At 38.7% G+C, this 144,179-nt stretch overlaps 7 protein-coding genes, 1 long non-coding RNA gene and 1 other non-coding gene across 14 annotated transcripts; 3 read left to right on the forward strand and 6 right to left on the reverse strand.

Moving 5' to 3' along the window:
• Window positions 1-9,848: 9,848 nt before the first annotated feature.
• LOC121985200 lies at window positions 9,849-18,906 on the reverse strand. The gene is made up of 4 exons (XR_006113091.1): window positions 18,768-18,906; window positions 11,606-11,946; window positions 10,503-10,563; window positions 9,849-10,418 (listed from the first exon to the last, which is right to left on the reverse strand). It is a non-coding gene; the product is annotated as an uncharacterized LOC121985200 (long non-coding RNA).
• On the forward strand, window positions 11,845-19,785 carry LOC121985198 (nucleolar protein dao-5-like). Of its 2 annotated transcripts, none has more exons than XM_042538500.1 (5): window positions 11,845-11,983; window positions 12,237-12,333; window positions 18,454-18,574; window positions 18,783-19,523; window positions 19,609-19,785. In XM_042538500.1, the coding sequence occupies exons 2-5, from the start codon at window positions 12,287-12,289 to the stop codon at window positions 19,783-19,785; spliced, it is 1,086 nt and encodes a 361-aa protein (XP_042394434.1). In that variant the 5' UTR covers window positions 11,845-11,983; window positions 12,237-12,286. The 2 variants fall into 2 exon arrangements, with proteins under 2 accessions (XP_042394434.1, XP_042394435.1); XM_042538501.1 differs by having other exon boundaries at window positions 18,498-18,574.
• A 324-nt stretch (window positions 19,786-20,109) lies between these two features.
• On the forward strand, window positions 20,110-28,004 carry LOC121985199 (ubiquitin-conjugating enzyme E2 28-like). 2 transcript variants are annotated; one of them, XM_042538504.1, is made up of 5 exons: window positions 20,110-20,274; window positions 21,209-21,285; window positions 21,926-22,053; window positions 24,727-24,831; window positions 27,682-28,004. In XM_042538504.1, the coding sequence occupies exons 2-5, from the start codon at window positions 21,216-21,218 to the stop codon at window positions 27,823-27,825; spliced, it is 447 nt and encodes a 148-aa protein (XP_042394438.1). In that variant the 5' UTR covers window positions 20,110-20,274; window positions 21,209-21,215; the 3' UTR covers window positions 27,826-28,004. The 2 variants fall into 2 exon arrangements, with proteins under 2 accessions (XP_042394438.1, XP_042394436.1); XM_042538502.1 differs by having other exon boundaries at window positions 20,124-20,288.
• A 6,585-nt stretch (window positions 28,005-34,589) lies between these two features.
• LOC121985201 lies at window positions 34,590-41,134 on the reverse strand. Of its 2 annotated transcripts, XM_042538506.1 has the most exons (8): window positions 40,914-41,134; window positions 40,742-40,829; window positions 38,639-39,391; window positions 38,435-38,506; window positions 36,364-36,426; window positions 36,071-36,279; window positions 35,457-35,563; window positions 34,590-34,970 (listed from the first exon to the last, which is right to left on the reverse strand). In XM_042538506.1, the coding sequence occupies exons 1-8, from the start codon at window positions 40,977-40,979 to the stop codon at window positions 34,865-34,867; spliced, it is 1,464 nt and encodes a 487-aa protein (XP_042394440.1). In that variant the 5' UTR covers window positions 40,980-41,134; the 3' UTR covers window positions 34,590-34,864. The 2 variants fall into 2 exon arrangements, with proteins under 2 accessions (XP_042394440.1, XP_042394439.1); XM_042538505.1 differs by having other exon boundaries at window positions 38,435-39,391; window positions 40,914-41,132.
• Window positions 41,135-42,892: 1,758 nt separating this feature from the next.
• On the reverse strand, window positions 42,893-42,974 carry TRNAS-UGA. The gene has a single exon. It is a non-coding gene; the product is annotated as a tRNA-Ser (tRNA).
• An 8,826-nt stretch (window positions 42,975-51,800) lies between these two features.
• Window positions 51,801-74,043, reverse strand: LOC121985202 (acyl-coenzyme A oxidase 4, peroxisomal-like). Its single transcript, XM_042538507.1, has 13 exons — window positions 73,889-74,043; window positions 70,377-70,478; window positions 57,217-57,323; window positions 55,324-55,401; window positions 55,120-55,243; window positions 54,937-55,010; window positions 54,810-54,869; window positions 54,616-54,725; window positions 54,338-54,497; window positions 53,908-53,984; window positions 53,661-53,832; window positions 53,468-53,560; window positions 51,801-52,183 (listed from the first exon to the last, which is right to left on the reverse strand). The coding sequence occupies exons 1-13, from the start codon at window positions 74,040-74,042 to the stop codon at window positions 52,052-52,054; spliced, it is 1,443 nt and encodes a 480-aa protein (XP_042394441.1). The 5' UTR covers window position 74,043; the 3' UTR covers window positions 51,801-52,051.
• Window positions 74,044-100,314: 26,271 nt separating this feature from the next.
• LOC121986873 lies at window positions 100,315-100,812 on the reverse strand. Its single transcript, XM_042540802.1, has one exon. The coding sequence runs from the start codon at window positions 100,810-100,812 to the stop codon at window positions 100,315-100,317; it is 498 nt and encodes a 165-aa protein (XP_042396736.1).
• A 19,619-nt stretch (window positions 100,813-120,431) lies between these two features.
• LOC121985203 (mitochondrial import inner membrane translocase subunit TIM22-4-like) lies at window positions 120,432-133,948 on the forward strand. Of its 3 annotated transcripts, XR_006113093.1 has the most exons (6): window positions 120,432-120,658; window positions 123,066-123,256; window positions 123,338-123,410; window positions 130,255-130,525; window positions 131,036-131,143; window positions 131,912-133,948. XR_006113093.1 is itself a non-coding variant. In XM_042538508.1 (4 exons), the coding sequence occupies exons 1-4, from the start codon at window positions 120,520-120,522 to the stop codon at window positions 130,338-130,340; spliced, it is 489 nt and encodes a 162-aa protein (XP_042394442.1). In that variant the 5' UTR covers window positions 120,432-120,519; the 3' UTR covers window positions 130,341-130,752. The 3 variants fall into 3 exon arrangements, 1 of the variants encoding a protein (XP_042394442.1); XR_006113092.1 differs by lacking the exon at window positions 131,036-131,143; XM_042538508.1 differs by lacking the exons at window positions 131,036-131,143; window positions 131,912-133,948 and having other exon boundaries at window positions 130,255-130,752.
• LOC121986874 (protein NETWORKED 2A-like) lies at window positions 131,040-133,757 on the reverse strand. Its single transcript, XM_042540804.1, has one exon. The coding sequence runs from the start codon at window positions 133,755-133,757 to the stop codon at window positions 131,040-131,042; it is 2,718 nt and encodes a 905-aa protein (XP_042396738.1).
• Window positions 133,949-144,179: the final 10,231 nt, after the last annotated feature.

Genomic DNA, 144,179 nt, shown 5'->3' on the forward strand with positions numbered 1-144,179 from the left:
TTTGATGATAATTTTCTAATTTGATCCTTATTATATCTAAAATACCAATTAAGTCCTTAATAATTTCTAAAAGTAGTAAAATTTGAATATGTAGAATTTTTCAAATATTCTATTTGTTCTTTCAATTTTTCATTTTCTATTTTGAATTTGTCGAAATCTTCTAATCGATAAGATGTTGCTAAAGTTGTTTTTAATTCTTCATTTTCCGTTTTAAGTTGTTCATTTTCAATTTCTAAATGACAAGAATTTTTTGAAAGCATTTTTATAAACTTATATAATTTATCAAGAGGTCACGGGTTCGAATCCTGGAAATAGCCTCTTGCAAAAAGCAGGGTAAGGCTGCGTACAATGGATCCTTCTCCGGGACCCCGCATGACGGGAGCTTCGTGCACTGTGCTGCCCTTTTTATATAATTTATCAAGAGGTAGAGATCATACCTAACTTACCTTGTCGATCTTATTGTTGGATGCTCCCCCTGTATTGCTACTTCTTTCTGCAGTGGCTCCCCCTTCGTCGATGCTCTCAACGCTCATTTTAAATGAACTTGCTTCGTCGTCTTCTTGGTGACTTACCATCAGTGCAAGTCTGGCATAGGCTGCAATTTTCAAATCTGATGACCATGTTTCTATTAGGAAATAATTATTATAAGTAAATAGTTATTTGTTTCCTAGTAATTAGGGAATAATTATTATTAGAAAATAGTTATTTGTTTCCTAGTTATTAAAGAATAATTATTATTATGAAATACTTATTATTTTTCTAATTTATGTATTTTCCTATTTTCACTTGTAATGGTATTTATATATACCATAAGCTATCATTAATAATATGTGTGTGAATTCTATTGTCAATATGGTATCAGAGCTCTAAGCTTAACAACAACTTTTATTTTCTTCTCTTTCTTTCTTTCTTTTTTTTCTCCACAATACCTACCAGCCACTTTCTACAATGGCTACCCCCGACAACATCACCCGCCGGCTATCTCTCACAAATACTCCTGATTCTCCTATCGCTCTTGTGGTTCTCAACATCAATGCTCAGGCACCGTTGAAACTCACCGCCTCTAATTATTATGTCTGGCGCTTGCAGTTCATGTCTCTTCTATTCGGATATGACTTACTGGATTTTGTTGATGGCTCACGTCCTTGCCCCCCTGGGTAGATAACGCCTATAGATGTCACGCTCCCTCAGGCGAATCCTGATCATATTCTCTGGCTCCTCCAGGATCAACCTCTCCTCAACGCTATTATAGGTTCAATGTCTCCTACTCTTGTACAATTTATTTCTTCATCAACTTCATCTAGAGACGCATGGCAGACACTGGAGAGAACCTATGTCGCTCCCTCACGTGGCGGGATTATGACTCATCGTCAAAATCTTTCCAGCCCTCAACAGGGTAACAGGTCTATCACTGATTATATGCAGGGCATCAAAAGAAATATTGACACTCTTGCGCTTATGAATGTCAAAGTTGACTTTGATGAGCTCTCTATTCATGTCCTAAATGGTCTTAACCAAGATTACTATAATATCTCACATGCTCTGCAAGTTCGTGGCATCCCTATTACCTTTGATGAGTTATTCAAGTAGCTTCTCAGCTTTGAAGCCCAGATAAAAGCTTCACCACCATCTCCATCTTCGATGCCAATGATTGCTCCTATGGCTCCAACAGGGAATTCTCGTAATCGGTATTCAAACTATTGTGGTGGTCGCCAGCAGGTTCCGCCTATATCCCATCAATCACGCATGTCTACTCCTGGGATGTTCGTGCGTCCACCTGCACATCCAACTATGTCCAGTCCCAATCGTTATCTTGGGCGCTGTCAGATTTGTGGTGTCCAAGGTCACTCTACTCGCCAATGCGGTCATATGACTACCTCGATGCCTGCTATGCTTCTGTCGGCTCCTCCGCATGCTCCACGTCCTACGTATAGTGTGCCGTTTGCGCACACTGTCATTCATTCTACACCTTCGTCTGATTCTCGGGAATGGGTGGTTGACTCTGGCGCCTCTCATCATGTCACCACTAATCTCGCTACTCTCTCGTTGCATGAGCCTGACTCTGGGAATGATAGTGTCGTCATTGGTGATGGTTCTAGACTACCTATTACACACACTAGTTCTTTCTCTTTCTCTACTCCATCTTTCCCTTTAGTTTTCTCCAATGTTTTATGTGTGTCATCTATGTTAAAAAATTTGATTTCTGTCGTAGCACTTTGTGCTACTAATCCTGTTACATTTCTTTTCTTTGATTCCTATTTTTAGAAGTTGGATCATCGTACGGGAGCGACACTGGTCAACGGGGTCCATAGAGATGGTATCTATTACTGGCCAAAATTTATGTCTACGCAATCATAGCTTTCGCCTTTTCTATGTCTATCTCGTCATCTATTTCCTTATAACATAGTCGTTTAGGTCATCCGTCATTAGATGTTTTACAGTATTTTTTTTATCCTTGGGTCTTTCATTTTCTGCGAATACTTTGTCTAATTTTTCATGCACTTCGTGCAATATTAATAAGAGTCATAAATTGCCCTTTCATAAATCTTGTATTTCGTTTCGTGCTCCTTTGGATATTATTTTTTCTGATGTTTGAACATCTCATATATCATCTTTTGATGGACTTAAGTATTATGTTATCTTTATTGATCATTTTACAAAGTATATATGGATTTATCCTTTACGCAATAAATCGGATATATACTCTATCTTTATTGCATTGAAAACTCTCATTGAAAATCGGTTCTCAATGACTATCAAAATTCTATTCACTGACAATGGAGGTGAATTCTTAGCCCTTCGCTCCTTTCTTATTACTCATGGTATTAGTCATCTTATCACTCCTCCACATACTCCTGAACACAATGGATACTTTAAACGTCGTCCTTGCCATATAGTCGAAACTGATCTCACTTTGTTGCACAGAGCATTTATTCCACTCACTTTCTGACCTTATTATTTTGTTACGGCAGTCTATTTGATTAACCGCATATCTAAGGTCGGTCTCTTCCATATGTCCTCTTTTGAAAAATTGTTCACCACCGTTCCTGATCTTTCTAAGCTTCGAGTTTTCGAGTGTCTATGCTTTCCATGATTGTGCTCCTACTCTCATCACAAGCTTGATCCCAAGTCAACCTCTTGTGTCTTCCTTGGCTATTCTCTCACCCAGAGTGTCTTCCTGTGCTATGATGTAGCTCTCAAAAGAGTCTTTGTATTTCGTCATGTTAAATTTTTGGAGCATGTTTTTCCATTTGCCATCACCTCCTCCTTGGATTGCACAATAGTAGACATTGACTCTGAGCTCTCTGCTGCACTAGTTCTCTCGTGGGATCCTCCAGCACCGATACTGCAACCTGCCACTAATCCAAGCCATCCGCAAGTGACTTCTTCATCGCCGTCATCATCTCCGCCATCATCAGCTCTTGTTGTTGGGTCGTCCACGCTGCCTGGTGGCAACCGACCCTCTAGCCCACCAACTCTTTATCCCCCCTCTCGCTTCTCTAAACCAACATCTCATGCAAACTCGCTCCAAAAATGTCATCTACAAACCCAATCCAAAGTATCTTCTTCATACTAATCTTCCACAACCTTGTGAACCCTCCTCTGTCACGCAGGCACTCAAAGATCCGAATTGGGTACAGGTCATGCATGAAGAGTATGATGCTCTTCTTCGTAATCAGACTTGGACTCTTGTCCCACCTTCGCCAGATCAAAATCTTGTGGATAATAAGTGGGTGTTTTGCATTAAGTATAATTCTAATGGCTTAATTGATCGGTATAAGACTCACCTTGTTGCCAAGGATTTTTATCAGCGTCCTGGTGTTGATTTTCATGATACATTAAGCCTTGTTATTAATCCAGTAACAATGCACATTGTTCTTAGTCTGGCTGTGAATCGGAGGTGGTGTCTTCGCCAACGTGATGTAAACAATGTGTTTCTTAATGGTCATCTTGTAGAGGAGGTTTATATGGCGCAACCTTCAGGTATGCACAGTGCTGAGTTTCCGGATCATGTGTGTTGTTTGCATAAGGCACTTTATGGCCTGAAGCAGGCTCCGTGCGCCTGGTATTTGGAGCTTCGCGCTTTCTTGGTCTCTCTTGACTTTATCACATCCCGAGCTGACACCTCCTTATTTGTTTATTCTCGGGATGATATTGTTATCTATTTCCTTGTATATGTTGATGATTTAATCATTATAGAGAGTGATGCTTCTTCTGTTGACGTCATAATATATAAACTTCATGCAAAATTTACGATTAAGCATCTTAGGGCTCTTTCCCTCTTTTACGGTATTGAAGTTGGCCCAACCTCAAATGGTCTTCTCTTTTCTCAGTAAAAGTATGTCACTGATCTTCTCTCCAAACACAACATGCTTGACTCCAATCCAGTCTCCACTCCTATTAATGCTGGCTCTCGTCTTACTTTGCATGATGGGTCTTCATCTTTTGATGCGACTAAGTTCTGACAAGTGGTTGGAGGCTTACAACATCTCCGTATGAGTCGTCCTGATATTTCCTTTGCGATCAACAAGCTTTCACAATTTATGCATGCTGCTTCAGAGACGCATTGGGGTGTTGTGAAGCGTTTACTTCGATATCTCAATGGTACTAGGGATCTTGGCATTCGTCTTCTTGAGGATACACCTTTTACTTTTCATGGTTTCTCCGATGCAGACTGGGCAAGAGATCTAGATGATCAGTGCTCTACAGGTGCATTTATTATTTTTCTATGTGCTAATTCAGTTTACTGAAAATCTACCAAACAGCGCACGGTTGGACGCTCTTCAACTGAGGCTGAATATCATGTCATTACCTCTGCAGCAACTAAGCTCCAATGGATTAAGTCACTTTTGTCAGATCTGCTTCTTTCGGTTAACACGCCTACTGTGCTTTTTACTGATAATTTGGATGTCACGTATCTTTCAGCTAATCTTGTTTTTCACTCTCGGATGAAGCATCTGGCTATTGACTATCACTTTGTTCGTAATCTGGTGCAGGCCTTCGAACTATGAGTTACTCATATTCCTGCTGAGGATCAGTTGACTGATGCACTTACAAAGTCGCTTTCTCGACCTCGGTTGTTTACTATTTGTAGCAAGATTGGTGTCATTTCTAGAACACCATCTTGAGAGGGCATATTAGGAAATAATTATTATAAGTAAATAGTTATTTGTTTCCTAGTTATTAGGGTATAATTATTATTAGAAAATAATTATTTGTTTCCTAGTTATTAGAAAATATTTATTATTAGAAAATATTTATTGTTTTCCTAATTTATATATTTTCCTATTTTCACTTGTACTGATATTTATATATATCATATGCTATCATTAATAATATACGTGTGAATTCTATCGTCAATAGTTTCATCCTACGTCGCCTTTAGATTTTTTGTACTTCTTCTGGGTTGGTCTTTTGTCCTTGTCCTTATTCTTCAATTTTGAGCAGTTATCTTTAACATGTCATTCTTTATTGCAATGATAGCACCTCACTTTCCTTTTTCTTCTTTTAGTTTGAACTTTCTTACCATAAACATTGTTTCGTCATCATCAAGAGATGTTTCAAAATCTGGTTCGTCCATTTTTACCTTCAAGGCAATGTTGTGCTTCAACTCCTTTAAATATGTGCATCTAGACACATGAATTTCAAAAATAGAAAATAGTTCTTGTAATTACTTACCTCTAAATCTCTAGAGATGTAATATGCATCTACTAGAGTTAACTATTCAGGAGTTCTAGGATAAGCGCATACATTAGCAAATCTTAGTTGGAAATCTTTTCTCCAAGATTTGTGAGTTCGGTGACTAGCTCCTTTAGCTTGACGTGCAGTTGAGGAACTATTTCACCTTTCTTTAGTCGCAGATTCGTCAGTTGGTTCCGAAGTAGATCTCTCTTTGTAAGCTTGGCTTCGGATGATCCTTCGTGAAGCTCCAGGAATTTTCCTCATAGGTCTTTTACAAACTCGTAGATTCTGATTCGGTTTACCTCTTGTGGTAGCAGCGCGCTTAGCAGATGAAATTCTGCTTTTCCATTTGCCACAAATTTGGCTTGTTCCTTCTTCGTCCAGTGTTCTTCTTTCTTCAACTTATCGATGGGTACTGCAAAACCATTTTTTTTAAATTTAAAATATATTGAAATCGGTTTTAAAATATACCTCCATTTTTTTCTTTCAGTTTGCAAAGTCCCCTTCGAACTTCAGCGGGTAGATACTTGTTCCGACCATCATCTTTGCTTCAGTTGTCGGTTAGTCCTTTTGAGGTGACCTTGCTCTGATGATACCAATTGTAGGTCCCTTGCTATCGGTAAGAGGGGGTGAATTATCCTGCACAATATAAAACAACAATACCTTTTTCAAATAATCGAACTTAACACAATTACACACTTAATTAAACAGAATAATAGAATCAAAATAAGTATGAGACAAGCAAGGTTTTACTTGGTTGACAATCAAAGGATTACTACTCCAAGGAAAGTTGGCTCAATAAGAAAATCTCCTTCTAGAGCAAAATGTCGGAGGCGGAGAAGCCTCATACATGAAAATGAAACTCGAAAGTGAAGAACTAAATAGAATTTGAAGTACAGAGTGTGTTGATCGAAAAAGAAAAGACCAGGGCTCTATTTATAACCCACTGGTCGAAAACGATCGTTTGTTGATGTGACATGGTTCGGGCGCCCGGACCCTCTCCGGGTGCCCCCAGCGTGGCAAATTTTATAGTCACGCAAACAGCTACACAACGAGTGTGGGATAAAATTTTATCCTGGTTCAAGCGCCCAAACGCCCTTCCTCGACAAGGTGGGCGTTAAGGCACCCTTGGGATGACCTAGGGGGTCCAGGCGCTTGGACTTGGTGCAGGCGCCCAGACAGTCAACAAGATGTTGGCTGTCCGGTTTTGCTCCGATCCGGCTCCGCTCACTTGGATGATCTCGGGCATCGGAATATGATTCACCCGAACCTATTTTTCGGTCATCTCAAGCAATTTTCCGCTCTAGCTTCTAGTTCATCAGAAATGTCACACGCTTCTTTCTCATCTGCCAGCGTACTCTTCTGCAGCACCTCATCCTTTGGACGCACTGAGCCCGTTGACTCCTTCCTGTGTCGTCCTTTTCGCTAGCTGCGTCTTTCAGTTGACTTCCTATACTCCTAAGTTCCTGCACATTTGGACACAAGGTATCAAAAGATAACAAGACCTAACTTGAGTTGGTTGATCACATCAAAACTACCACGGGGTACTTACACTCCATAGCAATCTAGGGCTATGGTGTAGCGGTAAGACATTTAAGTTATCACCCAGACATCTACGATTAAAACCTAAGCTATGACGCATTTGCAGAAATTTTTCCTCCAAATGAAACACGCAACCAAGGGATGTTGGGTTTCTGGGCCGTCCGTCACGAGCACTTCTCGATTTATCCTATGGTCGATAGAAAAATTCTATAGAGTGGGACCGGTCACCTAGGGCTAGCTAGGTATATATTTTTTTTTTCCATAGCAAGCTGGTTTTGTGTATCTGGGAGCAGCTTTAACTCCTTTCCTATTAGACATCTTAGAACATCTAAACGGCATAAGAAGATCTATTTGTTTTAGAATGGGGAAATATACTCCATAACTCAAATATATAGGTTTTGTGTTGGAAAATTGATTTTCATAACTAATTTTTCGAGTATTTATCATTATTTGATACATACAAATTTGTTAAACGTGATGAAGTATTTTACTAGAAGATTGTTATAAGAATAATTATTCGAGAAATTCATGTGCATCTATTAGTAGTTTAGTGCAAACCAATATGTGATTGAATGAGAGCACTTCCAATGCGAGCGTGAAACACAAACTAAAGTCTAAACTCATGTGAAGAGAATAAAAAGAGCTCATGGGAATACATGGTTTTAAATGAACTGACGATACAATGAATAAGTTGATGTGACTGTAAGGTTGTAAACAAAATTTCATATTAAAAATACATAAGAAACATCATGGGTTTATAAGGGAAATATATCTTTATTGATATGAGGCTTTTTAGATAAAATCCAAAAATAAATTTATGAAGGTTTAAGCCTAAAGTGGATAATATTATATTATCATGGAGATATCTAAATTCCTTCGGTCCTAATATAAACTTGGGTTTGGTAAGAGTTTATTTATATTTAATTCAATACACACAAGATTAATTAAATAAATAATCTTGAATAACTCGTTAAACTAAACAAACAACTTTAAACACATATGTGTTTAACTCATCAATATTCGTAAACCATGTTCATTAATAAAATAAACAAATAATGAACCTCAATAATCAATCAAATAAGCAAAAATTTCAAACAAGTTTAAATTGAGAGCTCAATAATATTTAAACAAACCAAATTCAAGCTAAACTTGAATTGAGAGTTCGATAATATTTAAACTTGAACCAAGCTCAAGATCATAAAAAATAAATCAGGTCGGGCTTGAACAATCATTTTAAAAGCTTAGTTTATTTTAGGCTCGATTACTTTATCAAACAAGCTTGAACACTCCAAAACTTAACTCAGCTTGGCTTGTTTACAACCTTAACACACTAAGGAGATCTATAGCTACTGATGAAAAGTAGCAACCTCTCGTTATAATTCGTAGCTAAGTTGGAGCTTATGGCCCAGTGGCCATGATTTACCGTCAGGCTGTTAGTTCATGGACACAAGTTTGTCTGTGTTGGATATATGCGAATGGAGAGGAGGTGGAAGGAAAAAGAAGCTCCATTGTGAATGAGACTTTAGTCCCACATTGAGAGTTTCAAGGTATATTAGTTGGTTTATATTGATTCACATGCATTGATGATGTGAACAAATGCATGGGGAGAGTTTCTCTCATGCATGGGTGCGCAAGGGGGTGCAAATCTAGGACCCAAATTGCACTGAACCATGTTGACTCGTGTGTGAGCATGACTTATGAGTATCAAATGTCGGACCGATTGGAGCAAAATTTGCCTAAGTGGAACAACCACCTAGATTTTTTTTTGTTTGCTGCTTAAGAAGATAACGGAAGCATTAACCATGGTTAAATGTGATTTTGTAACCTTCCAGATAGTAATGGTCGCTCATTGATGGTCCCTGATTATCATTAATTCCTAGGTATTGAATGTCCATTACTCGACATTCAACGCAGGTGAGGGATGGTGCTCCTATATAAAGGGAGACCATAATCTTGAGCAAAAAAACATACATAGAAAGCTGAAGCTCACCATCTACATTCCTCCTCCTCCTCATTTGTCGTACTTATCTTGCTCGGCAGAATACCCGTGATAGCAGTTGAACACTTCTTAGTTCACCGTGACTATTAGTGCTTGGTGTGCATAACGGTTAACCATTGTATCTTGAGAAATAAACGACTCGAGAAAATCTCGAAGCACAACCGGAGGTGGGGCAAATATGTTTCAAGAAAACTGCGACCATCGTAGGCCTCGGTACACTCACCCGCTTGGTCGCTTTGTCCGCTTGGCTGCTCTACTCGCTCAGGTCGCTCTATCACTCCGGCTACCCTGCCTTCTACTGTAAGGCTGTACTACCTAGTCAGTTGATCGTCCAAATTAGCTGCTCTATTGCTCGAGCTACTCTGCCTTTAGGCAGCCCTGCCTTTCCCCACTCGACCGATATACTCGGTCGATTACTCTACCTAATCGATCACTCAAACTGATCTATTGCTCGACTGCACTACTCGCAGCTACTCTGCTCTACTCGGTCTAGTACTCATCCACTTATTCACTAACAGATTATCCGACTGTCTGTTCGTTCATGGTTATTGGTCCATAGTTTGCGAGCAATTTTTGTTGGGTAAGAGAGAAGATGGAAACTTATTCTTTCAAACAAATGAGAAAATGACTAAAATGATCATTTTTACATTAAGTAAACAAAGAAAATATAAGCTTCTTGGAGTTTGATGCAATGTTTGTGGATTTTTAATGTCGTTCAATGAAACTAAACTTTTTTAGTTCACTCCACTCGACTGGCTTGCCTAGTCCGTTCGGTTGGCCCACTCACCTTGTCCGCCCCATGAGCACATGGCGTTGGATCTTCAACTTCAAGACTCTGTTATTTCCATGTGGAGTGACAAGTCCATGCTCTGTTCCTTCCTGAGGAATTGATTTGACAAGGACTCCCGCATATGCCTTTGATTTCACTTTGTCTTCTTGCTTTTTAGAACTTGTAGAATTCAGTTCATTCAGAGAGATGAATGGCTTCCTCTGACCCACATTCATGAGCACATGAGGGTAGCCCCTTCTTGGCACCCATTTTCCACCCTATCAAATATAATGCACTGAAAAAGAACACAATAAATATGAACTTGAATTCTCAAGTAATTTATGACTATTAGATGGGAAAAATAATTCTCTGATCCCCATCTCATTAAGAAGGCTTCATCTGCTCCCTTATGACTTGTTCATATGCCTGCCGAAAGGTAGGTATCACATCCTATCAATGTGTTCCCACACTTAATGCAGAAAGAGACAAGAGTTTACTTAACGTCTTCACCTTGCATCCTAGCTCAACAGATCTTATTTCAGCTTTGCTCTAAAGCTTCACAATCATCATCCTGCCGAATGAAGAAAAAAAAAGGAAAAAAAAATCTGTAAGTTACATAATCAAGAATCACAGATTACTTAAAGGTGTGTGATGAGGAGATTGACAGTATTTGTTAGTAGCCATTTGACTTACTACAAGCATAACATATTATCAGAAGAATTTAATCAGTAGATCTGTAAAAGATTAATTTGCAGAAAACGGAGTAATTCTTGCAGGATCATGTGCAGTCGCAATAAGAACCACTTGCAAGCATTGATCGGCAACTATGGCATAATTGAGACTTGGCAACAAACTCTATTATGAAGCTCATCCTAAGGAGTGATCTTTCGGTATACGTTAACTGTTCTGTGGTGGACCAGCAGCCGTAAGTCCAGTTTGTATTAGCTTAATCATGCTGGAAGTCTAGCAGAATCCAAAGTTGAAATTGTTTTCACAAGATGAGGACATTTGAGAGTGGGAGACATGGCACATGAATCTGTCTGATGAACTAGATACTGCTTTATAATGCATAATGAATGGCTTTGAACCTCAGAATAATTGGTTGTCCTATTCTTTTACCCAAGGTTTTAAGATTGTGGCACAGTCTGATAATTCAACAGTGACATCAACTATGAATCATAATTTGACAAGTTATACAATCAAATAATTTGGAATTGTTTTAATATTAGTGTTCATCGGACAAAGCTCTCCCTAATTGAAACATTGATGGACATGTTCAACAATGTAAGCTACCTACAGAAATAAAATACAATAACCTTTTACATTCATGATTACAAACTAAGATAAAAACTTTCCTAGAATCTATATTTCATGATTGATAAATCACTGCTGCAGGGAAAAAAAAAGCTGCAAGGAATTTTTATTGAAGCATTGAGTACGACATAACAAGTTATAAACATTCTGCAAAATGGGTAAATGATGAGAAGAAGATTCATGGCTGGACTAAAAAAAAAATCCATCTAGTTTTCTTTGTAACTGGATCATGTAATTTGTAATTAATGATAACAACCCAGCAATGCTTCTGGTAAAACTTTTCAGATAGGTAGATATACCACTATATAAAGCAGCTGGCTGGAGAAATTGTAGCAGACATGCACTTTGATAGATTTCTTCTCATCCATTCAATGCCCGTCCCTTCCCTCCCTTACATTATCAGATCTGAAAAGCTTAAATTTGCATTATTTCGGTGCCCTCGGTACTAAGTGTCAGAAATGGAAGAATGAACGATCACATTCTAAGCGACAGTCAATCAAAAGTAAGGGAAGTGGATGCATAGGATTCAACATACCGTAGGAGAGAGGAGTGGGCAACAGCTTCTTTGAAGATTAGCCATCGGAGGACTATTGAAGGGAATGACAGCTTCGACTTCTTTTTGAGAATATGAAGTAACCAACTAGCAATTTCACATGATGGATGTGACCATTAAAATGGTAAGCATCAGAGTCTCATTTTTACTGATTCTTTGCTTTGATAATCTTTACTACAATTCAACTCTGGCCTAGAATGAACTGAATTGAATCACATCAAAGCTTTTATTTAAAGTTTTGTTCATTGTTTGATGTGTTCTATCTCTTATCATCAGCATCTTAGCAAAGTTTAGATGTTTAATTTGGTAGAGTACTAGTTTACCAAAAAAAAAAAAAAATCCTACAACTTTATTGACAAAGTCAATCTTGTTTGCAGTGTCAGTTGCTGAAGAAAGGACAGAACTGCAATCCTTAACAAAGATCAGAATGGATGATATTTTATCTGCAGAGGTTGGGAAGCATGATTATGATTGGTAACCTGCCATAACCTATACCTCCTTTCAATTTGTTTCTCCATCATACGTATTCCTGCTCCCCTAAAAAGCTTTACTTGCTTCCCACTGAACTACCATTTCACTCTATCAAAAGTCAGCCTGGAGTCAAGCATTACATCAACCTATGACTCATATCGCCCCTGCAAACCGAAGTTTGTGTCTAACCCAACAACTAGAAACAGAAGGCCTCAAAGTGATTAAAAAAGATGATACCCCTGCTTGGAGTTGGGACTCCTTACTGACATCGGGCATGGATTTAGTACATTTCAATTGGTCTATGAAGAGACATTTTAAATTTTAGAAACTTTACACCCTCATATTAAGTAACTAGGTAATTTTGGCACGAACTTGAGGGAATCAAATAGCCTGGCTGACAACAAGGCGAAGTTGAGATGATGATCCACACCACAACCTCTTTTGAGATTTATCATCCATAGAGCACTTTGAACCTCCTCAGTAACCTCATTACCCATTGTCATCATCGTCCACCTCAGTGTCAACCATCTCTGCTTCTAAAGCTTCAAGCGCAGATTTATTCTCTTCATCACCCAAGATAAACACTACATTGTTAACAAACTCTGGTATACCCCAATGAACCATCACAAGAACAGTGGAAAGTTCTAGGAATACCCCAATAGCTTAAGCTTCAAACAGACTCTAGTCATATTTACCTTCCCCATGTTAATTCACTCCATGCCCCTTTAAAGGAAGAATTCTTCTTATACTCTTCGATAACATAGGATTTGGCTCTTTCATTTATTTTTTCTTTAAAAATAGAAAAAACAAGATATTGGAGTGCCACAGACACCAATTATTATTCAAACTAGATTTTTTTATATATAAAAAAAAAAGCACTGTGTGAGATGATTGATAGCCAATCACCAATACAAGTAATTCTACTCTACTAATAGTCAAGACAGACAATAAAGAACCATTAGAAGAACATAAACAAGAAAATTAAACAGAGGTCAATTAACCAACAACATCTGGGTCTGAGTAATCGCTGATTTGGGGCAATATAAGTAACCAAAATATGCTTTCCAAAGAGCCATTGGTACATGGACATATGGGATAGTTAAAGACTCCAACCATCTTCTTAGCAGCTTCCTCAAATCAAAAGGAACCTCTCAAAGATTATTTCACCTCTCAAGTACCAAAGGCAATAAAGCCAGGCCTGCATTGGAGTGTTTGCAATGAAGGCTTTGTTGCTACCCAGTTCATCCATCCAGAATAGCCACAGAATGATCGAAGGAGAAACTCAGAATGCTTGAAATATCCCCATGATTAATCTCCAACCAACCAGTGAGACTGAACAATGAAACTTAAATGGGTGCATGATTCTAGTTCAACTAGAGACCTTGCAATGCCATGGTGTTTCATTGTATGCACACGTTCACTCTATTTTCAAAGCTCACCCTGACACTCAGTTCAACCAAGCATCTCCTAGTTCTTCTCATGGTGGGGAATGGCATGTTTGAACTTTTTTTCCCCTTCCATTTCTTTTATTTTCCTTTCCCTAACCAAGGGGTAAACACAACATATGTGTCTAACTTATTAGGTTCCTAAATATTGACAATATGCATAATCAATTAAACCTTTTAATCCCATAACATAACTCCTCTTCATGGTTTAGGTATACAAGTTTCAATGGGCCTCTAGCAATGTATCATGACTCTCCAATATCATAAAAGATTCTATTGACCCACAAAGCCTTTTAGAGGAGTACTTCCAGTATAATTTAGTACTTTTACATCATATATCGCTATGTAGCCTAAGACTTAAAATAATTTATATTCATTAGCCATGTATATGTATAATTGATATTTAATTTTCCCAAACAATCAACTAGATATCATGTGAATTAAGAAAAGGCAGCCCGGTGCACGAAGCTCCCGCCATGCGGGGTTCCGGGGAATGATCCATTGTACGCAGCCTTATCCTGCTTTTTGCAAGAGACTGTTTCCAGGATTCGAACCCGTGACCTTTTGATCACATGGCAACAACTTTACCGTTGCGCCAAGGCTCCCCTTCAACATGTGAATTAAGAACTCATTCTTAATTATCTTCGATACACTTTCTTTGAGAGATCATCCGTCAATGACCAGTGATATAGATATATACTCTTTTTACCCAATGTGATAGTGCTATGTTGACTGTGCATTCACATTCATAAGGCAATATATTAAATAAATATCATTCACACATCTCTTTTAGAGGACCACTACATAAGTATCAACAAAATTACTGTTTTTTCTCTGATTATTTCATCACTCTTGTTTAAATATCATCATACTTTTATGCATGAGATCACTTACTCTTATTCAGTGGAAAAAGTAAAGTGTATACTTTTCTTATTGCAATGTTGATGTCAAATCTTGGCGTTGCTATAATTAGAGATATTTAATAATATATTAGTGTATTAATATCGTCTCACATCCTAAGAATCAATCACTAATATAATATAACTCATACTATAGTATTATATAAACTTTAAAATAATTATTATATCATCCATGAAACTTACAAAATCTCTCATCCCTTGATGATACGTTTCTTGAGTTTCTTCTCAATAAGAGTTTTAAGACATTGAATATTAGCCAAGTTTCAAATTTTAGTCTTCCTAGGGATGTAAATGAACCAAACATTCGTGAGCAAACTTAGTGTTCAATTTAGTAAGCGTTTGTTTATTTTCATTCAATATATACAAGGACAATTGAATAAATAAGTTTGAACAATTCATTAAATGAACAAGTTTAAATACATATGTGTTTAGCTTATTAGTGTTCGTAACAAAGATTGTGTGTTGGATCGAGTCGCACATTCTTTTCAGTTTTTAAATGAAGGTACGCAACGGAAATTAAATAAGAAAAAAAGAATACCAGAAAACACGGTCAGTTTTACTTGGTTCGGAGCCTTCGGAGACTCCTACTCTAAGACCTAGGTCCTGCGGACCTATCGATGGGTAATCCACTAAAATACCTCTTCCGGTACCTTCGAAAGAGGGAATCGAGTACAAAGAATGTAGGACAAGTGTAACAGACTACACTTCCCTTTTTCAGTAATTAAATACAAAAATTGAACTTCGTTATCGACACTTAGGGATCGAAGTGAAAGCGCTCGTGTGTCGGTGTCAGTGTCGGTTTGCCGGCCGCGATCGGAAGTCCTCGGAGTAGTCGTCGGGTGCAGCAGCTTCACAGCAAAGTCATAGTAGGAAGTCAGAGCAGTCGGAATCTCGAATTGACGCTTAGTAGCTCGTATATGAGTTGTTGTGAGAAGCTTAATCGAGACTAGCTTATAAAGGTCATGGAAGGCACCTTCCATAGACATTGAAGGCGCCTCCAATGGATCAAATCTGATCCCGAAGTCTACTGAAGCTTATCGCTGAATCTGTCAACTTTTATCCTCTGGAAGTAGGGGTGGGCATAATTCGGTTCAAACCGGAAAAACCGACCGAACCGAAAATTTTCGATTTTTTTTTTCCGGTTTTTTCGGGGTTTCGCCCGGTTTTGGTTTAAGTTTTTAAAAATTCGGTTATTCGGTTCGGTTTCCGGTTTTGACTCCCAAAAAACCGAAAAAACCGAACCGACCATATTATACTTAAAACATTATTTTTATGGATATTGGATCATACAAGTGGATTAGTTTCTAATCATTTATAATATAATAGCATAATCAAATTATATATTTATATTTATTTATTGTTACCGGATAACAAAATTTTAGTATTACTTTAAATTCATAATTATTTTAATAAATTGATAGTTTTTCTTGGTCTCTAAACTAATATTTGTAGTAGCACAAAATCAATTTAATTCATTGTATAAACCGTATATAACCGACCGTATAAACCGGACCGTATTACAATAAAAACCGAACCGAACCGTAATAAAATGGTTTGGTTTTGGATCAAAAATCTTTAAAACCGAAACCGAAAAAATAAAACCGTAGTAAGGTAAAACCGGACCAAACCGGCCGATGCCCACCCCTATCTGGAAGGCGCCTTCAAGACATTGAAGGCGTCTTCCATGAACAGGCGAAGGCGCCTTCTAATGCTTGAAGGCGCCTTCGGGTACTGTTCATCCGAAGACTTTTTGCTCCTTTTGCCCTGCAAGTTGTGTTAGTCCAAAATTAAAACATCTAACCTGCAAAACAAGATTAGCGCAGTGATAATAAGTAGTAGTAATTAGCTCATGTCTTCCCAGGACTAGGAACTAGTCAAGGTCTCAGATTAGGGATCCAAAATGGACCTAATCTGGACTGATGCCTACTGTCCCTCAATCGAGACGCGTCCTCACTTAGTCACTCTCCTCCAGTGAATTTGTTGTTGGTTGACTAGCCTCTTGACCCACTAGGTCTTCATGCAGTTGTTCGGTCCGCAGACCCAACTAGACTTCTGCCAGTTGTCCGGTCCCGCGGACCCAACCGGACTTTCTGCCAGATATCCAGTCGGCCCGTTGACCTATCTTGGCTTTGCACCAGCTATCCGATCCCGTAGACCTAGCTGGATTTCCGCCTAGTGTCCGGTCCTTCGAACTCGTCAATTCCTGCACACTTGGTAATCCAATTAGATCACAAAACACCCAACTTAACTCACTTGTCATTCATCAAAACCTGAGTTAAACCGTTAGTGCAAACTGCACCAACATTGTGAATTATTCGTAAACAATGTTCATAAATAATATCCACGAATAAAACTTGTGAACCATGTTTATTATAAAACTCTTATCAATTCTATAAATAAAGAAAGAAGCTCTCAAAACTAACAAAGGAGTTTGTAACATCAAGTTCACTTACCAACTAAACATACTTAAAATTATAGAAATTTCAAGCAATCAAACAACCTTGAATTAAGAGTTCGATAACATCTAAAAAAACGAAGCTCAAAGCAAGCTCGAACCAAGCTCAATTTAACAAAAAACCAAGCTAAGCTTGAATAATCATCACAACAATTTAGTTAATTTTAGGCTTGGCTTACCTTGGCTAAATTACCGTACCAAACAATCTTGAACAATACAAAGCTTAGTTCGACTTGGCTCATTTACAACACAACCTTCTTATTTTAAGATGATGGTTGTTATACTTGAAAGATGTTTGTCGATAAACCATAAGCATGCAAGCAAGACACTATTATCTTAAAGAGAGAGTCTCACTTTTCCTCAATCTTTCGACTAACTTTAATGAGTGGGTCGATTACCTAAAGTGGTACATCAATGAAGTCCAACAACTAATCGAAAATGGCTAACTAAAAAGGATGCATCAACTATCCAAAGAGATGTATAGACTAAGTCTGATAACTACGCATAGAAGATGACTAACCCGAAAGGTGACTCGACTACTCGAAGGGGTGTGTCTATCTGAAGGGACCACCCAAAGGAATGCACCAATAAATTCAAAAGTTGTGGTCCTTGTTGGCAACTCGTCAATCGCTATGTCGAGCCACTAATATATCACAAGTTCACGACTCAAAGGAGAAAAGCTACATAGTGATAACAATACATACACACCCCAACTAACTTCATATACTTTTTAGAAACTTTCATAATTGACTTGGATTGGTTGTGTGCCACCATTTTGCTCATCCCTAGTGTATTAAGGGGCTACAAAATTCCATGATGCTATTTTGCTTTGGCTATTTATTCTCTTACAAAATAAAATACATTCTACAATAGTCTAGCTTGATCATTGGAAAGGACTATCTGAGCTTCTTTCACTCCTTGCAAGTTGGGATGGAACAACTCGTTGGAAAAACTGGTCTAACCTTCCTAGACCACTAGAAAGAAACACTCGCCCGACCTTTCCATATAACTCAAAGTAAAATCTTTCTTCTTATTGTAAAATCTACTCAGGTTTTCTACTATTACTATAAATTTTACTCAATCATGTTAATGAATAATTTAAACCTGTTTATAATAGTATGAGAATACAGCAATGATTTTTTTTTTCAAACTTAAATCCGTATTTACCTTCTGAAACATACATGCAAAGCAAAAGTCTTTTTGATTCTCTTCTTAAAACTTCTCAGCTGAATCAATTTTCTACACTCATTTGGAACAATGGAAGATAATAGATAATGTTTGAGCTAAGCTTTCATGTTGATAGGCTTCTCATTCCTCCTGAAATCTCTCCCTTTTCCTTCTCCGAAGCTCGTGACGGTCAAACACTTAAAGCAGCACCAAAGAACAAATCAAATGCTAGATCAGTTACGGGAAAAGCTTCAAGGGTGAGTGAACTGAACCTCTTTACTCTCTTCAGAGTTAAAGAATCATCTTAAATTCACTCTGCGTTCTATCAATGATTAACAACAAAAACAAATTTAAACCTATAACCAAAGCAAATTCATGTTCGTATCCAACTTTTATAGAATCAGCGCTAGAAAAACCAAATTTGTATAGTGTGTTTTAGTTTGAGAATACCTCTTTTGTTTGCAGTTTTCGGTGTCTCAATCAGAGAAGAATACTTCCGCTAAGCCTACCAGAAGCAGCTCCACAGCTACGTCTGCTTTATCAACTGCTCTCTCATCTTCCACATGCCTCTCAAACAGCAGCAGGACAGCGATTCTCAACACCAGCACCGCCTCCGTCACCTCCAAACCTTCTTTCTCCGGCAATCGTTCCACTGCAATCTCACGGCATTCGGCCCCCGCAAAGAGTCGACCCAATCTGCCTTCTAATCCAGATAAACCAAAGCAACCACAGAACTCAAGGCCTTGCACACCATCTGCTCGACCGAGTTCCCGTTCCTCAACTCCAGCCCGTCGCGCAACAACAGAAGCATCACCTCGGGCCTTGACCCGATCGGCCTCCGTCGGCCATGCTCCTCCCGCAAATCGCCAAAACAGCGGCAGCGCGAACCGTCCGAGCTCCCCGGCGCCGCGAGAGCGGCCTCAAGTGCAGGCGCCTGCTTTGCAACGACGGGGAACGGCGTCGGTGGCTCGCGCCGGTTCGAACCCAGAGATGAACTCGATCAAGCAATCTTCCTCGCCGATCGTGGTCGGAGGGAGGCTTCAAGAGAACCCGCCGAGTGCTAGGTCGAACGGCAAGGCGAACGAGGGGAAGGCGGCCGTGAACAGGAGGCCAATGTCGGCAGAGCCTGCGAGCCGGAGGCCCATCAATCCATCTTCGCCAACAGAGAACACCGGATCCGCAGTCCGTAAGCCCACCAAGCATACGGTAGTAGTAACCTGCAATCCCCAACAATTTCATTACCACAAAAAGATGAGATTTTTTTAAGCGAAATCTTCCGACTTCGTTCCAGGAGATCAAGCAAAGCACGGCTGGCAATCCGGCGATCTCGCTCTTCCCTCAAAGCATTCGCTCCGCCGCCCAAAAGAATCGATCCTATCGTTTATCGGAGACGGAAATTTCAGCTCCAGCTCCTGGGAAAGTAACTCCTCGTCACGTCGATAACAATGGAGTAGCAGTTGCATTGTAGTAAGCTCAGATCGATGATGACAATGGCAGTAAAGGAACTATTCACAACAGCTGCACTGGAGATCGAAGCGCCTAGCTGGGATCGTGCTCTAAGAACAGAAATATATATCGTCATTGCCCGCAGTTCTTTTATCTAAGTGTATTTGTGCAATTTCATTGAAAAAGTTATGATCACGAATGGCATATCTATGATTTGTGAAACTAATTATTATTATTATTTATTTATTTATTTAATTTTTGCTAAACTTTCCATTTTAAGCAAAGTAAACGCAGAGCATCGACACTGTTTCCTTATCTATATATAACTCTCCTTGGCCAACTTTTCTTCACTCGACAAAGCCAAAAGAGGAAATGGATGGTTTCTTGTCCGCATAGTTCACCACCTTACAGAAGCCCCCGTCGTCGCTCGGCTCTTTCTATTATTGTCCTTCTCCTCCAGAGTTAAGAGGAATACAGCGCTCGATCTAATCGTTCTCTTCGGCGACGATAGGTTTGATCTTCGCGGTTAGGGTTTCTTCCCCCCCTCCTCCTCCTCCTCCTCCTCCTCCTCCTCCTTTGGATTTGATCATTGCACCTTAGTGAATGGGTCACGTCTTCCTTTTCTTTATTTTGGTTGTTCTGTACGCCTTAATGGTTCTGATTTTGTGAGATTTCTTATTTTTCTGTTTTCCGATCGAGACGTATGTTGCACGTAGAATTTAGGGTTTGTCGTATTTCGAGGGTTGTGGACCTATAATAGCCGAATACTTTGCTATTATTCGGCTAAGACTTTATCATATTTTTCCTTTTCTTCGATCGTCATTGATAGACAGAGATCGTGCGTTATCGTTGATGGATGAAGATGTCTACTTTTTGCAATCTATACTATACGCGTTTTGATGTGCAGATGGCTTCTTATGTTTTCATGTTCTAAGATTTTGTAACTTTTTCTCTCCCTATATTATTGTTATTATTCTTTCCAACAATAAACCAGTTAAAACCTTAAAAATGTCAACTCAAAAAGCGAGAGTTTTATCAGCAAATTTTATAGATTGTTCTTGACAAAGTAGATGACAATTGCTCCTTTGTTTAATATGACTCACATATGGACCATATGGTTTCTGTTGAAGTACTTTTTTTTTGTGGGCCTTATTGCAGGTTTCAATCCAACGATTCCATGTTTAGGTTACTCCATGAAGTAATGTTATAACTGTTCCTGAAAAATATATGTACCCTTTTATGTTCTACCTATTGCTGTTGTTGGTTTGGATTTTTATAATATTATATTTAACAAAGGACAGTCACAATGCACAATGGTTGTCTTCTTTGCATGACAATGGAGTTACTTTTGTGATCTAAATCTTAGGAAATCAAACATTTAGACTCAAAACAGATCATGTGATTCTAATTTTATATGTATTTTCATTTAAAAATTTGATTTTTAGGTTAAAGATGGCATCAAGGCGCATTTTGAAAGAACTGAAGGATTTACAGAAGGATCCTCCTGTCTCTTGCAGTGCAGGTACAACAGACTGGCCTCTTTCATATACATGCACATTGTTTTGATTTACAGAAGGATCCTCCTGTCTTTCATATGCAGTGCAGGTACACCTATGTTTTTCTTGTTTTCCTTTCTGATGGATTAATCTGTAGAATGATTTTTTTCCCCATATTTTTAGTAAGTCAACATTTTGAAATAAATCATTATGTTTTGGAGGACCAAGTGACTAATATGATTGCATTCGCTACAGAGATTAAAAAGTAGTAACAAATAATGAAAAATATGTACGCATAGTGATTAGATAACTATAGATAGCACAAAGACTGAACTCTTACTGGAAGAACATGTTTTGTTGCACTAAGAATTGAAGTTGAACTGTAGGCTAAGAAATGTTTATCACTACTCTGAAAGCTTAAAGATTTTAGAATTGCTGCAAAATGCAGGTATCTTAAGGAATATTTATATTTCTCATGTGTGTTTGTTTAGCACCCATGATATTTGTTGGCTGGAAGATGCTAGAGAGTGTTAACAATAATGTGCATATTGAGATACATAAATTTAGTAAATGCGTACATAATTGCAGAAGTCCATGATATATTACTATGCCCAACTTGTTAATGTGATCTCAAATTTTCAACAACACTGAGATAACTTTGTGCAGGTCCTGTTGGGGAAGATATGTTCCACTGGCAAGCTACTATTATGGGTCCGTCTGATAGTCCATATTCTGGAGGCATTTTCATAGTGAATATTCACTTTCCTCCAGATTACCCTTTCAAACCACCAAAGGTAATATTCTCCTTATGTATGCCTATAATATTTTTGCAATTATGTACAATGACTTCCCTTTGTTTCACTCCTCTAATATTGAAAATTTTCTACAACCCTTCCTTCATGCTTCATGTTCCTCAAGACATAGCACTAGACTCAGAACTCAAAGTTCTTTTTTATGACCGGCATCACTTATAATTTACCAGCGTCCTACTCACTAACTTTGGATTTAGTTTGTACACAATTATTTTAAACCTGATTTTCAAATTTCCAAAAAATTTTTATAAGAAATTATTTCTTAGAAATCAAATTTTAGCCATAATAGGGCAATTGTAGCTCCAGTTTATGAGAGCATCCACAATAGAACTAAATATTTCTCCCAAATATTTGTGGTCCCCCCGTGTCGATATCATCCATCAAATATCTCACTCCTCAAATATCCCAAATCCCACAAGCAAATATCCTCTCAACCAAATATTTATGGATCCTACCTACCAAATATCTCACTATCAAATATCTCAAATTCCACAATCAAATATCTAATCAACCAAATATTTATGGGTTCCACTATCATTTTATTAATTTACATCTAATTTTATATTTAAATAAAATTAATTGTACTTAGCAATTTTTAATTTAATATATTTCATCGATATTTTCATAAACATTTTTTACTTAATATTTATTTATATTTTGATAATTATTAAATTAAAAAAAAATCACAACAACAACTGCAGCAGCAGCAGTGGGCCCTCCCACTGCCTACTGCAGCAGCTTCTTTAGTTTTTTTTTTTAATTACAAGCCACGGTGGAGAGAAATCACCGGGCATAGAATTTTGCCTGGTGATTTCTCAATGTCCCCATCACCTATGCTCACAATGGGGGATATTTGGAGAAATATCCCCTCCAAATATCTCCCATTGTGGATGCTCTAAAGGTCATGTGAGATTGGAGAATAAAAATCTGCATGAAGTTGCCAAGTCAAATTTGACTAATAGATCAAAGAACAGGTAGCAAGGGCCTTATTACCTAATCCATCTTATGTTGCATTCATTTGAATTTTGAACATCCTACTTACTGGTGTAAACCAGCAGTTGGAATCATTTTTCACATTTCTCCAATTGCAGAATTGGGTTTTCCGTCACCGCACCTTTAGTTTTTCAGTTTTCAGGTTCCTTAAGAATTAGGTCCTTTTCATGCTCTGATTAACTGATTTTATATCTATAGGTGTGGTGATAGGTATGTTGATGCACCTTAGATATGTCAAAATTAGGATCATCTTGTTTAAACAACTGAAAGACTCAACTTTATTTGCATTGTACTTTCAGAAGTCTTATGCAGATCTGGTCCTGATTATATATTTTTTATATGGTATTGGATTGTAGTCCAGATTCAAATCTTAACCACAGAGAGTGTTCAAGGCCCTTTCACTATGTACCTTTTACTTTTGCGAGCATCAGGAAAATTGTGTATGTGGTTTAACCTTCATGCTTACTCAGTCACTCAATGAGTGGAAATCATTGATGATATTATATTTGATACGATTGAAAATACAGACTATAGAGCATGAATATGACTGTGTTGTGTTATTGAATAGATTGGTTTTAGCTAATTGGCAAGTGTTATTTGTTCATATCTGTTGGGTTCTCATAGGCAGATATGTTATGGTTGTTGCAGTATAAGAATTAGTAATAATTCCTGTTTGTTCTAAATAGAGAACATGTGTAATTAGCATGGATCACTAATATAACTTCTTTGTTCTTAAAGTGTAGCTTTAAGAAGTGATTTGATGAGACAAAATAGATTGAGATTGTATGGCATTTCAACAACCAATGGATTTTATAGTTAGGCTAATCAAATCAATTGGAGTAGAAGGTGTGAGAATTAGTGAGACCAAAGAAAAACTAAGTTAATGTAATAAAAAATTATTTAATTGATTTAAATAACTAATGAAAGAATCTCACAGAATTAAATAGAGGATAAGATTCATATAGTCAATCCCAAGTAGTTGAGACTTGCACACTATTGATCACATGATTCTGGTCACGTGCCGTAGGGACATTCCAGCTGAAGTTTTTTTCAATCAGAACCTCACTGCAGATAACTACAAATACAAATATCATGTGCTTTATCTGCCTTTCCAGTGTTTAAGGAAACATGATAGTTTGACTTTCGCCAGTAGATCTGAAGCCATGGCATTTAGGGATCTTTATTCTGAGCATGCACTTATTGTATTGTTGAGAAAGCAGTGATATGGCCATGGTGCCATATGTGATTTCATCTAATGGTATTTTTGTAATTGTAATTCTGTGTTGCCCTTCAATTTGGGAAGGGAAAAAAAACCTTTATATCCATCCTTTCTGGCATAGTTCTTATGCAGTTTAGAGAGCAGAATGGCTCTCGTAACATACCAAATTCTTCACTTTTGAATGCAAATGTGGTTGAACTAGAGTGTTTATCCTTCTACACCAACAAATAAACATCTTTGGTCAATACATTTCATCTCCGCTGTTCACCCTTTGAAGGTGAAGAATAAACTTTGTATTCCATATGGTATGTGTAAAAAGTGCCCCAGGCATACTAGATCCCCAACTGACTGTAAATGTTGTCAGATCAGATGTAGGATGGAAATTAATATCTATTATCCTTGATTTTTAAGTGCAAAACTTTCCTTGTTGGATCATATATTAGGTTTCATTCAAGACAAAAGTCTTCCATCCCAACATCAACAGCAATGGAAGCATCTGTTTAGACATCCTGAAGGAGCAATGGAGCCCTGCTTTGACCATTTCAAAGGTACAATTTTGTTACTTTCATTACAAGTCAGTTTTTTTTTCTTCAAGTACATTTGATTTTCTCAAGGAAAGTTGTTCTGGATAGTGGATATAATGAGATTGCAAAACGGTGCAAGCTCTTGATGTCAGTAAGTATTATTAGATTTTTTTTTCCTTTTTTTTCCCCATATATGCTTTAGTTCTAGTATGGTATAAGGAAGAGGATTGTAGTTTTTCATGTCTGCATACTAGGCAATGCTTCTCCAGGGAAGATATAGTATTAAAGTTTATAGAAATATTATAGTCTGAACTTTTCTTTAGATAAGAGGTAATCACTATCTATTCTTGGCATCAGATGACTTTGTTTCGGGTGAAGTATTTAAATCTTCACACATTGCATCATTGCTTAGCAAAACTACACTTGTTTAGATTCAATCAGATATAGAATAGAATGAAATAAATTCGCCTACATGGATGGATTCATAAGTTCAGTTGGTGATTTTTCTTTTTCCAGATAATTTTATCAAGCTTCTGTTTACAGTTTAAGTCAATAACTGTGTCAAAGCATTACATAGATCAAACTGTATATTTCCTACTTTCATGAATCATAGCTAAAAAAAAGGGCAGCCCAGTATATTGCACGCACTTCTACTGATTTTGACGTGTCAAAACATAAATAAATAAATAAATTTCATTGGTCAGGATAGTAGAAGTGATGTTCTAGCCAAATAAATAAATAAATTTACTGCTTAAATAAAACTGATTTAAAGGGCAAATGTGGATTCCTATAGGTACACAGAGATCAATTGATACACAGTTGCATTCATCGTAACAAATCACTTACCAAGTTCATTAGCCTTTTTATCAATCACTACAGTCACTATAACTAATTTTATCTCAAAACTAATGTCTATATATGCATCGAAATGTCGTACTAAAGTTGAACAATACCCTGTCATGATTGCCTCTCAAAATTCCTTAGTTTTGGTTTAGGTAAAATTTCACATAATAATTGGTTTTAGAAGTGCATCATAATCATCTCAAAGTAAGGGGGCGTTTGGTTCTTTCCTAGGAATAGGAATCGGAATGGGAATCATTGTATTATGGAATGGGAATGGGTATGAGCATGAATATCACTCTTAAAAGCAATGTTTGGTTAGTTGTATATCTTCTATCGGAATAAATCAAAGTTTCCTTTTTTACCCTTAAAGGAAAATAAAAGAAAAAATTATATGTGAGAGAAAGATGAATGTGAGAGAAAAATATGATGAAAGAGAATGATGAGAGAGAAGGTATTATGAGAGAGAAAGTGTGATAAGAAAGAATGAAGAGAGAGAAAGTGTGATGAGAGAAAATGAAAAAAGAGAGTGTGATTGGAGAGAGCATGATGAGAGAAAATATGATGTGAGAGAAAGTATGATAGGAGAGGATGAAGAGAGAGAAAATATAGTGAGAAAAAAATGAGGAGTGTGTCATGAGAGAGATTGAGGAGAGAGAAAGTATGGTGAGAGAAAAAGAGAACAGTGAATATGATGGGAGAGATTGAGGAGAGAGAAAGTATGATGAGAGAGAAAGTGTGTTGAGGAAAAAAGGAGTAAGTGTGATAAGAGAGATTGAGGAGAGAGAAAGTATGATGAGAGAGACAGTGTGTTGAGGAAAAAAGGAGTAAGTGTGATAAGAGAGATTGAGGAGAGAGAAAGTATGATGAGAGAGACAGTGTGTTGAGGAAAAAAGGAGTAAGTGTGATAAGAGAGATTGAGGAGAGAGAAAGTATGATGAAAGAGACAGTGTGTTGAGGAAAAAATGAGGAAGTGTGATAAGAGAGATTGAGGAGAGAGAAAGCATGATGAGAGAGAAAGTGTGATGAGGAAAAAAGGAGGAAGTGTGATAAGAGAGATTGAGGAGAGAGAAAACATGATGAGAGAGAAAGTGTGATGAGGAAAAAAAAAAGGAAGAGAATGCGATGGAAGAGATTGAGGAGAGAGAAAGTATGATGAGAGAGAAAGTGTAATGAGAAAAAAGAGGAAAGAGAGTGTGATAGGAGAGATTAAGGAGAGAGAAAGTGTGTGATAAAATGATGAGAGAGAAAATATAATGAAAGAGAATAAGTAGAGATAAGTGATATGAAAGAAAAAATAAATAAATATATTTTGATATTTGATATTAATGGAGAAAATTTTAGTTTTAAGTCAAGGGTATTTTTGGAATAAGGGAATATTTTGATTGATGAAAATAGGGTAATGGCTCATTGAAGGGGGGTACATGGGAATGAGTTATTACCCAATTTCAAGGATTCATTCCCTTATTTGTATTCCTATTCCTATAATCCAAACATTAACAATGAGAATCAATGATTCTCATTCCCATTCCCCACTCCTATTACCCTAAACCAAACGTCCCCTAAATGTTTTCATGTGAGAATATTACTCCCATAAAATTTGGTTTAAATGCTGTTTAAAAATAGTTTTTTTTTTTCAGAAATCCTTAAGATTTCTGTGGCAGTTCTAAATCACCGTGTTTAACTCGCCATCAATCTAAAGACGGCAAAGTGTTATGTGCCTCATAGTTAATTGCAAAACACAAGGCATAAATTGTATTTGTGGCACACATACTACAACAGCATGCATTTTCATGTGCCATTTCTTTCTAACTGGAAACTGACGTAGGCCTAAAGTTTGTTAGCACCTTTGTTTCTGAAGATTTTAACGCGATTAGAGAAAGATCAGGTATGTTCGCTTGGAGTGCCTAGTTGGTGTTTCAGTCGGTCACAGGGACAGAGGGGTAGAAGTAGAGTTCAAGAAGTAGTATTAGTGATCTGTACTTTTTTCTATGATTTGTTTGTGACATGGTCAGTATGTTGTTTGTTGATCAGGTGCTGTTGTCAATCTGCTCTTTGTTGACGGATCCAAATCCTGATGACCCTCTTGTTCCGGAGATTGCTCATATGTACAAGACTGACCTAGCCAAGTATGACGCAACAGCCCGTAGCTGGACCCAGAAATATGCAATAAACTGAAGTGAATTCGTTCTTAATCTTAAGTTTGATCTATTAAATGCAATATTTGGAACGTTATTGGATCGTGTCAAACACTTAATATTGTTCTTTCTTTGCTCTTTAATTTTCTTGGCTGGTCGTTATGTTAATTTTTATACAGAAGCAGATGATACTTGGAATGCACCCAATGGTAGTTATCACTGATTTCTCATTAAGTATAAAGCTAACCACCGAGTTATTATTGCTTCTAAAATATTAGTGAATTTTGATCAATATATATATAGACTCGCTTCCACGCTTGCGATGCGTGATTGAGTGAGTCAGGTAGACTTAACTCCGGTTTGGAACTGACAGTTTGGGATTGCTGTTTTGATATTTTTGGAGTCCACACCCTAGAACATCTCCAATGTAAACTTTTTAAAAGATTTGTAAAGTAAAAAAAAGCTCAACAAAATTTTTTTAATAAATGTGGAGATTCGGTTTGATTTTTCAAATTTATTTTTTTCGTTTAAAGATGGAGTCATTAATAAAAAATAATATTATATGTTTGACTTTTTAAAATCATTAATATTTTATATAATAGTTAAATTATTTAATTTTTTTTAAAATAAATATATTTGATAAGTTAAAAAAATATAAATGACTATAATTAAATTAAAATTCAATATTTAATTAAATATTAAATAAAAATTATAAATTAAATTAAAAATCATAAGTTCATTAATTTATTAATTAAAAATTAAAATAAATTAAATTAAAGATGAGAATTAATTAAAATATTAAATAAAAATTATATAGGGATATTAAATGAAAAATAATAAATAAATATATGTGATATATAATGTAGGATTCATAAAAAAATGTATGGAGGTTTTTTTTATTGTGGAGAGAATAGTAGATTTTTTTTACTTTTGATGCGGCATTGATGTGGCATATTGGAAACTAAAAAAAAAAACTTATGGAGAGTTTTAACTTTTGGAGATGTCCTTCAGGCATCCACAGTGGTTAGAACCCATTGTGAGCTCCTTCGTTGCTACGTCTACGCCACATCAAAAGTTAAAAACCTCATACCTCTTTCCACTATAAAAAATCTCTCAACAACTACCTCATGGGTCCCACACTTTTCATTATATATAATTCTCATTTCTCCTTCATATTTTACATTATACACCATTAATTTTTTATAAAATTTAAATTTATAAATTGCTAACATGAAACAACATTAATAATTAAAAAAATACATAAATATTATAGTGCATCAAATAAAAAGACATAAATTATAATAATATATAAAAATAAACGTAAACTCATCTGCACCAAGCCATGTCTTTAATTTTTTCCACCATTTTTTCATGTAAATAAAGTTATCCTGGTGTCATCTCACTAGTATCCTTCATAAGAATTTCATAATCTTTATGAAAGATCTCGGCTTCCCACAAAGCCATTTTTTAGATTTGATATTCGTTAATATCTTGTCATTCTTTGTCGATGCTATGTTCCATTGTGTCGCCCTCTCTGGCTTTAGATTTGCCCTTTCTCTTCGTTGCCTTTTGCCCTATAGGACGAATGCGGACTTCAGAGTCATCTAAATTAATACTTGTATCTGGATTTGATGTTGAAGTGTTTCTCCCTGATTCAGATGTCCTTGCCTTCTTGTTAGAGTAATGAGCAACTGATCGTGGAGTATATTTTTCATATTCTTTGAGAACCCTCCACACATGCATATACTTAAAATCCTTGCCTTTGTTGTTGGCTTTCCACATATTCAATGCATTCTCCAACACATTCTCGTCACTCCAACTGCTTTGGCGATGAGTATAAAAATTATTATAAGTTGCAGAAAATTCATTTATCATCGGTGCAAACCTATAATAATGTAATTTCAGCCTCTAATAACTTCTCGTCATAGATCCAGTGGACGATGTTTGTTGTAGTAATCAGTTATACGTTTCCAAAAAGCTTGAACCTTCTTGTCATTACCAATGATTGCATCAGTGCTTATAGTTGCCCATGACTTCGCAAGGACCACATCTTCATCGAGAGACCAAAATCTCCGTTTCGATTCATTTTCCTCCAGCTCAATTTCACGCTCCTCTTGTGATGAGTGTGATGGCAACTGAGTTGCAGGAACAGATGATGGTGTTAGAGATTCTTTGTCGCTGATAGATGGATCAATAGTTGCCCTTCTTGATTCATTCGAATGTATGACAGATGGTTGAGTAGGAGAAAATACGTAAGGATAAGGCATCCCAAGTTGGCTACCCATTGCTAACCAATCTTGGGATGGATACATACCAAATGGAGTTGGGGCGCGTTACTTGGATTCCACATCTGCAAAAAATTTTAAGAACTTTGGGAATTTGGAAAATTTAGAGAATATTGTGGAACATATAAAATATTTTGAACATTTAGAGGATATTGTGGGGGAGAGAAAATATGAGGATATTGGATATTTGGAGGAGTGTGAATATTTTGAGAAGATATATTTCCTTCCTTATTTGAATAATTCAAAAGATTTGTAAAGAAAGTATTGAGATTTTCATCCATCTCGAATACAAATAGGGAATGAAAGGAAGAAATGAGTTGAGAGCAAAGATAGCAATGGAATGAATGAAATAGATCTCATATTTATAGATTCTTTTTATATATTAAATAATTAAATTAAAACGTTGAACAACGGTTAAAAATTAGCTGTTGTTCAATGACATGCAACCTGTAAATTAGTCGTTGCTCTCTTGTTTTTTTTTAAATTATTAAAAAAATTAAAATATAAAAAAAAATAAAAACCACGAAGAAGCGGCTCTGTAACCACAGAGCCGCTTCTTCGTACAAATGAAAAATCTCCCTCCCACTATGGGAGGGAGGTTTCTCATTTATGCCATGTCACAGTGGAAGTTGCGAAGAAGTTCCCACTGTGGATGCTCTTACTTTAATTATTCATGAAGATTACGGTTCAAAATAGTAGGATTTACGGTTTAAAATTATTATATTTAAAAAATGAAAATTATAAATTTATAAAAGATCTGGCATTTATTTTAGTATTATTTGTAGAATTTATGAATACTAAAGAGAATAATGAATATTAAATTAGTCATTGATAAAAAAAATATAGTTAAAAACAAAAATTATTTTTATTTTTCACTCTTGTAAAAGAAAATTATAATTTGTTATTAAATAATTAACTAATAGATATGAGTATCAATATATTATACGTCATTTTCTATGAGAAAATTGGGGCTCCTCCAATATATTTTTTTTGAATTTATTAAAAGTATTCGTCTATAAATAAATAATAAAAAAATAAGTTGAATGTGGTTTGCAGTGAATTAGACCATTGAACAATAACTGACTTGTTGATCCAGTTACGGATTTGGATCGGATCCGGTTCAGACCTAAGCTGAATCTAGTTCAGACTCGAGTTGGATGTGGTTTAGACTCAGTCCAAGGACAGGCCTAGAGTCTCGGCCCTCGAAAGTGATCCGAGCACTCGAGTGTGTCGACCGGATGCCTTGACTCTCGGTTGCATGGCAGAGGCATGGACTGGTAAATTTTCATTTATTATCATAGTAAATAAAAATTAAATAAAATTTTTTATTTTTCTAATATAAGTATAATTCATTTCAACTTGTATGTTTTATTTATTTTTTTATGAAAATGCTATTTATATCAATTTAATAATCTTCGAATTTATTGTCATTTTTTTCTTATTATTATTTTGTAAAAAGACATATTTTTAGAAAAAATTATAATTTACGTAGCACTTGACATAAAAAAAAAAAAGACAACGAGATGTTTTAAAAAATTAACTATTAAATGTTATTTTCGGCATAATGCCGATCCAGATGACCAGTATCGCTAACCCGAGTTGAGATCCTCTGTCCCTAAAATGGTGTGTCCTCATGTCCCCTCGCCGATCGGACGGGTTAAATCATATCTCAAAGATGCAGTGCACATCACGAGGTCATCATGATCGTCCGATCGACGAGGAGATATGGGGACACACCATTTTGGGGACAGAGAATCTCAACTCCGCTAACCCCTAGTTATAAATGTTTTTTCTCAGCAGCAAGAGAAAAAAAGCATTTATAGGGTTTAGGATTTCATCCCAATGACTAATATCACTAACCCTGGTTGCACATGTGTTTTTTTTTAAAGTAATTTAAGTATCTAATTCTTCGATTAATCTTGAAAATAACCGATTCGATCTTATAAAAATTTTCCACATGCATACTAGGTCGGTCACCTTCAGTATTAATTGGTTCGAATATTGTGATAAAAGACGTATACGTTCATCCCCAGCGTCCAATATTATCCTTGGCGAAGGTAGTAAATTGGCACGCAATTGCATCATCAGATCTGTTATGTTTTCAAATTAAGTCCTCCTTTTAAGACTTGCTTTGAAGCAAAGGATTTCAGGGAATGAGAATCTTGGCTCCAGAGTTCTGGTCGATCCTCTGTTTGGAAATAGGGGCGGGGAACTGGGATTCCCATTTCATTAAAAAAAAAAAAGACTACTTTTTATATGCTAAGGTTGACTTGCAATGCTTGACATTGTGATTAATCAAAAATACCATATAGAGTGCTTTAATTAATGAGAAGTGACTGAAAACTAAGATCGCTGAAAAGGATTTCTGGAGAGCCGATTGTAGTTTTTTCTAAGAAATGTCACCCTAAACCCTATAAATGAACTGAGTGAAGCCGAGTTTGATTATGTTCAAGCTTGTTCATTTATGCCAAGAATATTATAAACATATTCAAGATTGTTTGTTCCAAATTAAAACAATAAACAGGAATAGCATAATGAGGATCCACCTCTAGATTTTACAAACATTAACAAGCCATGCTCACTAGTGTTCAGTTTGTTTATTTTATAATTTTTCCATATTGAACAACCTTAAACAAGCTTTTACTGGGTCAAGTACCAGGCTCGTGCTCAAATATTTTATTCATTCATAGCCTTAAGCACAATCTATGTGAGGGGTGAGCTAGTAGGTTCAAGTCTTCATTGTTTTTGTTCCGACCGAACGAATGGACGTCGCGCCAATTAGCAAATTGTTTATGGAAAGTTGATGGGGTGAAGCATCAATGATTCTTTCAAGGTGTACTGATGATCCATGGAATGAATTTAAAGACGCTAGTATGGTTTGTTGTGATCTAAGAAAACAACTTTGTAAGGGGGACAAACTAGACAATTCATTAGGATTTATATCAAGAGATCGATTCATTGGTACATTAACAAGAAGCCCTACTGCAACTATATATTTTGGATCCATTGCATGAATTTTATCTGAGAGCCTGTTCCGTTCATGGTTGGATTGATTGGAGAACTGTGATGATTTCTGGACGAAATTAACTTCCAAACGACTTAGACTCTGAAACCTGTTATAATTTTCAGAATAAATATTCCACAATTCTGTTCCTTTGTTTCTGTAGTTCATAAAGTAGATACATCAGCCTTGAAGGTTTTCACCTAGACTTTAGTTTTGAGAATACTGATAAATCATAACTAAGACATCGCTGATGGCATGTTAGGGCATCCATATCAGTTATCTGATTCAAAGATTTTATCTTAAATTTTGGATAGGTTAATTAAAAATTCTCTGCATCAGTTACCCTATCCATTCCTTAAATTTGGATTTGATGAATAGTGATTCTCTAAATTTAGAGAATGAAATCTCTATTCTAAAAATAAAATAATATTTCTTTTTAATCTCTCTCCTTCCACTCAATCTCTCTTTCCACTCATTCCATGAATATAATAATAAAAAATAGAAAAAAAAATAGAAAAAAAAAAAAAAATTAAGGATGATGAAAATTTTAGGGTATTTGATGTAGTGTGTAGTGAAAATGATTATCTAAATTTAATAAAATAGATCATTTATCCTAAATTTTAAATATAATATTAGAAAAACTGATGTGAATGCTCTAAGTGCTTTAAGGCACTGCTTTCCTCTCCCATTATCAATTTTGGGTCATAAGATAGGATAAACTTCTAGGACATTTTTCTCTCTCTAAAGTGTGTTTTATTTTAGTTGGTATTAGGTATCTATCTGTCTCATCCCACATAAATTTTCCATGTACCACCGGAGTTAGAGATTTTTGTTGCTATATATGATCTTTGTTCACTTGTACTTTTCATTTTTTACATGATTCTTTATTTGATCATGAGCCTATTTTGTCTTTGCAGCCATTTGATTTGATTGGTTGAAGAAATAGCTCTTTGGAAAACCTGAGTCTGAGAACTGAATTCAAAAATTTATCCGAGTCATCGCAGACTTTAATCTGAAAGAAACGGTTGTTTCTTTCAGATGGATGACTTCGGTCAGATAACGTATGAGAAATTACATAACAATTTATTCGGGAGTCTTTTTATTTATTCGAATTTTCAAAAGAAATTACAATTTCAAACTTTAATTATTGTAACAGTTATTATTCAATTACTATAATATAATATTGACCAGTAAAATATTCATATTAAAAAATAATTAATTATAATTGTTATAATATTAGTGTGGATCAAAGTTAAATATTGTAATCCATATTATAATTATGTTGCAACATTTATTAATATTGATCAAAATTAAAATATCCATTTTATAACAACTATAAATCTATAACCGCTACACCAACATTAAAAATAAAAAAAATTAAAATATATATATATTAACATAGAATGAGACATTTTTTTATGATAAATAAAAAATAAGCATCCTATGGCGATTTCAATAAAAAAGAGCAAAGCAGATGGTTTGCAAGCACATAATCAACAAATTCCAAACTTACAATCATCAAGAGCAAATAATGCGTGCTTATAAGCATCAAGGTTACAAGGAGTAACATCACAACGCTGGTTGCTAGATTGGAAACATCCCATTGTAGCTTTCTGAAGTAAAGTCACCGTTACAAGAAAACTTTGAGCAAATCAATTGTGCAAGAAACTTGATTTCGAGCAAATTAATTGTGCAAGAAATTTTATAGAAACTGATGCGAGTAAGATGAGAGCAACTGCTATATAAATAGGTAATTAGCTCCCAAATAACAGAGGTTGAGGTATATTTCTTCACGCTTTTTCTGCTTTCGTGATGCAGTTGCAGGTGGAGTAGATGGACGCTGCAGCAGCCCAAACTGCGTACTTGCGCTCCAAAGTTTCAGAGGTGCTCAAGTTACTGTGAAGGTATAAATAACAATCACAAACACAATTAAATTTAAAAACAAAAAAACAAATGAGTCCAACTCAGTATATTGAGAGTATGACAATAAGGGTGCAATATTTGATTTTTTGAATAATCATCATAAACAATCCATATAAAAGAAAGGTTTAGATCTATCATTTAATATTTAAAATAATTTAATGTAACCAATCTCTGAGAAAATTCTACATCCTTTAAAGTAGTACTCCTCTTATATTGAAGAAATAATTTGCTTAACCTATGAACACCAGAAGAATTTATCTTACAACACTAGAATGAATGCTGCTCTGGTAACAAGCCTAATAATAAAGATATAAACAAAAACAATAACATGATGATGCCATCCATTTTTAATCACTACTAAAAATTATAAGTTATACATAAGAAAATTCATTCTATTTAACTAATTGACTAGAGTAAATTAATCTACATTTTGGTGCTAAATATTTTTAAAGGGCAAACCTTGGATTCTCTGATGAAGTTAAATGTGAAGAACCACATGAGCCAGCAAACTTAAGGCCATTCTCACAGTGCAGTTGCATTTCTCGAACTTGCTTTAACCAATTCTCCTAAGCAGGAGGACAAGGCAAATATTATCCACGCAACATCAGTGAAAAATGAAGAATAAATCTTAGAAAAATCATATCTCTAAATAAGCATATAAAAGATCCAAATGATATTAAAATAGAAAAAGGAGTTAGACTACCTATCTTTTTGAAAAACAAATATTCAGGTACTCGATGCATTAAAAGCTTTTGTATTTTCTAAATCAAATTCTAACAGAAGAGACAAAAAAAGTCTTGTAATGTATAAATATCATGATGAAAATTTTATACATTTCTAGGTTAAAATGAAAATAAATAAATGAAGAAAGGATATAATGAAAATCACTGACGCACACTGGGGTTGCAATTGAAGAAAAGCTCTTAACGTATGAAACATAAAAAAAGATATAGATAGGAGAATCTTAGCTATCAACCTAAAGCAATCAATGGTTTCACGAACTACAGTTGATCAACACTTCACATTTCACAAATAAAAAATGTGTAGAAGCATTGGGAGAAGGCGATACTCACAAGTTGTTTTCCCTCTTCATACAATGCTCTATCCATCTGATTGAATAGTGATTTCCAACACGCCACATGCATCTCTTGGGTTGAAACAGCCTCAGATGATTGTGTAGAATAAGGTTCATTTTCTTGATTGGATGTGAATTCTTTGGAAATCAAGTAAGGTAGTTCAGTCTGTATTACATTCTTTACCCTCTTCTTGCTGCGCCTTAGTGCTTCATACAAAAACCAAAACTTGATACATAAGTGAGCTATAATATTCAAGAATTGGTAATGCTTTAAGTTAAAGAGCATATTACCAGCAAGGCGCCCTTTGATATCCTGCTGAAGAAGGTCTAGCCACTGTGATGCAATGTTAGCAGCTACAAATTATCATTGTCAAGTTAGTTTGGATAGCATCAAATTAAACCAAGTGATCGACCACATTTATATATGCTTTAGAGCACAAAATTCAGCAAATTGAGGATATAAAGAATTCACTATTCTAATTGTTGAAGACTTCAAAATAAATGAGTAATAAATCATTTGTTACATGATACAACTGTTACACGAGTAATAGTATTTTCTTGTTACATTGATTAATGACAAAAAAGGGAACTTTGGTGCAACGGTAAAGTTGCTACCATAGAACTTGGTGGTCATATACTCAAATCACGGAAATAACCTCTTACAATACAAGGGAAGGTTGTGTACAATAGACCTTTCTCCGGAATCCCACATTAGCAAGAGCTTTGTGCATTGGACTGCCCTTTTATTGATAAACAACAACATTCCAAAAGAATGAAAAGCAAAACTTATTTTCATTGGAGTTGATGCGGTAACCATTATTCCATTTTTATGTTAATCCTATATAGATGACTCATTCACCAGCAGAATGATAGAAACAACCACCTCAATGGTCCTGGTGATGATGGTGGAGAGCCAGAATTTCCATCTCAATGAAAGAACATTTGTTGGAAAAAAAAATCCAAAGAATCAATCAGATATTCCAGGTTCTGAATCTCTTCAAGCCAAGCAAATTAACAAGAACCATTTCCAGTAAACTGAAACCATGGTAAATTGTATATAATAGCTGTAAATCCATAAACCCAACTAGAAACTGGCTATTACTTGTCCAGATAAACATGAATCCTCCTAGAATGTAACTGGTATGGTGACTGTGATTCCTCAGGTGAGATTCTGATTTCTGTTCTCTCATTGGTTATTGATGTGTAGATGATCTATAGCCATAGTAATTTTAGTGTTAAAACTAAGTATTCCAAACAGTTCAAAACTGCATTGTTTGTTCAGATGTAGATAATTTGGCAAAGGTTTTTAATAGATCAATTAAATAATTCATTCAACTTCATATAGTCCGCTATGTGATCAAGCAACTTAGAGACAGAACACTAAGTTACCAATCAATGTTTCATAAATCTAATCGTTACACCTAAATTTGTATGAACATGACAGTGGCAAGGATGACACAAACTTTAAATATCAACTAGAGCAGCAACAGAAATCAAATAATTGAGCCAAATATAACAGAAAAGAAAGAGGGGAACTTATACTTAAAAGAATTCATGGAACTATCTTGTGTGAATATTCAAGCTGTGTTGCTTTCAGTGGCGTACTCACACAACATGGTGCTCCTACCTTAACCAAGTCCAATTGATGGTTGATTTTGAAACTAATCAATCGACCCTAATCCTTCCTATGAGCTTAGCTTTGAAGAGGGAAATGAAATCGAAGATATACTTGTTGTGGAAGAAGAACTAGAGTGAGTGGAGTGCCAATTGCTCCACTCATCTAACATTGTTGTCATAGCCATTGCCCTTATGAGGTTGAGCACCGATATCCTAATTGCAAATAATCAATGAAGACAACATGCTAAAGAGCACACAAGCAATGAAGACTTCATCATTGCATCCTGACCATCAACTCAATCTACACCAGGACCATCATCTAGAAGCCAACTAGAGGCATGGTCAGCTTGACACAATCAAAATTGGCACTCTAGTTATGTTGCTCAAATAGATAATTGAAAGTTGCAACTCTCTTCTCACAATTGTGCCAGTAGAAGATCTATCCCTAGTGTGTTTTTGTCAAACTTGCACAAGCAGCAAAAATCACTCTTTGAGAGTGCTACCTGCGCATAGGATTTTTAGTGACTTTCATAGCATATTCTTTGCATTGTTGAATAGTTTTTGCATGTTTAATACAATATATTAAATGGTGCATATACCATTCTATCTCATTTTGAGTTATTGTAATTTGTATTGTTTACAAATTGTTACTAGTTCATATTGTTTCTTGTTGCAGTTTTAAGGTTATTAAAATAACAATATTACCAAACATTACTCCAACACTCAAATGAAAACAAACACTTACCTTCTATAGATAAGGAGTCAAGTTTTTCCTGATTTTCAGAAAATTGATCAGGTGTTCCACTGCTAGCAATTTCTGAAACCAAGGTAGCAGTTGATAAGAGTTTCAATGCTAGTGCATCATCCTCACTTGCAAAGGTCAGCTGTGAAGTTCCGCAAGCTCCTTGATGGAACTTGTGTTTAACCATGTCAGTTTCATTCTCCTTACCTAGATATTCCATGCTTGGAGAAATACATGAATTATGTTTAGGTGTTGAATCGTTTTTGTGAATATGATCTTTCCTTCTACCAATACCGATTCTATTCTGAGTTTGTTCATCATGTTTCTCTGATTGTACAACAGCTTTTATAATGGAGTGAACTTGCTTCGTATTTCTTACATGGTTGATTATTCCAGGATTTAATCCAGAAAGTAATCCACTTGGTATAGCTAGATTTGCCAACCTACTAATCTGCTCTCTTTTTGCACACTCATTCTTGCTTTGATTTCTATCATATTTTCTCTTTCTTGGCTGACTACTCTGTTGTTTAGGTACTGGTATGCCACCATGTGAATATGAAAGAAAGCCATTCTGTTTCATCTGTTTCCACTTCTTCAAAGGTTCACTCTCCTCAATTGGACCTGTGGTACTTCCACACTCAGAAGCATCTGAAGACTTGATTTCTACTGACCTTTTGAAGGGATTAAATAGATCATATTCTCTTATAAGTGAGGGATGATCATAATTGAGATCCACCCCAAGGCCAAAGTTAACATTAGTTTGCGCATACTCTTTATTTGGTTCAGGAAGACCCAATGTCAGATAAGCAGCAACTTTTTCAACAGTGCTATCAACTGCGCTCTCTGATGCAAGCAGTGAGGCAGTAGTTACTGAAATTTCAGAACTTCCTTCTTTTGGTTGATATCCAGGCATCTCGGCTTCATTTATGGTTGACAAATTTAAAGGTTGGCTTCCAACTTCTGGAACAGAAAACAATTATCTGTAAGGATCTCAATCAGTAAATGCAAACAACAGAATGTTCAATCAAGCCAACATCCTGAAAGTTAAATCAACCATACGAAACAAATATGTAGGTGGATACTAATGCATTCCCATAATGTAAACACATGCAAGTATACATAACCATGTTCACAATAAAAAGCTGATGAAAAGTGGGCAAGTGAAAAAAAATATATATGTAGGCAGAATCAGAAGCAGGTATGAAATTTCGACCACATACTATGCAATATATATATATATATATATATAAGGATGCACATTCTATTTTCATACTGAAAATACCCTTATTCCAGTACCAATTTTATTGCTCCAGCCAAAACTGTCACAACGTGTAACAACTTTGGGCAAAGTTACTACAAACAATTTTGGTTAAATTGCTCCACGTTATAGCACATTTAGCTAAAACTACTACACATTGTAGTAGCTTTGGCCAAAACTGCTACAATGTAGTAATTTTGATCAAAATTACTACAGCAGTGTTGAGTGATTTTGACCAAGTTGAGGCAATTTTGACCAAGTTGAAAAAGGATATTTTGAAATAACAATGCTCCATGTTATTTTGACCAAATTGAAACAATGTTGCTATGCGTTTTAACCAAAGTCACTACAATAACACTGAGACAAAGGCATTTTCATAATAAAAAATAGGATAGAGCATCTTTTTGACATTTTTTTTAAATGAGTACTTTTTTGATAATAATGACAATAAAGGACATCCTTTTGATTTTTGCCCAATTTTTTTTTAAGTTCAAGTAACTCCACTCCAATATTTTACACATTATGATTCCTAAAAAACCCTTCCATGGACTCATGACCATCACCCATGTCATTAGTTGAAATCTTACAATTTGGTCTGAATGCAAACAAGATTTGTTTCTTGGTTATTGAGCATTTAAAAAAAAAAAATCATTCATAATTGCAAAAGGAAACAAGCCAAATACAAACAATGAGTACAGTGATATAATCAATAGAACTGATGTTCAATTGTATTATAGATATCTTGTTGAAATAATACAGCCATTGTAGATTGCGATAACTAATAAACCAAGTACAAACTATTTATACAGTAATACTTGTTAATAAACAAAGCCAACGTTCTAACGTGCAGCAGATATCTCGAGATGATAACATCCAGATAAAACAAAGTTTGAACCTGTTGTGGTAACTTGAAACTAGCATGCCAATTCTCGGAGCACACAAGACATGAAGAAATAAGCTACTTGTCGCTGAACAAAATACGGAGATAAGAAAGACTCGAGCAAAACAAGATCGGCATATCCGATCCTGAATCAAGGAAAGGAAAACAAAACCTTGGACTTGAAGCGCCGAGTGCAGATCTCGCAGCTTGATCTCTTCAGGCCCATCCATCCGCTCACCGGAGCCTTCATCGCAGTCCTCCTTCAACCCGGGAAAGGTCGCAGAACCAGTATCAGAGCCGGAAACCCCCAAATTCAAATCCTGAACCCTAACCCGATTTCTTACCTTGAGCGGAGAGCTGGCAGCGGCGGCGGATGCAGCCGGCACTACTCCTGCGCCGAGAACAGCCATCGGAGAGAGGAGGCGGGAAAGAGGGGCAGATCGCTAGGGTTTCAAGGGAGAGGAAGAGAGAATTTGAATGGAGGGAGCGGTTTCATCGAGTTTGAACGGAGCGCTCATGATAGCAGTCATAGCACCGATCTCGCTCGCTTTAAATTCCGATTCAGTTCTGGGCTGGTGCATCGTGCCGAAGCTGGAACGTTTCACCCCACCCCTCGTACTTAATTTATTTTCTAAATAGTGCTCCAAATTAATTCGTATCACTTAATATTATAAATAATTGAATATGAAAACAAGTATTTAAAAAATTTTGAAGGGCATTTTTTAAAATAATATAAGCTACAGTTGTATACTAACTTTTTTAGAAAAAGGAAATGTGGGGACTGCTCTTTCCCGCTCAAATTCAAATGCAATCGGATCTGTAAAACGGTCTTCGACAGGGAATGTTTTACTATATTACTCCTTTTATTGCTAAGATTTATATTTTATTTATAAAAAAATCAGGACCCATTTAATTAGTGAAAAAAATTACTTAAAAGTTTTTCTTCAATTTAAAAAAATTATGATTTTGTCAACTATAAAATATAGATAAATATTCAAAGGAAATTACTTTTAATTCTAATAGTAAATTCTTCTATAGGAACTAAAGTTGCCTACTATCAACTGAAATTATGACCTTCTATTATCTCCTATTAATTAAAATGTCAAGCTCTAGTTTTGCTTTCTTTATTGAACTCAAGTAGCACTCTTGTTATCCATATAATTTGGGGAACTTGTATTATTTTTATCATATAAGATCGTTCTCTCACTAATTAATAGGGTGTTGTATTCAAAGAATAATATCAATTATAGTATTACATTCAAAAACAAAACCATTGTAATGTTGGTTTTTAAAATATAGTACCATAATGATATTGATATTTATACAGTACTAAAGTGATGATATATAATTTTTGACATACACAGCGTTACCTCTTACCAATACGTTAAAGATGTCATACGTCGATCGTCTATGTTATCTCCTGAGGATCACTGTTGTTCTTTGAAATTTAATATTTATGTTGTTCTTTGAATGCAACACCATATTAGTTGGCGGAAAAGTTAATATAACAAATAAGTACATCCTTTAATAAATCTAAAAGTTAAATATATCTTTTAAAAAATTTCACAACTTTAAATGGGTTTTGATCAATTGCTATTATTTTATTACTTCCTAAGATTTACTTTCGAAAAATCATGATAAAGAACTAGTAGATTTATCATCTAAGACGTTGTATGTAGCAAATTAAGATATTTATGTCATAGAAAGGTGGCATATAATTTTTCATCAACATGACATTAGTAAAGGACTTTGATATATTTGTACTGATATCAAAATTTAATTATATATAGCATGAAATTTGTATCATATTAAAAATTTGGTATTGTATTAGTATAGATTTTTGTTATATCCAAATTTTCAATACGTTGTATGGTATAGAATTTAAATTTTGATATATCTTATCAAACCACGGTTACAAGAAGATAGATGCGAGCATCTTTGTGACTGGTGGAAATTTTTGGAAGGATTGAATCACTCATCCTATACTCGATGTCACTCGACTTAATTAATCATTTTTTTTATAGATACTAGAAGAAAAGATAAAATTCACCAATTAGTCTCGTATCTCAAAACGAAAATTCTCACAGTATGATTAAACGCTAAGAGATTGTACTTGGCATTGGGAGATTCTCTATTAAAAACGAATGATATGAGCATTAGTGCACTATTAGAGTTAGAGTGAGACACATAAACCCCTTTAATAAAATTTAACTTGTGTAAAAAAATGAATAACCATTCTTAAAATAATTTTGATATATGTAATTTGTGTAAACAATTTAATAATATTTGAACTTATGCAAAAATTTAATTAATTGCCAAAAATCGTCGACAGCAGGGTTCGAACCTGCGCGGGCAAAGCCCAACAGATTTCAAGTCTGTCTCCTTAACCACTCGGACATATCGCCGTCTTCGTGAGGACTTGAAAATAATTATTATTGAATATTATTTATAGGTAATTGAATACATTCATCTCCGATAATTTATAAAATATAATTATTTCCCTATCATTTTATATTAAGTTTTTGTTCAGTATGACCGATTATGATGATTAATATTAATGATATGGATTGCCATCTGGCCCGTTAGTATTAAACTTATGAATACTTTTCTTTTCAATCAATTCATTTAATTCTTGAAGATCGACTCGGTTTCAGCATTATAAATGGCCGTAGACGGTGATGAAATCGTCGGTAAGTATTGATTTTTTTTATATTTTTTATACATATATTATAAAGTAATCATCAATTTTTATGATGTTTATATATAAATGAATTTTATACAATACGATATAATTTATATAACGTATAAATAAATATATAAATACAACTAATAAAATAATTAATAAAAATTGATCATCATATTAATATTAAAAAAAGTAAAGTATCATGGTTGGATCCTTTAGTGATAGACCAAGTATCAAGAATTCGAAACTTAGCTACAAGCAGAAATCAACTCAGTAGAAGTTCTCCTTTGATGGCTATTCAAAATTATAAAATAGAATTAAAGAAGTGAAAGTACTGAGTTCGTAAATAAGAGTAAGAGGACCAAAGCTCTATTTATAGTCTCTGATCGTAATATAATCGTTGACGATGTGATGGATTTTGGGTGCTTGGACAAGTCTGAGCGCCTCCACTGTAGCGCCTTATCTGCTTTGCAACAGCTCTTCGACAGTTCAATGATAACTTTTTAACCTCGCTTGGGCGCCTAGATGATTGTTGAAATTCTATTACTCCAAATCTTAAAAATGTTAGAGGACCTAATTGGTATTTTAAATTTCACAAGGATCATATTAAAAAAGTGACATAAAAAAATATTCTAAAAATTTATTTTGTTATTCAGCCGGTAGGAATACATTTTGTTCCTAAATCATGCATAGTTTAAATTAAATTCTATGCATGGTTTAATTTTAATTTACTTTAATTTTATTTATAAAATTAATTAGTACTTGTTATTCAAATTTTCTATTGAAATTTTTTCCCATTATGAAAAATAAAATAGTCAGAATATAATATATTTCAGTTTATCATAAAGGAGTTTCAGTGGATTATTATAAAAATAAACAGGGAATTTTTAAGGAAAAATACAACCAGAAAACTACTTACATACCAGAAAACTTAATTTACATACACTTGTAGTACATGATGACAGAAAATGTAATTTACAGATTACTTATTTTAAATGCTAAAGTATTGGTGCTGAAATAAACTTACAAAAACTAAGGCTAAGGAAAGCTTAGAAAGATCGCCCAGAAGAAATGAATGCTCCGTACCTTAGAAGCAGAAGAGTGAGGCTTCTTACAGGCCCGGCCCTGGAGGAGGGCCATCCTGGGCGATGGCCCTGAGCCTTGAGTTTTGGGGGGCCCAAAAAATTTTTTAAAAAAATATTATGTTTAAATTTTAATAGGTGTAGTGCAGGATTAGATTTAGGGTTTTTCTTCCGCCGCCTACACCTGTGCTGTGCGATGAAGAACTCGTCGCGGTGCCCCCTGCTGGCTGCTGCCTTCGGCTTCACCTGCGCCTACGAGAAAAAGGACTCAAAAGATAAGTCTTCTCCTCCTTTTCTATTTGAAATTTTCTATCCCTATCGCATCTCTTCTTCTCCTTTCGGTCACGGCTTGTCTTCAACGGCTATTTCTGTCACATCTCTTCTTCTCCAGTTCTCCTTTCAAATCTATGTCACTTCTCAAGATTTTTTTTACTATTATTTTTGTATCCACAAAGATGATAAATACAACTCATTGAATTAGATTTTTCATTATGAACTACTGAACTGTGAGCTCTGCTTTGGTTGTCTACTTGTTTGTTGTCGTTGTGAAAAAATTGAAGACTTGCTCTTGGTTAGTTGGTTGTATACTTGTATGCAACTAAGCTAATGATTTAATTGTAAGCTTCTCAAAGTGCTGCTTTTCTTTACTCAAGCTAATGATTTAATTGTCTTTCTTCAACTATACATCTAAACTTTGTTTCTGCTTCAAACGATTTTTGCATTACTTGCTGCAGAAATAGCATTAAAATCTGCAGCATTAAAATCTGCAGAATTAAAATCTGCTTCAAATGATTTTTGCATTACTTGCTGGCTTGCTACAGAAATGGCATTAAAATTTGCAGCATAGTGACTAGTGATTAGGAACTAGTTAATAAGGCCAAAGAGAAGTCTCACTATGATGTTGTCTAATGTACTTAACAAGCTAATTTTGAACTGCTAATTTATATTATGTGTTTTATCTCTAGTATCCACTTTCTTGTGAGCTTCTCAAGGTACTATTTTTCTTTACTCACTTGAAGAATTGCTCTTGGTTGTATGCAGCTAAGCTAATGATTTAATTAGTCAACTCATATTGATCATGCATACATTGTATGCAGTTACAAGAAAAACTGGTTGCATTTTGCATATTTGTTGTTTGTTAACTCGGATATCCATAGTGTAAATGACAATGTGCAATGGATATAGTTGGACTTATAGTTGAAAACCTAATATACAAATTTAGCACAAACAAAGTTTGGACTTGATCTTAGGATGTTAGAATGATTACAAAATAACTCTCCTTTCAAATGGAAATGAAATGCTAAGTATGTTGGTACAATGATACTCTTAAGTGGCCAAGTTTTATTTAACTAAATTACTTATTTTAATGTGTTTTACAAAGGGTGTTGTTTCTATGTGCTTGAACTTGTGTTGTTATAATTAGTATTGTTGTTTCTTTAAGTACCATAATTTTACTAATTAGTTTTAATTTGATAATGATTTGATTTTCTTTTAACAGGTGTTATCTGACGAGGTGCTTAACTTAACGACCTAGGACATTTCCATTAATATTGAAAACTATCATATTCCAGGTGCTATTATTCCTTTACTAGTGAAATAATTTGAATTATCTTGTTTTTTGTAATTGTTGTGGTTTTGTACATTATAATATGTTGCCTAAAAAACATCTTTCTGGATGTGAGAAAAGAAAAAAAAAGAAAAAAATTAGAACAATTGACTGAATCACAAAGAGGTGCTATTAATAAATTCTTTATTAAAAGTTCTCATGATAATGCACAAAATTCAACTATGATTATGAATGATGTAGATGAGTGTAATGAGATTCATGATGTTAATGAAGAAAGGGAAAATTTGAGTGAGCATGAAAATGTTATAAATAGGGTAGATAATGAGAATATTAACATTGATGAATAATTTATTTCTTCACTTGATATATATGATCCAAGAAATTAGGATAATCTTGATAACAATGCACGTGATATTTTAGTTGAAAAAGGGCCTATAAGAGAAATGAATATTGTATATCCTTTGGACGATACTTCTAGGCATTTTTCTTGTGCTCATTATTCTAGACATTTAAGTAATGGAGAAATAAGAGACCGAAAGTGGTTGGTTTATAGTAAATATGTAGATAAAGTTTATTGCTTTTGTTGCAAGTTGTTTAAATCTGAAAACAATAGAAGTTCATTAGCAAAGGATGGATTTAGAGATTGGAAACATCTTAGTGAATGACTTAAAGAACATGAAAATACTATTGAACATATAACTAACATGAACACTTGGAATGAATTAAAAATGCGATTAGATAAAAATCTAACAATTGATAAAGACTTACAATGAGAATTTTCCAAAGAAAAAGAGCGTTGGAGACAAGTTATAACAAGAATAATAGCAACTGTAAAATGTCTTTCTAAACGTTGTTTGACTTTTCGAGGATCTAATGAAAAACTTTATCAAGACAATAATGGAAATTTTTGGGGGCTGATTGAAATGATTGCTGAATTTGATTATGTGATGCAAGATCATATTAGACGTATTCAAAGTAATGAAATTCATTATCATTACCTAGGTCATAAAATTCAGAATGAGTTGATTTCTATTTTAGCTAATAATGTTAAAAGTGTTATCATTAATAAAATTAAAGAAGTAAAATATTTTTCAATAATTCTTGATTGTACCCCAGATATAAGTCATCAAGAACAAATGACTTTTATAGTACGATGTGTTAATATGTCAGGTAATAAAGTGAAAATAGAGGAGTACTTTTTAGAGTTTCTAAAAGTAGATGATATATCTGGTTTAGGACTTTTTAACGAATTACAAAATGTGTTAAAATCACTTGATCTTAGTATCGAAAATATTAGAGGTCAAGGTTATGATAATGGTTCCAATATGAAAGGAAAACACCAAGGAGTTCAAAAGAGGTTACTTGAAATAAATCCAAGAGCGTTGTACATGTCATGTGCTTGTCATAGTCTTAATCTAACTCTTAGTGATATGACACATTCTTGTGTTAAAGCTGTTTCTTTTTTTGGAGTAGTGCAACGCATATATACATTATTTTCAAGTTCTCCTAAGAGATGGAAAATTTTACTTAATAATGTGAAGGGATTAACCATCAAATCTTTGTCGAATACTCGTTGGGAAAGTCGTATTAAAAGTGTTCAAGCTATTAGATTTCAAATTGTGGAAGTGAGAGCAGCTTTACTTGAATTAAATAATATTTGTGATGATGCAAAGTCAATAAGTGAAGCTGAAAGTTTAGCTAATTCAATTGAAAATTTTGAATTTTTACTTGGTATGGTCATTTGGTATGATATGTTATTTGCTATAAACATGGTGAGTAAGAAATTACAATCAAAATTTATGTGCATGGACTCTGCCATGAAACAATTAGAAGGTGTAATCTCATTTTTTGAAAAGTATAGGAATGATGGTTATGCTGCAAGTTTGACTATTGCTAAGAGTCTTGCATTATATATGAATATAGAGCCAATATTTACAACAAAGCGTCGTATTTTTAGGAAAAGACAATTTAATGAAAGAGAAGATGATGAAGTTTCACTATCATTAGAAGAGTCTTTTAGAATTGATTATTTTATTGTTGTTGTGGACATGACAATTGCTTCTTTAAAATGTAGATTCGAACAAATGAAAACCTTTGAAAATATATTTGGCTTTTTATTTGATTCAAAAACATTAAGAACTTTGAATGATGATGAATTAAGAAAATATTGTGTCAATTTAAAATCTACTCTAACTCATGACAACTCATCAGATGTTGAGTTAGATGATTTATTTACTGAATTAAAAATATTACAAACGACTTTACCAAATATAATAATGTCTGCAATTGATATTCTTGAATTTGTTCAAAGTATAGATTGTTATCCAAATGTTGCAATTGCTTATAGAATTTTATTGACTATGCCTGTTACAGTAGCATCGGCTGAAAGGAGTTTTTCAAAATTAAAATTATTAAAAAACATATATGAGATCGTCAATGTCTCAAGAAAGATTAAATGGATTGGCAATTTTATGTATTGAAAAAGACATCTTGGAAAATCTTGAAACTGATAATATTATAGAAGATTTTGCAAATAGAAATGCTAGAAGAAGTCATTGTAGATAAATTATATATTATTAAAATTTATTTAGGATATCATTTTATTATTTCGCCCAGGGCCTCCTGAGTCGAAGGACCGGGGCTGGCTTCTTATAGGCAGAGGGATTGCTTTAGGGAGAAGGAAGGCTTACTTGCAAGAGAATGAGCTTGCTTGGAAATGGAAGACAGGTGGTGGAAAAGAGGAGGGTCTGCTTGGAGATGGAAGACAGGTGGTGGAAAAGAAGAAGGGTCTGGTGGTGACTTTTAGGAGTGGAAGATAGATGGCAGAAAAGGAGGGCCGAAGACAGGTGGTTGCTAGTGGAGCTACTGTAGAGGTAGTTAGGTGGAGCGTGGAGCTACTGTAAAGGTGGTTGGGTGGAGCTACTGTAGAGTAAAGTGAGTGGAGCTTTTAATTGATTAGGGGTCTACCGTGTTATCAAGATTTTATTCTCATGTGGAGTCTAGAGATGATGCTTGTGAGCTGGATGTTTGAGTTGGTGCTCTGTGTCTGGCAAGGGATGCCCTGTAAGCTTTGGCTAAAAGTGCTGACAAGTCGTTGTTACTCGTTCATTTTGTCTTCTTTTGAGAATGTTGAAAGAGCGTAGTATGTTGGGTAGTAAAATTAAAAAGAAAAGAACCTGATATTCATTTCTTTTGGCCAATAAATTTTCTCGGTGAAAGATCCTCCTATAAGAAGGTAAGTATCAGAGTCTTTAATTTTGTCCTAACCCCAATGTGTCCCTTGAATAGAGACACGCCAATGTTTAAGCTGATCAGTAAAAAAGGGAGAAGCTTCTTAATCAAAGTCTGAATCGGAAGGATAATCTTCTAGTTCTGATACTAAAGGAGTCGCTAAGATAGCAAAGTTGCATAGGAAATAAAGGAGAGCAAATGTGCGGAAAGAGTAATCATGTCTCGTCACTTTCTCAAATCTTAATTTTACATTGCAACTTAGTTATCCAATAAAGCGTAAATGTAACTTCACCTCACAAAATTTGTTTATTTTCCAATTTCACTCCATAAGTTAGGAATAATATTATTTCCCCTCCTGTGTTAAATGTGGCCAATAATAACAAGTAAAGTGGTTAACCAAGTGATAGGTTAATTATAATAATGTAAAGCCAAAAGCGAATGAATTAAGAGAATAATGTGATGATAACTTGCTATATATGAATGTATATAATTTTAATTATTATTAATTATTGGGTTTTTAAGGGAAAAATTATGCACGTATTTTTCTAAAACAGACATTGCATATTTACTCATATTTCAGAATTTTTAACCTCCAATTGTAGGTTGGTCATTGGGATTGAGATGATGATGAAAAAGGGCCCACCAAAGTAGGCAAAAGTAAAGAAGATCGGCTAACATGGAGGTCTCAAAGTCAAAGAAGATAAAGGGACGATGTCCATAGCCCGAACGGACGAGCAGAGCCAAGCAAATAGCATAAGGTTACGAGATAAACAAACAGTACCTCCTCGGCCACCGTCCTTGCCGAGCGGGCGGCGTGTCCGTTCGAAGAGGAGCCCTCCGATTATGTAAAAGCTAAGTGAAGGAAGATTGCTGTACAACATAGCCGAGCGGGGTACGTCCTGGCCGAGCGGATGATCTTAGGCTGCAGACTAGGCGAGCAGGCAGGCCGACCGAGAAAACTGACCGAGACCTGCAAGAGTCGTAGTTTCCTTGAAACAGATTCGCTCCCACCTCTCTGTTTTCCAAAATACAACGGTTTGACCCAATCATAAATTCATGCAAATCAATATAAACCAACCATCATGCTATAAAACTCCCAATGTGACACTAAAGTCTCATTCAGAAGGGAGCCTCTCTCCTCTTCCACCTCTTCTCCATTCACTTATATTCAACAAAATTAACATTTTTATGACAATTTTTATTGGGCACCAGTGATTCAGCATTCCAAATGCTTACTTGTCTAAACCACTATATGCCCAAGAAAAAATATTTATACTTGTCAGGGTTGATAATTATGCATATAGTCATGGGCACCCAATACAGAGTAATCAAATATTAACACAAGCAATAGATCATCGCTACTTTCTACCAAGACGACAAGATCTACGTTAGTAAAACGAGAACAATAGTAGATTCGATCACAATTTTCTAAGATGGAACTCGAAGCCTTACTGTGGTATCGGAGAACACTTCGTCCATGGTGCGAGACCAAAATCCTGGATCCTATTCTGCGTGCATCATTCGTTCGGTATCAGAGCAGCCATAAGAAGAAATCAATCGCTCGATCGAGAACGTGATGACGTGAGGATCATGACTCATGTCTGCTTTGTGGTCTGTTGAACTCGGCTAGAAGAACTTGGCTAGACTGGAAGACTCGGCTAGAAGAACTTAGCTTGGTGACTCGAGCAAGAGGTGATTTAACTTCAAGTGACACGGCAACTCGAACTAACTCAGCCTAGGGACTCAACTGAGAGGTGACTTGGTAGCTAGAACTAACTCGGTAGTTTGGGCTAACTCAGCAGCTTGGACTGACTTAACTTGGTGACTAAACTAGAGCGACTCAGCCAAGAGGTGATTCGACTAGATTGGTCACCGGGACTGACTCAACTTGGTGACTAAACTAGAGTGACTCAAACAAAAGGTGACTCGACTAGATTGGTCACTGGAAGACTCAGTCAGACTGAGGACTCAACCACACTAGAGGATTCAACTAGGATAGAAGACTCAACCAAACTGGGATGGAGCAACATAGGCATGCCCCGCTAACTTAAAACGGGATTGATATGGACGATAACATATCTATAAAGAACATGCATTAGTTTCATTTGCTATATGGATATAACCATCTTTCTTCAACACATGATCTTATATCTCTTATTTTAATTTGAATATAATTTACCATGTTGAGCCATTGTAGTTTGTGATCGTATTACCTTGATCATGTGCTTTGACTATTGTGGATTTGTTTATCCGAGAACAAGCACTAGGAAATTAAACAAGTCGATACATTGATTTACACAAGTGTGCTAAAACAAACCAAAACACAAAAAATCAATGAAATTAGTCCCAACGAAATGAATATAAACATGATAAATCAATCTTAATCGTGTCAGCTCAATAAATTTTAAATAATCTGATTATTTTTCACGTATGCAGAAATGCTCGAGTTCGCTGTGTACAAACCAAAGAGACGTAAATCTTATCAATAACTACAAGAAAACAGATACTCTCACCAACTTAATTAGCTGACATCTCTAATATATAAATCAAAAGATCAGTAGCAATCTTCTTTCTTTTTCCACAGATAAAGATGGAATGTCAAAATTTTAATGCACACTCCGAGAAAATCTTAAATTCTAAAACCGGATAGATTAAAAAAAAAACGAGCTCACAGCCTTAAATTTTCATGCATAAAATAAGATGATATTTATTTTATTTTACACATTCAAATTTGATATCTGAAATAACATTTGACATGGAAATAATAATCAAAACACTGGCGATCACAAATTAAGGCCTGTTCTTTTCTACTCCTGTCAGTTTAGTTGCAGGACGTATCTTATCTTCGGGTCCAATAGTGCAGATTTTGATTTATGCCTGGAAAGTTAACAGAGTATGCACTTAAGTAAATAGATAGTATCAAAGACGACTTGATTTCCTCAAAGCAGCAGGTTTAAAGCTAGCGATCCCTGTGATCTCCCTGGCAGTTACCATACTGTTTATATCGTAGGTTCCTTCGTATGTGTAAATTGGTTCCACATCACAAAATGCCTGAAATAATAACCAATAAAGCATGTCAAGTGTGAAGTCTTCAATATCGATAGCACTTACAAGCCAGCTAGCACAAATATTCTCTTACTTTTTTCTCCAGAGGAAATTAAACCAAAATGGCATATTATGTTGTTTGAGATCTTACAAGATACAAAGAACACCTAGAAAATAGGAGTCATCACTAAGACACTAACAATCTTGTTTGATTGACATGCTTGATACTTTTTCATGAAAATGAAATTTCAACCTATAATTTACTATATTGCGTATGATTATATCTGAATACTTTTTCTTAACATTTCACAGTAGAATGAACCAAGATTGAGGAAATATAAAGGCGGAAATAATTTGTAGACTCAAGTAAACATTTCAGATAAGTCACATCTCTACCATGTGAAAATTGGATGATCTCTGAAAGCTACAACAAGAATAACACTCAAAATATAGTTGAGCAGTCGAAAACCACATTAGGAACATGTCGATAAAAATTAGCTGGTTAATATCTCCAAATACATACAGTATCAACAAGAATTTATGTGTCCAACAAAGAACTACTGGATATTAACCTGCATATATTACCCCTTGTGAATTGATATCAGCTGCTAGACCGGCTGATTTAATGAAATCAATCTAGGATCATAGCTGTAGTTGCTTTCTACAATGATTTGTACTTGCACCCATATTAATAAAAGGAGGCCAAAGAAATGCATTAGTAATTCATGAAGGGCGGGCACAGTTCTAAGAAAAAACATTTCCAAACAAAGTTTGCTATTGAATATAATAATATAATATAATACTTATTGTAGTTTTAGAGTTTATGCTGAACAATGAACAAAATAAACTAATAAGAATAAGACAACATACTAACCAGCATAGTTATATACACATGTTTGTATAATCTCAAGAGTTCAATTCAATTCTACCAGTTTGTATAGGTTCAAACCAAACCGTACTGAAATTGATAACTTTACCTATCTTGTAAACCAAAACCAAACAGATAAATCATTTTTTTTTAGTTTGGTTCGAGATTGATTCATCAGTCTAGGAAGGGTTACAGATGCCACCCCTACAATTCAAAAGCACTGTATATTCATGAGCGTATGAGTATATGGACACAAGTAATTCAAGAAGTAAAATATCTTTCAAAGTTTAAGTCCTCTTAAGTTTGCTTAATGTCATCATAAGTTGAGATAATATTTGGACAAAAGTCATTATTAGAAGACAATCATTAGCAAAGAAAAAGAATTTTGTATTCCGTATAATTAAGAGAGAGCAATCCTTTACCTTTGCAACTAGAAAATCAGCCAAAATTCCATTGCCGCCGAGTAATTCTCGCCCAAGGGAAACAGTCTCCCTCGCCTTTAAGGTAATCCATGCCTAAAATTACCAACAAAATCCAATTGATAAAATTAACTGAGTCATTTTAAACTAAAGACAACCGCTTGACGGTGTTCTTTTATATAAATCTAGAATTTACCTTTCCCAAGCTTGCTTGCCCTGCAGTCATCTTCCCAGATTCATACAATTTGCATAGACGCCAACCAATGAGAAGCATTGCTTGAATATTACCAAGCATGCGAACAAGCTTTTCCTGATTAAGCTGAAATGCTGCTAATGGGGCTCCAAACTGCTTTCTCTCTTTCAAGTACCTGTTTTCACTCGAGCCTTTAGTATATTACATACTCTAGACCTCTGCAAAATGATTATACAATTACAGTTCATACCTGTTGCATATATCAAAGACTCCCATCACTATCCCAATTGGTTGCCATGCAACCATAACACGTGAAACAGCAAGAACCTGTTTGAGTGGATAAAAAAACATTCAATAGCAAAAACAAACAATTGAAAAGCAAAAAAGACAACAATGTGCTTATAGCTGTACACAAGATCCTGTAAGCAAATAATCAAAGGGAATATTAAAAAGATCTCCAACTTCATTGACATTGGCTAACACAATGGTCTAATCCTAGGAAATTTCTAAACACAAACCAATTAGTTGAGTTAAATTAGAACATTACAAGAAGTATTATGATGAAGAGTGCATATCTTTCAACAGATAAATCAATTAGTTCCATCAAAATCAAAACAATATCACTATTATAAGAAAGGATTGTCATAACTTCCTTGTTTGCAAGCATTTCAGTGTGTCACCTTGTTTGTGTCTTGAAAGGAGTTTACACCTGGTAACCTATCTTCATCAGGGACAAAAACTTTTTCCAAAACAATATCACCATTCTGAACCATCCTCAGGCCAATCTTATTTTCAATTTTTGTGGTCTTTAATCCAGGAGCACCCTTCTTCACAATAAATCTGCAACATGTAACACAGGCCATTTTCTTTAGTATTAGCTAAAAAAACCTCAGGCTTTCTTGTTGCTTGTGTCATGCTAGGTTATTTTTTGAATCATAAGAAAAAAATTAAGCTTTACCCATTTATCTGGTTAGTACTAGTATTCCTTGCAAAAATAATTAGCAGATCAGCAAATGTACTATTTCCAATCCATCGTTTTTGGCCAGATATAACCCAACCTCCTGAAACCTAATCGAGAAGTAAAAGAAAAATCAAATTTGTTTCATGATGAAAAGATTCAATGTAGATGACATAACTTTTAAGTTTACAAACCTTAGTGGCTATTGTTTTCAATGCACTAGCATCACTTCCATAATCTGGTTCCGTTAATGCCTATACAAAAAAAGTCAGCAAACCACTAACTAATTTTAAATCAAAAGGAACTAGAAACTCATCATACCCAACAAGCTATTTTATCAAGTTTGGCAAGCGATGGTAAATATTTCTCTTTTTGTGCATCTGATCCACACAGTGCTGACCTCAACAACAACAAAAAAAGGTAAGAGATTCAGCCAAAGAAACACACTGTATGATTAAATTAAAAAATTTATATAACTAACTCAAGAAGAAATTTAAATCCCACCAATTGTAAGCATTGCCAACGAAGAATGGACTAAAATAAATGTAGAGCAACTAGCATCGACTCTAGCAATTTCTGCTGTGGCAATAGCACTAGCAGTAATAGAGAGCCCTGGGCACCCATATCCCTGTAGAAACATTGTTTAAATTGTCTTCTGGCACATACAGACTAAGAAGAATCAATCAAAAATAACCACAATATAAATACCTTTATAGTCCCTCCAGCAACACTTAACTCAGCAAGCTTAGGAATAATGTGAAAAGGAAATGCAGCCTTCTCCCAGTACTACAAAAATAGAAGTTCCACCCTTTTAATAAATAGCAAATCTTAGAGTGAATTAGATACACCCAAATTATACCCATGGCCACACTACATCATATGCATAACATGATTGCAATATTAATCAAGAATAGATAATCAATATTTGAGAGTACCTAAAGCTGCACAATCATGGGACCCAAGGAGAGTGACATTTACATCTAGTAATCATAGTAGATGGACAGGATTACAGCAAGTAAAGTAAGCAAAGATGACAAAGTGAGATGCATGTGCTATAATAAGAGAGATATAGTGTGGTCATGGAAGGATCTCTGTGTCAATTAGATTACAATATTAGTGTCACCATCAATTAGTTATTTGAGATAACTACAAGGAATTTCTAGATCATGATAGTTCAAAATCTAGTAACAAGAGTCTCATATTCAGTTTCACACATTGTCATCAATACTCTGGCATAATATTAGAGCTTTATGGCAAGTTTTGGTATATATTAAGGGACCCTTGAAACCCTAATTGATAATCCAGTTTGACCTCCTTTCTACTCTTAACTGCTTGTTTTGTTTGCTTTATGCATTGGCTCTTATATTATTTTCCTTTCTACATTTATAACAAAATATGCATACTCTACACTTAATATTTTCTTGAATTATTTTTGCATAATTTTGTCTATGGATATCAATTGCTTCATTAACATGGTCAATGATTTTACAATTTGCTTAATCATTATTGCTTTCATTGCCATTGTTACGTGCCTTGACACCTATGTAATTTAACATGCTAAATGGGACAAACAAAATGAATACTTAACCAAGATCTAGGTATGGTTTGCAACCACAAGTATGTATTACTGGTGATTACACTTAATTGGTCCTTGGCGAGTGTGCCATGTTGAGCATGCACGGAGTCCCTTTTTATGGCTTCAAAATGCAGGAGGAAAACCCATAGATCCCTAATCTTCGGCCTAATTAAACTATAATGCTAAAATAGAATGATATAGCATATTGCACTATTAAGCATATTTTAATTGTGGTGTTATTTTCTATACATCCTTTGTTTCTCCGCTAGCCCTTTTCTACATTCATATAGCTGCATTCCTGCTGGCTCTTTTCCTTAGTTGATATTCCTTTGCTTTTGCTTCATGATTTACCTAAGGAAAATCCTATGAGAGGTTAAATGATTATTTTGAGACTTATTTGTTACTAGGTTTTCATGTAGATTTTTCATGAAGGCCTTCAAAGGCTTCTTCATCTGTGTTATTCTTCTTTTTCGCATTTTTTATTCTTTTAGTATTATGTAGCTAGTATCTTTAAAGGTTTCAATGTGTACAAATATAATTTTTATCAATAAAATATGTTTTTTTTATTTGCCCCTTTGCATGTTCTAACTAGTGAGCAGCGACGGGTTGTATCATATGCATGCATTTTATAATGCCCTTGTCACATAGACCAACAAGAATGACACAAGTGATGTTGATGGAAATGGTGTGACTGCAAGTTAATCCATCCCTATTCATTAGGGTTAGGAGTCATTTGGATTGTTACGGGTGCCCACCACAGTACTCATGTATGACTTAACAAATGCATTTTTTAGATTGCCGAAAGTGTTTGTTACAATATATAGTGGCTTGAGGATCAAACAAAATTATATTTGGATACAAGTATCTAGCAACATACATAGACTGGCCTTTCATTGCTCTTAGAATTTGTAGAAAAAGTAGATGTGACTAGAAGATATAGCATATAAGTATTTCAATATAATACCAATCACTATGATTATTTGACCACATCACTTCAAGAAATTCCAGACATGATAAGAAGTTACCTCTGCCATTATTGGAGCTACTTCTTTTTCCATTACACCTCGGACTCTTTTACATAAGGCCCTCTCTTCTGAATTCAACAAATCATCAAACTGATAGTAGTCAAATGCTGTAAAAGAGGCTCACGAGATGAGTTGTCTGAAAAATCAGAAAATAGAAGAGAACTTGCAACAAAAATGTATACCATCACATCAACAAACTGAAGTCACAACCATCTGTCATCAAGCACATTATTCTTTATTTGGAAGAGTGGTTTAAAAGACACACTTCTTGATCAAAGGTGTTTTTTCATAATTACAAAGAAAAACTAGTTTTGTCAAACTTCAATGGGAAAACTAAAAAGTAATTGTTGGTGAAAGCTTGTGGAGTGTTTAAAAAAAAAATTGATTTTTTTTCTTATAGGAAACTTTGTCTTTTACTCTTCTTCATTTAGAAATACCCTGTCAATGGCAACTCCAGAAATACTTATTAAATTATTATTCTAAGCATATAATTTGATAGTTACATGATATTCTTGTAAATGTACATTAGAGATGCTCTAAATTTATAACTATGAGCTGAAAATACAAATACTTACAAGTTTATTAATTAAAATCTCATTCATATTAATATTGGATTGAATTCAATTATGTATAATGTAAGAATTACATACAATATAGTAATTATGACTCTCTAACAATGTCCATTTAAGGCATTTACACTCTCAATGTGCTTTTATCACAATTTTACCAAACACTTAAACAATAAAAATCACTTGGGTGTATCAAACAAATTAGCAATTTCCCCCACAACACCTTTCTCAATGTAGCTTTTTTGTGCCTGCAAAAGTTATATCAGACTAAGCCTTAATTTATTCCCACTGCTAAGCTTTATGTAAGATTGTTCATTACTAATACTTAGGTCATTTAGATCTTTTCATGTTTTTACTGATATGAAGGTCATTTCAATCTTGTCAATGTTTCGCATAAAAAATTTTAGTTACTTTACTCCTTATATGATTAATATTTATTTATCTCAACAGTCTATCGAATATTATGGAACTTAGGTCTTGGCTGGTGTGTTTCATATCATCTTACATATTTTGACTCATTTCCTCATCAACTAAGGTTGCATATAATTATTCACAAACAATAATAGTTTTCTATTTTTCTCTCCTATAAACTCCACAGATCTTATGGTTGAAATTTAGTGTAAAATATGACACCCAAATAATAATTAAATAATAGGATTATTGGACAAATAATATTATTGGATTTTTCAGAATTTTTTAGAAATTTTCTGGGATTTAATCGAAGCTCGTATGACATATTTTAAGGGGATGAACCGGTGGGTTTAGTTAAAGGTCTGTTTGAAATACCAATTAAGTGGGAGTTAATTGAGGAATTAACATAAGGTTTAATTAATCTAAACCTATGTGCAATTATAAAACCTATTATTTCCTTTCTCTTTTCATCCGCCCGAACCCTTCCTCCCTCTCCTCTCATCGCGTCGTACACCTTCGCCCTCCTCTGCGCGTCGTCGGCCGACCAAGCCAGTGCTGGTCCTCATTTCCGACGAGCCACAGCCGCAGAGCCACCAGTGCTGATTCCCCTCTTATTTGCACCGACGCCCCTCTTCTCCATCGCGACACCGCGCGGTCCGACGACGCCGCCCCCACCGCGCCACCTGATGGCCGACGTCGACCTCCACCTCACGAGCATCGCCAGCCGGTTGAGAACGGGCCCAAGCATCAGCACTGATCTATCATTGTCTCCTTAGTGTTGTGCCCTAGTCGCCGTGCTCTAGTGTCGTTGATACCATCTCCACCCGACGCCAGCCTTTTTCCTCTCCTGATCCACCGTCGTCGGTACTTAAGGGCCACTCGACGCCGTCACCTCTTCGTGTGAGGTCAGATCGAACGCCACAACCACTGCAAACCCCTCATCTATAGCGTCACCAAAGGTTCTCTTCGGATTACCGCTCCGCACGAGTTATTCTTCGGCCAAAGGGAGGGTCCGAGACCTAGATTTGGCCAAGGTTGTGGTGATTAGCTTTCTGATGGTTGCCTCTTCCGTCCGTGCCCTGAAAATCGAGCGACTGCCGATGAGCCTTTTTCTGCCGACCTCAACAGCCCCTTGCGGTGACTTTGCTTGGGAAAGGAACTGCCGACACATAGGTAAGAGATTTTGATTTTAAGTCTTGAAGTGTAGAGGTTTGAGAATACGGGAGGTGGTGTTTACTGGGAATGATGCATCTTGGCAGTGGCCCTTGCAGTGTTGGCAACTGAATTCCAGTGGTAGAGATCCGACAACCATCCTTCTTGGTAGAGCTCCGACAGCTATGGTGTATTGGGTTAAACAAGGTATGAGTACTGCAATTTCTAGCTTAATCTGAATGAATGCTAGTAGGGTAGCTAATTATGTGGTGGCAGAATTATTACGGTTAAATGGAGATATATTATCAGATTGGGAATGTTGATTCAAGGTAAGCTATGTGTGAAGTTTTGGCTGTATTTCTATGAGGATTTGGAGGATATGCATTTGTATCGGATTATGTTAGAGATGATGTAACCTGCAGTTGCTTGGTTAGTTGTGGATTTAGGTAATTTATGATGGATCGATTAAGGTTTTCCCTAATTGAGTTGGGTTGGATTTAGCTAGTTGTTGTTTATAAAATTAGCTAAATTGTATATCACATTACTTGCAGGACTTTGATTCGAGACGAGCGTCTCGATGTGGGAGTTACGATGTGGGAGTTACATTGGCATGATCTACATTTAAGGCGGGTACCTCTTGACTTATCTTTTATGATATTGTCATTTGGATATGCATAATATTTTATAGCTACAAACAATGATCATGTTTGCCTTTGGTATGTCACTGTTTGTTACCCGTAGCATGTTTCTGTTGGGCGTTGGTTATGTATCCATGTTTACGTTTCATGATTCTTACCATGAGTACTTTAGTTCCTAGAGTAAGTGGCATACCAAGTTTTACTGGATTTAGGACTAGACTCTGGAATTTTTATTATCTGACATGTGTATCTATATTTTTATATCATACCTGATCTGTGTACCTAGACCTTTTGCTTTGATCCATGTATATTGTTGGTACATATGTTATGGAGGTGGATATGTTCAGGACCTAGGTTGTTATACCATAGAGGACCTGTATACCCTAGATCTGTGGATTTGACTTACTTGTACTAGGGTACATATTTTTATATATATATGTGGATTTGGTTCAGGATATTGTCATGCTTAGTTTCATGCACCATTCGCATGATTGCATGCTGCGTGATAAGCTGCTCCATTATTGTAGAGCATATCGCCAGTTTCATCACTGTTCGGTGCTCCGTTGGTCAGCGTAGCACGTCAGTTTTGCTCTGTTCGGTGCTCCGTTGGTCCACTCATGGGTAGTGTGACGCAGCGTGGTAGCACGTCAGGGATCCCTCTCCGTCATGGTGTACCGGGAGATGAGAGCATTGCGCTCCCCCATTTATGGTTTGGAGTAGGAGTATGTGTGTACTCCGACAGCATCCCGTCCACTCGGTCACTCATCAGGAGCAGTGACGTCAGAGTGCACGGTTGTCACAGCCCTACCCACTCAGTCTCACCATTGTGTGTGAGATGACCGACTCGCGTCAGGGTGACCATGTCATTGGCACCATATGCATTTATTATATTTATTTGCTTGTGTTTGCTGCACTTATATGCTGCATTTTGGTGGATGCATTTGTTTGACATGCATACAGGAGGCATATTGTGTATCTGGTTGGATGACCCTTTTGTTTCTGGATAGGAGTTCCTGGTGAGTACAGCTTCCTCAGTTACCTTTCAGTCTTGCATTTTTCCTATATATATTTAGGAAGCTGTATTTCATGTTTATTACTGTTAGATATATCTTACTAGGCATGTCTATTGGTATTCGCTGAGTTGTTGAACTCACCCCCGTGGATACTATCTTTTTCAGGTACCAGGTTGTTTATGGAGTCGCTTGGAGTATCCTGACTGTCGGTCCCCACGTCACATTAGAAGACCAGTCTTCGCATTTTATTTGTGTTTATCGTGGTATATGGTATGTGTGTATTTGGCTTTGTGTTCCGGTTTTGTTTCCGGAGTATTGTGTTGTGGTGTGGTGTAAGCCTAGCCGACTAGCATGTCATATATTTTGGTTTTCTATCGTTTCTGCTGTGTTTTGGATTTTTGTTCCAGCCGAGTGGGTTGATGATATAAACTGCGTGGATGACTTTGTGTTATATTTTTATTACTGTTATTGTTCCGGCCGTGTTGGCCGAGGTATATGTGGCCCTAAGAGCTTTGTATAAATGTTTCAGATTGTCACCCGTACAGGGGAGGTGCTGCCGAAATTTCTTCGGTCAGGGACTTCCTCGGGGCGTGACAATTTAGTGGTATCAGAGCAGGTATATGATACTTGCTATGTGTTCTGGATTTTCGAGATTTATCTGATACCAATTTATTTGGTATCAGAGATCGGCTTACGAGTCTTATTTTCCCTGTGTTTCGGATTTCGTGTTTTGGTCTTCTCGATGTGACTTTTCGGATTTTGGGACCTGGCAGCAGGACATCTCTAAGCTATAGGAGGTATGTTGGTATACTGTTATCCTACATTTTTGTTAGTATATGCACTGTTGACTATTACAGTTTATGACATGTATTAGCACTCTTTACTAGTACCTGTCTAGTTGATATAGCATATATTTTATGTATTAGGTAAACCACTGATGATGATCGACCTTGATAGATATTAAGGGTTACAGTTTCTGGTGATTTATCATATCATGCACTAGTAGTTTTTAGTTTCTGTTATTACTTGTTGGTTAGCAGATTGAGGCACATACCAGCCTCTGCTATTATTAGCTGGGTAGTGGATAGTATCTATATCTTTATGTTGACCTAGCCAGTAGTATACCATTTATTCTTAGTTAATTTCATCAGTAAACATTGATTTACTCTTGTTAGATCGGTTAGTAGAAGACTGATTTACGTTTGTCGACTTGGGTAGTCATAGATTGATATACCTTAATTGCTTATGACGGATTAGTGTATTCTTGATTAGTTAGTAGATAACCGATTTAGTTATGTTGGTCCGATCAGTAGGGGACTGTCATACTCTATTTTTAGAGGTTCGAATCTTTGGATTATTTGTGCTTAGTTAGGTATCTAGAGCACATTTGAGTACATGACTCATACTGACGTGGAAAAGACTGAATTGACCGTATACCATTGTCGATTTTGGTCAGTCTATTGAGGATCGATGTATCCTATTCCATGTGGATTTTAATTTTAGACTGTATGTACCTAGTTGGATTGTCTATGATTGTGTTTTCCTGTATGATCTTTATGTTTGATTTTATTTAGATTTACCCTTAAACCATAAGAGTAGGTAGCATAGGGTTTGTGTGGTAGATTGGATTAAATATGCTGATTTTACATACCTGTGTAGTTTATACACTTGATTATTATGTGATGTAGGAGTTCTATGATAGACGGTTAAATTGCATGTAGTGGGTGTATATTTGTCCAGATGATGATTATTGTGGGTATACATTTCCAGTTATGATGGTTGTGGGTTTCTAGTAGATTATACCCGAGTGGTTAGACGTATGTGTCTGATTGGGTTATTGGAAGTATTTTGTCGATTTAATCTGAGTTATGATATGTGCAGATGTGTTCGGTGTAATATTCGAGGTATCTTGTTCATTATATTTATTCTGTGTATACACTCGTGTCGATTATGATTTGTTGGAAGTATTCTGTTGATTATACTCTTGGCATAGGTGTATATATGTCATGTGAGTGTTGTTTGAGGTGTATTGTCGATTATACCTATGTTGGTATATGCACACGGGTTCGGTATGCATTGTTGGAGGTATCACGATGATTTTTACCACTGTTATGAGTATGTTTGGTGTGTACTAAATGGATGATCATGTTGATCATACCCTAGTTGTGTGTGCACGTGTCAGGGCATTATTGGTAGCATCATGATGATTCTACCTATGTTGAATGTAGAATGTGAGTGTCTACATTATGTTATTGGTTGTATTACCCTGTCAACTAGTTCTCCTATTAGTGGGTGACCGACCCACTAGGATGTTGATAGAGTTGACGATGGATTTGATTTGCTTATTAGGGTGTTATATCCTTGGCTGCCCACAATGATATGTGGTTGAGTGATCTCGTGCAGTGTTTAGTTGGATAGTTTGATGTCTTGGTAACATATGTTTGTTTGTGATAGAGCGTAGTTCCCACATATTTTGGATTGTTGTGGTGGAGCGTTGCTCCCACATATTACAGATTGTTTGTGGTGGAGCGTTGCTCCCACATATTGAGGATTTCTTGTGGTAGAGCGTTGCTCCCACATATGTGGTATTTCTTGTGATGGAGCGTTGCTCTCACACTGGAGGATTTATTCTTTGGTGATTTATGTTGTTGGTGATCAGATTTCCGACTTATTATCGGAGATCTTATGGTAAGAAATGTCTGTGATACGGACATTATGTGTCTTGATTTTACCATTAGGGTTTGGGAAGCCTTAGATGTTTTCAGAGACTTGATGATTTTGGTATTCCCAGAATGTTTGGATCGGTTTCCATTGTCTTTGTTGACGATGTTATGATCTATTTCGGATCCGCGGTGAGTCGCGCACACCATTTTGCATAGTTCTAGAGATGTTTCGATGGGAACATCTATATGCGAAGTTCAGTAGTGCGTTTTGGGATTGTCTTCTGTGAGATTTTTTGGAACACATGGTGACCAGTAGGAGTATACCGTGGTTCCATAGGAGATCGAGGTTGTTACCGTTGGGAGTAGACGGAGTCTATAGAAAAGGCTCGCAACTTCCTTTGTTTGGCTCGATATTTCCGGAGATACGTTGAGGGTTTCTCACGGATTGTTATGCTACTTACACGCCTGACCAGGAAAGACGTGAAGTTCACTTGGACTAAGGATTGCAATATCAGCTTCCAGGAGCTGAAGCGGAGACTAGTGTCGGCTCCGATTTTGGTTTTTCCTTCTGGAGAGGACGGATTCGTGCGCTATACCGATGCATCTCTACAGGGTTTGAACACTGTTTTGATGCAGCACGAGAGGGTAGTCTCCTATGCTTCTCGGTAGTTGGAGGAGCTTGAGAAGAACTACCCGGTACATGATTTGTAGCTGCCATCATCTTTGCTCTGAAGCTTTGGCGACATCATTTATACGGTATTACATTTGAGATTCTCACTGATCATAAGAGTCTCAAATATATATTCACTCAGAAGGAGCTTAATCTCCGACAGAGGAGATGGATGGAGTTCCTGAAGGATTACAATTGTACCATTAACTACCACCCGGGGAAAACTAATGTGGTTGCCGATGCACTCAGCAGGAAGTCCAGAGGGACTTTGGCTTGCCACCGAGTTTCAGTTACAGACTTGGTTCAGAGTTGCTTCGAGTTAGACCTTGAGGAGCAGGGACGGACAGAGCAGGGTATTCTTGTTACCATGGTTGCTCAGTCGTCGATCAGGACGGGGATCCGATAGGCCAGACTGGTGATCAACATTTGCAATTTATAGGCAGCCAGATAGCTTCCGGGCAACAGACCGAGTTCACACGAGACGAGGAGGGTGTTATACACTTCCGAGGCAGATTATGCGTACTTCAGTCTCATCCGGTCTTATAGGAGTTACTTCCGAAGGCTCATCGCTCATGATTTGCTGTCCACCCAGGCGGTACCCGTATGTACCAAGATTTGAGGTGTTTCTATTGGTGGAACGACATGAAGGAAGATATCGCGGATTTTGTAGCTAGATGTCTTGTCTGTCAGCAAGTGAAGACCGAGCACCAGAGACCTGTCGGCTTACTTCAGCAGGTTCCTATTCCTGAGTGGAAATGAGAACACATTATTATGGACTTTGTGGTGGGTTTGCCGAGAACACGAAGAGGTCATGACGCGATTTGGGTAATCGTTGATCGATTAACCAAATCCGCGCACTCGTTAGCGATCCGGGAAGACTGATATTCTGGATCAATTGGTAGATCTGTTTTGCCGGGAGATCATCAGACCACGTAGTGTCCCGTTGACTATTATTTCGGATAGAGACCCCCGGTTCACTTCTCGTTTTTTTTGACAGAGTCTGCAGGCCTTGGGCACGCAGCTCTGTTTCAGTACAACTTTCCATCCGCGGACAGATGGACAGTTAGAGCGGACCATTCAGACTCTAGAGGACTTGCTGAGGTCTTCTGTATTGGATTTTGGAGGCAGTTGGGAGGACCATTTGCCATTGGTAGAGTTCGCCTACAACAACGGTTGTATTTGGCTATCCAGATGCCACCGTTTGAAGCGTTGTATGGTAGGCCTTGTCGGACACCCACCCAATGGGATGAGGTTGGGGAGGCCCAGTTATTGGGACCTCATAGAGCTCAGCTTGAGACAGAGTTGGTCCGTATTATCAGACGGAGGATGTCAGAGGCGCAGGACCGCCTGAAGAGTTTTGCAGACCGGAGTCGGAGACTCTTAGAGTTCTCTACAGGCGACCATGTATTTCTTCGAGTTTCACCCACGAAAGGGGTGAAGAGATTGGCCTCAGAGGTAAGCCAGCTCCGCGGTACATTGGACCTTTCCAGATCTTGGAGAGGATTGGAGCGGTAGCTTACTGGCTAGCACTACTACCGTCCTTGGTAGGCGTGTACGATGTGATCTACGTGTCTATGTTGAGGAGATACCTATCCGACACGACGCATGTGCTGACAGATATCTCAATTTTCGTTCAGCCTGACGTCACTTATGAGGAGATTCCGGTACGGATTCTAGACCGGAAAGAGCGTCAGTTGCGGAACAAGACTATCCGGCTGGTTAAAGTCGGATGGCAGCATCATACCGACGAGGAGGCTACTTGAGAGCTCGAGGATACGATCCGAGCTCGATACCCCCATCTTTTCATTTGAGGTATGTGATTTAATTTACCGTTCAGCATTTATACTCTTTGCCTGTTGTTAGTATTTGCTGATGGTAGATAACGAAATTTGGGGACCAAATTTTTATTAGTGGGGGAGAATGTAAAATATGACACCCAGATAATAATTAAATAATAGGGTTATTGGACAAATAATATTATTGAATTTTTCAGAAATTTTTAGAAATTTTTTGAGATTTAATCGAAGCTCGTATGACATATTTTGAGGGGATGAACCGGTGGGTTTAGTTAAAGGTCTGTTTGAAATATCAATTAAGTGGGAGTTAATTGAGGAATTAACATAAGGTTTAATTAATCTAAACCTAAGTGCAATTATAAAACCTATTATTTCCTTTCTCTTTTCATCCGCCCAAACCCTTCCTCCCTCTCCTCTCATCGCGCCGCACACCTTCGCCCTCCTCTGCGCGCCGTCGGCCGACCAAGCCAGTGCTGATCCTCATTTCCGACAAGCCACAACCGCAGAGCCACCAGTGTCGATTCCCCTCTTATTTGCACCGACGCCCCTCTTCTCCATCGCGACACCGCGCGGTCCGACGACGCCGCGCCCACCATGCCACCTGATGGCCGACGTCGACCTCCACCTCACGAGCATCGTCGGCCGGTTGAGAACGGACCCAAGCATCAGCACTGATCTATCATCGTCTCCTTCGTGATGTGCCCTAGTCGCCGTGCTCTAGTGCCGTTGATACCATCTCCACCCGACGCCGGCCTTTTTCCTCTCCTGATCCACCGCCGCCGGTACTTAAGGGCCACTCGACGTCGTCACCTCTTCGTGTGAGGTCAGATCGAACGCCACAACCACTGCAAACCCCTCATCTATAGCGTCACCAAAGGTTCTCTTCGGATTACTGCTCCGCACGAGTTATTCTTCGGCCAAAGGGAGGGTCCGAGACCTAGATTTAGCCAAGGTTGTGGTGATTAGCTTTCTGATGGTTGCCTCTTCCGTCCGTGCCCTGAAAATCGAGCGACTGCCGATGAGCCTTTTTCTGCCGACCTCAACAGCCCCTTGCGGTGACTTTGCTTGGGAAAGGAACTGCCGACACATAGGTAAGAGATTTTGATTTTAAGTCTTGAGGTGTAGAGGTTTGAGAATACAGGAGGTGGTGTTTACTGGGAATGATGCATCTTGGCAGTGGCCCTTGCAGTGTTGGCAACTGAATTCCAGTGGTAGAGATCCGACAACCATCCTTCTTGGTAGAGCTCCGACAGCTATGGTGTATTGGGTTAAACAAGGTATGAGTACTGCAATTTCTAGCTTAATCTGAATGAATGCTAGTAGGGTAGCTAATTATGTGGTGGCAGAATTATTACGGTTAAATGGAGATATATTATCAGATTGGGAATGTTGATTCAAGGTAAGCTATGTGTGAAGTTTTGGCTGTATTTCTATGAGGATTTGGAGGATATGCATTTGTATCGGATTATGTTAGAGATGATGTAACCTGCAGTTGCTTGGTTAGTTGTGGATTTAGGTAATTTATGATGGATCGATTAAGGTTTTCCCTAATTGAGTTGGGTTGGATTTAGCTAGTTGTTGTTTATAAAATTAGCTAAATTGTATATCACATTACTTGCAGGACTTTGATTCGAGACGAGCGTCTCGATGTGGTAGTTACGATGTGGGAGTTACATTGGCATGATCTACATTTAAGGCGGGTATCTCTTGACTTATCTTTTATGATATTGTCATTTGAATATGTATAGTATTTTATAGCTACAAGCAATGATCATGTTTGCCTTTGGTATGTCACTGTTTGTTACCCGTAGCATGTTTCTGTTGGGCGTTGGTTATGTATCCATGTTTACGTTTCATGATTCTTACCATGAGTACTTTAGTTCCTAGAGTAAGTGACATACCAAGTTTTACTGGATTTAGGACTAGACTCTGGAATTTTTATTATCTGACATGTGTATCTATATTTTTATATCATACCTGATCTGTGTACCTAGACCTTTTGCTTTGATCCATGTATATTGTTGGTACATATGTTATGGAGGTGGATATGTTCAGGACCTAGGTTGTTATACCATAGAGGACCTGTATACCCTAGATCTGTGGATTTGACTTACTTGTACTAGGGTACATATTTTTATATATATATATGTGGATTTGGTTCAGGATATTGTCATGCTTAGTTTCATGCACCATTCGCATGATTGCATGCTGCGTGATAGGCTGCTCCATTATTGTAGAGCATATCGCCAGTTTCATCACTGTTCGGTGCTCCGTTGGTCCGCTCATGGGTAGCGTGACGCAGCGTGGTAGCACGTCAGTTTTGCTCTGTTCGGTGCTCCGTTGGTCCGCTCATGGGTAGCGTGACGCAGCGTGGTAGCACGTCAGTTTTGCTCTGCTCCGTTGGTCCGCTCATGGGTAGTGTGACGCAGCATGGTAGCACGTCAGGGATCCCTCTCCGTCATGGTGTACCGGGAGATGAGAGCATTGCGCTCCCCCATTTATGGTTTGGGGTAGGAGTATGTGTGTACTCCGACAGCATCCCGTCCACTCGGTCACTCATCAGGAGCAGTGACGTCAGAGTGCACGGTTGTCACAGCCCTACCCACTCAGTCTCACCATTGTGTGTGAGATGACTGACTCGCGTCATGGTGACCATGTCATTGGCACCATATGCATTTATTGTATTTATTTGCTTGTGTTTGCTGCACTTATATGCTGCATTTTGGTGGATGCATTTGTTTGACATGCATACAGGAGGCATATTGTGTATCTGGTTGGATGACCCTTTTGTTTCTGGATAGGAGTTCCTGGTGAGTACAGCTTCCTCAGTTACCTTTCAGTCTTGCATTTTTCCTATATATATTTAGGAAGCTGTATTTCATGTTTATTACTGTTAGATATATCTTACTAGGCATGTCTATTGGTATTCGCTGAGTTGTTGAACTCACCCCCGTGGACACTATCTTTTTCAGGTACCAGGTTGTTTATGGAGTCGCTTGGAGTATCCTGAATGTCGGTCCCCACGTCACATTAGAAGACCAGTCTTCGCATTTTATTTGTGTTTATCGTGGTATATGGTATGTGTGTATTTGGCTTTGTGTTCCGGTTTTGTTTCCGGAGTATTGTGTTGTGGTGTAAGCCTAGTCGGCTAGCATGTCATATATTTTGGTTTTCTATCGTTTCTGTTGTGTTTTGGATTTTTGTTCCAGCCGAGTGGGCTGATGATATAAACTGCGTGGATGACTTTGTGTTATATTTTTATTACTGTTATTGTTCCGGCCGTGTTGGCCGAGGTATATGTGGCCCTGAGGGCTTTGTATAAATGTTTCAGATTGTCACCCGTACAAGGGAGGTGCTGCCGAAATTTCTTCGGTCAGGGACTTCCTCGGGGCGTGACATTTAGCTGTGCCAATTTTTGGGTGTGATAACTTTTTTCCCCAATATTCTGAATCATAAAGCACGAAAGACCATAAAAAATATTTTTAAAAAATCATTTGATGTTAGAAACAAACAACAATCACGAACAATATACTGAACAAAATCTTGAATATAAAAACTTCAAAACTATGAGCTTGTAAGAAGTTAAGAAGAAGCAAGAATATAAAGGATACCACAAATTTCTAAATAAGATGAGAGATGGTTATGACCTATGGTGAAAATTTTGGATATAGTATACTCTGATAGGACTATACAGAGTCAGTTGCTTGGGGAATCTTCTGTGATCCTCTCATAAATTTCATCAAGATCCCCAACAAAGACATGCTTATATAACCCAACCCCCATAACTAAAAATAACAAAAGATTAACTCAACTTCATGTAATGTAGGTAGATAGTAGTGTGAATGAATCCCATGAATGAACCATCTATCCCAATATACCTACCAACTAAAATTTTAGGGAGATGAAAGTTATGCACAAGTTTTCCCTACTGAATCACTGAAACAGATTGATCCAACACTAGCCTAGACGGCTAGACCTTATAAATTCTAACTACAATTGTCTACATATTCCCAATGAAAAAGATGAACTACAGCACTTAAGGATTTGAATGTAGCATTTATTTATCCTTAAGAGTTTTTAGACCTATAAAAATTAGCAAGAAGTCACTACTTCATGTGTTTTTAATGTCAAGACTTTTCATTCAAACCAAGACAACATATCATGCTCAACATGAAATTAGTACCTGTCGATCAAATAAAGGAAAGGACTATTAAAAAAAATGCATGCTAGAGTAAATAATAATCTTACATGCAGGAGGAAAGATTGATGCTGGTGTTGCTTGAGGAAATGCAACTGAAAGCTCTAGTGGGGCTCCAGATTGTGGATCAATGGTACCATTGGATTGATCACCTGGTAAGATTAGAGAAACAACTTCTCAGATTATTGATATCATAAGAAAACTTACGAACTACTATCTTGATAGAGTACTTAAATATCCAGTCATGAAGCATCATATATTCAAATAACAAATATTTAAAATGGCAACACCTTATCAGACATGCAGGACACTTTACGATCCCCACTGAGAAAGATTAGAAAATGAATTGTGGAAAACTAGTTTATGCATAGCAAAAGTCAAGTAAATAATTAATGTCAGGTATCCAATACAACAACTACCAAACCTTATTCCACCTGGTACGGTCGGCTATATGAATCCTTTTATGTCATTGGGCTCTATCCCCTACTCTATTATCTTTTATATTTAAATAAATTTTATCTTGTTTTATTATTGTGAACCAAGTCTTTTTTTGGCATTCCTCTTCCTCGTTTGATATACACATTTGTGATAGTTTCACATTGTCTAAGTAAAGCATTTATTGGTCGTACATGTCCGCACCATCTTAAACAGATGCAACATCAACTTTCTTTCTAATATTTTTATTTCTTATCCTATCAATTCTTATATGCCCACACATCCTTCTGCTTATATGCTCGAGTCATAACTCAACATTCAACTCCATATAAAACAACAAGTCTAATCGCCATTTTGTAAAACCTTCCTTTAAATTTTAGAAGTACTTTACGATCACAAATAACACCTGACACTCTTCTTCATTTCAACCATCCCGCTTGTATTCTATGTAAGACATCTCTCAATCTCTCCATCCTTTTTGTAAAAATGATCTTAAATACTTAAAACTAAAATTTTGTCCTTACTCTACTAAGTCTAAAGTCTTTCACTTTTAGCATTTCCGGCCAAGATTCGACTCCTTCACATGTCTCATCTACCAAAGCAATATCATGCACTGCGGTACCATTTCTTGGATGTGTCCAGTGGATTCATAATCATGTACTTAGAGTTGATAATTGATGCAATCCTATCTTGATAGGAAGTGTTTCGGTTAATTAGCCTAAAATCTTCATTTTTAACATTATATCCTCGTACATATCCTTAATTGGTTTAATATATGATATGATAACATCTCTCTTTTCTAGACTTCTCTATATAATTTCTCTTGGGACTTTATTTTAAATTTTTTTCAATAATATCATATGTAAGTTTGCTTCTGTTGTCAATACTTTTCAATTAGTTACCTAAAGATCCACAAAAAAACACGATTTGATGTGTTAACCATTGTAGAATCTTTAGATTACACAAAGTAATAAGTCAAACAAAAAGTAGCATAAAAAACACGATTTGATGTGTTAACCATTGTAGAATCTTTAGATTACACAAAGTAATAAGTCAAACAAAAAGTAGCATAAAAAACACGATTTGATGTGTTAACCATTGTAGAATCTTTAGATTACACAAAGTAATAAGTCAAACAAAAAGTAGCAGAGAACTTCAAATTTAGTGGCTGTTGAGATACCAAAAAAAAATACAAAAAAAAGGAGTTTGAACAAAGCTTCATCCTGGATTAATGTAACTCTTTCCATGTGCATATACATGGTGCAATCAATGCCTTAAGGTGGCGTTCAACTAACTTATTTTGGTGTGGTTGACAAAGGATTATAAGTTAGCTTTTTTACTTGTTTTATTAATGTGTGCGTGGAGTTTGCAATGGCTTGGTAGCATGCACATGGAGCTTGCGGAGCTTGAGTCGTTGAGTTGCCTTTGTCGCAACCAAGTTAGTTCAGTTCAAGGCTCAAGAGGTTTGCGAGTTTAGAGAAGGATATTATGGGACAACCGAGTGAGCTCCTCAGTGACCATAGGACGAGGAGATTGGGGCTAGTTCTTTATCTTTGGAGTCAAAAGAGGTGGACTTCGTAGGTGATAATGAAGGCAGGCATGGGAGACAAGTTGTGGGTCTGTTGCATCTGAGGGATTGAGGTCCTTAAGAAAAGTGATCTCTTAGACAACATAAAGTTATGACAGCCAGAAGATAAATCAGATAGGCTTGATTGAAGGCCTTCAACCGAAAAACTTGAGTTGTCTAATTAAGATCTTATCCAACCCAATCAATTGGATGCATGATGAAAAAAATCATCCTGGTACACGTAGCTATCGTCAATGCTAGATTCCTGAGAAATGGTTGGGACACATTCAATCTATCATACGTAGTCTTGCCTTGTATTGTAAGAGGTTGTTTCCACGACTTAAACCCGTGATCACAAGGTCACGACAACAACTTTATCATTGCGCCAAGGCTCCCCTTCGGCTGGATGCATAATAAGTTGACTAAAAATATTAACCGTCAACTAGATGAAGACTTAGTTGATTTTATCATTGGTAGATAAAGATTTCTTGTTTGAATATCATTCGATTGGTCGTTGAGTTGACTAATTCCAACCAAAAGCTATCAAAATGAGATCTTTTATCTTTATTTGGATGCAACCTTGTTACTAAAAATAGGGATGCAAGGGAACATCGAATAAACAACTTATCCACAACAAGCATTCACTTTTTTGTGCTCATTCTAAGGCTTCTGGTGCTTATGTCAGGTAATATCTTCCCTGTGCTTATATTTTATATTTACAAGACAATATTTTATATGAGGTTTCTCCACTTCTCTCAAAGGAGTCTTTCATAGTGAAAATTTCCATCTTGATCCATCTATCAATCGCAAGGTCATGGAGTAGTACTTGAAGTCCTTGCTTGTTAGCATTTGTGCTTTCTCTCATTATTTTACATATCCACTTATCTCAATCTTTATATTTAACTTTGTGCGAGAAAGAAATTTTGTTTTTCAGGTTGAGAGCTATTCACCTCCATTTAGTGGATACAAGCTTGGTTGTTTTAGATCAAAAGCTATTCATCCCCTCTAGACGCACAATGATAGCAACATACACATAGTGTTTAATCAAAAAGAACTTTTTGACTTGCATTTGAACAAAGATATGGAATCCATAATGCCAGGAGGTTCATTAGGAGATTATTACGGCAGTGACAATTAGGACATGAAAAATCCTCAAAGTCTCCTAAGCCCCTTATCATCAGATCAAACTCCATTTATCTGACTGAACCCATGCAATTGGAACCATAAAATAAACCAGCCGTTTCAACCTAACGTGTCTCCCGTCGACTAAGATCGATCACTAAACAAAAACACATCGAGTCTTTAAAAACCTCAAATCAATAAGATGGCATATGCGATCTTACACCGATCTTAACCTAAACCAAACGGAAACACATGACGTCTGTCACGACTCCATGATGGAAGTGAAATGGGATCCTCCACTTCCCTGTACTACTAATCACAGAAGATCAAAATTCATATACTAATTCCAAACCAGATAATCCGTACTAAGTGCAAAATACAACATTAAGAAATCAAGAATAACCATCAGATTCGAGGAAGGAAAAGGAGGAGCCTGACCTCGTCTGGAAGACGCCATGAAGCTGGAACACCGAGGTCCGTTGTCAAGTAAGAAAGACGCAGGGAAAGACAGACGGACGCGCAGGGAAGGGGGAACAAAGACCAGATGGGAGTGTTGTGGGACGGTGTGAGGTGCCCATCGCGATGCTGGCATGAGTAATGGACGGTGGATTCATGCTCCTCGCCGTGGTGGGGCCGGGGGCGGACAACCACGAGACACAACTTGAGTCGCGGCCTTTGACACGACGATTGGTGCTGAACTGAATTGGCAAAATTATTACATTTTATTATCTTGATTACATTACAAGTTCACGAAGGATGGTATGGCACGTCACGGAAAGGTGAGGTCATCAATGACGTCAGTGTTGAGATGGGAGGAGAGCGGATAAGCACGAGCTGGTGTATTATTTTTAAAAATATTATTTATATTCATGATTTCAAAGCATTATTAAATAATTTTTAATTATATTATAAAATATCAATTTTATTTCTGGAGTCGACAACCATAAATTTGGAAGTGACTAAAGTTTTGGATAGTTATGGAAAATTACCGTCCGGATAATATTAATCAATTAATATTTTATTATAAATGGTCTATTATACTTTACGAGATAAAGATAAAATTCTTTAAAAAAGGAAATAAATGTGATACGGATAAGATTGAAATAGAGGAGGTAGATTTGTCGATTATAACTCAACTTTAAAGAAAAATTAAAAACATCAAATACAATCGATAATTTACCAAAACGCATTTAAAATTATATAATTTTTAAAAGACATAATTAATATTTAAATTTCTCGAAAGACAATATTAACATTATTATAATGTTGATGGTGCATAAATTCTAAAATCGGTGACTGTATTTTGAAACTCGAGAAATTTTTTAATAAATCTTAGTAAAGTTATGAGGATTTAGATTAAAGTGAATAATATTATATAATTATAGAGATATGTGAATATTTTTTGGATATAATAAATGAAATTAGAATTATAGTTCAAATCAGATATCATATGAGATGGTTAACGAAGTTGAAGGTGGGTCCGGGATAGGTCAGGATGATCGGATATTTACATGGAGGTCCGAAGTATGTCATGAGTGACCAGATACTCGTGGGGAGACCCGAAGCAAGTCACGAGTGACCGGATACTTGTGGAGAGACCCGAAGTAGGTCAAGGTGACTGAATACTCATGAGGAGGGGTGAAACAGGTCAAGAGTGACCGGATACGGATGCTCGCGAGAAAACTCAGAGCAAGTTAGGGTGACCGGATGCTCATGTGGAGGCCCGAAGCGAGTCATGAGTGACCGAATGTTCGTGAGGAGGCCGGAAGCAGATCAGGGCGCTCGGATACTTGTAGGAAGGCATAAAGCAGGTCAAGAGTGACCTGATGCGGATGCTCGCGGGGAAGTCTAGAGCAGGTTAGGATGATCGGATGCTCACGGGGAGGTCCGGATCATAAGATAATAGTAGGATATCTTCATTGACATAAAATTTTTTAAATAAAACCTAAAAAAAAAATCATCAAAATCTAAATCTAAAATGAATAATATCATATCATTATAGAATACATGAATATCTTTTTTTAAGCACAATCTAGTGATGAGTGGGAAATATAAAATATTGAAATCGTAAAATTAAATATATCTTTCAAAAAAATTATAATTTTAAATGAGTCTTTTAATAATTGCTATAGAACGCAGGCTTGTCTTTAACTAAACTATAAAGTCAGCTCGTTTTCCATGTTAAAATGTAAAACACCAAATAATTTAAATAGATGCTTATCAAAATATGAAAAGGAAGTAAAAACTTCTTTATACAAGTTTTTAAATTTTTTTAGGTGATGCACAATAGTAAATTAATTTTAAAGTAAATGAGAAATAAACATTAAATATTTGTTGAGTGATGAAGGATTAATTAAGTTTTGTCAAATAAAGAAATTAGTTTGAACGCTAGCATGGTCCATAGACATGAATCGATGAGTGCTAACTCAAGTTTGTTGAAGTGTTAGATCTTATGGGATCAATATAAAATGTGTAATCGACTTAGAAAATAAAAATGGTAAATCTTGAAAATGGGTTGCAATCAAGATTGAAAGTCAAATTGAGAGGTTAGATTGCTTAGTAGGTCAGCAAACTGGTTGAATTAGCTCGGCAGGTTGACAAGTCTGATCAACTCAAACCAACTTAAATTGACTCAGCAACTAAGCCACGTAAGTCAAATTTCACCTAAATGTTTTCTCAAACATATTAAAATAATTTGATCAAACCTAATCACTTGAGATCGAGCATCGTTACCTCAATACATATTATCAAGAAAAAAGTGTAGAATATTGGATATTTTAATTTTTGAGACATATTAGATAAAAAATTTAATTGAGAATCATTATTTGATTTATAGATTCGAAAAATCATTTTAAAGAGATATTTTATCTCTTACGAAAAGACACAACAAACTCTTTTATTATTAATTTTTTAAAAAAAATGACTAACGACTTTCATTAGTTAACTATTCAAAACAGAATTAAGTAAGTGTCATTTATGAATAATTAATATTAATTACAGTTTGGCCCCAAATGGATGTCCAAAGTCTTTTTGATATCTTAAGATATCCTTTAATAATATTAATTGACATGGAAAAGATGTCTTTATTTTTAATTGCCACTTATAAAGATTTTCATGAGAGCTTTAAAATATTTAACGTGGGACTAAAAATATAGCATGTTCTACACCAACTACAGACTAAAATATTTAACGTGGGACTAAAAATATAGCATGTTCTACACCAACTACAGACTTCTACCTTTGTATGAAAAGATAAGAGCACTAAGAGAAGCTCCTACCATGTAAATTCACATCGATAAAACTAATGATAAAAAGAGGAATTTCAAATAACTAAATTCAAGAATGAGCAAGATGTCATGCGACAACGTGCTATACTTTGTGACAGGATCGGTATCTAGTTGGCTCCAGGTCAGCAGGATGTGCCTATGTGGCTTAGTTGCTGAGTCAATTTAAGTTGGTACGAGTTGATCAGACTTGTCGGCGTGCCGAGCTAATTCAACCAGTCTGCTAACATACCAAGCAATCTAACCTCTCAGCTTGCCGACCTACTAAGCAGTTCGACCTCCCGACCTTCTGACTCGCCATAATAGTTTGACCTTCTGATCTCTCGACATACGAAGGGACATGACAATTATCATAACATTTGAAGGGATATGATAGTTACAATGACGCCTGACACGACGGATGATGAGGAGCCCCCAAGTAAGGTCCAAAGGTAAACAGGTCAGAGTAAGTGGCAGTTAAAGTTTAAGGTAGGTGAACTTGAGTAACCTAACCGGTGATCTCTTCCCACATCGATCAATTAAAACTAATCAGACATCCTACGGACCTAGCTCCCCACTCTGGGACCATCAGGGTCCAACTCCCCACTTATCTACTTATGGGGTTCTGCTCCCTACCACACCCCGATCTCTTCCCACGTCGATCAGATATCCCAAGATCCAACTCTCCACTCGGATGCTATCGGCTCCAGCTCCCCACTTTCTACTTATGGGGTTATGCTCCCCACCATACTCCGATCAACCAATGCTGGTCGAACATCCAGGGGCTCAACTCCCCACTCGGAGGCTGTCGGGACCTAGCTCCCCACTTATCTATTTATGGGGTTATGCTCCCCACCACATTTCAATCATCTAATGTTGATCGGGCATCCTAGGGCCCAACTCCCCACTCGGATGTTATCGGGGTTCAGCTCCTCACTTTCTACTTATAGGGGCTCTGCTCCTAACTGTTGGTGTAACGGGACCGACACGAGGGGGTGAATTGTCTGCACAATAAAAGAGTATACCCTCCTCAAGACTTTCAACTCAAAAAATGCAACAGTAATAAAGTAAACTAAAAGAAAAAGACTCAGCAATTTACTTGGTTACAACCAAGAAGGTTGTTGATCCAAGGCAGTAGAAAAAGCTCTGAAAGATCTCATTCTCTGAAGGCGGAGAAGCCTTTTACACACTAGAAGCTCAGAACTATTGCTAGAAATGAATATAGAGTTGAATCCTTAATTGATATCTCATTCCTAGGTCCAGGGGTCATTTTAAAATCCCTGGAAAGTCTATCCCGTAGGTCGAAGGCGCCTCCAACTGAGGTCCAAGGCGCCTCAGCTCGGGTGAATGGATAGAACTCTATCTGGTCAACAACGGTCGTTTTGACCAGGGTTGAGGCGCCTCAAACAAGCATGAAGGCGCCTCCAATACTCGATGAAGGCGCCTTGAGCTTTATTTCCAGCTTGCTTTCTCCTTTGTTTTGACTTCCGAAGTTTCACGTGTTTGGGTGATTCCGGCCAATCGAAATAGGGCTCACCCGAACCCAATTTTCGGTCTTCTTCTCGAGCAGTCTTCCGTCCCGGCTTTACGTCCCTCGAACGTCGCATACGTTCTTCTCGCTCACCAGTGTACTATTTCGCAGCTCTCTCGTCCTTCGAACGCACCGAGCCCGTCGGCTCCCTTCCCGTGTCATCCTTCTCGCTAGCTGCGTCTTCCGCTGGACTTCCTGCGCTCCTAAGCTCATGCACACTTAGACACAGAGATCAAATAACAAACAGGACCTAACCTAACTTGGTTGATCACATCAAACCAATCACGGGGTCTAACAATCTCCCCTTTTTTTATATGCATCAACCCAAGTTCAAGTTAAGGTAAAACAAATAAGTAATAATTTAAAGAAATGATTAAACTACCAGTTTAAGCATAAATTTGCAATTAAAATAAATTGCAATATAAAATTTAGTTATATCTGATACCAATTTTTGAAAAGAATATCATTTTACAAAAATTCAAACTGAATGTGAAAATATTTCTAATTCCCCCTTAACTTGTGTCTATCTCTCCCCCTTTGATCACAGCAAAAATGGGGTATAAAACATGTTCAAACTAAATTCTAAGTCTTTTGAAAGAATTTAAAAAGAACAATTTAAGAATTTTTCTAAGTAAAACTTAGGTAAGACAATTTTCTGAAAAAAAATCTAATTTCAGAAGAAATTTTAACTTAAGCAAAAAAAAAATATTATTTGAGAATTTTTCTAAGTAAACAATTTTATACAAGAAATATTTTTCTAAGTTTAAAAATATTTTTGATGAATTAAAAAAATAATTTTTTAAAAAAGTTTTCTAAAGTATTATTTAATTCTAATTTTAATGCTTTTCCAGAAAGTTAATTAAATATTTTATTTCAATATTTTGGCTTCCAGATCGTGGCGAGATACTAGGCCTTCTTGGTTATTGGAGCAACAACCACTTTCTTAGACAAAGTCTCATAAAGAAACTCATTATTTAATTTTCTCGCTGTAAGCTCTGACTTTAAAAAAAAAATTAATCTAGTAAAGATTTTGGAATCCAGTAAAGGTTCTTTCCTGCTGGATTAACCAAAAACTTAGGCGTACATAGTTTCTAGAAACTTTTCTAAGTTGTCCCTGATATTTTCTAATATACCAATTTAATTTCCCATAAGTTCTACGTTTGGATTTTGGAAATTTATTTAAGCATGCATGATTATTCTTCAAATTTTCAATTTTTCATTTTCTAATTTTAAATATCATACATTTTTAGGGGACATGCTTTGGCTAATTTCAATTTTAATTCAGCATTTTCTTTTTCTAATTTTGCTAGATCTTTCGTAAATACTTTGATAAATTGAAAAGACTAAATAGGGATTAGAGCACGTACCTTGCTTACCTCACTTGGTGATGCTCCCCCTTCGTCACAGCTTTCTTCTTCTGATGATCCTCCCCCTTCATCTATGCTCATCTCCGAGCTGGTTTCTTCAAAAAGGTGGTTGGCCATCAGTGCTACTCTCGAGAAAGCTTCGACTTCAGATTCTGAGGATGAAGATTCATCCCATGTAGCTTTCAAACTCTTGCGTTTAGAGGGCATCGGTATTCGAGACTTTTCCTTGTCCTTTTTCTTTAATTTGGGGTAGTCATCCTTGATGTGCCCTTCCTCGTTGCAGTTGTAGTATCGAACTGTTCTTTTGTTGCGTTGATTCTTTCTTGACTGCGATAAAAATTTATTAGTTTTAAGAAATTTATTGAAACGTCTTACCAGTAGCGCCGCTTAGGTTTCGTCGATCGACGCTTCAGTGTCGGGATAGTCCTTTTCGACTTGTAGGGCAATGTTGAGGTTCGACTTCTCTACTTGTTTAAGCTCTGCAAGTCGAGACTCGTGAAGTTCGAAAGTAGACAATAAACTTTCTAAACTACTTATCTCAAAGTCCTTAGAGATGTAGTAAGCATCTACTAAGGACGGCCGCTCTGGAGTTCTAGGGAAGGCGTTGAGCGCATACCGGATAGAGTCTCAGTTCGTTACCGATTCACTGAGATTTGTCAGTTGCGTTATCAACTCCTTGATTCTCGCTTGGAGTTGTGCTACCTTCTCGCCGGTGTTCATCCGGAGATTCGTCAGCTGAGTCTGGAGGATGTCCCGCCTTGCTAACTTCGCTTCTGAGGTGCCTTCATGGAGCTTCATGAATTTATCCTAGAGGTCTTTAGCGGAGTCGTAACTTCCGATCCGACTTACCTCCTGGGACGGCAGAACGCTGAGTAAGTGAAATTCCTCCTTTCTGTTGGCCACGAAATCGGCTTGCTCCTTCTTCGTCCAGTTGTATTCTTCTTTGTCTTTTGGCGCTGCATATTCATATTCCATTATTAAAAGTATATCAAATTCAGTCTTAAAGAATACCTCCATTTGGCATTTCCACGTAGCGAAGTCTCCGTCAAACTTCGGGGGATGAATGTTCGCACCGGCCATCATCTTTATCTTTGTGCTTTAGTCGGCGGTTAGTCCTTCTGAGGCTGTCGGGCTCTGATACCACTTGTTGGTGCAGCGGGACCGGCAAGAGGGGGGTGAATTAGCTGCATAATAAAAGAGTATACCCTCCTCAAGACTTTCAACTCAAAAAATGCAACAGTAATAAAGTAAACTAAAAGAAAAAGACTCAGCAATTTACTTGGTTACAACCAAGAAAGTTGTTAATCCAAGGCAATAGAAAAAACTCTGAAAGATCTCCTTCTCTGAAGGTGGAGAAGTCTTTTACACACTAGAAGCTCAGAACTATTGCTAGAAATGAATACAGAGTTGAATCCTTGATTGATATCTCATTCATAGGTCCAGGGGTCCTTTTAAAGCCCCTGGAAAGTCTATCCCATAGGTTGAAGGCGCCTCCAACTGAGGTCCAAGGCGCCTCATCTCGGGTGAATGGATAGAACTCTATCCGGTCGACAACGGTTGTTTTGACTAGGGCTGAGGAGCCTCAAACAAGCATAAAGGCGCCTCCAAGGTGGAGGCTCCTCCAATACTTGATAAAGGCACCTCCAATACTCGATGAAGGCGCCTTGAGCTTCATTTCCAGCTTGCTTTCTCTTTTGTTTTGACTTCCGAAGCTTCACGCGTTTGGGTGATTCCGGCCAACCGAAATAGGGCTCACCCGAACCCAATTTTCGACCTTCTCCTCGAGCAGTCTTCCTTCTTGACTTTACGTCCCTCGAACGTTGCGCACGTTCTTCTCGCCCACCGGTATACTCTTCCGCAGCTCTCTCGTCCTTCCGACGCACCGAGCCCGTCGGTTCCCTTCCCGTGTCGTCCTTCTCGCTAGCTGCGTCTTCTGCTCGACTTCCTGCGCTCCTAAGCTCCTGCACACTTAGACACAGGGATCAAATAACAAACAGGCCATAATGTAACTTGGTTGATCACATCAAAACAATCACAATGTCCAACACTAACCACACTCCTATCGGCTAATATCGATTGGACATTCCAGAGGCTCAACTCCCAACTCGGATGTCATCGGGGCCCAGCTCCCTACTTATATATCCACTTACGAGGCTCTGCTCCCAACCACACTCTGTTCGACTAGTGCCGATCGAACATCCCAGGGGCCAACTTCCCACTCGAAGGTCATTAGGGTTCAGCTCCTCACTTATCTATTTACAGGGCTCTGCTCACCACCACACTCTGATCGATTAATGTCAATCGGACATCTCAGGGGCCAACACCCCACTCAAATGTCATCAGGGCCTAGATCCTCATTTATCTACTTACGAGGCTCTACTCTCTACTACACTCCAATCGGCTAATGCCGATCGGACATCCCAGTGACCCAACTCTCCACTTGGAGACCATATGAGTCCAGCTCCCTACTTAACTACTTATGAGCCTAGCCACCCCCAATGCTCTTAGCCTCGACCCATCTCTCAACTAGGAGACACACGACCAATGATCCATTAGGCTTTATGGCCCATGAATTCATTGTATGGAACTAGGGCGCTAAACACGCGAAAACGCAGTGAAAAACATCTAGTTCCTCCAGAAGATTCATACGAAAGAAAACCATATACTAAGTCTTACATGAGAGGATTACACCTTTGATGCATGCCCTTCGCAATCCCGGTAGCAACCTTTCTTTGGATGCAGATCTCAGCGCGATCAAGTGTCCGCGCCTCTACGATATCCACATGAATATGTTCCGTTCATCGCATAAACATGGTTTCAGAGAAGAACCATCTTCTGGTGCTAGCAAGAAGAATGGTTCGGCCATGAGGAAGAAGAGGAGGAAGACAATGAAAAAATCTCACCATCAATGGCCAAATTCCTCCTTTTGTACTCCCATGGAATACCAAAAGTCTATTTGGCTCTTGATCTCCCTTTTGCCTCTTGATCTTCTTCATGAATTGACTCTTAGTCATCTTTTATGAAGAGTCTTTTGGTCAAGTCAAAATTGACCTTTCCTCTTCCCTTGTTGAATTCAAGTTCACCCAATGAGTCTAACTCATTGAACCATCACTCAATAAGTCTAACTCATTGAATCATATCAATCCAAATTAGCTCCATGAACATCAATCCAAATTGACTTCATGAATCTAATTCGAATTAGACTCAATTCAATAATTGGATCCAATTGAGTATCACTCAATGAGTCTAATTTGGATTAAATGTCTCTTTGTTTCCATCTTAATAGGTTGGATTATTATATTGAATTAACCATTAACCCAATAACCTAGCTAATAAGCCTAATCATCTTATAATTGACTCTTAGTGCTAATACTAACACTCATCTTGTAATTAATACTTCATGTGGATTTGTCAGGGATCAGGGAGATAATATCTCTATGGAGATATAAGACACTTATTACACATATATGATAGGATCACTTTGATACAACGATAAGTGACGATTAGACGTGTTGTCTAGCATTGATGTGATGTCTCATTAATGTAGAGATTACAAAAGCATTATAAAAGGGGTTCTTCTCCGTTGGTACAGGTACACGAGTCCAAGAGTCTTGTCCTAATATTCCACTATTTTTCATCTTTCCAAAGTGTTGACTTGATCGTCGGAGCAGCCATGCTAAGGACCCTCCTCGACTTGCTTACTGACGATCTTCTTCCTTCTGCTTGTGCTTATAGGCATTCCCAGCTCGAAGTCTTCTTCCAATCAACCTTCAAGTCATCTCATCAGTAGTTCACCTCTCACCACTTTTAGACAGGATCAATAACCTTAATGAGATACAATTCTTAGGCTTCTCTTCATAAGGTGCATACCTTTTACTTCTTTTCATAATATGCATCCTTTGAGTTTCTCTCTCTGTATAAGATAAGGGGAGAAGGATTCTCCCTGATGTGGATATGCTATAAGGGTAGGGGAGCAAATAATAGAAAGGAGAGGGGCATGTTGGTCATTCCACTGTAGCGGCCATATTAGGGCACTGTTCACGCCGCATGCAGAGGGAGGAGGGTTTTTTTGTGGTAGGGGGTTTTTCTGCTACTGCCGCCGCCATGGAGTGGAGGCTCCTCCTCGCTAACAACGGCGCCGACGCCGACACCGGCCGCTTCCTTTCCCTTCTGCTGGTCACACCCACCTCCCCTCCTTCCTCTCCTCTTCTCTTCCTCTTTCTTGTATCTGCGTCGCCGCCACAAGAACGAGAGCAACTCCTTCTTCCTCTCTCTCATGCTGATCGCCGGTGCCGGCCGCCCACCTTGCTTCCTCCTCCTTCCCCTCTCCTGCGTCGGGTGTCACCTTTCTTCTCCTCCTCTTCTCGCCGCGACCGACAGCAGGAACAGGGAGAGTTTCTTCTCCCTATCCAGCCGCCACCCTCAAGCGACAGCCGACGACGATCGCCTTTCTTCTCCCACTCCTCTCCAGCTTCTCCTCGTGACGCCACCATCGGATAGTTCGCAGCCGTTCCTCTCCTCAGCCTCCTCTCTTCTCTCAGCCAGCACCACCACCGGGCAGACCACTGCCCTTCTTCGTTTCCTCCTCACTACGTCGTCGCCGGGCAGACCACTGCCTCTTTTCGTGCCGACGCCATTGTGAGCACTACCATTGACGCCAGCAGCCACTGCCCTCTTCCTCGTCTTCACATGGCAACCACCGGCTCCGAGCACCCATAGTTGGCTCGGGTCACCGCCCTCCTCTATTTCCCAGTGCACTCCGGCAGTAGTCGTCGGCCGATCCATGGCTTCGCTGATGGCACAGCGGTTGTCGTGCTCCGACCCGCACTGTCATACAATTTTGACTTCGATCCGGTATCCGATCCACACCGCCATGCGATTTCGGCATTGATCGGGCCTGCGAGCCATCGTCGTATTTCGTCCTTCGTGCGGTTGTCATATTTCAACTTGTGTGCTTATATTGTATTCTTATCTGTGTACTGATGCTACATCCCGGCCTGCGTGCTAATCTAGTTTCCCGGCCTGCGCGCCGATCTCATTTCCTGGCCTACGTGCCAATCTCGGGTCCTGGCCTGTGTGCCGGTGTCGTATCTCGGTCTGCATGTCGGTGTTTTATCCCGACCTGCTGTTTGTCTTCCGGATCCAGACCGCATTCGGCTCCGTGCTTCCATACCAGGCTCCACACTCGACTCCCGTTCGACTACTCTTCCATGTCCCGACAACTCGAGCTGCGTCCCATCCGAGGGCGCCCCCCTGGGCCAGGGTACGTTCTCCGTTCATATTCTATGCATATTTCATTATTTTATGGCTTAGTCTTGTACTCATATATTCATTGGATCTGCTTCGAGCATCGGGGTACCGGGGCCCGGGTCAACCCGATCGCTGGCTGTAGGTAGCGTTGACGAGAGGACTTCTGAGGACTTAATCAACACAGAAGTCATCTCAGCACACTCCCCTCCGGGACGTCGCGACTTCGTCAACATTCCATCCACCTCACCCGACGGTCTGTCTGACTCAGCTTCCGGACAGGATCAATTTGGTGTCGCCTGTGGGAACATCCTGTTGGTGCAGTTAGCACTAACGGTCTAACTCAGGTTTTGATGAATGACAAATCAGGTTAAGTTAGGTTTGTCGTGATCTAACACTCTGACTGAGTGTGCAGACGAAATCCAGATAGGTCGACGGACTGACCGGATGTTTGGCACGAAGTCCAAGCGAGTCGACGGGCTAACCGGACGCTTGGCGAGAAGTCCAAACGGGTCGAAGGGCTGACCGGACGTCTGGCAGGTGAGTAAAGGTAAGTCACTGAAAGGGAGTGACTGTGAGGACGCGTTCCCGGGAAGAGAACAGTAGGCGTCGATCTGACTTAGATCCATTTCGGATATCTAAGTCGAGATCGTGACTAGATTCCGGTCTCGGAAAGACGGAATCTAAGTCATAACTTTTATATTGAACTGGTAACTGTACTAACACCTTGTTTTGCAGGATATACATTATCTATTTCCCTCGGACTAACCTTGTTTTGCAGGAAAGGTGCTCCCTGGAAAAAGATGGTCCGGGCGCCCGGGAGACAACTTTTATCCTGAACGTGTCGTCGCCACGTGGAGCTCGCTGGTTGGACCTGGCACGTCTCACCAGGGCGCCCGGAAGGGATCCGGGGCACCCCGAGCTTCATATAAAAGAAGGGGCAGAGGTAGAGCTTGATCAACAACTCAGAATCCAAGATCTGCTCCTCTGTGCTCTCGCGACGCCACGAAAAGCTCTCCGACTCAGTGCTAGCTTTGTTTTTTCATTTCATTGTCGGTATTTTCTTTCTCTATTAATTCTTGTACTTAAACTTTGTAATATTTCGAATTGATAGTGATTGCCCACCGAAAGCAGTCAATGACCGCGGGCCTTGGAGTAGGAGTCGACATAGGCTCCAAACCAAGTAAAGTGAATTGTGTTAGCATTGTTTTAATTTTCTGCTGCGTTTACTCCTGTTCAAACGTTTTTCGATATTCACCCCCCCTCTATCGAACGTCTACGATCCAACAAGTAGTATCAGAGCAGGTACCGCTCTGATTTGGTGCAACCACCAATCAGACAAGGGGGTGATTTGCTTTTTATTTTGTTTCGGATTTTAGTTTTTCGTAAAGATCCAAACTGGTATTATTACCCTTTTGGAAATTTTTTTCGTCGTAATTAAATCTAAATTGGTGCAACACCAATTTAGTAATTTCTATTTAATTCTTCCCGCACTACTAATCCAAGACCAAGTCTTGGAACCTCTCTATATTTTTTTGTGTGCAGATTAAAAATGTCGCAGATCGATGGCTTCAGCACAGTGCGACCTCCCCTCTTCAACGACGATGATTTCCCGTACTGGAAGAAGAGGATGGAAGTAAATCTAAAGACAGACTTTGACCAGTGGCTGAGCATCACAAGACCCTACAAAATACCAGTAGACAGTTCCGGGAATCTACTGGATCCAGAAGATTGGACAACAGACTTAAAGAAGAAGGCATCAACAGAGAACAAGGCAATCAACACCTTATAGTACGGATTAACTATAGAAGAACTAAACCGGGTCAGACCACATAAGAACGCTAAAGAGCTGTGGGACAAACTGATCGAGCTACACGAAGGAACGAGCGATGCTAAGGTAATAAAACGAGACTTGCTTTTAAATAGAATTTTTAACATAAAAATGCAGGAAGGAGAAACGGCCAGCAAACTCCACACAAGAATTAAAGACATTCTCAATGGACTCCACGCAATAGGGCACCAAATGGAGAACCAGGACTTAATAAGGTATGCCTTAAACGTTTTTCCACGCAACATCTTGTGGGCATCTATCGTAAATGCCTACAAGATCTCTAAAAATTTATCAAAATTAAAATTAGATGAGTTTTTTTGTGAATTAGAACTGCATGAGCAAACTAATGCCGAGGTCGAGAAAGGTGTAGCCTTATTTGCAGATTCCTCAAAAGAAAAGAAGAACAAGTCTGAACCGGAAGAAGATTCTGACCAAAACTCTGAAGATGAAGAACACCTGGTGAACCTGGTAAGGAAGATGTTCACCAGGAGGAAAAGAAGCTTCAGCAAGAAGGACCTTCAAAAGATCAATTCTCCAACCGAATCGAGGACCATGACGTGCTTCGGATGCAACAAGAAGGGCCACTACAAGAACGAGTGCCCGAGATTGAAGATCGACAAACCGAAGCCAACAAAAAAGAAGGCTCTCAAAGCGACGTGGGACGACTCCTCCTCCTCAGACGATTCAGAAGCAGAAGATCAGAAGCACCATAGCCACCTCGCGCTGATGGCCCGCGAAGCAGAATCGGAAGAAGAATCGGAAGACGGGTCCGAACTCGAATCGAGCCACGAGTCCGTACTCGTTTCCGAAGGTTCCGAAGAGGTATTCCTAACCTTAAACCGAATTTTTTTTAAAATTATTTCGTGCTTAAATAATAAATTAGTTAAATTAGAAAATGAAAACAAATTACTCCTCGAGGAAAATCAAATCCTCAAGGAACAAGTTGTAAATGATAAACCAACTCAAGATCTAACACTTGAGAAGGATAATTCATCATTAAAATTAGAAATTATTAATTTAAAAATTATGTTAGAAAAATTTACTACTAAATCAAAAAATTTAGACTTATACTAAATAATCAAAAAGCATGTTATAATAAAATCGGACTCGGATATAAGTCGAACTCAAATAAAACATTTAAATCATTAATAACCCAATATAAACCAATGAATAAGGCCTGAGTTCCGAAAGCGTGTTTGACCATGCAAATAAGACCCAACCAATATTATATCCCTAAAGATAAAATATATTATATAAAATCAAATAAACCAAATCAAAAATCAGAATACAAACCTGAACAAAAAAATTTAAAATCTAAACATATTAAAACTCAACAAAATGTAAACTATCACCAAGTAAAATATAATTATAAAAGAAATAGACATAAACCGAAATCTAAAAATTAAATTAATGGTCATTAATTCAGGGGGAGGCTCCAGAATAGCTGGCACATCCAAAACTAACCTACCCGGCAGGGTAACCCTAACTAACCTACCCGGTAGGGTAACCCTAACCAACCTACCCGACAGGGTAATTAGGATTAGTTAAAAAGGGTTCAAATTTAACTTGAAAAATGGTACTCGTAAAATTTTGGATGATAGTACGTTAGGAAAGCTTAGTCTATGCATGTCTAGGAAGATATGGCTTCGACCTAGTGCATTTCGCTAAGTGGAACTGACCGAAGCTATCATTTATAGATCCTAACCAGTTAGACCAAGGTTTTGTACTAAGTCCAGTGGATAGGACTATTTGAAAAAACCTCGAAAGTATGGTTACTTTAATGATGTCCAAGTGACTCACCATAGCTCAGAAGTTTATCCAGAGAACGCCTATTTGTTGAGCCCAAAGCTAAACCTGAATCTAACACAAGTTAAAAATAAACCTTAAAATTGAATCTAATTCATCTCACAAAATTATAGGATTCCCTGATTGAAAACATAGATAGGTGAGATGACTAAGGAAATTAAATTAAATTTAAATTTAAATTAAATTAAAATTAAAATTAAAATTAAAATAAAATTAAAATTAAAATAAAATTAAAATTAAAATTAAAATCAAATTAAAATTAAACTTAAATTTGTTTTTAATTTAAAAATTATTTTAAAATTTTTTTTTCTAACTTAAAAATTATTTTAAAATTAAACTTAACTTTTTAAAAAAAAATTTATTTTAAAAATAAAACTTAAATTTTATTTAACTTAAAAATTATTTAAATTTTTTTTTTCTAACTTAAAAATTATTTTAAAATTAAACTTAACTTTTTTTTCTAAAAATTATTTTAAAAATAAAACTTAATTTTTTTTTTAACTTAAAAATTATTTTAAAAATTAAACTTAAATTTTTTTGACTTAAAAATTATTTTTTTAAAAAAATTTAACTTAAAAATTATTTTAAAAATTAAACTTAATTTTTTTTAACTTAAAAATTAATTTAATTTTTTTTAAAAAAAATATTTTAAAAATTAAAACTTAAATTTCTTTTAACTTAATTTTTTTTTAAAATTAAAACTTAATTTTTTAAAAAATTAAAACTTAAATTGTTCTTTTAACTTTAAAAAAAAATTACTTAAAAATTGATTTTAAAACTCTTTTTTAACTTAAAAATTTATTTTAAAATTACACTTAAATTTCTTTTTACTTAAAAATTTATTTTAAAAATTAAACTCAATTTTTTTTTAAAAATGATTGTGAAACTTAAACTTACATATCTTTTAACTTAAAAATTATTTTAAAAATTAAACTAATTTTTTTTACTTAAAAATCATCTAAAAAAAATCAAAACCGAAGTAAAAAACCAGGGGTGGGCGCCCCTGGTATACGAACCCGGGGCGCCCGGAAGGGATCCGGGCGCCCCTCCCCACTTGACCCCGGGCGCCCGGAACAGGTCCGGGCGCCCGGAGTCCCCTATATATAGGGGGGCAAGGGTGCCCCCTACACTTGCACCTCATTTTCCAAGCTTTCGTTCAAGCTTTTTCCAAGCTTTACTACGAAAGTATTTAAAATTAAATTTTTTCTCGTTCTACGGTTAATACGCTGTTGCGAATCAACCGAGGTTGTCAGTTCTAAAAAGATTTTAGTAATGACTCCTCGATAAAATTCTTATCTTCTGTTTAAAATTTTAAGAATATTGTTGCATGTCTATTTTCGTTAAATTAGTATAATTTTGTTTTATAATTTAGGAAACGTTCTAAATCTGATGCTGAGCCCTCTACTCCCAGTGTTGACCCTAGATTTCCCACTGATGAGCTTAGGATTAAGTTTGAGTCAACCATCTACATGGCCATTAGGACCAAATGTATAGATAGAGCGTTCTTTTTACGCTCTTGCGTTCCAGCTATAGAGACTATAAACCACTATAACCTTCAGAACCTTGTTGAATGTACTAGCCCAGTAAACATAAGTTTGTGTGCAGAATTTTATAACAACCTAGTGAAGGTAGACGACTTTACCTATACTACTAGGGCAGCTGGCACTGATATCACGTTGTCCCCTAATACCATCCGTGACTTTTTGGAGTTACGGGAGTCCACCTTTCTCTTTCAGTGCTATCCTCCCAGGGAGCTACCCTTTGGAGATCCCTACTCGCATATTACTCTTGATACGATTTATTCTTATTTTTTGGGGGGCGAGCGAGTACCCACAGTGACCCAGTTTAGGTCAGTTACCCTTCGAGTCCAGGACTACGCCCTTTATAGGGTCTTAGTCTTTTGCATTCTACCACTGAGCACTCGCGACATCGCGATGATGTGCTCATTCCATTCTTTTCTCCTCTATGCCCTGTGTCATAGGCTAGATATTGACATTAGCCTACATATCTTTTCCACCATTATTTACTCGGGCGGATACGTGACGAGTGGGCTAGTTCATATGCCCTAATGTCACATTCTGACAGCATATATGTCCTCTTTGGACATTGATGTCACCAGAGGTGACCTCCGCTATATGACCGAGTTTGACGTTATAGGAGCTAGGAACTTTTCCCTAGCTAGTATTCATATAGATGGTGAGGGTATCATGACTTGGCAGAGGGGGACACAGCACCAGCCTGACCTAGATGCACAGCAGGAGGAGGCAGATGAGTTTTTTCTCGCACTGTTTCCTGACGAGGCCGCTCCTGCCCCAGCGCCAGCTCGAGCCCCACGTCCCGCTCCTCGCACTCTAGCCGATCGAGTATCCGGACTAGAGAGAGCTATGTCGAGCCTCCAGCAGGAGTCCTCCGAGTTTCATCGAGACATACGGCGAGAGGTCTCCGATCTCCGACGAGAGGTGCGGCAGGAGGTCTCCGATTTGCGACGAGATGTGCGGCAAGAGATCTCCGACCTGCGACGAGACCTACGAGAGGACGACCGGACTCGTCACACTGAGCTATTGGCACTGCTTCGGTCGTTGGGTTCCGGACCACCTCCTTCATCGTCTCAGTAGTCATGATTGTTACATAGCACTGTTATGACACTATTACAGCTTTTGTAGTACATATTATTCTATTGATTTTCATTTCAGATCTAATTGGTTATACTCTAATTTAATAGACTAGGACTTTTCAAAATTCAAAAACTAATTTTCAAAAAATAATTATTTTAAATTCTAGGTTAAAATTGTTTTATTTTTTTTAAACCTTCCTACTTTTAGAATTTCAAAACAACTTTAATTTAGCCTTAGACTAGAAAAATCCCTTTAGAAATCATGTTCCCCCAGGACTAGTATTTGAGCATCTCACCAACACCCTAGGTTTACTTTGCTTGTGATTGACATACATAGAAAGGGGTGAGATGTATAGGCCAATTGCCTGGACTTAAGATGCTTATGTCAGTACATCAATATAAGTCTGGGCGTTAAATACCAAACATATATTAATCAAGTTAAGTTATTCAGTTTAGTCAACCGCTAACTGATTACAATGAACTTAACTTGACTAACCAAGTGAAAACTGCTATCTTCTGATAGTCAGTAAGTACCTAATTGGTTAGACAGCTATTTTAGATGTCAGGTTTAGGGGGAGGATTAAATTAACACTTAAAATTATTTTCTCCACCTTCAACATAATATCTTTTCTAAAAATTTTAGATTGAATTTCGATTTTCGAATTTAAAGTTTTAACAAACGTAGTTAGTGTTGAAAAGTAGATTTTTCAAATTTAGTTTTGAAATCTTTAATTTTGAAAACTTATGTTTCAAATTTTTTTATAAACCTATTTTTGAAAACTAGCTTCTATAAAACTAAATTCTTCAATTAAATCTTATAAACTAAGAGTTTAAATCTGGTGCAAACTTAGTTTTAGTCAGTTTTGAAAAGCAAATATCTTTTAAAAACTCAGCTTTGAAATTTTTTTGATTTTTCAGATTTTTGTATCAAATTATGTTTGAAAATTTTCTTGATAATTCTAGTTTTGAAAACTTAATCTTAAAATTTTGATTTTAAAAACTTATGTTTGAAAAATACTTCAAATTTGAAACGTATTTTGGAAAATTTAAAACTTGATCCTAAAATTTGAAATGTATACACTTATACTGAAACTTAGCTTTTTTAAATTTCTAATTAGAAAATTCTCTTTTAGTTTGCAAAGTCATTTTTGAAAATTTGATTAATTTTGGAAAAATGATTTTTAAAAATTAGCTACTTTTTTAAAACTTAGCTATTTTCTAAAAACTAAAGCTAATCAAATCTTCAAAAGTTTAAACTCCCCCAAGTTAACTTGACATCATTCTTTACATTTTAACTTGGTCTGTATTCTGTATTTTTGAGTATTTAACTTATGTCCTTGTTTGATGAATGTCAAAGGGGGAGGGATAGGTGGTTAAGTTATGTCAAAGTTAAAAACTAACTTAAGGTTAAGTTATGTCAAAGTTAAAAACTAACTTAAACCTCATGCTAGTTTTTTTTCGCATATTTTTCACTAACTTAACCAGGTTATCATTCCATCAAAAAGGGGGAGCTTGTTGGTGCGGTTAGCACTAACGGTCTAACTCAGGTTTTGATGAATGACAAAATCAGGTTAAGTTAGGTTTGTCGTGATCTAACACTCTGACCGAGTGTGCAGACGAAGTCCAGACAGGTCGACGGGCTGACCGGATGTTTGGTACGGAGTCCAAGCGGGTCGACGGGCTGACCGGACGCTTGGCGAGAAGTCCAGACGGGTCGAAGGGTTGACCGGACGTCTGGCAGGTGAGTAAAGGTAAGTCACTGAAAGGGAGTGACTGTGAGGACGCGTTCCCGGGAAGGGAACAGTAGGCGTCGATCCGGCTTAGATCCATTTCGGATATCTAAGTCGAGATCGTGACTAGATTCCGGTCTCAGAAAGACGGAATCTAAGTCATAACTTTTATATTGAACTGGTAAACTGTACTAACACCTTGTTTTGCAGGATATACATTATCTATTTACCTCGGACTAACCTTGTTTTGCAAGAAAGGTGCTCCCTGGAAAAAGGTAGTCCGGGGGCCCGGAGGGGATCCGGGCGCTCGGAGGTCCGGGCGCTCGGAAGGGATCCGGGCGCCCGGGAGGCAACTTTTATCCTGAATGCGTCGTCGCCACATGGAGCTCGTTGGTTGGACCTTTCACGTCTCACCAGGGCGCCCGGAAGGGATCCGGGGCGCCCCGAGCTTCATATAAAAGAAGGGGCAGAGGTAGAGCTTGATCAACAACTCAGAATCCAAGATCTGCTCCTCTATGCTCTCGCGACGCCACGAAAAGCTCTCTGACTCAGTGCTAGCTTTGTTTTTTCATTTCATTGTCGGTATTTTCTTTCTCTATTAATTCTTGTACTTAAACTTTGTAATATTTCGAATTGATAGTGATTGCCCACCAAAAGTGGTCAACGACCGCGGGCCTTGGAGTAGGAGTCGACACAGGCTCTGAACCAAGTAAAGTGAATTGTGTTAGCATTGTTTTAATTTTCCGCTGTGTTTACTCCTGTTCGAACATTTTTCGATATTCACCCCCCCTCTATTGAACGTCTACGATCCAACACATCCTTCACCTGTTCTGGAACGTGAAGATGGACGATGTCGGGAGGTTCTCTGCTATTATCACAATCCCGGAGGATCTCGATGCATATATTATCTTCTATTCTCACTCCATCGGTATTCGGGAGTCGAGGGATCGAGTGGAGCTTCAGCTGGCTGACAGGTTAGTTTTTCCATTATGTTTTTTCCCTGACTCCACGGGTATTCGGGAGTTAAGGGACCGAGACAAACCCTTAGCCGGTTGGCACGACTTCCCGATCAGGTACGCTACAAGCTCTGCTCCTTTTTCCGATTATAGGAACTAATATAGCTCCCTGATAAGAGAGTAAAATCCTAGTTCCTTGATCAAAGACTAGGGCCTTCAATTTTTGATCGGACACTAGGGGTCCAGCTCCCCACACATACACTTGGGACACAACTCCCCGTTCATACACTAGGGACACAGCTCCCCGATCATTAACTCGTAGTATCACTTCCCGATCAGGATCTAGGGGCCTCGCTCTTTGATTACAGGCTAGGGGCCTTACTCTCCGATCAGGGACCAGGGTTCCAGCTCCCTGATCAGGTGTGTTATAGGCTCTGCACCCTTCACTATGAGGCTCTGCATCCTCTTATTGCTACAGGCTCTGTACCCTTCACCATGAGGCTCATCATTCTCTTGCTGCTATAGGCGCTTCACTCTATTATTATTATATGTTTTGCATCCTTCACTTGTTGTGTAGCCTCTTACATCTACAGGTGTTGCTCCCTTCACCCACGGTGCTCTTCTTCCTTCTATGGCTATGGGCTCTGCTCCCTTATATCGGCTTCATGCTCTTTATCTTCTCCCCTCGCTCCACGGGTATTTGGGAGTTGAGGGACCGAGATAGATCCTCAGTTGGCTGACACCACTTCACGATCAGGTATGATACGCGATCAGGTATGACAAAGGCTTTATTCCCTCATGTTGCTACAAGCTTCGCTTCTAGGGGCTTCAAGGCTTATCCTCCCCCGTTCAAGGTCGAGATATCATCACTGGTCTCGGACCAGAGTATCACCACCGATCTTGGATCGGAGTATCGCTAACGATCTCTCGGTCAGGCCTCCAGACCAATTCCCGGTCGGTCTTCCAGACCAATTCCCGGTCGGGCTTCTAGACCAATTCCTGGTCGGGCTTCCAGACCAATTTCTGGTCGGGCCGCCAGATCAATTCCGGGTCAGACCTTCATATTGCTTTTTTGTCAGGCCTTAAGATTGCTTTTTTGTCAGGCCTTAAGATTGTTTCCCGATCATGTCTCCAGATCAAGTCCTGCTCAGATCTCCAGATCAATTCCGGGGCAGGCCTCCAGATTGCTTCTTTGTCAGGCATTCAGAATGTTTCCCCGTCAGGTCTCCAAGTCGGGTCCTGGTCAGACCTTCAGATCAATTCTTGGCCTGGTCTCCAGATCAAGTACTAGTCAGACCTTCAGATCAATTCTTGGTCAGGTCTCCAGATCGAGTACTAGTTAGGCCTCCAGATCACCTCTCGGTCGGGATTCCAGACTCTCGCCTCAGTGCGAGTTATAAGTGAGCATGACTCTCACACCCAACGACCTTCCAGGTCGGTTGTCCCAGACTCTCGCCCCAGTGCGAGTTATAAGTGAGCACTGCTCTCACGCTCAACCCCCCAACGACCTTCCCAGTCGGCTGAACCAGACTCTCGCCTCAGTGCGAGTTATAAGTGAGCTCTGCTCTCACGCCTCCAGACTCTCGCCCCAGTGCGAGTTATAAGTGAGCACGACTCTCACGCCCAACGACCTTCTAGGTCGGGTCCTAGACTCTCGCCCCAGTGCGAGTTATAAGTGAGTAAGGCTCTCACACCCAACGACCTTCCCGGTCGGCTGTCCCAGACTCTCGCCTCAGTGCGAGTTATAAGTGAGCTCTGCTCTCACGCCTCCAGACTCTCACCCAGTGCGAGTTATAAGTGAGCACTGCTCTCACGGCCAACGACCTTCTAGGTCGGGTCCCAGACTCTCGCCCTAGTGCGAGTTATAAGTGAGCATGACTCTCACGCCCAACGACCTTCCCGGTCGGTTGTCCCAGACTCTCGCCTCAGTGCGAGTTCTAAGTGAGCATGCTCTCATGCCCAACGACCTTCCTGGTCGGTTGTCCCAGACTCTCGCCTCAGTGCGAGTTATAAGTGAGCATGCTTTCACGCCCAACGACCTCTCGGTCGGCACTCATCACTCCACTCACCGCTCTGCTTGACACTCATTACACCCGCTTCACTGACCGCTCTGCCCGACACTTATCATACTCACCGCCCACTCGCCACTCTTGTTAGCACTCATCATTCGCGTTTCGCTCATCGCTGTTGCCCGATCGGCGCTCACCGCTTCACTTGTCGCTCTACTCGGCACTTATCATTCGCGTTTCGCTCATTGCTGTTGCCCGGTTAGCGCTCACCGCTCCACTTGTCACGCTGCCCGACACTCGCCATTCATGTTTCGCCCATCGCTGTTGCTTGGCCGTTTGCTCGATCACTCGTTTGTACCACTCGGCTACTCGCTTTACGCCGACCGACCTATCGCTTACAGGCTTTCTCGATTGTGTATTTGCCATCATTTGCCCATTCTTATTCTGCTCGATCTGTATTCTCTTTGTTTCCTGGTGCATTTTTCGGCTGCCCGATCATGATTACGGACGCTCGATTGACATTTTTTCGATCACGCGCTTGACACTGCTCGTTCATCATCTTTCGACCCGCTCGACATTCTCACTATTTCCTGGTCGATTATTCTCTATGGCCGGTCACGATTTATTGACAATCGGTCAGTACTTTTCTCGTTTGTGCTAACGACTTGGCGCGTCCATCATTCTCTCTATTTGCTCGGTCGCGATTTATCACCGCTTGGTCGGTATTCTCTCGGTTGCGCTCATGACTTGGATTGCCCATCATTATTGACAGGTCGTGATTTACGGTCGCTCGGTCAGCACTTTTCTCGACCGCGCGCAAGATTTTACGCGTCCATTATTCTCTTTGTGGCCAGGTCACGATTTACTGTCGCTCAGTCGGCACTCGCTCGGTCACGCTCTTTATTGCCAGGTCGCGATTCACTATCGCTCGGTCGGCACTCGCTCGGTCAGCACTCGCTCGGTCGCGCTCATGACTTTGCGCGTCCATCATTTTCTTTATTGCCCGATTATGATTTACGATCGCTCGGTCAGCACTTTCTCGGTCGCGCGCATGGCTTTGCTAGTTCATCCTTCTCTCCATTCGCCCGGTCGCGATTTATTGTCGCTCGGTCGGTATTCTCTCGGTTGAGCCCACGACTTGGTTCATCCATTACTTGGTCACGATTTCACTGTCACGGGGCCGGTACTTTCTTGGCCGCACTCACGACCTTGCTCGTCCATCAGACTCTATTGCCTGGTTGCGATTTATTGTCACTCAGACGACATTTTTGCGGTCGCACGCTTGACGTCGCGCGCCTATCGTCTTCCGACCCGTTTGGTAGTCGCCCTATCACCCGAGTATCATTCAGATGATCGATCAAATTCTAGGTTGTTGGCCGTTCTATTCGACACTCATGACTTGGTTGACATTCATAGCTCACGACTCACTCGTCGTTCCACCTTGCACTCGTCGTCCGCGTCTCGCACCCGCTGCCCGTGTTTCAATTATCGCTTTGCCTCGCATTCGTCTCTTGGTCGGCGCTTGTTTTTTACTTATCATTTGCATAATCACCCGATCAATTTGCTCAGTATCGCTCGAGCATCTTCTCGATATCACTCGGTCTCCCTCAGCCTCTGATCGATCGCTTGCTCGGCATGCCTTCCGCACTATTTCTCATCGCTCGCTCGATTCTATTTGAGGCACTTGCGTGGCATCGTCACAGCTACTCATTCGACGGGATAAGACGAGCCCAGCGATCTGATTCCGCGCTCGGCAATGATTCTGTTTTGGGCTTGGTCTAGTCAGTCGGACTTACGCCTCCTTCGACTAGACTTGAGAGGGAGGCTTGTGATGTGGATATGCTGTAAGGGTAGGGGAGCAAATAATAGAAGGAGAGGGGCATGTTAGTCATTCCACTGTAGCGGCCCTATTAGGGCACTGTTCACGCCGCATGCAGAGGGAGGAGGATTTTTTCATGGTAGGAGGTTTTTCTGCTGCTGCCGCCGCTATGGAGTGGAGGCTCCTCCTCGCCAGCAACGGCGCCGACGCCGGCGCCGGCCGCTTCCTTTCCCTTCTGCCGGTCACACCCACCTCCCCTCCTTCCTCTCCTCTTCTCTTCCTCTTTCTTGGATCTGCGTCGCCGCCACAGGAACGAGAGCAACTCCTTCCTCTCTCTCACGTTGATCGCCGGCGCCGACCGCCCACCTTGCTTCCTCCTCCTTCCCCTCGCCTGCGCCGGGTGTCACCTCTCTTCTCCTCCTCTTCTCGCCGCGACCGACAGCAAGAACAGGGAGAGTTTCTTCTCCCTATCCAGCCACCACCCTCAAGCGACAGCCGACGACGACCGCCTTTCTTCTCCCACTCCTCTCCAGCTTCTCCTCGCGACGCCACCGTTGGATAGTTCGCAGTCATTCTTCTCCTCGGCCTCCTCTCTTCTCTCAGCCAGCACCACCGCCGGGCAGACCACTGCCCTTCTTCGTTTCCTCCTCGCTACGTCGTCGCCGGGCAGACCACTGCCTCTTTCCGCGCCGACGCCATTGTGAGCACTACTGTTGACGCCAGCAGCCACTGCCCTCTTCCTCGTCTTCACATGGCAACCATCGGCTCGGGTCGCCGCCCTCCTCTATTTCCTAGTGCACTCCAGCAGCAGTCGTCAGCCGATCCATGGCTTCGCTGATGGTACAGCGGTTGTCGTGCTCCGAGCCGCACTGTCGTACAATTTTGACATCGATCCGGTATCCGATCCACACCGCCATGCGATTTCGGCATTGATCGGGCCTGCGAGCCATCGTCGTATTTCGTCCTTCGTGCGATTGTCATATTTCAACTTGTGTGCTTATATTGTATTCTTGTCTGTGTATTGATGCTACATCCTGGCCTGCGTGCCAATCTAGTTTCCCGGCCTGCGCGCCGATCTCGTTTCCTGGCCTACGTGCCGATCTCGGGTCCTGGCCTGCGTGCCGGTGTTGTATTTCGGTCTGCGTGCCGGTGTTTTATCCCGACCTGCTGTTTGTCTTCTGGATCTAGACCGCATTCGGCTCCATGCTTCCAGACTCGGCTCCACACATGACTCCCTTTCGGCTACTCTTCCAGGTCCCGACAACTCGAGCTGCGTCCCATCCGAGGGCGCCCCCTGGGCCAGGGTACGTTCTCCGTTCATATTCTATGCATATTTCATTATTTTATGGCTTACTCTTGTACTCATATATTTATTGGATCTGCCTCGAGCATCGAGGTACCGGGGGCTGAGTCAACCCGGTCGCTGGCTGTAGGTAGCGTTGATCAGAGGACTTCTGAGGACTTGGTCAACACAGAAGCCATCTCAGCACACTCCCCTCCGGGACGTCGCGACTTCGTCAACATTCCATCCACCTCACCTGACGGTCCCTCTGACTCAACTTTCGGACAGGATGACTCCCTTATATATTCTGATCTCATCTATTTTTACTCAATTTCTTATTATTTCTCTGCTTTGTTTTATTTTGGGGCTCCATGATATGAATTAGGCATCGGAGGGATTCATTGAGGTAATTTCTGATGAGTCTTTTGACGCATATTGTTTTTTCGTAGAATCGTCTCCGTCATTAGAAAAGAAAGTTAAGAGGAAGTTTCAACAACATCACTATTGGGTGCGAGGTGAATTTCTGTCGTTGCGTCATCACGATGAGAATTTTGCACCATATGCATCACTTTGTATCCAAGCTTGTATCAAATAGCGTAGCTCCTAGGATATAGCTATATAGCTAAGTCGGTCACCATATAGAATTATAGAATTGTGCAAGGGTTGGTTCCCAGCAAAACCTATCGAAATATCTTTCTATATGATGACTTATTTTGATTTTCTTTAATTTATTTCTTTCCAATAGTACGAGACAGCCAAAGGGGGCGTCGACTGTCAAGATAGCGGACTTCATCCGTGTAAAATTATATCAAATAGTGTAAAATTATTTTTCCTCCCTAGTTTTTTTTAAAAAAAAATATTTACTTGAGTTAGATTTACTAAACATTTAAGTGTCACACGATACAATACGATACATGCTGACATCTAAAGAATTCAGCAGATGAAAAAAAAGAGCCATGCACGCTAAGTCCCCAAAACTGGTCTCACCTAATAATAATAATAATAATAATAATAATAATAATAATAATTATTATTATTATTATTATTATTATTATTATTATTATTTTTAGTTTTAGTTTGAGGGCGGCTCCTCTTTCTACTGCACATGGTATGATCGGCCGTCTCAGCCTCACCACGGTGGACCTAATCGTTTGCTGGCCAACTTTCCTACTTTCCAGGTGGATAATTAAATCGCTCAGACGGCTAAGTTGAGTTGATAAATGGTTATTGGTTTACCGTATGAGATACAGACGCGAGCATAATAGTCTTTTGCCAAATTAAACCCTCTATCTATTTAGTCTTTTATTTTTTAAAAAAATATATATTTAAAAGAAAAAAATAGATAATTTTTAAAAGTCCCATCTTTCCTTCAATACAATTAAATTGTAGTAAAATCGTGCCTGATAAGCCTAGTCGGCGATCTTCGTCGGGCAGTGCGGTGGCCGGAAGGCCAATGGCCCCGTCACGTAGACGTCGATGTCCACGTACTCTCCTGGGATGGTCGTGTTCTGGAACCGGAGAGGCGCCCCCCGCGCCCCGCCGTTGATGTCGGTGGCGGCGCTGCAGCGGTGGTCCGGCGAGGCGAGGAGTCGAGCTGTGCACGCCTCGGCAGGGTCGAAGTACCCTCCGCGCATCGTCGTCGTGTACAGCTCCGCGAACACGTAGCCATTGTCGTCCGCTGTCGCGGCTCGGTAGAGCACCACCCGCCCCCGGTGGTCGCTGCACGTCATCGCCACCCTCGCCGCCGGCATCGGCCGCGCTGCAGCCGGGTCCCACGCCCCCGCGCTCCCGCACGCCTGGCAACTCACCAGCCCCTCCACCGCCACGATCAGTTTCTTCTCCGCCGCCGCCGCGGTGACTGCGATCGCAACCGCAGCGAGCACTAGGGGCCAAATCTCGGCCGTCATCTCCCTGATTAATCGAGGTGGTGGCTTGGAATGGACGGCCGGGGGCACTGCATATATATGCCGGGGAGAAACTTTCATTTGGCTCCAGAGTTTTCAAAATATTTCCAAAGAGTCAAGAAAAGTAATGGAAAACTCGAAGGGGCAAATGAAAAGGTTTCTCTGTGCGCGGCTCGGTTTGATTTCCCGGTTCACTACTGAGCCTCTTAAAGTGTGGACGGTTCTTGATTGAACCAACTGGTCGGTTCAACATTTAAAGCATTAATTGCGTCGAGACAAGCAATTTATTTCGTGCCAAATCCAGGATTTGGTGAAGTGAGTTGGTTGGGGAGGTTTGCTTTTATATTTTATTTCTACAAATAACTTTAATTTAAAATTAGTTTAGGCAAAAATTAGAAAAGTTTTTATTTTTATTATTGTTAGAAGAGTGGGCTTTAAAAAAAATCTTATTTTATTTTTTCGTAAAATATTATTAATCCAATATCTTTATAATAATATAATAATTTAAAATAATTTTAATTAAAATGTAATTATTTAAACTAAAATTATTATAATTTATATAATAATATCTTTATTTTTTTTATAATCCTAGTATTTAATTATTCTAATCGATTAATTCTATAAATGATCAATTTAATCTCATAAATTTTTTTTATCAAGACACCAAAGTAATCCAAAAATATGAATGGCTCGTCACTCCGCCAACATTTCACGATTATCGTCCTATTAAAAAAATTTGAGTGTTTGATTTTATTTTAATTTTCTAAAAAACTTGTCCTAATAAGATAGTGCATTTTGATTTTGACCCATCAATTGTTATTTTGAGGCATTAGAAGTTAAATGTTAATTAGAGGAAATTGGATAGATGACAATGCAACTTATTAGTGGTGGGTTGTCGATTTGATACCAATTAATTAATGTACAGTGATTCGGTGATAAAGATGGGGAACCTTCGTCGGCGAAAGGTCAATGACACGCGGAGGTCAAAGGTTAAGAGATTCAACCCTGAGACCTGATCGACGGGAAGAAGAGGGCCGACCGGCCTGGAATCCCCCATGGAATAAAAGACAACCCGACTAGGGGTCGGGTTTCCGATGCTCAGGTAAAATGGTTTCAGGGCCGATCGGGCTGTCCGTTCGTCCGGGGCACAAGACAACAAAGACAGACAGGAGCAATCTCATCCGAGCATACGACTGAGGCAGAAGTGATATGACCGCCGAGCGGCCTAACTGCTCGGCCCTGGAACAGACAGGAAGCGCAAGAGGATAAAGGAGACAAGGGATAACATCATCCTCGAGACGCCTGCCGCCGACAGGCAGCAAGGTTGGCGGCCGAGCCGTACACAGGATCATACAGTGGAAGCTTCCACCGTCACATCCGGGATATGCTCGGACGATTGCGGAATGACGCCAGAGCTACTTTTCTTATAGGGGCTCGTTAAGATATGTTTGGGAAAATGTGTACGCATAGAGAAGCGTGCCCGCTCCTCCCAGGGGTCCTATATAAGGACCCCCAGACGTCGACGAAGGTATGTGCGATCTCTTACTGTAGCCACAGTTACGCTGCCTCTCTCATTCCTCATTGCCTGACTTGAGCGTCGAGGGTCGTCGCCGGGAAACCCCTCCCGTCTCGGCTTCTTTGCAGGTTCGCCGGAGATCTACACCAACAGCCGGAGACAGCGGAGCGTGCCACGTCCCCAGCGTCCGTCGACTCAGTGCTCGGATAGTATCAAATTGGCGCCGTCTGTGGGAACACACCTGAATCCGAGCCTAGAAGATGGAAGAAGCTGGACATCAACTTCTAGTTACGCTCTCTCTTGAGGAGCTCGAAGCACTCATCCAAGCGTGAGCAGCAAAAATCGTGGAGAAGCAGCAGAAAGCTCAGGCCGAGCGGGCAGTGCAGCAGGCGACATTAGCATCGGGAGGTTGAGCGCCACCCGAAGAGCGACCAGAGCAGCTCTCAATATGAGGGTAAAATAAGGGACCGACCGACACCCAGATGGGGGCGCCGCCCGCCTCGATACCTTTTCATCGGGCTCTGTTCCAGACGCCCTCGGAGGTCGCGCAAGCTGATCAAGACAAAGGTTCTTCATCAGACGAAGCACCAGTCCGGGACGTCAGAAAAGGAAAAGCGCCCCGAACGGATGCGTCACCCGAGCGGACCAACCGGCAGTTCTCAGATGCCATCCTGCGGGATCCACTGCCAAAACATTATGTGCCCCCTGCGATCGGGGAATACAACGGGATAACAGACCCAGACGACCATCTGGGTAAGTTCGACAGCACTGCTACTCTACATCAATACACAGATGGTATGAAGTGCCGAGTGTTTCTCACCACCCTCTCGGGATCGGCGCATCGGTGGTTCCGGAGGCTGCCGGACGGATATATTACAAGTTTCAAGGAATTCCGAACGGCATTCCATCATTTTGCGAGCAACAGGCGCCACCAGAAAACCAACGTCAATCTGTTCGTCATCAAGCAAGGCGCGAGGGAGCCGCTCCGAGCTTACATCCAACACTTCAACCAGGTGGCCATGGACATTCCAACGGTCACCTCAGAAACAATGATGAACGCGTTCACGCAAAGGCTCGTGGACAGTGATTTCTTCCGCTCGCTCATCCGGAAGCCGCCCCAGGACTACGACCATATGTTGCATAAAGCCAACAAGTACATCAATGTGGAGGAGGCTCAGGCGGCGAGAAGAAAAGAATCCCTGAATGACCAACCAGCTCCAGCCGAGCGGAAGCAGCCCGTCAGTCACCAGCCCCCTAGAGGATCGCGAGCTGAAGTCGCCTGTCCTCATCAGCACCCTCGGCCGCACGTCGTCCAGCAAGTCGCGGCTGATCGGCCCAAGCCCAAGGGGAAGGTATGGATCCCAATATTTTGTTCACTCCATCAGTCAGCTACTCACAACACCCGTGACTGTCGGAGCCTCCCCCCCATCGCTCATCCTGCGCCAAGGAGCTATCGTCGCCGATCACCTTCACCAGACCGGCGACATCGACAACGGAGCCCCGTTCAAAGGAGATCCCCCGAGCGGCAGCATCGTCAGCAGCCCCGGGCCCACCATCGGGCGTCGCATGAACGACCTCGACCGTCCGCTCGGGAGGAGGAGAACAGGGGTAACGCATCTCGAGGCGAGATCAACATCATCGCCGGAGGCTCGACCGGAGGAGACTCCAATAGAGCCAGAAAGGCACACGCAAGGCAGCTGAGGATACACGCGGTCGGCTGCAGCCAGGAGAGGGCGAGCGGACCCGAGATCAGCTTCGGGCCTAGGGACCTCGAGGGAGTCGAAGTCCCGCATGATGACGCCCTGATCATTCGAGCGGTAATAGCTAACTACACTATTCACCATGTTTTCATTGACACAGGCAGCTCGGTCAACATAATTTTTAAGAAGACCTTCGACCAACTGCAAATCGATCAAGCTGAGCTACTGCCAATGACAACCCCCCTCTACGGGTTCACTGGGAATGAAGTCTTGCCGGTCGGCCAGGTCCGACTGGCTATCTCTTTGGGAGAAGAGCCGCTCAGAAGGACAAGGACCACCAGCTAGCTTCATCGTGGTTGATGCTCCTTCGGCATACAATGTTATCTTGGGGCGACCGGCTTTCAACAAGTTTCGGGCGGTCGTCTCTACCTTCTGCCAAAAGATCAAGTTTCCGGTGGAAGATCAAGTAGGGGAGGTACGAGGAGACCAACTGACAGCTCGAAGATGCTATGTGGAGATGGTCCGAGCCGAGGCCAAGTCTGCTCGGAAAGTGCCGCGAGTCGAGGTACATGCTATAACCGAAAAATCACCTTCTTTGGTTTACGAAGAAAAGGAGGAGGTGCAGATTGACTCTTCCCGACCGGAGGCCACCACCTTCATAGCGTCCGACCTGGAGGAGAGGTAAAAGGAAAAAAATGATCAAATGCCTCCAGCGAAACCGCGACGTCTTCACTTGGTTGACCCATGAGCTGTCGGGGGTCTCGCCGAGCGTAGCGCAGCATGAGCTTCACGTCAAGCCAGACGCTCGGCCGGTGAAGCAAAGGAAGAGGGACTTCAGCGCGGAGCAAAACGTAATTATCCAAGCAGAGGTAGAGAAGCTTCTGGAGGCCGGCCACATAAGGGAAGTACAATTCCCGAGTTGGCTCGCGAATGTAGTACTGGTCTCCAAGCCGGGCAACAAGTGGAGAGTCTGCATCGATTTTCGGGACCTGAACAAGGCATGCCCGAAGGACTTCTACCCCTTGCCCCGGATAGATCAACTGGTAGACTCCACTGCCGGGTGCGAGCTGATATGCATGCTGGATGCATACCAAGGCTACCATCAAGTGCCGCTCGCCCGAGAGGACCAGGAGAAGGTTAGTTTCGTCACGGCGGATGACACCTACTGCTACAATGTAATGTCGTTCGGGCTGAAGAATACAGGAGCTACCTACCAGCGTCTAATGAACAAGATATTCAGGGAGCAGATCGGACGCAACTTGAAAGTGTACGTGGATGACATACTTATCAAGTTCTTCCGGGCAGCTGATCTCTATGCAGATATGGAGAAGACCTTCCAAATATTAAGAAGATACGAAGTCAAGCTTAACCCTCAGAAGTGCTTGTTCGGAGCTAAAGGCGGGCGCTTCCTGGGTTACATCGTGACCGAGCGGGGCATAGAAGCAAACCCCAGCAAGATAAAGGCATTACAAGAGATGCCGCCTCCCAGAAATCTTCGAGAAGTACAGCGTCTCACCGGTCGGATAACGGCGTTGTCAAGGTTCATCTCTAAGACCGCCGACCGGAGCCTGCCATTCTTCAAGATTCTGCGTAAAGCTACCAAGTTCCAATGGGACAAGGAGTGCGATCGGGCATTCGAGGAGCTGAAGACTTACCTGAATTCCTTACATGTGTTGGCCAAACCGGTCGTAGGTGAGCCACTCCGCATTTATTTATCTTCAACTGCGTATGCGGTGGGCTCAGCATTAGTAAGGCCGAGCGGCGAAGAAGAACCTGTATACTTCTTAAGCCATATTTTAAAGGATGCTGAGTCTCGCTATACCGGTCTCAAGAAGTTGGCCTTCGCCTTGGTCCTAGCCGCTCGGAGGTTGCGCCCTTACTTTTTGGCGCACACCATTATTGTGATGACGAACAGCCCGTTGGGAATGATACTCTTAAACCCTGAGGCATCCGGACGGCTAATCAAGTGGACAATGGAGCTAAGCGAATTCGACATCCAATACCAACCCCGCTCGGCGATCAAGACACAGTCCTTGGCAGATTTCGTGACTGAGGTACAAAAGCCCGAGCTCGAAGCTACATGGAAAGTATATGTGGACAGGTCGTCCACTCGACTCGGAAGCGGAATTGAGATCCTGATACTTTTGCCTCAGGGAGAAAGGATGCATTTGTCCATCCGGTTGGACTATCGGGCAACAAATAATGAAGTAGAGTATGAAGCCCTCATAGCCGGACTGCAGGCCGCACGACATGTTGGAGCCAGCCGAGTGGTGATCCACTCGGATTCCCAACTAGCTGCTCAGCAATTCATGGGCGCCTTTGAGATAAACAATGCAAGACTCAGGTTGTACGCGGAGGCATTCGAAAAACTCAGGACCAGCTTCATTGAGGTGGTGGTCCAGAAGATACCCCGGACGGAGAACTAGGCGGCAGATGAATTAGCCAAACTCGTAAGCTCGATATCGCCGCTCGTCATCCAGCAACCAATTGAGCAAGTATCCTTGGTGGCGCACGTGGATCGGATGGAGGGCCTCACATTCCCGAGCGATTGGAGAACAGCCATCATGGAGTTTCTGCGCTCAGGGGTCACGCCGTCCGATCGGGATGAGGCCCAGCTACTAAGGAGGAGAGCCGACCGGTTCACGCTCATCGGGGATCAGCTTTACAAAAAGGCGTTCTCCCGACCTCTATTGAAGTGTGTCAGTTCGGAAGACGCCGAGTACATTCTCCAGAAGGTACACCAAGGATCTTGCGGAGGTTATCCGGGCGGTCGATCTTTGGGTAGGAAGATCCTGCTGGCCGAATACTTCTGGCCAACTCTACACGAGGACGCCGCTCGGACCATCGCAACATGCATCTCTTGTCAGAAGTACCACAATTTCTCTCATAAGCCGACGGAGGAAATGAAAGTGTCCACAGTGTCCTGCCCGTTCGACCAGTGGGGCATGGACATCGTAGGACCTTTCCCTATGGCGATTGGACAACGGAAGTTCCTATTAGTGGCAGTCGACTACTTCTCCAAGTGGGTGGAGGCTGAGCCATTGGCCAAGATAACCGAGCAGATGGTCAAGAAATTCATCTGCAACACATTATCTATCGGTTTGGCATTCCGCGTCGGCTCGTGTCGGAAAACGGGCGACAGTTCGTCGGAAAGCAGCTCGAGGAATGGTGCGAGGGATATGGCATTGAGCAGCACTTCACGTCTGTGGCGTATCCCCAAAGTAACGGTCAAGCCGAAGTAGCCAACCGGGAAATCCTCCGAATTCTTCGGGTTCGACTCGACCACATGGGAGGAAGCTGGGTGGACGAGCTGTCGGGAGTCCTATGGGCCATCCGCACGACCCCCAAGGTGGAAACGGGAGTAACACCGTTCCACCTGGTGTATGGAGGCGAGGCGGTCGTCCCAGTCGAAGTCGGCGTAGAGTCTATCCGGATCCAGAACTACGACGAAGATAATTCCGAGCGGAGGCAACTAGAGTTGGACTTGATCGACGAGGAGCGAGCTAAAGCGTCCGTTCGGCTGATGGCCTACCGGCAAAGAATGAAGCAGAACTACAACCGCCACGTGATTACTCGAGCATTCCAGGTGGGTGACTTGGTTTGGAAGAAAGTGAAGCCGATCGAGGACGTAGGCAAGCTGGAGGCTCCCTGGGCAGGGCCCTTCAAAGTCGTCGAGAAGCTCCGATCGGGATCCTATTACTTGGAGGATGAGGATGGACGGCGGCTGGAGAGACCATGGAGCGCAAACCATCTCCAGCCCTATCGGGCCGGATGAAAGGTGCGCTGATGTAATATATTTCATGAATATTCTGTTCAGCTGTATACTTTGGCTGCAGGAATAAAAATTATAAGAACAAAGCAAAAGGCATGAGCATTGTGCGCTAAACGGGGGGCTACATGAGCGCGAGGGAAGATCCCGTACCGTTCGGCGGGGTGTATATTATCCGAGCCACAAACACGATGGCGAAGACCCCCTGCCATTCGGCCTGGTGTATATTATCCGAGCCTCAGGCTCGATGGCGAAGACCCCGTGCCGTTCGGCCGGGTGTATATTATCCGAGCCACAGGCTCAATGTCGAAGACCCTGTGCTGTTCGGCCGGGTGTATATTATCCGAGCCACAGGCTTGATGTCGAAGACCCCGTGCCGTTCGGCCGGGTGTATATTATCCGAGCCACAGGCTCGATGGCGAAGACCCCGTGCCGTTCGGCCGGGTGTATATTATCCGAGCCACAGGCTCGATGGCGAAAATCCTGTGCCGTTCGGTCAGGCGTATACTATCTGAGCTGTAAGCTCATTGTAGAAGACCGTCGAGCAGCGACGTTAAATCTTAGAGTCAAACCGGCGACTATAAACCCTCCGGCCTGAAGACCGTCGAGCTCCGACTTTAAACCCTAGAGTCGAACCGGCGACTATAAACCCTCCGGCCTGAAGACCGTCGAGCAGCGACGTTAAATCTTAGAGTCGAACCGGCGACTATAAACCTTTCGGCCTGAAGATCGTCGAGCAGCGCGTTAAATCTTAGAGTCGAACCGGCGACTATAAACCCTCCGGCCTGAAGACCGTCGAGCAGCGACGTTAAATCTTAGAGTCGAACCGGCGACTATAAACCCTCCGCTCAAGACCGCGAGCAATGACGTTAAATCTTAGAGTCGAATCGACGATTATAAACCCTCCGGCCAGAAGGAGCAACGACGTTAAACCCTAGAGTCGAACCGGCGACTATAAACCTTCCGGCCTGATGACCGTCGAGCAGCGACGTTAAATCTTAGAGTCGAACCGGCGACTATAAACCCTCCGGCCTGAAGACCGTCGAGCAGCGACATTAAATCTTAGAGTCGAACCGGCGACTATAAACCCTCCGGCCTGGAGACCGTCGAGCAGCGACGTTAAATCTTAGAGTCGAACTGGCGACTATAAACCCTCCGGCCTGAAGACCGTCGAGCGGCGACGTTAAATCTTAGAGTCAGACTGGCGACTATAAACCCCCCGGCTTGAAGACCGTCGAGCAGCGACGTTAAATCTTAGAGTCGAACTGGCGACTATAAACCCCCCGGCTTGAAGACCGTCGAGCGGCGACGTTAAATCTTAGAGTCGGACCGGCGACTATAAACCCTCCGGCCGGAATATGTCCTGCAGGCTTCGGCTCGGTGATAAACACCAGCAATCGGCATGCCTTGTTCTTAGGGACAAGAAGAAAATAATAGCATACTTCTGTTCGGGTCGATCGGCAAGAAGATACTAAAATGGTCAGCCTATGAGCCAAGTAGACGATTGACCAAGTTACAAAAGGTCAAGTTACAAAAGGTACTTCACGAATAATCTAACGAGAACTCCATTTAAAGAGGTGGGTCGAACGGCGGTAATTCACGCTCCGATCGGAAGACACAGGTACTGACGATTTAACGAAAAAAGAGTGAGCTAACAGAGGGACGACATATCTTCATTAAAATTCAGGCCCTTAGAGTTGGTCGGAAGGATTACAAAAAACATTACTCAAGGAAATCATAAACGGTCTTCGGGATGGAGGAAAGAAGGCCACGTAGTCTTCGGCCGGGATGGTTACGGAGTCGGGAAGCTGACCCTTGGACTTCAGATAGTCCGTCGTGGCAGAAATGGCCAACTCAAAGGCAGTATACATCCGCTTGCAGACCTTCTCAGAAAATTCATTCGAGCGGATGTGCTGCAGCTTCAGGGCTGCGACCTGGCCTGACTCGGCCTCTTGATATTCCTTGAAGGCAGCTTGGGAAGCTTCAAGAGACTCCTGCAAGGTCTTCAGTTCGTCCTTATGTTTGATCGCCTCCCCCGAGCGGCTCGCCTTCTCGCCGTCCAGCTGCTCCATCAACTCTTTGACTCGTTACTCCAAGCCCCGCGCCTCGACGTTTTTCTTCACCAGATCGGCGATGACCATCTTCTTCCGATCGGTGGCTAGGCTTATTTTCCGGTCAAGTGTCTTGACCTGTCTTTCGAGTTCAGCCAGAGTATAGGCCTGGTCGGCCGTCTTCTTTCGCTCTGCCTCCAACAAATCTTTGGTCTTCTTGAGCTCTTTCTGCAGCTCGGCATATGAGGGGACCTGGGAGGACGGACCGCCTGAACTCTTCAGCTCTTCGTCCACCATGGCCAGTCGATTGGCGACCGCGATCTCCTCCACCCATCTCTGACATAAACAAGATTATTAATAGCCGATCGGAAAGATGACGAAAAGGACTTCGGAAGAAAACACACTCACCCAGTGGCCTGCTGCATTTGGCTGTTGGCGAGGTTGGCGAGCGGAATCAACGCAACACGGGCCCGAGCATCGGCCCACATCTCGGCGAGGGACCCCTTCATGGTGATCATATGCTCGGGCGCGGTCGGCCGATCAGACTCGGGCAAAAGCTCCTCGGTGGGAAGGTGCAGGGTGGCCCTGATGGTGCGGCTCCGGCCGGGAGTCGTGTGAGCCGATGCAGAGGGAGCAGAGGCCGGGGCGGAGAACTTGGACAAAATAGCCGAGCGCTGGACCCGGCGGGAGGCAGGTGGAAGAGTGCTGACCATCACAACCTCAATAGTGTGGGCAGGCGAGTTTAGTTGAGACGGAGTCCATTCGGAGGATAATGCCTCCACCATTGGAGTTTTCCCCCGAGAGTCGGACCCCGCCCGCTCGGATACACGAACAGCAGAAGTAGCCGAGCGCAACGGTGTCTCCGTCCGACGCCTTTTTTGTCTGAGTGGGCGCTCGCCTTCCCGATCGGAGCTCTCTTCTTGAACGATCGGTTCCCTGTTTGACGTAGCACCCCCCGTCACCTCTACGGGGGAGGCCTGAGCGGCTGACTCCTCCGCGTTTGTCTCGCTCTCACCCTCGTGAGAGCCGACCGGAGTGATGCCCAGTTGCTCCATCTCCTTGGCGGCGGCCGCCTCAAGCGCCTTAGCTTTCCTCTTCAAAATCCCGAGCATCACGGACTCCATGACGATATTCGCTGCAAAGGAAAAAGAAGAAAATTAGTTAGCACTCAAAGTACATAAGCATGTGAAATTCTTACCGAAGCTGCTCAGGGGGGGAGTGCGGCTCGGACTCAGGCCGAATATATACAGCACGCCTTCAGGCAGAAGCTTGTTGATATCAAGCTTCAGACCGGCAAGCATGTTCGCGGCCTGGAGATAGTCCGGTCGGGTCTTAAACCTTTTAAGCTCGGGAGAAGTAGGCGGTCCGACCTGCCATTTGGTTCAGAAGGGAGCCCGCTCGGGGAGACGAAGATAAAAGTAATACTCCTTCCAGTGTTTATTGGAGGAGGGGAGTTTATCAAAGAAGACTAGGCCGGGCCGAGCCTGGAACAGATAGGTACCCAGTTCGGACTGCTTGGGATAATAAAAATAATAAAAAAATTCCGGGCGGAGAGGAATGCAGTGTATCTTGAACAATACCACCACTCCACACAAAAGACGAAAAGTATTGGGAACTAATTGGGCGAGCGGAAGACCAAAGAAATTGCAAACGTCGGCGAAGAAGGGGTGGAGAGGAAACCGCATACCGGTTTTGAATTGGTCGCGAAAAAAACAGATGGCTCCGCTCGACGGTTTGTGAGGCCACGCGATTGGTGAGGGTAGAATAAGTTCAAAGTCGGACGGAATGTCAAAACCATCAAGCAAAGCCTCGGCGTCATGCCGATTGAAGTGAGACTCCATGGTAGTATATCAGGGACCTAAAGTGAGGTCTGCGGGTCGGGAAGAACTGGCCATTGTGCTGGTTGCTACTCGGAAAGCCTAGAGGTTCCACTGTACAAAAATTTTGTACAAAAGTCTGAACCTTTTCCTAGCTACCATGTGTTCTTTTAAATTAAATTTTGGATCGTTTGCGGAACTTAACACGTTTGATCCAAAACTTAATCTATTTGTTCTTTTAGGTTTTGACTTGGATCTCCTGCGGAACTTAACACGTTCGACCCAAATCACCTTAAGTTATTAATTCCATTAAATATTAATTTCCATAATCGGTTCCCAGTACTGACGTGGCGAGGCACATGACCTTCTTGGATATGGGAGCAACCACCACCGACTAGACAAAACCTTTTATAGAAATCTAATATTTAATTTCCTAAAATAACTTTAGGTTAACCGAAGAGAACAATCAAATCACAAGGAAAAAAAAAATAAAAGAACACAACATCAAAAAACATATTCGAAATTCCAGAACGTAAGCCTCTTGTATTTGATATTATTTCCATAAATAACTAGTATGATGCGGAAAGAAAAATTACTAGTTATACCATGTAGAAAAACCTCTTGATCTTCTACCGTATTCCTCTTCTAACCTCGGACGTTGTGTGGGCAACGATCTTCCAAGATGAGAAACCACCAACCACCTTCTTCTCCTCCTATCTAGTTCGGCCACAAAAGAAGCTTAACCAAGGATGAAGAACAAAACACCAACCAAGCTCCAAGAGATGCTAGCTTTCTCTCCTTCTTCTTCTTCTTCTTCTCCAAGTAGTATCCGGCCACCACAAGAGCTCCAAGCCTTTGAGAGATTCGGCCACCACAAAGAGGGAGAGAGGAAGAGGATGGCCGGCCACTCCAAGGAATAAAAGAGGGAGAGAAATAATAGAGGTTGTATCTCATGAAGGCACCCTCACCCCTTCTTTTATATTCCTTGGCCTAGGCAAATTATGAAATTTAATTACAATAAAATTTCCTTAATTCCCTTGACATGATTTAATTGAGAAAAATAAAATAAAATTTCCCCAATTAATGTCTAATGGACGGCCACATCAAAGGAGTAAAATTAGACAAGTTTTAATCAATAATTAAAACTTCCTAATTTGTTTCCGGAAATTTTAAAATTAAAATTTCTCTTTAAAAATCTCTTCATGGTTGATAAAAGAAAATTTCTATAATTTTAATTCTATCAACATGTGGATAATTTTAAAGAGAAAATAAAATATCTCACCAATCTACAAATAAGGAAAGAGATCTAATCTCTTTCTTTAATCTTTTGTAAATCTTTTACAAGAGAGATATTTTAATTTTAATTCTCTTTAATAAATTATTTCTTCCACATAATAAAAATTAAAATTAAAATTCCTTTTTAATTTAATTTGGTCGGCCCCCACTAGCTTGGGTTCAAGCTAGGGCCGGCTACCCAATTTTATACCTAGGCCGGCCCTAGCTTGGTTCCCAAGCTAGCTTGGCCGGCCCCCTTTGGGTGGATATAGAAGGTGGGTATAGGTGGGTATAGTACTCTATAAATAAGAGGCTACGATAGGGACCGAGAGGAGGAATTAGTTTTGGTCTCCCGATAAAATTAAGCATCCCGTGTTCGCCCCGAACACACAACTTAATTTTATCAATAATAATTCATTCCACTAGAGAACTATTATTGAACTACCGCACCAATCCCAAATTACATTTTTGGGCTCCTTCTTATTATGAGCGTGTTAGTCTCCCTGTGTTTAAGATATCGAATGTCCACTAATTAAGTGAGTTACTGACAACTCATTTAATTAATATCTAAGTCCAAGAGTAGTACCACTCAACCTTATCGTCATGTCGGAGTAAGTCCACCTGCAGGGTTTAACATGACAATCCTTATGAGCTCCTCTTGGGGACATTATCAACCTAGTATCTCTAGGACACAGTTTCCTTCTATAATCAACAACACACACTATAAGTGATATCATTTCCCAACTTATCGGGCTTATTGATTCATCGAACTAAATCTCACCCATTGATAAATTAAAGAAATAAATATCAAATATATGTGCTTGTTATTATATTAGGATTAAGAGCACACACTTCCATAATAACTGAGGTCTTTGTTCCTTTATAAAGTCAGTATAAAAGAAACGACCTCAAATGATCCTACTCAATACACTCTGAGTGTACTAGTGTAATTATATAGTCAAAATAAACTAATACCTAATTACACTACGACCTTCTAATGGTTTGTTCCTTTCCATTTTGGTCGTGAGCTACTGTTTATAATTTATAAGGTACTGATAACATCATCTTCTGCATGTGACACCACATACTATGTTATCTACAATATAAATTAAATGAACAACTACAAACAAATGTAGACAATTTGACCAAATGTGATTATTTATTCATAATGAATGTTTACAAAGCTTAGGCTTTCAGTATACACTCCAACACATTGTCCGATCGGGCAAGGAAGCAAAAGGCAAGAAAATAGAAAATGACACACGGCAAGGAGACGATGAAAGGGACAGCGACCAGAAGACAAGAACTCGACAAAAAAAAGACGAGAAAGACAAAGAGGAAAGGCGGAGGAACCTTACGAAGAAGCCAGAGATCGAAGGAAGGCGATGGGGAATCGTCGGAAAATAGTGAAGCGGAGTCGCCGGAACGCTGAAGCACCGAAGAAAGGCAGCAGGACACGCGAAGGCAAAAGTGTGGCGGAGGAGGAAGGTGACGGCTTTATAAGGTCGGGCCCAATCGACCTCGACCGTCCGATGTAGGTCACAGAAAACGAGGCCTACATCGGGCCGTTCATTTCAAACCGTCGATATCCCATCAGACACATCGCCGAGCCGTACGATGACGCCATTGGAAGCACCACGTGGCACCATGCCATAGGGGCGCACTTAATGAGCGCCATTACGGCGCGCAGCACGCGTGCTCGGCCTTAATGAAGAGGATTTGCACGAATCCCGAGGAGATCCGAAAGGCGTCAGCGTTGACCGTCGACGCGGTAACAAAGCCAGTGGCAGTATTAGGCCGAGCGGTCGTAAGGAGGAACATTCCAGAAGGTGCCAGAGCAGTGTCATTCTAGCCGACCGGCAGTCCAGTCAGTCGGACTTAGCGCCTCCTTCGATTAGACTTGAGGGGGAGGCATGTGATCCGGTGATAAGGATGGGGGACCCTAGTCGGTGGAAGGTCAATGACACGCGGATGTCAAAGGTTAAGAGATTCAACCCTGAGACCTGACCGACCGGAAGAAGAGGGCCGACCGGCCGCCCGACCGACCGGAACGAGATGGCCGACCGGCTTGGAATCCCCCATGGAATAAAAGACAACCCGACTAGGGGTCGGGTTTCCGATACTCAGGTAAAATGGTTTCAGGGCCGATCGAGCTGTCCGTTCGGCCGGGGCACAAGGCAACAAAGACAGGCAGGAGTAATCTCATCCGAGCATACGACTGAGGCAGAAGTGATATGCCCGCCGAGCGGCCTAACCACTCGACCCTGGAACAGACAGGAAGCGCAAGAGGACAAAGGAGACAGGGGATAACATCATCCTCGAGACGCCTGCCGCCGACAGGCAGCAAGGTTGGCGGCCGAGCCGTACACAGGATCATACGGTGGAAGCTTCCACCGTCACATCCGGGATATGCTCGGACGATTGCGGAATGGCGCCAGAGGTATTTTTCTGACAGGGGCTCGTTAAGGTATGTTTGGGGAAACGTGCACACATAGAGAAGCGTGCCCGCTTCTCCCCGGGGTCCTATATAAGGACCCCCAGATGTCGACGAAGGTATGCGCGATCTCTTACTATAGCCACAGTTATGCTGCCTCTCTCATTCCTCATTGCCTGACTTGAGCGTCGGAGGGCCGTCGCCGGGAAACCCCTCCCGGCTCGGCTTCTTTGCAGGTTCGCCGGAGATCTACACCAACAGCCGGAGACAGCGGAGCGTGCCACGTCCCCAGCGTCCGTCGACTCTGCGCTCGGACAGGATCATACAGTTTGGGAGGAGGTGAGGGAAAGGGAGAGAAGGGTAAAGAAGGAGAAGAGAAACTTCAAACCTTGTTTAGAAGGAAGTGAGTTACGGAAAGGAAAAGAAAGGTAAGGAAGGATAAACTTTAACCTTCTTTACCTATGAAACGAAAGAATTTCTTACACCCCGATTTGGGGTGTAAGGGTAAAGGGAACTAAAAAAATTTATGTTTCAATTTTATCCCTGTTTTATTATATTAATTTTAAAAATTATTGTTTTAGGTATGTTTTGCGTCGTGACTAAAAATACTCGCACTCCATCGACGCCGACGCTGACTTTGACGCCGACGGTGACTTCAATGCTAACTTTAATGTCGACACCTACTTCGACGCTGACGCTAACTTTAACAAACGAACTACAATTGCTTGAACGCGTAAGTCTTAACTAATAAATGTATGCAAGATGTACTAGGTTCTTGAACACGTAAGTCTTTAATAAAAGTGTGAGTAATTTTATAACTTTATATATTTAAACTTCATTACCCTCACTTTCCTCCCAAACACGGTAACACATATTACGTTAATAAATCTTTTCTCTCTCCTAAATAAAGTGAATATAAATACTTTATTTTTCCTCCCTTTCCCTTCCGTTAATGAACCTTCGCTAACCCCATCTAAACATAGGGTTAGTGTTTTTGGAGTTGGATTATTTGTTGTAGTCTTGTAGACACGTGGTAAATGCTGATATATCAAATTATTATTATTATCATTATTATTGTTATTGGGGAATAAGTAAAAAAAAATCTAAATTGATTATACCTGATCTTGTCTGAAATCTACGAGATGGTGCACTAGCTTCGATAAACGAGGGTTTCAGAGACGATGAACTCCTGAAGATCTGGAAGAGCTTCTCAACGATCCTGCGCACAGTGAGATGATCCAACAAAGCGTCAGTGACCTAAAACCGGGGTGGAGATCCTTAGCTAGACCCTCTGACGCTCAAGTTAGTTTCTCTCTCGAAGGTGGAAGAAGAAGAAGTACAGTAATGACAGTACTTAGAAACAGAGTTTTAGATATATACTAGAGTTTACGCACATTACCAACGGAGAGGATCTCCCTTTTTATACTGCCTCATATAACCTCCGTAGTCATGAGGTGGTCCCCGGTTTATTAGAGTTTGTTAGGAGATGAAGTCACCCCTTAGGCTTCGTGCAATAATTCTTTAAGGAATCTTTTTTTATCCTAGATGTACCTCTTTTATCGTTTATGACTCATATTCTTGATAAAATATGAATAGGAACATGCCCTTATAATTGAGGAAGCTTCTAAAGAATGTTTCCCGCTAAATTTGCCAAGCTGTCATACTTGTTTGCTATCTTCTGTTAAACATGTCTCAATTGGTCATTCGAGTCGGTCGTGTATATAGTGAGAATACCTTGTTAAGCATGTTTCGACCGGTCAATCAAGCCGGTTGTGTATATATTGAAAATACCTTCTGTGGAGCATATTTCAACCGGTCATTCAAGTCGGTCATGTATATATTGAGAATACACTTTGTGGAACATATTTCAGTTGGTCAATCAAGCCGATCGTGTATATAATGAGAATACCTTCTGTTAAGTATGTTTCGATCGAGAATATACTATAAGCTTTATAAGACTGAGTGCCTTCATGCTCGGTTGGACTTTGCTCGGTCGAGCGCATATAAGCACACTAGTGCTCGCTCGGCTTTCACTCGGTCGGTAATATACTAAAAGCTGTATAAGGCTAAGTGTCTTTACGCTCTGTCGGGCTTTGCCCGACCGAGCGCATATTAGCACACTGGTGTTCGCTCAACCTTCACTCGGCCTGTAATATACTAAAAGCTATATAAGACTAAGTGGTTTTACGTTCGGTCAGGCTTTGTCTGACCTAGTGCATATAAGCATACTGGTGCTCGTTCGGCCTTCACTCGGCCGATAATATACTAAAAGCTTTATAAGACTAAGTATATTTACGTTCGGTCGGGTTTTGTTCGACCGAGTGCATATAAGCACACTGGTGCTCGCTTGGCCTTTACTCAACCGGTAATACACTAAAAGTTTTCATAAGACTAAGTATTCCTAATCTCGATCAGGCGCCGCCTGTGGAAAACTTTTTTTTTAGTCGGCCATTATCCTATGAATCATACATTCACCCAACTATGAGCTTCTCCTTTCTCTCTCGACCATGACTCCACGCCATCCGACAGGGTGACCTATCATAACCCATATCAATACAAATTACTATTATGAACAACATTCAAGAAATTTTGTAAAAAGCTAAGGTGATCAATGTTAATAAATCAATAACAATGTTAACAAAAGAGGTATGCTTATCTAAGAATGCTAGATTGATGGATTATCTTTTCTAATTTAATCGGAAGACATATGATAAATTTTCATGAAACATAAGTGATTATCCCAAAATTAGTCTTAGCATGCTGATACATCTACAAATTAGTAAAGAGTATTTATTTGATTTTCAAATGTGTAAGATGTTGATATTTGGACAAAAGTATCTCACATCTACTTTAAGCCCCTGGGAAACACGAGAGATTTAATAACTAATATAGAAGAGTGAAGATTGAGACATTTCTCTCTCGCTTTTATCCCTTTTTATGGATTAAATAAATTATTTAATTATGAAATTAAAATTTCTTAAAGAGGATTTGCAATGATGAAATGGTTTAAAGGTTTGAATAGTTGGTTATCTGTATTTATGCCAAATTTCATGTTTACCCCTGAAGTTTTATGATATATTTTCATCAAAAATTACCGGTCAATAAGATCTATTGAGTCAATCAATTTGAATCACTTTTGTGTCATGGAAGATCTAAGAATTTTTTAATCTTCAAGGGTAATTCGGAAAACAACCCCTACGACTAGAGGATTTATTAACATAGAAGATAATAATTAACATAAACTTTCGTAGTTATGTATGAACGGATAATTTAGAGTAAGAACTCACTAATTTAATATTGTTTGTATCAACTTATAGGAAGAGACACAATGATAAAAACAAGCTTTTAGAACGATGATTACTTGCATAAATTATGATACAACAATTATTCTTGATTTAAGAATCAATAAGAAAGAAATCTCTAACATCGGTAAAGGAACTCATGTTACTCCCTCAAACTCACAAGACTTTTTTCCAATTTAATCGGCATATTTCTAGTTCCATATCTATCCTAATATGCCATAAAAAATTTTCTTTCTCATGATATCTCAAATCAAAACCATAACCAATGCCATTGAAATGCAAAAGAAAGTTTTAAAATCTTTTTCATGTCATAACAGTTGAATAGGAAAATGAAAGACATAAACATCAACAAACAGGGAAGAAAACTAAGGTGAAATGCAAAAGTTACCCACCTTGCAAGTTAAGCTTTTTGATTTTTCTCTTGGATTCTGCTTTGTCCCCTCTGAAAATAAATGCGTATAGTTGGTTTGATAATACTCATTACTTAGCATGCACCCTCCAAATTTAAAATCCTGCATCCACCCGTGATCAAGATTGATCCAAGTGGGTGGTGGCGCAATTGACTAGCGCTTAGGCCGTATAACTTGTTTGACTATTGGTTGATTCATTCTAATATCATAGAATGAGTTAACTTGTTAATGTTCTAGGAGCCAATCTCTTCAATAGATCAGATACATGTCAGGTTGATTCCCATTGAGGTAGGCTTATGTAGGATTGATTTCTATTTACGCGAGGATTCTGATGAAAAGCTCTTGGTGATAGTGATTGAAAGAACTAGAAAAGGGGTTAGAAGTGAGGCTAAGAAGTAGCTTAGCGAGATCCTTCTAGTGTTCAAGTCAAAATTTAGAGGAGATAGGTGATAGTAATGAAGTGAATTTGTAATGTCAATATCATATTGTACCTCTCAATGCCACCATCATTATCTTTTATAAGAAGCGAAAAGTATACAAAATCGTCCAAAGATATACTTATTTTCACTTTACCAAAAGGCATGATCTTTTTTAACTAATGTTAGAGTAATTGTCGTGTCCCATTGTGCTATTGTAATTGCCATGTCATGCCCGACCTTGGGCATGAGTTGGTTGATTTGACCCGAGCTCAATCATGAGTAATTTGATTTGATCCAAATTCAATTACGAGTTGATTGACTTAACTCAAGTGTATTGATTGATCAAGTCTTGAGCCTGGTTAATTAGAGTTGAATTCGAAAGAGCTGATTTAATTAGACTCAAGTTCGTTATAAGTCGGATTGATCAGGATCTACATAAATTAATCCGAGACTCACTTAAAAAAAAAATAGTTCAGCAAACTAAATTTGTTGATGGCATATAACAAGACCTTTAGTTTTTTTGGCTTTTGAGTTTTAGGATTTAAGACTAGGGTTTATGGAGTTTAGGGTAGGAAAAGACCTGAAAATCGATCTCAACATACATCTACACTGCATGGGGTTTAGATAAATTTTTAAATGATTTTTTTTTATAAAAACCAATGAAACAAATTCGTACGTTTTAATTATTATTATTATTATTTTTTATAGCCGAGCATCGTCTGGATGGAACCGAACCCGGTTTAACTCGGGTTTAACAAAACCCTAGTGAAAATTCAAATGTAATCATTCTAATCAGCTACAGCCTACTCAAGAGTTACCCTCCTGTTTAAAATGCATAACTTTCATGTTATCCACTAAAAAATACGGGTATGTTCGGCTAGACGAATATGGCAGTCGCTAACTAACAAGGGGATTTTGTCCGAGTCGCCCTTCACCTTAAACAGCTGTGCCTTGCTCGATCTTCGCCGAGCGTAGTTTCGTTAAATTCGGCGCCCTGCCTTCTCCTCCGTTTTATGCATGGCTACTGCCGATGGAGAAGCTCCTAGGCCGGAGGAGCGCCAGATAGAGCCGCTGCATCTACCGACGCCCGAGGAGATCCGAGGACAGGACATATGGAACAACTGCGCCGTCCGGAGCGTCGCCAGTGGCGTCATGGGTACTGATCTAGACTTTTCTTCTAGTTCTCTTGCAGACTGCTTTAGTAGCTTAAAGATCCTACTTTTATCGTTTCCCTCTTTATTTGTATGAATTTGTTGCTGGGTGTTCTTTCGCTGAGTTGTATTTCTTTTGATCGCACGAAGTGAACACTTTGATGTCAATGTGTTCGACATTAGTTCCATGAAAATTTGTCATGGAGGACGAGTAGTACGGGACTTTGGATTCTAAATGGAATCCATCAAAATCACCTAGTATCTTAACCATCTTATGTTTGTTCTACATACAAACTATATATGTATATATATTTCTCTTTAAGTGTGATTAAGAGAAACTACAGATGGAGTTAAGTATATGATTTTGCGAGGTGATACTCATACTTTAAACAGTTTTTTACCCAATCACGTAGGAAAGTTTCCGAAATATCCAAATCATTTACACTAGTTTAAAAATTACCAAATCACGTACCCAATTCCATTTTTGCCCCTGTTACTATCCCAGTCGATTGCTACAATTTGTAGCAGTCGAATCGATTATTTTTTTTAAATGACTGATTTGTGTTATAAAATCACTGCACTTACTCTTAATATACTGAGTCAGATTGATGTTTGAGGGCATGCATATAATCAGGAGAACTAAACAAACATAAGAACCAATTTCATGTCATTCTAAGCTTTCTAGGTTCATCAGCCGATTTTGGTCTCTCCTAATTGTATCTATGCTCTCAAACATCAATTTGACCCATTATATTGAAAGTAGTGATTTTTTAAATACGAATGTGTCTGAAAAATTTAATTCGTGTTCAAAAAATCACTATTATCAATATATTGAGTTAAATTGATGTTTAAGGACATGAATATAATCAGAAGAACTAGACGAACTCATGAGACTTAGTTTCAAGTCATTTCGAGCTCTCTACGTGTACCAATTGATTTTGGCCGAAATCCTAGAGGACTCAGAATGTTGTGAAACTAGGTCCTATGAGCTCGTCTAGTTCTTATGATTATATCCATGTCCTCAAACATCAATTTGATCCAATCTATTGAAAGCAGTGATTTTTTGAATACGAATTAGATTTTTCAGACATATTCGTGTTCAAAAAATCACTGCCCGTAATATATTGGGTCAAATTGATATTTGAGGGCATATATATAATCATAAGAACTAGATAAACTCATATGATCTGGTTTCACGTCATTCTGAGCTTTCTAGGTCTATCAACCGATTTTAGTCGAAACTCTTTACGTTCATTCGGCCCAAACTGGTTGATGGATCTAGAGAGCTCTGAATGATTGAAACCGGTTTCTATGTGTTCGTTTAGTTCTCCTAATTATATCCACACTTTCAAACATCAATTTGATCTACTATATTGAGAGCGATGTTTTTTTAACACGAATAAATTATTTTTTTTAAAAAAATTAATCAATTCGACTGCTACAAGACTGAACAACAACAAGATTAAACAGTAAGAGAGGCAAAAATGGAGGTGGTACGTGATTTTGTAATTTTGAAACTAGGGTACGCGATTTAAGTATTTTGGAAACTTTCTTATGTGGTTCGGTAAAAAACTGTACTTTGAAGCTTGTGTGCCCTGTGAATCTGTATGCAAGTTTGGCATTTGACTACTGCTTTTCATTCTATGGAGAGTATTTTAAAGATTTGCAATATCTTTTCCTATTAAAGCCATTGCATTGTTAGCCTTGAAAAGATTAAGCCCCTTGAGAATTTTCTATCTTATATATTAATTCTTGCATTTTTTTTTCTTTGTTGATTCATACTTACCTCAGTAACAAGCTATCATATCTATGATCACCGTGTTTAATGTGGTTTTCATTAGTTTCTTCCCTCATTTGTGAGCTTCAACTATGAGATATGATTCACACAGAAAAGCCTTGCATAACAAGAGCTTAAAAACCCACAATTACTCAGGGTTGTTCATTTAGCATCACTATTCATAGTGCAACAAGTTATAGTAACTAAACTAACCTACTTGAAAACAAACTAATTCTCTATGAATTAATCCATAATATGAATTTGAAGCCGAAGTTAAATGAATAAGGACTCAAAACTCTATCAAATTATACTAGTGTAGAATGTAGATTATTTTGGTATAAAAACTTGTGGGCAGGTTAACTAAACTCTAATCTCATTTAAAATACTCCAAATACTCGGTAGCAGTAATTAGTAAATACTAGAAAAATTAGGAAAGGACATTCCTAGAATTAAATTACTCAAGGTAAATTTTCTGTAATAGAATTTTGAACTGATTCAAAACTTGGTTTTATAGTAGAGTTCCATTTTAAGTATTATCATGTATATTTAAAATCATCTTCTTATGGGACATTTCTTTTATTATTATTGTCTGGATTTTTCTGATTAGAGAGAGGTACTCTATGTTGGCCTTTCAGGTGGTGGACTTGGTTTATTCATGGGCATGTTTCTTGGGGCTCTGGATAACCCTATAATGCAGGAGGAGATGACTACCAAGCAGCAATTAATATTTCAAGCAAAACAAATGGGTCGCAGAAGTATTAGCTCTGCAAAGGCATTTGGTATCATGGGCCTCATCTTTTCAGCTGCTGAATGTGTTGTTGAGAAGGTAAATGAATAAAGAGAAATAGGTCTATAGATTTTATCTTGTTAGCTTGAACCTGACTTGATTTGGTAATTCCTTTTACAGACTCGAGCGAAACATGACACCACAAACACAGTTGTTGCTGGTTGCGTTACAGGAGGGGCTATTTCTGCAAAAGGTAATTTCTCAGCTTTCAAGAACAGAACTGTAGTTTGTAAATTGGAAATGGGCATAATCTTTACTAGACTGTTACAGATCACAGTAGAAGTTGTTATTTTAGGCTCATATAGTTCTGTCTTTTTTGAAGGTTATAATGGTATGAGCTATACCTTATTTAATGCACTGTATTTCTACTATTTCATTGTTTCTCTCTTCTCAGGGAATATTCACTTAGATTGCATCAGTTATTATTGGTGCAAGGACATATATGAAATCATAGCAAAGCAATGTATTGACCAGACTGTGACTGAAGAATACTAAAGGAATTTGATCTGTAAAAAATAACTGAAAGGATAATATTTGATTTAATCACCAGCAATTGAAATGATAACAAAACTAGTCTTGTTGTAATAAAGTTGAGCTGTAATGGGACAAAAAATATGAAGAAGATCAAGAATAATTAGTAATATGTTGGATTGCTGAACATAGTATGTGGAATTTATTAATGTATAGAGAAGGGACATATACAAAAAGGTTATTTGGATTTTTGAATATACATAGAAACATAACATAAATTTTTTGCTTGCGAACATAGTATAAGTACTTTAAAGAATTGCAGTCTGTATGAAATTTTTATGTTGTTCATGTTGGATCAGATAGGCCGGCAAGAAGGGGTGAATTGCCTACAAAATAAAATTAACCTTTCTCGATTTTTCAACTCTAATTAGTAGCACAATTATACTAAATTAAATCAATCAATTAAAAAGAAGAGGCAAAGAAATTACTTGGTCACAATCTAGGTGGTTATTAATCCAAGGCAAAAGAAAGCACTAAAAATCTCCTTCTTTGAAGGTGGAGAAGCCTCTTACACTCGTTGAACGCTCAGAAAGTTGCTAGGAAATGAATACAAGAGTTGTTTTATATTTCCTAGGTCTAGGGGTCTTTTTATAGCCCCTAGAAAAAGTTATCTGCAGCTTGAAGACGCCTCCAAAGAGGTCCAAGGCGCCTTCCATCGGATAGAGTTTATCCGCCGAGGATAACATTTTATCCTCTGCTAATGGCTAGTGAAGGCGCCTTCGTACTGTTCATCGAAGGTGTCTTCTTACTGTTCATCGAAGGTGTCTTCTTACTATTCATCGAAGGCGCCTTCTACCCATAGAAGGCGCCTTCCACAGGGTAACTCAGCTTAAAGTTGATCTTCTCGTGTAGGCGATTCTCCGATTAGCTGGAGTTGAGCTCACTCGAACCCAACTCCGACCTTCTCCTTAAGCAGACTTCCTTCTCGACTTCTTGTCCCTCGAACGCTGCGCATTTCATTCTCGTCCACCAGTGTATTCTTTCGCAACATTTCATCCCTCGGATGCACCAAGCTTGCCGGCTCCTTTCCCGTGCCATCCTTCTCGCTAGCTGCGTCTTCCGCTCGACTTCTTGTGTTCCTAAGCTTTTGCACACTTAGACACAAGGATCAAATATAATATGACCTAACTAAACTTGGTTGACCATATCAAAATTACCCTGGAGTACTTATAATCTCCCCCTTTTTAATGTGCATCAACCCAAGTTCAAGTTAGGGTTAAAGATGTAATAGCATAACTAAAGTAGACTAAAAATTGGTTGCAAAATAAATAAAAATTTTAAATCCAAAAAAAAACCTAACTCCCCCTTAACTTACACTTATTTCTCCCTCTTTGATCATATACAAAAATAGGAAAAAATATAATAAATAGTTAAACAAATCTAAAAAAAATTTCTAGGGGTACATTACAAACATTACTAGTAGGCTAATATTTTTCAGAACTGATTTTCAAACATATTCTATTTTTATTAATTAATCTTCGATTTGACAAAAATAATTAAAAAAATAGTTTTCGACTTCAAAAAATTCTGTAATTTTTTGTCAAACTTGAGCAGAGTAAGTTAGACTAGTAGAAAAAATTTTCACGGAAAAATATTATTTAGTCTAACAGAAATGATTTATTTTAGTAAAGCAACTAATTTTTAAAATACCGTTTTCGTTAATAATTTTATAGAAAATAACTCCACGGAACAACAATCCGACAAAAATTTTCCTTAACAGAAATACTTCTTTTCTATAAGTTTAATTTTAACCTAGCATTATCTCTTTCTAATTGCACTATATTTTTAGATAACATTTTGATAAATTCAAAAGATTGATTGGGAGATAGTGCACGTACCTCACCTACCTCGTGTTCTGATGCTCCCCTTTCGTCGTTGCTTTCTTCAGAGTGTCCTCCCCCTTCATTGATGTTCATCTCTGAGGAACTTTCAACGTCCCTCTGGTGGTCTGCCATCAGGGCTAGTTCGGCATACCTCGATCTCAGACTTAGAGGACGACGATTCATCCCATATTGCCTTCAAATTCCTGTGATTCAATCTTGTTGGTCTTTTGCCCTTGTCCTTCTCCTTCTTCTTCAGTTCGGGGCAGTCGTCCTTGATGTACCTTTCTCCTTAGCAGTTGTAGTATCGTACCTTCCTTTTGCTCCGAAAGTGCTTTTTCGCCAACGACTTATTAAATTTATTAGATTTAATAAACTTACTAAATTTCCTTACCAATAACGCTGCTTCATCTTCGTCGATTGATGCTTTGGAGTCTGGATCATCTGTTCTTGCCTTTAGGGCAATTGTCTGACTTGGCTCCTTTGATTTTGCACATCTAGATTTGTGAAGTTCTAAAGTGGAAAATAAACTTTCTAATGTGCTTACCTCTAGATCTTTAGAAATATAATAGGAGTCGACAATTGAGGACCATTCGAGTGTCCTTGAAAAAACATTTAATGCGTACCTTAGAGAATCTCGGTTTATTACCTTTTCTCCGAAATTCGTGAGTCTAGCGATCAACTTCTTTAGTTTAGCATGCAATTGCGCTACTGATTCTCCTTCTTTTAGCCGGAGGTTCGTCAGTTGGTTTCAGAGAAGATCTCGTCTAGCAAGCTTTGCTTCAGATGTTCCTTCGTGTAGCTCCAGGAATTTTTCCCAAAGTTCCTTTGCTGATGCGTAGGCGCCGATCCTGTTGATTTCTTGAGGTGGCAGTACGTTTAGTAGGTAGAATTCAGCTCGTCCATTCGCCACAAAGTCTGCTTGCTCTTTCTTTGTGTAAAGGTACTCTTCTTTTTGTTCGTCTTTTTGATCTTTTGGAGCTTCAAAACCATATTTAATTATTAATAAAACTTCAAAGTCAATTTTAAAAAATACTTCTATGTGTTTTTTCCTTAACGCAAATTCTCCTTTGAACTTCGGCGGGTAGATGCTCGGTCCGATCATCGTCTCGGTGCTTCAGTCGGCGGTTAATCCTTATGAGGCGTGACTCTAATACCATTTGTTGGACCAGGTAGGCAGGCAAGAGGGGGGATGAATTGACTACAAAATAAAATTAACCTTTCTCGATCTTTCAACTCTAATTAGTAGCACAATTATACTAAATTAAATCAATCAATTAAAAAGAAGAGGCAAAGAAATTACTTGGTTACAACCTAGGTGGTTATTAATCCAAGGCAAAAGAAAACACTAAAAATCTCCTTCTTTGAAGGTGGAGAAGTCTCTTACACTCGTTGAACGCTCAGAAAGTTGCTAGGAAATGAATACAATAGTTGTTTTATATTTCCTAGGTCTAGGGGTCTTTTTATAGCCCCTGGAAAAAGTTATCTGCAGTTTGAAGGCGCCTCCAAAGAGGTCCAAGGCGCCTTCCATCGGATAGAGTTTATCCGCCGAGGATAACATTTTATCCTGGCTAGCAGCTAGCGAAAGCGCCTTCGTACTGTTCATCGAAGGCGCCTTCTAGCCATGGAAGGCGCCTTCCACAGGGCAACTCAGCTCAAAGTTGATCTCTTCGCGTATGTGATTCTCCGTCTAACCGGAGTTGAGCTCACCGGAACGCAACTCCGACCTTCTCCTTAAGCAGACTTCCTTCCTCGCTTCTCGTCTCTTGAACGATGCGCACATCCTTCTCGTCCACCAGTGTACTCTTCCGCAGTATTTCGTCCCTCGGATGCACCATGCCCGTCGGCTTCTTTCCCGTGCCATCCTTCTCGCTAGCTGCGTCTTCCGCTCGACTTCTAGTATTCCTAATTTTCTGCACACTTAGACACAAGGATCAAATACATAGGACCTAACTGAACTTGGTTAACCATATCAAAACTACCCTGGGGTACGTATAAAGATGTTTGAAATGTCTTATATTTTTGTAGAAATTGTGATTTTTCCAAAAATAAAAAATGCAACCTGGTAGCATGCTTATTGATGATAAAAGAGATAGACTCATCTTTAGGGTGGCAACTCAAGCTGGTTAGTCAGAACATCTATGAGCTGCAATGAAAAAAAATTTGTAGAACTTTCCCACTTAACTAGTCATGTAAAAAAATGAAAATGAAACTTAACAATGGTAGTAAAAGGTGGAATCCCCCATCCCCACGATCCCAAATGGTCGTCCCATAACCATATGTGAGGAGGTAAATCTAGAAGCTGTAGTTGACTGGTGCAAGGAGGGTTTTTTTTCCTCGATTTTGTCGAAATTCGAACCCTTGCCCTATGATAACAACTCCGCCCCGCGCTAGCAAACTCAACCCTGCCCCGGGGGTAAAAAATCATTTAACTTAACAAGAACAATATATGGGTGACACCACAGTAGGCATAAATCATTTAACGCATGTTTTTAGTATGCCAAATGATCCAAGTTATCCTTTTCAATTTTCAATTTGTTTTGCCAAGATTATCAAAATATAAAAAGAGAAAGCTCCTCTAAATATTAAACAACATTAATATCAAATATCACACCAATAATCAAAAAATTGAAGCAACATATATATCAACTATGCCAATATTCATCAAAGAGTATAAATATCATTTAAAAATTTAATATTAATAAACAATAAAAAATTTCATGAATAATTTAGCCTAAAATAATTCAACAAGACACAAAATAAGGGGTTTGATAAGACAACAGTTCTTACTTGAGCAGATCACGAGAGGATCATGTGGGCTAATCCAGATAATCAATAACAACTAGAATATTAGCAGGTTGTGAACAAACTGGCTTGTTTATCACCTTAACTCAATTTTGCTTAATCTGAACCTAGTTTGCAGGTTGGTTATGTTCTGTTACTAGTTTGTTAATTTTGAGGAGAGAAACTACTGCATCGTTTTTTTTTTCACAAGAGAACTATTACATGGTATTTATGTGACTCAAACCCTAAACCTAATACACTAAATGGTGGACAAAACCCACTAGAGATACCCTAATAACACTAATACCATTTGCACTCCCTCTCAAGTTGAACATAGGTATTATATACGCTGAGCTTATACATAAAGTAGAAAGGAAAATTGACTAGGACATGACAATTGACTACGCAGACATTTATCATTGACTTCAAATCAATATAGAGAGGATGCAGAGAGATCCTAGGGATATGCCTCATGAGTGGGAATCTACTTGCAGGCATGCATACAGCACCAAGTGGACAAAAGAGAAGGAAAGCCATGAGGATCTTATGGGGGATATAGTGGATGAAGAAAGACCTTAGGAACAAGTCTCTTGAGCAGTCTTCTTTCTACGAAACACATACAACAACACAACAAATTGAAGAAAGGAGAATATCAGAGGAGAGTACTCGATGAGGGTCTTAGGATCAGCAAAGAAAAAGAGGAAAACACTCAAAAGGAGGAGAAACAATAGGGTAAAGAAGGCATGCTGGATCTATTGTTGGGAGGAACCATCTCCTCCTGCATAAGCATCAGAACCCAATCACAAATGTGTTTTCCATGCTTTCCAAGAAGCAGAAAACTTCACATATGGAGGTAAAGCAGCAGTGGTTGTGTAGCTGCAGGGATGTTGAAGAGAGCATGAAAAGAGGGCTTCACGAGTTCGAGAAAGAAGAAATTTGCTTAAAGGAAGAAAAGACTCATATGCAGTGAGAGGGATGGGACTTGACTACAGCATGGAGATAAGAAAAAGGCTCTATTTATGGCACTCAGGAAAGTTAGGAGTGTGACTCAAATAAATGGTAGAAATTGGCTACTAATTCGTAGGAGATCTAGGAGGGTTCTACTCATAGCTCTGCTCATTGAATCGTCTTTGATATGGTTCGAATTGGTTCCTGGCATTGCTGTTCCTGACGGGAAGAAGAAGAGCAAAATTCAAAGGGAAGAAGTGTGAAACACCCAGGAACAAGAGATGTGGATGATGGTGTGGTCTCTGCTTTTCTTGGAGTGTGGTATCAAATAATTAGAGTTTCACGATGTCTGAATAATGCGAGATTGAAGAGGATGAGGAGAGGTTGTCGTCGAGATAGGTATCCTCCCTCTAAGTGGGGTTAGTGTGGAGGAGAAGAGCGGCTTTGATGCTGTGTTAATTTTGAGAAAAGAAAATATCGTGTTACTTTTTTTGGTAAGAGAATTATTACATGGTTTTTCTATTTCTATGACTTAATCATAACACAAACCCTAAATCTAATACACCTAATGTGGGATTAAACACACAACATATCTAATAACTGTAATATTTTTAACATAGTTCATGCCAACTTTTTTGTCATTGTGTGCCAACTTTTAGGTATTAGCATCAGAACTCATGTTTTTCTTTATGTCAGGCTAGTTATATGATAAAATAGTTTACCTCTTCTGATTCATATGAGAGCTAGAATTCCTTTCGTAGATTTTAGTTTCTATTTGATATTTCTAGAACTTGGAATGCATTTTCACTCTAATGCTTTGGAAATGTGATGAGTCCATCGCTCCCTGCATGTTTTCATGCAGTTTGAGATATGGTAAAATCAAATTGTTGATGCATATTTGGCTTCCCTAGTTCAATTACAAAGAGTAATTTTCTCATGGCAATATCTTTTCAGGTGGTCCAAAGGCTGCGTGTGTTGGGTGTGCTGGCTTTGCAGCATTCTCAGTCGCAATTGAGAAGTTCCTTGATAGGCATTCGTAAGCATGTGATAGAAATCGATAAGTGAATTCAAATTGTTTTTGGTTGAAGTATCTTCCATAGCCTCTTCATGAACCAGCACAGTCCAGATTTTTTTGGTATATATTTCTATCTTCCAATTTATCAAGCCAGGCAACAGAGATGGCGCCAAGTAGAGCTATTTATCCAAAATTCTCCTTTCATATTTGGTAATTTCTCACGCAGATGAATAGTTAAGTTATACATGAGAAAGGAAAACTGTTCTTATTGTGCTTCTCTTGTGATGATTTTTACATTATGCCCAGAAGCACGAGCAACGCCGATCATAAATAATTGAGATTTATGACTTTTTTATTTGAGAAAATTTCAAGTTCCCCTAGAAATTTTGTATGCCTTTTCAGAATGCTCCTCAAGTTTTCAGTATCATCAAGTTTTGTCATGTGATTTCAAAATACTTCTCTATTATAATGTTCTTATACTGTTAAGAATGCAACAAATCTCCCAATATTTAGCATAATTGGATATATCTCACAAATACTCAATGCCATCAGATCATAGCATGAAATGAGTTTCCATTGCATCTGGGAAACATGTCAACAATAAGGAAAATCTTTGAACATTTTGTGATAATTTCAGTGATTACAAAATTTGAGTTATAAAGAATTGCACAAATCCATACAGTAGAACCTAAACAACTTAAGGGTTATGTTGCATATCAGGTACCTATGAATCAAATTTCCGACGCCCAGCCTTACGTTTATTCTGTTGGATCCGTGAAAGAATAGATTGTTTCTTAGGCTTGACACCGAAAAGGAAGTCCCGCAATGGTATGCTATTCTTACCTGGACAATTGTCCAAGCATTCACTGAGCTGATTGTTCGACATAAATGGTTCAAAGTTCTCATAGAGCTTAGACAACTGAGCCTCAGTGTTAGCTTGAATCCCTCTGACTTGAGTTAGTGCCTCTTGAAGTTCGCTTGCAACCTTATTGTTCTCCTGTTTCATGTTCATTACTTCACCTTGAAGTCTTGCAGCTTGGAAAGGAGTGAATAGGGCTTCTCTAAACTGCGAATTAGAGTTCAGAACATTCAATATCTCTTCTTGCATATTACAAAGCGATGAGAACCTATTTTGCAGATCCCCATTTAAAAGTTCCCCTTGTTCCAACCATACTTGCAGCTCAGTCTTCAATTCTCTGAGTCTTGTAGTAATCTGACTTGTTTCATTTTTAACTTCACGATCACAATTGGCAAGATCAATGCACTCTTGTTGATTGTTGTCTGTTAACTTGTTAATATCTACTTTTAGTTCTTTATATTTGGCTCTGAAGTTCTGTATATGTTGGAATGCTATACTGAACTTGAGCCAAAATTCTAATCTTTCGTCAAGTAGAGAATCAATCTCCCTGCGGAACTTTTCTTCGACTGGTGAAACAACGATCCTGGACTCACTGATGCACCTCGCATTGATGCCTTCTCCATGGGGTTTCTTAGTTTCTTTAAAGTCAACTGATGAATATCTTCTAGGCTCATAGTTGCGCTGTGAACTAGTGGTGCGCTGTACTTGAAATTTGACACTTGAATCTGTTGATGCAGATTTAGTGGTCAGACCTGCAGGAAGCTCAGCAGTGGAGTTCTCCACACCGAACATTGAGTTTGATGTGGCTTCAAGCTTTTGTTGACTATTCAAAGAATCTTCAACAGTGGCAACATCACCCTCGAGGTAGCATTTAGAACTTTTCTCAATAGAAGTTTCTTCAACAGTGGCAGTATCATCCTTGATATAGCAATCAGAACTTTTCTCAATAGATGGCCTCAGTTGTCGTAGATAACATATCTCCTCGTCTTTTGTTGCAATCTCATCTTTCAATTCCCCTATCAGAGCCATGGTCTCTTGAATATAGTCTTCGTTGCTTTTCTCTACTTCAGAGAGCCTTCTTTTTGTCTCATTGCAGTTTTGCAAGATAGATGTGAATTCAGCCAGTAATATATGTTCTTTACCTTCTACACCATTCTTAATTAATTGCTTCAATTTATGAGTATCTTCTCCCTCGTCAAGTATGATTCCGGTATCATCAATTCTTTCTGAAGAAATTTCACTTTGGGAATTTGCTTGCGTCTCAGAAGGACAAGGTATTTCAGCCACTGCATTATCCTCACCCTTTTTCGTCTGCTCACTGTCAACAAAAGCGTCATCTTCCTCCGAGGATGAATCCCCGCTATGAAACTGAAGCACCTTCAAAATACCATTAAGGCTATGCCAGGTTTCCCTGCAGTTTTCAAGGAAGTTTGTTTCCTCATTTTGAACCATTTTCTGAATCGCATCTACTTTGCTTACCTCCTCTTCGGCTTCCTTCAATCTACTTGACATCTCATCTGACTCATGAGCCAGAATTGTTTGCTCCTCCCTTTCCAATGTTTCTATGCATTTGTCAAGCTCATCATTTTCATACTTTAATCGATCAATTTGTAAAGTTTGTGATGAAACCGTTAGTTCCAGTGTGATGACTTTATTAGCAAGCTCTTCAATCTTTTCTGTAATTTCTATCACATGATTTTCTGGGTCCGTTTCGTAATGTTCCTTGATCTTCCCACGCACCGACTGCAACATGTTCATGGCCTTGTCTAAAGGAGTTTCTTCCTCCGAGTTTTCAGCTGCCTGACTTGTCTCCAAGTCTTTCTCTGTATCTTCTGTCTCAGTTCGTCCAACCTCACGCTTGAGAACCTTGAGCTTCTCTTTTGCGAGTTTGCTTCTCGCAGACTGTATTTTTGTTTGTTCGGATAACTTCTTTCGCTGCTCCTTCAACTTCCCAATTGTATCCTCACAAGATTGAAAAACTGTTTGAGTCATCAAGGCCCGAGCTTCGTTATCGTCGATCATCGCGCTCGTGTCAAACTCTTCCTGCAGATTGCAAACTTTTTGTTGCATCTCCATGATTTGCTTCTCGACCTCCCAATATTTAGCTATCCCTAACTCGTACGAACTTTTGATAAATTCTTTCTCCGTCTGCAGAACCAGTATCCCCTTCTGAAGCTTGTTTATGTCTTCCCGCACCTTTTCCTTATCAATGGGTGCACTCTTTTTCTTCGATTTCTTCCCAGATGGCTCGCTCTCTCTTTTCTTCTTCAGCAATCCCATGACTGTGCGTTTGTTGATTTTATTCGGATTGATTGGGGTTATTGCTTTCGGAAGACTATCCTCGTCCTCTAGCATGGCATACTGGACTCGATCGGGAAAGGAAGTCGATATCGTGTGGTTGGCCTTGTGTAATTCTCCCGAAATATGATCATATCTTTCAGCCAAAGCTCTGTATGACCTGTAGGCATCTTCCACAAAACTTATTAGTTCCGGTCTTCGTTTGAAATACAACTCCGCTCGCTTAGCGAAAGAATCTGCATCTGGTTCAATGAGCTTCAGCATCTTCTTCACAGTGTCTTCCATCTCTGTGAGCAATGTATTGTTTCCACTATCATACAAGGGCATACAAATGCAACTCGAAGCATCATAGGGGTTAGTAATTAACTATGACTTCCACAACAAATGTTTATTTATTTATTTATTTTGCATGTTTTAAGGGATGCTCCTAACTAAATTCCTTAAGATTATCTTAGAAAAATAAGCATTATATATTTGAAAGAAGTCTAATCTGCACTCCAAAAATTGAGAGAAGGCTGAGAATGGTGAAGATAAAACTAATAAGATGAATACGACTAGTCATTTCTAAAACGTTTCCAATTTGTTCTCACTGTTTTACAAAAAGTAATAAATAAACAAGAACATATAGGTTAGTTTGCTCTTTTTTCTTCTTGGTTTCTTAGGAAGGCAAATAAGGAAAGCAATGTAACTGTTGTGTAATTTGAAGGTCATGGGTTTAATTTACGGAAATAATTTTTTATAATGCAATATAAGATAGATTGTGTACACTAGATTTTTTTTCTGGGATTCCATATTGATAGGATCTTAGTGTTTATTTCAAATTACCTACTGGTCTCATTTTTATTTTATTTTGTTTTATGTTTCACTTGGAACTGATCATAGAAAGATGGCAAGGACTGTGATTTAATCTATTTTTTTATGAAAAGTAAACACAAAGAATGTTTGCAATCTAGGTTATTACACAAATCTAACATAATCTTTTAATCTTTATAATAGTTTTTTATGAAAATCTGGACTTGGTTCGTGTTTTATTTCCTAAAATTTATTACAATATCTATAAAATATGTAAAAAATTTAGGATCCATTGAATTTCATTGACATCGATATTAATAGAAATAATTGAAGGCGAACCTTGGAGATTGCTGTCGAGCCATTTCGATTGCTTCGCCCTAATGTGGCTTGCTTTCCACCAGGAATACGCGTTGCTTGCGGCTCTTTGCAACATCTTTCTCTTATAAGTATGAGCTCTTCACCTTGTAACCCCTCTTTTTTCGAGGGGAAAATAACTAGAAGAAGAAGAAGAAGAAGAAGAAACAACGAAAGAGAACGAAATAGAGGAAAATTCAAAAGAAAATTACTTTGAAAATAAAGGATAAAGCTAGAGAGAAGATAGGATGCGAAGAACCTGAAATAGGGTGAGATAAAAGATCAGGTCCTTCCATTTACCTCGCATTTGTCGCGAGTTAAAGAAGGAAAATGAAAATAGAAATCAACACACATGGACTTCTTATGAGCAAGGTGATAGATTTAGTCTATTTTTAAGCTCAGAAATCTACCATCAATTTGTTAATAGTTGATGAACATATTCATTTATCATTTCATTTAGCTTTACTTAATGATATTTATAAAGTTGAGGCCATCAAACAAATAATTTTTCTAAACTATCTCATAGGCCGTGGATCATTGTTCCTAAATTCAATTTTAGATATTTTCTATGGTCCCGCACGATTTTATTTACAAAAAATTCAATTCTATAATAAAGGAATTAATATATTTTTTAGTTTGCAAAACAAATTAATTGGAGTTCAAACATAAAAGATAAAAATGACAGAATAAAAGTAACATAATTAAATATAACTATTATTAACAAGTTAAAACGACACACTAGATATATAATAGACCGTGGAGTAGGAATGGAGTCTTTAAATTACATTGTATTTTTGTATTAGCTTTGACTATATTTATACTTTACATTTCCATTCGCTTAAATCACAATTGATATTTTGTCACACACGCACCCATTTTGAATTAACATTTGGTCAAGTGTTGATTTAGCTGGTCATTTAATCTCACAAAAGGTGCATTTCATTAAAACATCGCTTAAGATGGAGATATCATATAGTCTTATCATGCCAAAATTTAGCTTATTTCTTAAGTCGAGACAAACACAACTTGATGAAGACGATTGAAGATTAAGATAAACATGGCAGTTTCACTATTGACCCCTGGTTAAGCCTTAAGTTGAAGGCTTTGTCTTGAAACATTCAGACATCAGAAGAGAGGTTCTCAGCCCCACTTCCAAGCAATTGGGAAGTCGAAAAGGCAAGATTTGACACCATCCTGCGTTCAATTTCTTGAATATAAGATCTTTGAGTTCGAATAGGATCGTAAATGTTTAGTCTTGTTGTTCAATATATGTAAGTTGAAATAAATGAATAAACTTAAATAATTTATTAAATTTAATAAATAAATTTGAATACACATATGTTCAATTTATTAAACAGAAATTGTGAATAAAGTTAAAGGGTGCACTACAAGAAAATCATATATTAGGGGGCGTTTGGTATGAGTATGGGAATGAGAATCGGAATGAGAGTCATTGTATTGTGGAATGAGAATGAGAATGAGCATGAATATCACTCTTCAAAGTAATGTTTGGTTAGTTGCATACTTTCTATCGGAATAAATCAATATTTCCTTTTTTACCCTTAAAGGAAAATAAGAGAAAAAATTAGATGTAAAAGAAAGATGAATGTGAGAGAAAAATATGATGAAAGAGAATGATGAGAAAGAAAGTATGATGAAAAAAAATGAAGAGAGAGAAAATATGATGAGAGAGAAAAAGGAGAGAAAAGTGATATGAAAGAAAAAATAAATAAATAAATTTTGATATTAAGGGAGAAAATTTTAGTTTTAGGTCAAGGGTATTTTTGGAATAAGGGAATATTTTGATTGATGGAAATAGGGTAATGACTCATTGAAGGGGAGGTACATGGGAATGAGTTATTACCCAATTTCAAGGATTCATTCCCTTATTTGTATTCCTATTCCTATAATCCAAACATTAACAATAGTAATCAATGATTCTCATTCCCATTCCCCACTCCTATTCTCCTAAATCAAACACCCCCTTAGTAATGGTTTTAGCGACAGATTATTTATACCGTCGCTATTAACGACGGCTAATATTTACTTCGTCACTATTAGCGACGGTCTTTAATAATTCATCGCTATTTAGCCGGAGTTTTCAATTTATTACCTATATAATCAATTTATTACCTATATAATGATGGATAACTTATTTCGTCATCGCTATTATCGAAAGATTAAATATTTCATCTTTATTTGTATAATATAAGTTAAAAAATCAATGTGACGGAATATTTAACTCCGTTGCTAATAGCGACGGTATAATTAATATTTGTTGTTAAATTTGGGAAGAAATTAGGGTTCGCATCCTGATTTTCCCTTGCGCGTTCTCAGGCGATTGACGATCTCCTCCCCCGGCAATCGACGATCTCCACTCCAACGTACTCTCCCCTAGAGCGCACTCTCCTCATCCGGCTTCCCTTCCCCCGACGTGCAGATATTTCCCTCTCCATCTCCCCTCTTCTCATTTCGTCGTGCTCGACAGTGCTCGTTTGGTGTCGAGAATTGTTGTGCCCGATAGTGTTCTGCTGATGCCAAGAATTGCCGCACTCGGTGGTGTTCGACCGGAGTCGAGAACTACCGCACAAGCTTGGCAGTGCTCTGCTGGCGCTGAGAATTGCTGCATGTGCAAGCTCGACAGTGCTCGATAGCTGTCGAAAACTACTACGCCCAGCAGTGCTGATGATTAATATCTATTGTATTTAAATTAAGTACGATGATTTAAATATAAGCATGCTTAATTTGACATGATTAATAATATTAGAAATTTTATTTTCATTAGAATATAATGTATATGAACAAGATTTGGATATATAATATGTTAGACAATGGATTTATTAGTCAATAATATTTTTTACTGGATTGAAGAGTTTGCGAACTTCGCTAAATTTCATCCAAAATGCTTGAATAATCAGCAAAGATATAGAAATACAACTTTCCATGAGAAATTATTACAATTGGTATTGTCATAAAGAGCCATATGTATTCGGTCAAATTAGATCTTCCGTTGCTTCGTCGTTCTATTTTTTTTAAAAGATTTAAGTTTAATTTTAATGATAGGTTTTAATTTAATTTAAAATTAAGTTTTAACTTTAATTTTAAAATTTTTAATTTAAGTTTTAATGTTTTAATTAGTTTAAGTGTCTTAATTTTAAAATGACTTTAAAATGATTTTTAATGATCAAAAGGAATTTTTTAAAAGGATTTTCTTTTACATAATTTTTTTTAAAAAGAATTTTTAAATGTTTTTTTAAATACCTTTTAAAGAATTTAAAATACTTTTTAAAGAATTTAAAATAATATTTAGAATAGTTTTTTTAAGAATTTTTAAAATAGTTTTTAAAAGTATTTTTAAAATAGTTTTTAAAGAATTTTTAAAAGAGTTTTTAAAGAATTTTTAAAATAGTTTTTTTAAAGTATTTTTAAAATAGTTTTCAAAGAATTTTTAAAATAATTTCTAAAGTAATTTTTAAAATAGTTTTTAAGGAATTTTTAAAATAGTTTTAAAGGAATTTTTAAAATAGTTTTTTAAAAGAATTTTTAAAATAGTTTTTAAAGAATTTTTAAAATAGTTTTTAAGGAATTTTTAAAATAGTTTTTAAAAGATTTTTTTTTCAAATAATTTTTAAAATAATTTTTTAAAAGAATTTAAAAAATAGTTTTAAAAAAGGATTTTTAAAGTAATTTTTTTGAAATAATTTTTAAAAGAGTTTTTAAAATGTTTTTTAAAGAACTTTTAAATGTTTTTTAAAAGAATTTTTAAAATGAGTTTTAAAAGTTTTTAAAATAATTTTTAAAAGAGTTTTTAAAATGATTTTCAAAAGAATTTTTAAATGATTTTTAAAATAATTTTTAAATAATTTTTAAAAGAATTTTTAAATTGAGTTTTAAAATTTTTTTAAAATAATTGTTAAAAGAGTTTTTAAAACGATTTTGAAAAGAATTTTAAAATAATTTTAAAAATAATTTTAAATAATTTTTAAAAGAATTTTTAAAATGAGTTTGAAAAGTTTTTAAAATAATTTTTAAAAGAGTTTTTAAAATGATTTTAAAAAGAATTTTTAAATGATTTTTAAAAGAATTTATAAAATGAGTTTTAAAACAATTTTTAAAAGAGTTTTTAAAAAAATTTTAAAATGATTTTTAAAGTTTTTTAAATGATTTTTTTTTAAAATTTTTTTAGAATTTTTAAAAACATTTAAAATGATTTTTAAAATAATTTTTAAAAGTTTTTTTTTGAGAAAGGTTTTAAAAAAAAATTAAATGAAAAAGAATTTTTGAAAAAGTTTTTTTTTTAAAATTAAAATAATTTTTAAAATAATTTATTAAGTTAAAATAATTTTAAAGTTAAAATACTTTTTTTTTAAAAATAATTTTTAATTGTAAATAATTTTTTAAAATATTTGTTTTAAGTTAAAATAATAATTTATTAAGTTAAAATAATTTTTAAGTTAAAAAAAATTTAAGCTTATTTTTAAAATAAATTTTTAAGTTAAAAATTTTAAAATAATTTTTTTAAGTTAAAAAAAATTTTAAGTTTAATTTTTAAAAAAATTAATTTTACAATAACATTTTTAAGTTAAAAAGAATTTTAATTTTAAAATTTAATTTAATTTAGCTAAATTTATTTAGGTTTAATTTAATTTAATTTAATTTAATTTTAATTTTAATTAATTTAATTTAATTAACTTAATTTAATTTAATTAACTTAATTTAATTTAATTTAATTTACTTTGATTTCATTTAGGTCCTTAGTCATCTCACCTGATCTATGTTTTCAATTAGGGAATCCCATAATTTTGTGAGATGAATTTGGTTTAATTTTAGGGTTTGTTTTTAACTTGTGTTAGATTTAGGTTTAGCTTTGGGTTCAACAAATATGCGTTTTCTGGATAAACTTCTGGGCTATGGTGAGTCACTTGGACATCATTAAAGTGACCATGCCTTCGAGGTTTTTCAAATAGTCCTATCCACTGGACTTAGTACAAAACCTTGGTCTAACTAGTTAGGATCCATAAAGGGTAGGTTCGGTCAGTTCCACTTAGCCAAATACACCAGGTCGAAGCCATATCTTCCTAGACATGCATAGACTAAGCTTCCCTAACGTACTATCATCCAAAACTTCACCAGTACCATTTTTCAAGTTAAACTTTTACCTTTTTATTCTAGTCCTAATTACCCTACCGGGTAGGTTGGTTTCGGTTACCCTGTCGGATAAATTATTTTTGGAGGTGCCAGCTATTCTGGAGCCTCCCCTAAATTGTTGATTTTTTCTTTTTAAGATTTCTTGTATAATTAGAGTTGGTTTTATTTAAGTTTTAATGTTTAATTTGTAATTTAAATTTAAGTTTTTAGTTTTGAATTAATTAAATTGGTCAAATTATCTTTCTTTAAAAGAGTATATTTAATATTTAAATTTTATTTCAATTTCAATTTTATTGAGTTAATTGAATTATCTTTCTTTAATAGCTTATTTTTAAAGTTTAAGTTTTTATTTATTTTTGAATTTGAGTTAATTAAATTGTTTGAATTATATTTCTTTAAATGTTTATCTTTTAGTTTTTTTATTGATTGTTAATTTTGAATTTTCTAGATTATTTTTGTTTAATATGTTATCTTTAACATTTAATTTTAAGTTTGTTAAATTCCATTTTGATTTTATCTTTATATTTTCTTTGTCTTTTAAATTGAAATGATTAATTGAATTTATTAGATTAGTTTTATTTTTAAAAGTTAAATTTTTGTTAATTATATTATCTTGGTTTTGGATAGCATTTCTAGACTGATTTTTTCTTGATTATTAAATACTTTATTAAGGTAATTATTGATTTTATCCATTTTCTCATTTTTAACTTCTAAATTTGAATTTATTTTAATGTTTGACGCATTTATGTCTAGATGATCACTTAATTTTAAATTTTCTGAATTGATTAAATTATTTGAATTGATTTGGTCATTGTTCTGTTTGACCAAGTCAAGGTTGATGTCAAATTGATCAGAATTTTGATAGACTTGATCAGAATCTAGATTATTTTGTGATTTTGAATTTAAATCATTTAGATCTAAATTATCATGCACCATACTTGGAATAATTTCATACTTATCTGAATCATCATGCTGATTATTTAAACTACTATTTGCAGGGGTGTTTTGGTAAACATTACTAACCTTGAGCACAACCCCTAATTCAGTAGGCTTTTCGATTGGATCTAACCCGAGTTCAGATTTGATTTTTACTTGAGCCTCGAGCTTCATCGGCTCCTCGTGAAGTTTGATCAACTGGGTCCAAAACTCATGTGCATCTTTGTATTTTTCTAGTCTGCATAAAACATTATTAGGTAAAACATTACAAATAATTTTACTTACATTTGTGTTTAATTCTGAGTTTTGAGAAGGTTTTCTCAATATCAGCCAATAATCAAAGTTTAGACTTCCTAAGAAACATTCCATTCTTCGCCTCCAGTAGTTGAAATCTTGATCGTACGATGGTGGTTCGTTGGGGTTCCATCCTTCTTGAAGAGACATTGGTCTTGAACACATGGAAACAGAGAAAAAGTCCCAAGACTTGGTCTTGGATTAGCAGTATTGGAGAAAAAATATAATTTTTCACTATTTTTTTTAAAAAATAATAAAATATTATTAAAAAAATATTATCTCAAAATTTTGAAAATGTAATATTTTGTCGATACTAAATAGTGGTGAAAAGATGACGATGTATTTTTCAAAACCAGTTTTGGAGGGAAAAAACGAAAGGTGTAAGGTTTTATTTTAAGAACGAACGATATCTAATTTTTCTTTAAAAAGACCCCCCTTTGTCTGATTGGTGGTTGCACCAAATCAGAGCGGTACCTGCTCTGATACCACTTATTGGATCGTGATGTTTCGATAGAGGGGGGGGGGGGGTGAATATCGATTACAAAAAATTCTTCGATAAGAGTTAAGCGCAGCGGAAAAAGTAAGAAATGCTAACACAGACCAATTTTACTTAGTTCGGAGACTGTGTCGACTCCTACTCCAAGGCCCGCACTCGTTGAGTGCTTTCGGTGGGCAATCACTAGCAGTTCAAAAATTATTACAAACTAAGTACAGAAAATGCTAATGAAAATAAAAGCAATACCGACAAAGGAATAAATCGAAAAGGAAAAAGTGCATTGTCAGAGCTTCGTTAGCGTCGCAGGAGCGCAGAGCAGCAGAGCAAGCAGTAGAAGATCTTCTTGTCAGTTGTTGTGTTGAGCTCCATCCCTGACCCTCCTTTTATATGAGGCTCGGGGTGCCCCGGATTCCTTCCGGGCGCCCTGGTGCGACGTGGCAGGTCCAACCAGCGAGCTCCACGTGGCGACGACGTTTTCAGGATAAAATTGCCTCCCGGGCTCCCGGGCCTGTTCCGGGCGCCCGGACCTCCGGGCGCTCGGATCCCCTCCGGGCGCCCGGACCACCTTTCTCCAGAGATTCCTTCTCCTGCAAGATAAGGTTAGTCCGAGACAAATATATAATATGTTTCCTGCAAAACAAAGTGTTAGCACAGTTTTATAAATTCAATATTAAGAGTATGACTTAGATTCCGTCTTTCCGAGATCGAAATCTAGTCACGATCTCGACTTAGATATCCGAAATGGATCTAAGCCGGATCGATGCCTAATGTTCCCTTCTCGAGAACGTGCCCTCACAGTCACTCCCTTCCAGTGACTTACCTTTACTCACTTGTCAGACGTCCGGTCAACCCTTCGACCCGTCTGGACTTCTCGCCAGCTATCCGGTCAGCCCGTCGACCTAGCTGAACTTTATGCCAAATGTCCGGTCAGCCTTTCGACCCATTTGGACTTCGTGCCAAGCGTCCGGTCAGCCCGTCGACCAGCTTGGACTTCGTGCCAGACATCCGGTCAGCCCGTCGACCTGTCTGGACTTAGCCTGTACACTCGATCAGAGTGTTAGATAACAACAAACCTAACTTAACATGATTTATCATTCATCAAAACCTGAGTTAGATCGTTAATTAGTGCTAACCGCACCAACAAGAATGACGTGTGCAATGCATCTAAAGGACAAGAAGTTGGGAGGAAGTCTGTTCAAGGAGAAGGTTGGAGTTGAGTTCGGGTGAGCTCAACTCCAGACGGCCGAAACATCACCCAAGCTTGCGAAGAAGTGGATGGTCAACATGCGCCTCCATTGATTGGAGGTGCCCGAATGCTCAAGGCACCTCAGTTGTCTTGAGGCATCTTGAAAGTCATACTCTAGAGGCGCCTTCGATGAATTGAGGCACCTTTGATATCCAGGAGCCATTACCGAGTGAATAAGCAGTAGAGTCCACGTTAATAGAACCGAGGCACTTTAGTTCAACCGAGGAGCCTCCAAGCTGCCATCTAAGGTGTCTCTGATGAACCAAGGATCCTCCAATCCGCTAGATCAGAAAATAGATGTTCTGATTAGGATAAGCTTTTATCCAGTTGGAGGTGCCTCCAAGTGTTCAAGGTGCCTCCGATGTGCCACATTAGCAAACGGTCACTTTGACCAATGGGCTATAAATAGTGCCCCAAAGCTAGTTTTAAAGCTACACGTTGGATCATGAAAGACGAGAGGGGGTGAATCTCAGTCATTTGAATTCTTTTTTTTTTCATAACGTAAAAATAAACAAAGTTAAGCAAGTAAAATAAAACAAATAAAGACAAAAGACAAGTCTCCTTTTTACTTGGTTCGGAGCCCAACCGACTCCTACTCCAAGACCCGTGATTTTTGATCACTTTTATTGGACAATCCACTAAATGATGAAATAGCACAAGTATGAATACAATGTGTAAATAAAATAAATATACCAACAACAATGTATGTAAGATGAAGCTTGGTTGTTAGCCTTCTAGCGTCGTAGCAAGAACTTGCACACATAGTAGAAGTATGAACAGAGTCAAGCAAAGTAAAGAATCATTTTTTTCTACTTGAACCCCGAGGTCTTCTTTTATAAGCATCATTTGGTCAATTGAAAAACTATTTGGTAGACTGAACCTATCAGTTGACTGAACCTCCTATCGGCCAACTAAACTCCACGCCCTTCTTTGTTTGCCATAATTTGATTCGTCTTATCCCGTAAATCACGCTTTTCGGTTGATTGATCCAGTTGATTTGTTGACTGAACCTAAATCTTGCCACTTCTGCATCGATTTGATTTGATTTGATCTAATTGTTGCCATTTACCAAAATTGGATCAGTCGACTGAACTGTCTATTCGATCGACTGATAAACTTGTGTTTCCAAGTTTACAGAACTCAATTGTAACTGTGCCACGTTGGCTGGATCAGTTGATCGAATCTTCTGTTCAGTTGGCTGAACCCTCAGTCAAGTCAAACTTTATTCAATCTATAAAACAAAGTTAGTTCAACAATAATAGTCTTGCAAAATAGAGTTATATAGATATATAAATGCATGAATGAGACAATTAGAACTATCTTGATCTCAACTTAGAAATCTCTATTGGTTTATTTAGTTGGATCAGTGCCTAAGGTTGCCCCTATTGGGATGCGACCTCACCGGACTACCTCCAATAGCTTATCATGACTCACCTGCCAA

This window comes from Zingiber officinale, chromosome 5B (assembly GCF_018446385.1).
Source record: "Zingiber officinale cultivar Zhangliang chromosome 5B, Zo_v1.1, whole genome shotgun sequence".
In the NCBI taxonomy this organism is placed as follows: domain Eukaryota; kingdom Viridiplantae; phylum Streptophyta; class Magnoliopsida; order Zingiberales; family Zingiberaceae; genus Zingiber; species Zingiber officinale.

Coding starts and splice junctions, on each gene's coding strand:
- LOC121985198 (XM_042538500.1), top strand. CDS start 12,287: ATGGATGATATTTTATCTGCAGAGGTTGGGAAGCATGATTATGATTG. Junction 12,334..18,453: donor GGGAAGCATGATTATGATTG/GTAACCTGCCAT, acceptor TCATGTTGATAG/GCTTCTCATTCCTCCTGAAA. Junction 19,524..19,608: donor GTAAGCCCACCAAGCATACG/GTAGTAGTAACC, acceptor ACTTCGTTCCAG/GAGATCAAGCAAAGCACGGC.
- LOC121985199 (XM_042538504.1), top strand. CDS start 21,216: ATGGCATCAAGGCGCATTTTGAAAGAACTGAAGGATTTACAGAAGGAT. Junction 21,286..21,925: donor TCCTGTCTCTTGCAGTGCAG/GTACAACAGACT, acceptor AACTTTGTGCAG/GTCCTGTTGGGGAAGATATG. Junction 24,832..27,681: donor CTGCTTTGACCATTTCAAAG/GTACAATTTTGT, acceptor TTTGTTGATCAG/GTGCTGTTGTCAATCTGCTC.
- LOC121985201 (XM_042538505.1), bottom strand. CDS start 40,979: ATGGCTGTTCTCGGCGCAGGAGTAGTGCCGGCTGCATCCGCCGCCGCT. Junction 36,427..38,434: donor TGACTCCTTATCTATAGAAG/GTAAGTGTTTGT, acceptor GATAATTTGTAG/CTGCTAACATTGCATCACAG. Junction 36,280..36,363: donor TATCAAAGGGCGCCTTGCTG/GTAATATGCTCT, acceptor TTTTGTATGAAG/CACTAAGGCGCAGCAAGAAG.
- LOC121985202 (XM_042538507.1), bottom strand. CDS start 74,042: ATGCCAGCATCGCGATGGGCACCTCACACCGTCCCACAACACTCCCAT. Junction 57,324..70,376: donor ATCAATCTTTCCTCCTGCAT/GTAAGATTATTA, acceptor CCTCTTTTACAG/CATTTGACTACTATCAGTTT. Junction 54,498..54,615: donor AGTACTAACCAGATAAATGG/GTAAAGCTTAAT, acceptor TACATGTTGCAG/ATTTATTGTGAAGAAGGGTG.
- LOC121986873 (XM_042540802.1), bottom strand. CDS start 100,812: ATGACGGCCGAGATTTGGCCCCTAGTGCTCGCTGCGGTTGCGATCGCA.
- LOC121985203 (XM_042538508.1), top strand. CDS start 120,520: ATGGCTACTGCCGATGGAGAAGCTCCTAGGCCGGAGGAGCGCCAGATA. Junction 120,659..123,065: donor CGTCGCCAGTGGCGTCATGG/GTACTGATCTAG, acceptor TTGGCCTTTCAG/GTGGTGGACTTGGTTTATTC. Junction 123,257..123,337: donor CTGAATGTGTTGTTGAGAAG/GTAAATGAATAA, acceptor TTCCTTTTACAG/ACTCGAGCGAAACATGACAC.
- LOC121986874 (XM_042540804.1), bottom strand. CDS start 133,757: ATGGAAGACACTGTGAAGAAGATGCTGAAGCTCATTGAACCAGATGCA.